The sequence below is a fragment of the Microcaecilia unicolor genome, unplaced genomic scaffold (assembly GCF_901765095.1).
Source record: "Microcaecilia unicolor unplaced genomic scaffold, aMicUni1.1, whole genome shotgun sequence".
NCBI classification, from domain to species: domain Eukaryota; kingdom Metazoa; phylum Chordata; class Amphibia; order Gymnophiona; family Siphonopidae; genus Microcaecilia; species Microcaecilia unicolor.
The window spans coordinates 149,332-287,469 of record NW_021963043.1 but is presented as its reverse complement, the minus strand read 5'-3'; the positions used below and the strand labels follow the sequence as shown (position 1 = coordinate 287,469).

Here is a 138,138-nt window from a genome sequence, read left to right as displayed (position 1 = left end):
AGCGCACGCAGCTTCAGCGTGAAAGTATGTGCTCCCTGCTCTTTTCTTCATGATATTAACGAAGCGCACGCAGCTTCAGCGTGAAAGTATGTGCTCCCTGCTCTTTTCTTCATGATATTAACGAAGCGCACGCAGCTTCAGCGTGAAAGTATGTGCTCCCTGCTCTTTTCTTCATGATATTAACGAAGCGCACGCAGCTTCAGCGTGAAAGTATGTGCTCCCTGCTCTTTTCTTCATGATATTAACGAAGCGCACGCAGCTTCAGCGTGAAAGTATGTGCTCCCTGCTCTTTTCTTCATGATATTAACGAAGCGCACGCAGCTTCAGCGTGAAAGTATGTGCTCCCTGCTCTTTTCTTCATGATATTAACGAAGCGCACGCAGCTTCAGCGTGAAAGTATGTGCTCCCTGCTCTTTTCTTCATGATATTAACGAAGCGCACGCAGCTTCAGCGTGAAAGTATGTGCTCCCTGCTCTTTTCTTCATGATATTAACGAAGCGCACGCAGCTTCAGCGTGAAAGTATGTGCTCCCTGCTCTTTTCTTCATGATATTAACGAAGCGCACGCAGCTTCAGCGTGAAAGTATGTGCTCCCTGCTCTTTTCTTCATGATATTAACGAAGCGCACGCAGCTTCAGCGTGAAAGTATGTGCTCCCTGCTCTTTTCTTCATGATTAACGAAGCGCACGCAGCTTCAGCGTGAAAGTATGTGCTCCCTGCTTTTTCTTCATGATTAACGAAGCGCAGCAGCTTCAGCGTGAAAGTATGTGCTCCCTGCTCTTTTCTTCATGATATTAACGAAGCGCACGCAGCTTCAGCGTGAAAGTATGTGCTCCCTGCTCTTTTCTTCATGATATTAACGAAGCGCACGCAGCTTCAGCGTGAAAGTATGTGCTCCCTGCTCTTTTCTTCATGATATTAACGAAGCGCACGCAGCTTCAGCGTGAAAGTATGTGCTCCCTGCTCTTTTCTTCATGATATTAACGAAGCGCACGCAGCTTCAGCGTGAAAGTATGTGCTCCCTGCTCTTTTCTTCATGATATTAACGAAGCGCACGCAGCTTCAGCGTGAAAGTATGTGCTCCCTGCTCTTTTCTTCATGATATTAACGAAGCGCACGCAGCTTCAGCGTGAAAGTATGTGCTCCCTGCTCTTTTCTTCATGATATTAACGAAGCGCACGCAGCTTCAGCGTGAAAGTATGTGCTCCCTGCTCTTTTCTTCATGATATTAACGAAGCGCACGCAGCTTCAGCGTGAAAGTATGTGCTCCCTGCTCTTTTCTTCATGATATTAACGAAGCGCACGCAGCTTCAGCGTGAAAGTATGTGCTCCCTGCTCTTTTTCATGATATTAACGAAGCGCACGCAGCTTCAGCGTGAAAGTATGTGCTCCCTGCTCTTTTCTTCATGATATTAACGAAGCGCACGCAGCTTCAGCGTGAAAGTATGTGCTCCCTGCTCTTTTCTTCATGATATTAACGAAGCGCACGCAGCTTCAGCGTGAAAGTATGTGCTCCCTGCTCTTTTCTTCATGATATTAACGAAGCGCACGCAGCTTCAGCGTGAAAGTATGTGCTCCCTGCTCTTTTCTTCATGATATTAACGAAGCGCACGCAGCTTCAGCGTGAAAGTATGTGCTCCCTGCTCTTTTCTTCATGATATTAACGAAGCGCACGCAGCTTCAGCGTGAAAGTATGTGCTCCCTGCTCTTTTCTTCATGATATTAACGAAGCGCACGCAGCTTCAGCGTGAAAGTATGTGCTCCCTGCTCTTTCTTCATGATATTAACGAAGCGCACGCAGCTTCAGCGTGAAAGTATGTGCTCCCTGCTCTTTTCTTCATGATATTAACGAAGCGCACGCAGCTTCAGCGTGAAAGTATGTGCTCCCTGCTCTTTTCTTCATGATATTAACGAAGCGCACGCAGCTTCAGCGTGAAAGTATGTGCTCCCTGCTCTTTTCTTCATGATATTAACGAAGCGCACGCAGCTTCAGCGTGAAAGTATGTGCTCCCTGCTCTTTTCTTCATGATATTAACGAAGCGCACGCAGCTTCAGCGTGAAAGTATGTGCTCCCTGGTCTTTTCTTCATGATATTAACGAAGCGCACGCAGCTTCAGCGTGAAAGTATGTGCTCCCTGGTCTTTTCTTCATGATATTAACGAAGCGCACGCAGCTTCAGCGTGAAAGTATGTGCTCCCTGGTCTTTTCTTCATGATATTAACGAAGCGCACGCAGCTTCAGCGTGAAAGTATGTGCTCCCTGCTCTTTCTTCATGATATTAACGAAGCGCACGCAGCTTCAGCGTGAAAGTATGTGCTCCCTGCTCTTTTCTTCATGATATTAACGAAGCGCACGCAGCTTCAGCGTGAAAGTATGTGCTCCCTGCTCTTTTCTTCATGATATTAACGAAGCGCACGCAGCTTCAGCGTGAAAGTATGTGCTCCCTGCTCTTTTCTTCATGATATTAACGAAGCGCACGCAGCTTCAGCGTGAAAGTATGTGCTCCCTGCTCTTTTCTTCATGATATTAACGAAGCGCACGCAGCTTCAGCGTGAAAGTATGTGCTCCCTGGTCTTTTCTTCATGATATTAACGAAGCGCACGCAGCTTCAGCGTGAAAGTATGTGCTCCCTGCTCTTTTCTTCATGATATTAACGAAGCGCACGCAGCTTCAGCGTGAAAGTATGTGCTCCCTGGTCTTTTCTTCATGATATTAACGAAGCGCACGCAGCTTCAGCGTGAAAGTATGTGCTCCCTGGTCTTTTCTTCATGATATTAACGAAGCGCACGCAGCTTCAGCGTGAAAGTATGTGCTCCCTGTCTTTTCTTCATGATATTAACGAAGCGCACGCAGCTTCAGCGTGAAAGTATGTGCTCCCTGGTCTTTTCTTCATGATATTATGTGTCTCTCTGTTCCTCTATGTGTTTGTGTATTCGTGTGTGTGCCGTTCATAGGTATGTACTGCACATAAGTTTGTCTTGTCTGCATGAAATTTACAGGCATATCTGTGTGTGCATATCTGTGTGTGCATATCTGTGTGTGCATACATGATAAAGAGTGGAAAACGGGAACCGTAGTGCACCTTTCTATGAGCTGCAAGAAGATATCAGAAGGAATACTGAGGTATTAATCTATCAGTTTTCAGTTTCAAATATTTAAAAACTAATTGCAGGTATTTTTTCTACAGGGAAAATGGCATCTCCACTTGCAGTTCCCTACTCTGCAACCAAGTTTGCCCTGGATGGATTTTTCAGCTCCTTAAGGCAGGAATTTATCCTGAAGAGTGTCAATGTTTCCATCACACTTTGCATTATCAGCTTTATCAATACAGGTAAGATGAGCAGATGTGACCCTCCCTCTCCACCCCAGCTTAGCACCATGGAAGCCACTCATGCAAACACTTGATCCATTCTGAATCTAGTAAGGTGCGAGAGGAAAAGTCAAGAATATGAGAAATGCCGTGTTAGCTCAGACTAAGGGCCCATTGGAGTGGAGGAGTGGCCTAGTGGTTAGGGTGGTGGACTTTGGTCCCGGGGAACTGAGTTCGATTCCCACTTCAGGCACAGGCAGCTCCTTGTGACTCTGGGCAACTCACTTAACCGTCCATTGCCCCATGTAAGCCGCATTGAGCCTGCCATGAGTGGGAAAGCGCAGAGTACAAATGTAACAAAATAAAATAGATACTATTGGAGATTCTACATGGAATGTTGCTACTATTGGAGATTCTACATGGAATGTTGCTATTCCACTAGCAACATTCCATGTAGAAGGCTGCGCAGGCTTCTGTTTCTGTGAGTCTCACAGAAGCAGAAGCCTGCGTGGCCACATTGCTAATCTGCAAGGGCCGACTTCTACATGGAATATTGCTAGTGGGATAGCAACATTCCATGTAGAATCTCAAATAGTAGCAACAGTGGAGGAGTGGCCTAGTGGTTAGGGTGGCGGACTTTGGTCCTGGGGAACTGAGGAATGGAGTTTGATTCCCACTTCAGGCACAGGCAGCTCCTTGTGACTCTGGGCAAGTCACTTAACCCTCCATTGCCCCATGTAAGCCGCATTGAGCCTGCCATGAGTGGGAAAGCGCAGGGTACAAATGTAACAAAAATAAAATAGATACTATTGGAGATTCTACATGGAATGTTGCTATTCCACTAGCAACATTCCATGTAGAAGGCTGCGGTACGTGCAGGACGTCAGACTCACAGAAGCAGAAGCCTGCGCGGCCACATTGGTGATCTGCAAGGGCCGACTTCTACATGGAATGTTGCTAGTGGAATAGCAACATTCCATGTAGAATCTCAAATAGTAGCAACAGTGGAGGAGTGGCCTAGTGGTTAGGGTGGCGGACTTTGGTCCTGGGGAACTGAGGAATGGAGTTCGATTCCCACTTCAGGCACAGGCAGCTCCTTGTGACTCTGGGCAAGTCACTTAACCCTCCATTGCCCCATGTAAGCCGCATTGAGCCTGCCATGAGTGGGAAAGCGCGGGGTACAAATGTAACAAAAAAAAATTGAGCCAATCCAGGTTGCTTAGAACATGCACTGAACTAATCCTAAGGAGGAGAACCATTGCTGTTCACTCCCAGCTCCTACCAGTAAGACTAGGAGTGGTTCAGAAGGGGAGGGGAGGGGAGGGGGAGAATGTGTATAAAGGATGCCCACCCCTGATCTAGAGGAAAAGGGAACAGGAGAGATATGATAAAGAAGTGGTTGGTGACTCAGATGTTTGGAGAGGCTAAAGAGGAGAGGGGCAAGTTTAACTCCTTGGGGTGTGGGAACAACTACCTAGTGTCATATGTGCTGATACACAGAAGCAAATGCAGACACTAGAGGGCGTTAGCGCCAGACTAATGCGTTTGCCAGTGCACAATGCTCAGAGGCATCTACCAGGAGAAAGAAGGAACTCACCCCAGATCAATGCAAATAGCATACTAATGTATTCAAAAGGAGGTCGCTTCCTATTTCCCTGATGCATAAAGAATAGTGCGCTTGGCAAGGGCACCTTTACGCTGTAAACCCTACGCCAGCTCAGAGCTGGCGTAAGGGCGTCTAACAGCCCATTACTACAGGTGGATCTGGAGCTGGAATGGATCCTACCCTCCCAAGCACAGCCGGGAAAAGCAACAACTGAAACTCACCGAACAGCCTGAGAAACTGAGGTAACTGGAAGAGACAGGATAAATTCTACAAAACAGGAACAGGTTCTTTACATCCAGAGGCTACTGCCACAATGCACTGCAGACTGCACTGAGCGACAGGTAAAGGCATGGGGGGGAGGGGCCACCAGTGCCTGGGAAGAGCTCCGCCTGCTGGGTTCTGTGCCTGGGTCAGGTCGCTCTCCCTCACATCTTCCTGACCGTGGGTTGTAGCACGGGACGCTAGGAAACTGGCACTTCTTCCTTCCCTCCTCCCCCCCCCCTCCTTTATCATTCTGGGTATAGTAACATAGTAGATGACGGCAGAGAAATACCCGTACGGTCCATCCAGTCTGCCCAACAAGATAAACTCGTATGCGCTACTTTATGTGTATACCTGACTTTGATTTGTATCTGCCATTTTCGGGGCACAGACCGTAGAAGTCTGCCCAGCACTAGCCCCGCCTCCCAACCACTAGCCCCGCCTCCCAACCACCGGCTCTGCCACCCAATCTCTGCTAAGCTTCTGAGGATCCATTCCTTCTGAACAGAATTCCTTGATGTTTATCCCAAGCGTTTTGAATTCCGTTACCGTTTTCATTTCCACCACCTCCCGTGGGAGGGCATTCCAAGTATCCACCACTCTCTCCGTGAAAAAATACTTCCTGACATTTTTCTTGAGTTTGCCCCCTTCAACCTCATTTCAAACAAAGGCAAATGTATTCCGAGGGTTGTAGCACGGGACGCTAGGAAACTGGCACTTCTTCCTTCCCTCCTCCCCCCCCCTCCTTTATCATTCTGGGTATAGTAACATAGTAGATGACGGCAGAGAAAGACCCGTACGGTCCATCCAGTCTGCCCAACAAGATAAACTCGTATGCGCTACTTTATGTGTATACCTGACTTTGATTTGTATCTGCCATTTTCGGGGCACAGACCGTAGAAGTCTGCCCAGCACTAGCCCCGCCTCCCAACCACTAGCCCCGCCTCCCAACCACCGGCTCTGCCACCCAATCTCTGCTAAGCTTCTGAGGATCCATTCCTTCTGAACAGAATTCCTTGATGTTTATCCCAAGCGTTTTTGAATTCCGTTACCGTTTTCATTTCCACCACCTCCCGTGGGAGGGCATTCCAAGTATCCACCACTCTCTCCGTGAAAAAATACTTCCTGACATTTTTCTTGAGTTTGCCCCCCTTCAACCTCATTTCAAACAAAGGCAAATGTATTCCGAGGGTTGTAGCACGGGACGATAGGAAACTCCTCTAACATTCTGGGTATGCGCCAGGCACCATCCTCCCTCTAACTTCTAAACAATTCCCTAATGCTCAACGCTATGAACTTGCCTATATTTGCATCTCATTAGCCTTCAGCATTAAAGGAGTTGTTATGACGAGCTGATCTGGTGGTATTTTCCAGTGCTGCTCCAAACAGCGCCAGAATTTTGATCATCGAGGTGATAGAAACATAGTAAATGACGGCAGATACAAATCTGAATGGTCCGTTCAGTCTGCCCAACAGTCACACTCATTATCAAGTCCTGATTAAAACAACGATGAATGTGTGGGCAGTAAAAGGACAGTGAGGGCGCTTTCAACACAGCAGGGAAGAACCCTTTCACTATGACCCTCTGCTTCAGCCGTTTGCCCCCTCCTCCTGTACTTCTGTTCCCGACTATATTCAGGGTGCATATTACCATCGAGGGAATCATGGGTCAAAAAAAGCTAAATAATGTGAACCAACACTTATCTCCCAGTTAGCCCTAGTCCCCCCTGCCCCCCCCCCCCCCCAAGTTCAGCATTTTCCTGTTGGCCATGTGAACAGTGGTAGGGAGGGTAGGAATGGAGGGGGTTCATGCTAATCTGGGGGTGGGGTGGGAGGGAGAGGTATCAGAGGGGGGTTGGGAGTGGAGATCAAAATCATGCCAAGGGTCAGGAGCTAACTAGAAACCCTTAGCAGATCCCGGCTGAATATAGGCTGAGACCTGCATAAGCTTTGACGGCTTCCATAGCAAGAATTAGTCTCTGGTTTTCAATGCTGGTGCCTGGACATGGCCTGGCCTTGATTATCTGGGGCCAATTCTGCCTGTAACAGTCAATATTTATCTGTCACAGGCTGAATATTGAGTGGACTATTTATAATAACAGAGATTTTGATCAGAGGCAGCATAGAAACAGAGAACATGGCTGTAGATAAAGACCATGAGGCCCATCTAGGCTGCCCAGCTCACTTCCTTTTGCAGTGCTGTAGACCACATTTCATCGTGGACTTTACAAGAAAGGATCCTTTCTGCTTATCTTGAATTCTGTTCTTGTCTTTGTATTGGTCAACTGTACTGGGACCAGTCCATGTGCTCAGCATGCTTTCAATGAAGAAGTGTGATCTAATATGCCTTCTGAGTCCACCCCCTTTCCATCTTACATCATGATCACCCCGAGAATTCCTTTCTTCCTAAGACTGATGGTGTTGTCACACTGTTCAATGACGGACTTCTTTTGAATCATGTACTAATTACTTTGAAAAAGCTTATCAAATTATTTAGATATATTTTTGTAACCTCCCAGTTAGGGGTGGCCCAAAGCAATCGGTCGCCTGAGGCAAGGATGAGATGGCGCCCCCTCCCGGGCCGAGTCCAACATCTTTCCACATTCTTTTACTAACTCCTCTCCCCTTCCTCCCTCAACCGTCTCCCCTTCTGTTGTTTTCAAGTTGGCAGTGGCAGGGTCCTCTGTACTGTGGCCCACCCCCGAGGAAACAGGAAGTTACATCAGAGGGGTGGCCCACAGTACAGAGGAAACGCCAGTGCCTGCGACAGGGTAGCGTAGGTGGATCGCTACCACTTCCAACTTTTGAAAACCAAAAAAAGGTAGGCAGGCTGTGGAGGGAAGGAATGGGGGAAAGATAACGCACCGTAAAGAGTGCTGCCTGAGGCCGCCGCCTGAGGTGGTCTAATGGTAGGGCCGCCATTGCTCCCAGTCTATCTTTTGCTCAGATCAGGAACATGTCTGGAAATTATGGGGCCATATTTCACAATTAGGGCTTCTGGGTCCTTCCTGACAGACAGGGAAAAAAAATCCTTCAATCTCAGTCTTTGACTTCTTCACTAGTTGATGCAAAACATCCACAAAGCACACAGGTTAGCAAGGTGGCACATCAGATAGTAGTAAGAACTGTGTGGGCAACCATGACCCTTTATTCTTGGGTTCCAAAGATATTGGAGGAGTAACCTAATGGCTAGTGCAGTGGCCTGAGAATGTGGGGGAACCACATTCAATTCCCACTGCAGCTCTCTGTGTCTCTGGGCAAATCACTTAACCCTCCATTGCCCCAGGTACAAATAAGTACCTCTATATACTATGTAAACCACTTCGAATGTAGGTTGCAAAAACCACAGAAAGGCGGCGGTCGTGTAAATCCCATTTCCCGTTCCCTTATGACATCACAATATCAGAAGTGAGCCAAGTATTGGGCAATCAAGCCATTGTGACATCACTGATGAGGTTGGCTCTTATTGGTGGAAGGAGTGGAGGAGTAGCCCAGTGGTTAGTGCAGTGGACTCTGATCCTGGGGAACTGGGTTTGATTCCCACTGCAGCTCCTTGTGACTGAATATATGTAAACCGCTTTGAAGGTAGTTGCAAAATACCACAGAAAGGCAGTAGATCAAGTCCCATTAACAAGATTCCATGCATAATGTCAAAGAGTAACAACATTCCATGTAGAACCCCAAAGAGTAAGTGGTGGAGGAGTAGCCTAGTGGTTAGTGCAGTGGACTCTGATCCTGGGGAACTGGGTTTGATTCCCACTGCAGCTCCTTGGGACTCTGGGCAAGTCACTTAACCCTCCATTGCCCCAGGTACAAATAAGTACCTCTATATACTATGTAAACCACTTCGAATGTAGGTTGCAAAAACCACAGAAAGGCAGCGTGTCAAGTCCCATTTCCCGTTCCCCCTTTCCCTTATGACATCACAATATCAGAAGTGAGCCAAGTATGGGGCAATCAAGCCATTGTGACATCACTGATGAGGTTGGCTCTTATTGGTGGAATGAGTGGAGGAGTAGCCTAGTGGTTAGTGCAGTGGACTTTAAGCCATTGTGACATCACTGAGGAGATTGGCTCTTATTGGTGGAATGAGTGGAGGAGTGGCCTAGTGGTTAGTGCAGTGGACTTTGATCCTGGGGAACTGAGTTCAATTCCCACTGCAGCTCCTTGTGACTCTGGGCAAGTCACTTAACCCTCCATTGCCCCAGGTACAAATAAGTACCTGTATATACTTTGTAAACCACTTTGAATGTAGTTGCAAAAACCTCAGAAAGGCAGTATATCAAGTCCCATTTCCCTTCCCCTCTTTCCCTTATGACATCACAATATCAGAAGTGAGCCAAGTATTGGGCAATCAAGCCATTGTGACATCACTGATGAGGTTGGCTCTTATTGGTGGAAGGAGTGGAGGAGTAGCCCAGTGGTTAGTGCAGTGGACTCTGATCCTGGGGAACTGGGTTTGATTCCCACTGCAGCTCCTTGGGACTCTGGGCAAATCACTTAACCCTCCAGTGCCCCAGGTACAAAATAAGCACCTGTATATATAGTATATAAACTACTTTGATTGCATCCACGGAAAATCAGTACATCAAATTTCCTTTCCTTTTTCACAGAATCGGCTTTGAAAGTTGTTGGCGACTTGGTCCGCTATCCAGCATCACCCAAGGAGGAGTGTGCTCTAGAGATCATCAAAGGAGGGGTCCTCCGCCAGTGGGAGATGTACTACAAGTATGAGCACACTAGAATCCCGCTCTTGTTTCGCGACTGGGCTCCACAGCTCCTGTCCTCCTTCATGAGAAGTGGTCTAAATGTGGAAAACCTCAAAGGATCAAATCATAGCTTGTATTAATAAATTAACCTAAGATAAAGAAATTCACTAATATGGGAATGCCAGATACAGGGGTTAATCAAATTTGCTTTAACAATTGTGCAGATAGAAGAAATGACAAAGAAGTCCTTTGATTAATGAGTTTCTAACCTAGGCAAGGAGTCTTGGGGCAGAGATCCAGAGGAGGAGCCAGACGGGCCAGTAGAACAAATCAATTAAGGGAGGTGGGGGGGGGGGAGTATGAAAGACAATGAGATAGAGAATAATGAAAGGTAGAAGATGTGGTTAGGAGCAGGGAAAAGTCCATTGATCGTTATTAAATTTGGGAGTTTTTGCCAGGTTCTTGGGGCCTGGATTGGCCGCTGTCGGAGACGGAGTGCTGGGCTTGATGGACCTTTGGTCTTTTCCCAGGGTGGCGGTGCTTATGTGCTGGGGTAGAATGAGACAGACTAAGAAGCAGAAAGGGAGAAACACTAAGCAGCCAATTTACTAAACAGTGTAAAGGTTTGGCACCTCACACACAGTAACAGCCAAAGCTACAATGCATTAACAGCAAAACCTCCGTCAACTACTGAGGTAATCCCAAGCACTTTGGGAAACCCAGCCAGAGCAGGCCAAAGGGTATCTGAAGACCTAAGAGAACCATCAGTCATGCACATCTTCCCCACCCAGGGCACCCCAAGACAATCTGCTGTCTGAGGCAAGGGTTTATATTTTTTATTTTAGTTACATTTGTACCCCGCGCTTTCCCACTCATGGCAGACTCAATGCAGCTTACATGGGGCAGTGGAGGGTTAAGTGACTTGCCCAGAGTCACAAGGAGCTGCCTGTGCCTGAAGTGGGAATCGAACTCAGTTCCTCAGTCTACCACCCTAACCACTAGGCCACTCCTCCACTCACCGCCCCTCCCCCTCAATGCTTCCAAAGCTTGGTCTCCTCAGAGCAGGGAGGGTCCCTTAACTCACAGCCCTGATCAAGTGGATGCCAATAAGAAAAAAAATGCAACTTGTATTTCCAGCCTCTATAATAAGAAAACTTTGCAATCACTGGTTATACTCAGAAAAGTGTGTAGGGGCAGTATTGAGCCAGCAGTTTTTAAATGCGGTCACTGAGGGCAAGATGCACTAAACTTTAACGACCCTTTTACAACCCTTTAACGAACAAGTTTTAAACCGTGACATGCATTAAAGGCCTTTTTCCGACAACGGTAGCAGCTAACGAAAACGGAATGCAGATGAGCAAATTGTGTAGAAACCTTATTGAAATGAGATGCATCAAAGTTTTACCGCTTCCCTAACGCTGGGAAAACCACCGGAAAGCTAACGAGAGGTCTGTACCCCTCGTTAGGGCTGCCCGGCTTCCAAACGTAATGTAAAAAAAAAAAAAAATCGGGACGGGAGGGGCAAAAACACTCGTCAGGAGCGCCTTTATGAGCGTCCTTGCCCCCCCCCCCCACCCGAGGTCGCCGCTGCTCCCCGCTCCCCTGCATTAAAATCACAAAACTTTGGGCAGCCCCGGCCCCCCTCCCTCCCTTTCTCCTCCTTTAAAACGTCGGCTCCCGCCATCCTCCGCCCCCGTGCCCCCCCCCCCGCCCGAGGTCGCCGCTTTCCCCTGCAGCATAAAAATCCAAACTTTAGCAGCCCCGGCCCCCCTCCCTTCCTCTCTCTCCCACAGCTCCGCCTCCCCACCATCCTCCGCCCCGTGGCCCACCACCCTGAGGTCGCCGCTGCCGCCGCTCCCTCCCTCCCTCCACCGGGCCCCCCTCCGCCTTACCGGGCCCGCGCAGCGCCTCTCACCTCTGTGTGAAGGCGCTGCACGGGCAAGAAGAACATCTGATCATCGCTGAGTCTTCAGGACGTCTCTCCTTTCCTGACCTGGGCCCGCCCTCATCTGACCGGGGGGGGGGGAGCGGCGGCGACGACCTCAGGGGGGCGGGGCACAGGGATGGAGGATGGCAGGAGGCGGAGCTGTGGGAGAAAGAGAGAGAGGAAGGAAGGGGGGCCGGGGCTGCTAAAGTTTTGATTTTTTATTTAATGCAGGGGGAAGCGGGGAGCAGCGGGGACCTCGGGCGGGGGGGGGGTGGGGGCAAGGCTGTCCATACAGGACGCTCCTGACGAGCGCCTTTGCCCCCTCCCGTTCCTTGTTTTTATCCTTTTATTTTCATGCAACGTGTTTGTGTTTTGGTTTTTTTGTTGTTGTTGTTGCTTTGACGATTGTGGCATGCGCAGAGCAGCCAGCATAACGCTTGGCTGCTCTGCGCATGCTTTAGGGGCCGATTACCGATGTGGATTACACCAGTTTAATGATTCTTTAATGCATTCTACTTTACAATATCGCACCGAACATGTGTGACTTTGTTTTTTTAGTGCATTCTTTGTTTTTTTTTTTAATTCGTTAAGGACTTTTACGTTTTAGATTCTTTTACGTTTGGTTGATGCATCTGGCCCTGAGAGCTTTTTACTCAAATATTCAGCTCTGGGCCACACCTGCAGAACAGAACTGAATATCTGGGTATTTGGCGGTCACCAGCATTTATCCAGGTACCTGTTATAACTTTTTCATGATGGAACTTTTAGCAGATGGAATATTGCTATTCACCGGATAAATCCCAGACTTCACCTTCAGCTAACCTTGGCACTGCCTTGATAGTGCATTATCCAAGTAAGTGCCACTGAAATCAGGGTATGACCAGATCAGTGGGACTTATCCATGTTGGGGCTGCTCCTACCTAGAGGGTCTGCTGAGTACTGACTTAAAATTATGCAGCCTAAGTCTATCAAACATTAACCTCTGACCCTGCACACTAGACCATTATGGTGTTAATGGTAAACACGTCTTCTGCACCCACAGAAGCCTTCCTCACCCCAGGGCTGCTGAGAGGCTGGGCCCGGGGCAAGGCCGCCCCCAGGGCCCCGTCCCCCCAAGGTCGCCCCCCCCCCCCTCCACCCCCTGAGGTCGCCATCGCTGCCGTTCACACCCCTCCATCCGCCATCGGGCCGGGCCCCCTGCATTGAAATCGCAGCCTCTCACCTCCGTAAAAGCAGCGCTGCAGGGCAGCAGATCGCCTCCCTTCGGCCCTCCTTCCCTCCTTGTGTCCCGCCCTCGCGGGAGTTACGTCAGATCCGGAGTAGTGGGCCCAAAGATTGGCAACAGCAGGAAACCCACCCAAACTGGAAGTGAGGCCACACACCAAACGACTAGTACCAGATACAGGAGTCTCAAATAGGTTAGGCTGGACTGGAACCAAATGCTGGAGTGGACTTGGCTTGGCTTGACCTGGAACCAAATGCTGGAGCAGACTTGGCCTGGCTGAACTGGCACCAAAAGTTGGAGCGGAGCGGACTTGGCTTGGCTGGACAGGAGCTGGGTTCAGGATTTACAAGTAAGCTTGGCTGGAGGTCAGGATTCTCCCACAAGACTTGGGTTACCATATTTTGTCCTCTCAAAAAGAGGACGTATGTCCCGCCCCTGCCCCACCCACAATCCCGCCCCTTTTGCATCCTCACCCCGCCCCCTGTCTCATATTCCCCTCCCCCCCGTCACCTCCCCTCCCCTTACTATCTACTGCCCTGGTGGTCTAGTGACCTCTTCGGGGCAGGAAAGAGCCCCCTCTTTCCTGCCCGAGCTCTGTCTTGCCCTGCATCCTGTTGCTGTGACGGTCTCAGGATTCAAAATGGCCGCCGATAGTTGAAGTCTCGCGAGGCCGCGTCAACTCCGGTGGTCATTTTGAATCCCGAGACCGTCCACAGCAACAGGATGCAGGGCAAGGACAGAGCTCCAGGCAGGAAAGAGGGGGCTCTTTCCTGCCCCGAAGAGGTCACTAGACCACCAGGGCAGTAGATAGTAATTAAGGGAACAGGAGGCTAAACTAAACACCACAGGACAAATGCAAACAAGGCACTGAAGCTGAGACACAAGATACAAAGCTGACAAACACAGACAGACAACTGAACAAAGCCTAAAAAGCACAGGTAGAAGAGAGTAGAACTTGCAGAGCTAGAACTGCAACAAACACAGACGAAAACACATCTGAAGACCTCATTGTTTCAAAGGCAAAGCCTGAAAGCTCCCAGGCAGGGTTACCAGGTGGAAAATTTTTTTCTCACCCAATCCAGCCCAAACCCCGCCCCCGACACCCCCCCCCCCGCGTCATCACCCCCCCCCCCGCGTCATCAACCCCGCCCCCGCCGTCACCGGCCCCGCCTCCCCCGTCACCGGCCCCGCCTCCCCGTCATCGGCCCCGCCTCCCACGTCATCGGCCCCGCCTCCCACGTCATCGGCCCCGCCCAAAACATCACTAACCCCGCCCAAAAATGTCACTAACCCCGCCCCCCGCGGCCGAAAAAAAGGCAAAAAGCCGCCCAAAAAAAACGCCCTGAAGCCCAAAAAGCAGCCCAAAAAACCGCAACCCGCCGCGGGCAAAAATTTCCCGCGGCGGGTCGCGAAAACCGCCCACCTGGCAACACTGCTCCAGGTGCTTAATAAAGGCAATTACAGATGAGGTCACAGGTGAGCATGGCAGCAGAAACCTCAGGGCAAGTCTGGAGTGCTGAAGCATCAGGACCGGAATGGAACCTGGAAGATGTCTGAGAACCAGGGGAAAAAACAGTCCACGGGGACTACAGAACCCGGCCACCAGGGGGCAAGATGCTTGCAGGCATGGAATACAGTCACAATTATGACAGATTTCTCTTTCCTCTTAACTCAGTTCCCAGGATCTCCTGTCTATTTGCCATTTCGGTTCTTCCCTACTGTTGTCTATATCCGTCTCTAACACTGATCTTTCAGCTTTCTTCCAGTTTGTCTGCTTTTCTTTCCACTGGCAAGCCGATATTCAAAAGGCCTTATCCGGTTAGCAGGTCCAGGTGAGCCCAATATTTGGCCGCACTACCCAGGGTTATCTGTGGTGATGTCCAGGCAGGAGGAGAAAAGAAGTATTTACCATCTGATAATTTCATCACTGCCTAGCAATCAAGAAGATTGTAAGTGCTTTACCAAAGAATTAAATCTTGCTCACAGTTAACATCTGCTTAAGTGAACTGTGTAAAGCCAAGTCAAGACCTCACCAAACCGGTGTGTGATGTGAGTAACACGGAGATTAAGGAAAGTTTTGAGTTTCAAGTTTATTGAAAAGCTTGGTTTACTCTTTCCAAAAATACTAGGACTAGGGGGCACGCAATGAAGCTACAAAGTAGTAAATTTAAAACGGATCGGAGAAAATATGTCTTCTCTCAAACATGTAATTCAACTCTGGAATTCGTTGCCAGAGAATGTAGTAAAAGCGCTTAGCTTGGCGGGGTTTTAAAAAGGTTTGGATGGCTTCCTAAAGGAAAAATCCATAGCCCATTATTAAAATGGACTTGGGGAAAACCCACGCTTACTTCTAGGATAAACAGCATAAAATGTACTGTTTGGGATCTTGCTAGATACTTGTAGCCTGGATTGGTCACTGTTGGAAACAGGATGCTGGGCTTGATGGACCTTAGGTCTGTCTCAGTATGGCAATACTTATATTCTTATGTACTGGATTACGCAGAACACTTGGGAGGGTAATCGCGTCCTGACAGGAGCAGGAGAGAGAAAATTCCGGTGCCGGGCCCCCCTTGCATTGCCTGCCTAGCAGCTGCTGGGCCCTCAGGCTGCGCATGCTCAGTTTTGAGACCGAGCATGTGCGACCTGAGGAAAGCAGCCGCAGGGGCAGGCAATGCTGGGCAGAGGAAGGAGCCACGCTGCCTGTAGCTGGCAGGGCCAGCCAACGGTAGCAATGACGATTTTTTGGGGGGAAGCGGCCCAGCTCAGTCTCTCGGCGGCCCTGACTTTGCCAGAGATCAAGTGTGAGGACACAGAAGTTAAGTTACCAGATTCTCAGCTCTGCATGGAAAGTGGCCTGTAGTAAAAAGAGAATATTTGCCTAATCTATAAGGTCAGTTCTAGTGGCAAAAAGGACTCAGAAAAATGGAGCCACCCAATTGGCCACCCCCCCGGCTACTGGCTACAGCATCTGTGGGACTCCTTTGCAGAGCATGAGCAGTGCAGGTGCTGTACAGAGCCTGAGAGAAAGAGAAAGGAACAGAGGCTGAGGAACAAGCTTATGTCAATTTCCTGTTTCATATCTAGCAAGAAGCAGCAGAGCCGAAGAAACCGTTGAAGAGTACAGGCACTTTGACGCAGGGCAGCTGCACGTCACAACCCGGTTTTAAGTGGCCCTTTCTTGTAAAAACTTGGACTGCACCAAGCATGGGGCCCCTCACAGCTCTGGAATAAAGCCCCAAGTGGCTTCTAATGCACTTCTCCAGTAACAACCTTCACTTCTGCCGGTATGTGGCCTTGTCATTGGGATGACTCGGGGTCAAGGTTATTATGTTGGTTGGGAGGAAGGGATTGAGGGCAGAAGTTTGGTTAAATGTTGCCCGTGCTCTGGTTTATGGGAAACAGAAGGTCTTAGTACACTGTCACTTCAAGCGAGGCCTTTTTGACTTCTGCTATATCATGCCGCCTGCAGAGGAGAGATAAAGGCAGGGCCAGTCATTGTGGGGTGGGGGGGTGGGGGGGGGCTGTATTGTGGGTTATGAAAAGAGTACCACAGAGGCGCTTGTCTTCAGAAGTGCAGAATTTCACCAGCCTTCACTTTCTTGTCCTCTGGCTTTTCACCTGTTTTTCATTTTAAAGAGCTGTGTTTGGTGCTTCAAGGGAAGATGCAAGGCCTAAGGTAAATTTCATGGAGGTTGTGGGAACAAACCGACAAGAGTTTTAGCTGCTGTGAACATGAATGGAGGGAGTCAGAAAGAGTGGGCTCGACTGGGGGGCCAGTCCAGGATGTGTGAATGCAGCGGCTGGAAGGACAGACCTGCAGTCTGTCTTAGAGTTGATGCGAATACCTTGAAACTAGTCGTAAGAAGATGTGTGGGTAGTGAATCGGAGTTGAAATGCAGCTTGTTCAGAACTTTGGCACCTGCCCTGACAGATTTGCAAAGAAAAACTGATCATTTGTTTACTTGCGTTCCACATCTCTACTTAACATTTGCCACTGTGCCAGCTTGCACTTAAGGCTGCATTTGAGATCTGCACTTCTCCAAGTGAAAGGCCTGAGCTAAATACTAAATAAATTATTAAGTGAAAAAGAGACGGTGCCTCTACTTAAGGGAGCAGCATCAGGACCAGAAGCCTGAACGGCTGACGTTTATGGCCATGGCGCAGCAGCAAAATTATGAAAATTCGAGCAACAGAATTAGCCTATCCTGTCAAACCAGTTCCCAAAAAAGCTGCCACTGACGCTCCCAACTGTGTATCTTCCAGATCTGGAGCACAAGTATTTTAAGAGCTGGCCTTATAGCACCGAGGGTCCAGAACTGGGATACCCCAATCTGTCATGGAGCTCTAGGCCCGAGCATGTCACAGGGGAGCTGTACACATGGTCAGGGAGAAAGACAGTAACACAGTAAATGATGGCAGATAAAAGACCTTTACGGTGGGAGGGAGCCAGAGCCCGAGGTTGGGGGCACATTTTAAGTGCCGTCCCGCTGCCGCCCCTGGGGGTCCTCAACCCCCGCCAGCCGAAGCATTCCTTCAGCACCGTCTCCGGCGCAGCCACGTTCCTGCGCTGCTCATCTTGCTGCTCCTGTCCTGTGCAGGCTGACGCTCCTCAGTTTCATGTAAAGGAGTGTCAGTGTGGACAGGACAGGAGGAGCAAGAAGAGCAGGGCAGGAACAAGGCTGCGCTGAGGACGGCGCTGAAGGCGGCTTCGGCTGGCGGGGGTTGGGGACCCCCGCCAGCCAAACCAGGGGCCTGGATATAATTTACAGGGGCCCAGGCCCCCTTGGCCCCCCCATAGCAACACCCCTGCTGCACTGTCTACCCACTCTGCCCAACGAGGTGGCCCAGAGCTTCACCCGCCACTCTATGCAAGTTATAGTCATTCATCAATTAACACTGGTTGGCAATTTGCCATCATGCCAACCACATGATGCCGTCTTGGTACAATATGGGGCTCATTTTCAAAACAAACAAAAAATGTCCAAAAAAACGTCATTAAGGATGGACGTTTTTCTCTCAAAAATGTCCACGTTGCGATTTCCAACACTCCGAATGTAGAGGTTTTTCTCCACAGTTCATCCAAATTTGGTGTGTTGGGTGGGACACGGGCAGCCCCCAAAAGATTGATGTTTTTCTGCAATAATGGAACAAAACAAAAATGTCTAGGGCCAAAATTAAGACCGTTTTGGCTAGACCTGTTTCAATCATGAATAAGCGACCAAATGTTGCCCTAAATTTATTTATTACATTTGTACCCCGCACTTTCCCACACAAGGCAGGCTCAATGCGGCTTACATAGTAACAATATAAAGAATTACAAAGTCATAAGCAGAATAAACAGTTTATCGTAAGCCTATCCTGATAGGGAAGCCGTCCCATCCCCTGTATCATCTTTGTCTCCCTTCTCTGCACCTTTTCCAATTCCACTATATTATGTCTTTTTTGAGGTGCAGCGACCAGAATTGAACACAATACTCGAGGTGCGGTCGCACCATGGAGCGATACAACGGCAGAATAATATCCTTATTTTTGTTTTCCATCCCTTTCCTAATGACACCCAACGTTCTATTCGCTTTCCTAGCCGCAGCAGCACATTGAGCAGAAGTTTTCAACGTATCAACAACGACGACACCTAGATCCCTTTCTCGGTCCGTGACTCCCAACGCTGAACCTTGCATGATGTAGTTATAGTTTGGGATCCTCTTTCCCACATGCATCACTTTGCACTTGTTCACATTAAACGTCATCTGCCATTTAGACACCCCCCCCCCCCCCAAAAAAAAAAAACCAGACCTTTTTCAGGTTTGAAAATGACTATGTTCGCCACTCGATTTTGGGATGTTTTTAGCAAAACATCCAAAATCGGACTTAAGACGCCCCTCCAAATGTTATAACCAAAAATATTGCGAACAGTATTTAACTTGCTAATTTTGCTCATTTCAATATTAAGATGTCTTCCCCGTCCGCTTGAAGAGAAGAGAGGGCCGTGGATGCTTTGGTGATGGCCCTTACCAGAGTGGTGCTGAGATGCAGCTCAGAAGAGGCGCTTTCTACTTTTCAGTCTGATGAAGGTGCTTTGTGACATCTGTTGAGTGACACCAGGAGTGGTAGTGAAGGAAGGGCTTATGAGGAAAGACTCAAAGATGCATAAAGAAAAATATATTTTTTTTTAAATAAGGAAAACCACTGCCAACACAACTAAATTAATGTATCATAATTTATTAACACAGAAGATATAATAGAGGGATCACATTACAGCATCTCTTGTTCAGGGATTCTGAACTATCCCATGTGCCCACCTTGTCCCCTTGAACTATGAAAACACAAAATTTCATTCAGATCCTGCTCAAAAGCTCCCCCAGGCTGCAGATGAGTGTATTGCAGCCTGCTTCTCTAGCAATGCTTCTCTCTGTCAATCAAACTATGGAGTTTCTGATTTGCTGAAGTATCTGTCCTTCACAAGAATTTTGTGGCTTTTCCGAATTGGGTTGGTGGTACTGCAGGAAGTAAGGAAACTAAGGAGTCCTTTTACAAAGAGGCGGAATGGGCTTAGCACCCCCCAGTGCACGTCATATTCGGCGCTACAAAAATATTTTTATTTTTGTAGCGCCAGTGTGTACCCGGTGGTAATCAGGCAAAATTTTGTAGCTGATAGGAGAAAAGGTGGTCACCTCAGATGACCTGTCTCAGGTAACAACTGTATCAGGAATGTTGGGAGGAGTAATCTCTAGGGGGCTTACGTCCCTACCCGTAACCTCCGCTCTCAAGACAAATCCCTCCTTTCAGTACCCTTCTCCACCACCGCCAACTCTAGGCTCCGCCCTTTCTGCCTCGCCTCACCCCATGCTTGGAATAAACTTCCTGAGCCCATACGCCAGGCCCCCCTCCCTGCCCATCTTCAAATCCTTGCTCAAAGCCCACCTCTTCAATGTCGCTTTCGGCACCTAATCACAACACCTCTACTCAGGAAATCTAGACTACCCCAACTTGACATTTCGTCCTTTAGATTGTAAGCTCTTCTGAGCAGGGAACGTCCTTAGTTATTAATTTGTACAGCGTTGCGTAACCCTAGTAGCGCTCTAGAAATGTTAAGTAGTAGTAGTAGTAGTAATGTTGGGAGGAGGGGGCTGGGGGAAGACCTGCCTCTGAAGGCAACCTTAAAAAGAGAATCATTCAGAATTTGGATGCCACCGGCATACAATGCCCAGTCCAGGCAACACTGAAAGGCACTGCTCTAGGCAGTAGACATCCGATTTCACAAGGTCTTACCCAACTGACAGCTCAGAGGTGTCACGTGACCATTCTCACAGCATCAGATGAAGAAGAGGCGTAGGGAAGTCCTGTATGAACATTTCAAGTTGTATTTTTCTTTGACATTTTTATTTAACGCATGATGAACATATTTGTCAGACAGCCAAGAAACTCTGCTGGGTACAGATTGCAGTTAAGACATGTACGATGAAGGAAGAGGGAAGAAAGGATTGTTTTCAAAGTTGATCCAGGAATCGTAAGGAAACAAAAGAGAAACTCAGGTGACCTTCAAACAACATACCCCATCCTCCGAGCAAAGTCGTGCAACCAGTTGAGTTTGTTCTAACTTTACACAAACAAAAGGAGGAAACTAACGAGATAACAAACAGGGTCAAACCAATGAGGTGAATTTCAGCCCATCAGCTGGTGTGGAAATGCCATTTCTGGTGAGGATGGTGGTGGTCACCTTAGCATGCAGGGTTGTAGGGGTAGGAGTTGACGTAAAGGGCCCACATATCAGGACTGTCTATCCTGTACTTGCATGTTTGAACGTAAGTTTTCTGTAATCCAATCCGTACTGCTAACAGCAATAAAAGTGGAATATAAATCTTGAAGTTACAGTAAAGTAGGCGATACCGCTGGAGCAATGGCCAGCTGTCAAAAATGGGGGCACAGCAGGTAGTGCAGAATTAATTAGCTAGAGATGCCCCCAAGGAGAGGTGGGGAACGTTCTATGAGGCTGCACTGCACATTACGTTAAGGTTCATGGTTCTCCAGAAATAAGGCTCATCAAGTAAATTGTAGGAAATTCCTTTTTGTTGGATTAACTTAATCAATTTGTGGTGAGCTTTCGAGAGCTGTGTTGATCAGGTCATGCTTCTGAAACGTCTTGCCATGAGACAGTACCAAAGGGTTTTTAACAAGATGCAGTTGGCAGTTGTTGATAACCATAGGAGCCAACTTTTCATAATTATTGGGGGGGGGGGGGGGGTTGCTAAGCTCGATGGAAATAACCTTTCCTTGGACACATACAAGGAATTTTCTCAATATTAGGGGTGCTCAAGCACCCACAGAGTCAGCTCCTGTACTGATAACAAGGATGTGTGTGAGTCGGTTAGGATTATTATTTAGCTCCTGAGCACCTGGAACTCTGTGGGCTGGGTCTGGATTTGTAGATGTGACCCTCCCCTCACCCCGAAAAGTGCCTCTGCTTTAGGGTGGTAGGGGGAGGATTTTCAGGGAGGTCACTAAGACCACAAAAGTTGGGATTGCCAGCTTGGTAGGCGGACTTGGGCAGGGCCAGTTCATAAAAAGAGTGGTATTGAGAAGAACGTGGTCTTTGGTTGCCCACCCCCGCTGAGATTCAAGTACAGAGGGGGAAGTCTCAAACTTAAGGGGGAGGACTTCTGTGGCATACCATGGATGAAGCCCATGCCACAGAGCAGAGGGTGCCTGCTGGGAGTTCCCGACGTGGGAACAAGAAGAAGTTCCCAATGGGGAAAAGACACCCTGGGTAGGACAAGTGTGAGCGAGGGAGCCTCACTTCTAATAGGACATTCATTTGGTGTTTGGAGGAATCCCTGTGTGGGGGGACAGAAGTATAAGAGGAAACTGTGTTGGAGAAGATTAATGACTGTTTGCATTTCTTTTGGCGATTTGGAGATTATATCTGAAGCGGATCTGGAATTATTATATGCCCTGACTGTGTTGTGTTTTTGATGTGTTTTCTGAGTTGTTGTTAAAGTAAATCCGGTTGAAATTTAATCCCGACGACTGCTGGTTACTTTTTGAATGAGAATGGACTTAAGAGAACCCAGTGAAAGATTACTCTTCAGCCTACCCCCCGCCTGCGCCCAGCTCATTTGAGATACAAATCTGTTTTATGAGCCCTGGTCCTGGGTACCTGTTCCAGGGAGCTTAGCCAGCGGCCCAGAAGGAGGGGCAAGCCAGGGTTACAATAGGATATGCAGAAACTGCAAGTCCTAGTAAAAACAAAGATGCAGGGCCCCTCGTGCAATAGGGGTAAACCACTTGGGAGTCAGTTGTGAATTTGTTCCTCATCTCTCCTTCCTCTGTTTACAGATCCTTAGCTGAGATAGGAGTCAGCATCTCCATAGGGACTGACTGTAAGTACCTTCGCTGCCTTGCCTGGTATTCTTTGGGAGCAGAAGGACGTCTAGAGGTTTTACTCTTGAAGAGATACAAGTTTACCATATCTGAGGCTCACAAACCTATGGCTTTCTTAATCTATGTGAGAATGTAGAAATAATGGGGAAAGGGCCGGGGGACTGCTTTATATTAAGTACCCGCTTCACCTGTCTACCTCCTGTGTTTGACGAAACAAAGAAGTTCGGTAAACTCAAGGAGAATATCAAGAAGCCTTTAATGTAAACTTAAAGACTTCTTGACGTCCTCCTATTTGACTGACTATACATTTGTCCTTTAGATTGTAAGCTCCTTTGAGCAGGGACCGTCCCTCTATGTTAAATTGTACAGCGCTGCGTAACCCTAGTAGCGCTTTAGAAATGTCAAGTAGTAGTAGTAGTAGTCCTCCTTGAGTTTACCTCACTTGTTTGTCGCTCTCGTTTACGTGAGGTTTTTCCTCCTCCTTTTCTTGTTACCTCCTACGTTCAGCAAGATTGATTCTCCAGACAGGTTTACCAAAAAAAGAAACACACCTCATATTAGCCTTATTCTTTGAGATTAATTAGTGTTTTCTTCTTGAAAACCTGCACAATGTGTGTCTATAGGGAGTTTGTGGTTCTTAGACCCTCCCCCATTGGGAGATGTCATGAGAGCCACCAATCAGTTCACTCAAAGGCCACTACTTCCTGTTCTCTCCTCTGTCCTGGGAAGGTGCTCGAGGTCTAAGGTAGGAGACCCCATGCTTTCACAATTAGAGAGTTTTGTGGGAGTCCTCACTTAGAATGTGCACAAATTTGGAAACTCACTGGAGAAGTAGCTTCATGCCTGATCAGGGGATTTCGGGGGAGTTATTGGGTGGATTTTCCCTGCAAGGAACACATCTTCTGAGCTGCAGCATGTTTCGATTTCACAGGAGAGCCCCACTTTGTTTGTCAAGAGGTGTGCATGTTCTCTATATCTGGCATGCCCTGAGGATTAAACCTGCGGTGAGAGGAAAAGGGTCTTATTTCTCATGGAGTGTCTCCTAAGAGAGTAGTAAAGGCAGAAACCCCAAGGCAGGGGGGGGGAGGGGTAGTACAGTGACTGCTGGATTGAACTAACATTGCCTTCCTTCCTCCCTCCCTCCCCCTTCATTTTGCCACCTCAAGCAGGAAACATAGGGTAGGGCAGGGCCGCTGAGAGGGGGGGGCGGGGGGTGGGAATTCATTGGGCCCTGGCCTCCAAGAGGGGCCCGGCGCAGGGCTCTCTTTTTCTCCTGCTCCTGATGGGACCTGGGTGATCACGTCCCAACAGGAGCAGGAGAGAGAAAACTCCAGCACTGGGCCCCCCCCCCCCCTTGGAGGCTGGGGAGGACCCGGAGGAGCAGACACTGCAGGTCTTCCTCCAGGCGCTGCTCTTCACTCTGCCCGTTGCTTGCTAAGCGGCTACTTTTCCTCTCAGGCACGCATGCTCGGTTTTGAAACCAAGATGTCCTGAGAGAAAAAGGCAGGGGCAGGCAATCGGCAGAGTGAAGAGCAGCGCTGGAGGAAGACCCTCTTCTGCTGGTGGGGCCTCGGGATCCCCGACAGCCAAGGCATTTCAACTGCAGTTGCGGCGGCGATTCGGGGGGGGGGGGGCAGCAGCAGCGACGATCGTGGTGGTGGGGTGGCAGCGGACGATGATTGTGAGGGGGTGGCAGCGACGACAATCGTGGGGGGGGGGGGGGGGGGTGGCGGTCCTGCCCAGGTCCCGGAGGCGGTAGCTCTGTCCCGGGCCCAGTTCAGTCTCTCGGCGGCCCTGGGGTAGGGTTAGGGGATGGGATTTGATACAACACCTTTCTGTGGTTACAATCAAAGCAGTTTACATATTATATACAAGTACTTATTTTGTACCTGTGGCAATGGAGGGTTAAGTGACTTGCCCAGAGTCACAAGGAACTGCAGAGGGAATTACATAGTAACATAGTAGATGACAGCAGAAAAAGACCTGCACGGTCCATCCAGTCTGCCCAACAAGACAACTCATGTGTGCTACTTTTGTGTATACCCTACTTTGATTTGTACCTGTGCTCTTCAGGGCACAGACCGTATAAGTCTGCCCAGCGCTATCCCTGCCTCCCAACCTCCAGTCCCGCCTACCACTACCGGCTCTGCTATCCAATCTCGGTTAAGCTTCTGGGGATCCCTTCCTTCTGAACAAGATTCCTTTATGTTTATCCCACGCATGTTTGAATTCCGTTACCGTTTTCCTCTCCACCACCTCCCGCGGGAGGGCATTCCAAGCATCCACCACTCTCTCCGTGAAGAAATACTTCCTGACATTTTTCTTGAGTCTGCCCCCCTTCAATCTCATTTCATGTCCTCTCGTTCTACCGCCTTCTCCTGGTTCTCAGGCCACTGCACTAACCATTAAGCTACTCCTCAGTATAAAGTATGTTCTCATGGCATGTGTATTTCTGCAGGGGGGTGGGGGGTTGTTAGGTTAGGAGCATTGCACACTGCTTAGTCAACTGTCTCCAGAAACATGAACCCAATCAGGAACTATGGCTGGGCCGGCATGGGGGGAGGATGCAAGTGCAAGCAAGGCAACCCCTCTAGACCCCCATGGCTATAGAGGACGGTGCCTGCCAATAGGCTTTGGTGCCCCTTCTCAAATCCTTCCTTGGACCCTGGCATCTCTAGCATAACACTGTACTGCATGTGTCACCCCTTTAGTGGCGTTGACAGGCAAGTGCTTCTGGTCTCACACTCAAATGGGACCCTTTCTTCTGCTTCAGATGAAAAAAATGAAACTGGAACACTATGGTCCCCACATAGTAAATGACGGCAGATGAAGCCCTGTACAGTCCATCCAATCTGCCCAACAAGATAAACCCATTTTAGATGGTATGGGATATTTTATACCCAAGTTTGATTTGTCCCTGTCTTTCTCAGGGCACAGACCGTAGAAGTCTGCCCAGCACTTTCTTGTACTAAAGGTCCTGAAGCTAACATCGAAGCCCCTTAAAATTTACACTCAAGCCCATCCCTATCTATTCAGTCACGATCAGGGCGTAGACCGTAGAAGTCTGCCGAGCACTCTTCTTGTACTAAAAGTTCTGAAGATTCTGGAATCCTAAAGAGTTACAAGATTCCCATGGTCCATCCAATCTGCCCAACAAGATAAACTCATTTACATGGTATGTGATACTTTATATGTATACCTGCGTTTCATTTGTCCGTGCCTCTCTCAGGGCACAGACCGTAGAAGTCTACCCAGCACTGTTCTTGTACTAAGTTCTGAAGCTAACATCGAAGCCCCTTAAAATTTACACTCCAGCCCATCCCTATCTATTCAGTCACGACCAAGGCATAGACTGTAGAAGTCTGCCCAGCTCCCGTTTTGTTTCCCAATTACCGGCGTCGCCACCCAAACTCCGCTAAGACTCCATGGAACCATTCCTTCTAAACCGGCTTCCTTTGTGTTTAACCCACGCACGTTTGCATTCCATTACCGTTTTCATCTCCACCACCTCCCGCGGGAGGGCAGATATCCACCACCCTCTCTGTGAAAAAATACTTCCTGTCATTAGTCCTGAGTCTGCCCCCCTTCAACCTCAATTCATGTCCTCTAGTTCTACCGCCTTCCCGTCTCCGAAAAAGGTTCATTTGCGGATTAATACCTTTCAAATATTTGAATGTCTGTATCATGTCACCCTATATCTCAACGGCACTTACAGGCACTTCCCCCTCTACTAGAGGCCCAATACCGATCACCTGCTTTTGGACCAGAACCTCTGCAGCACCTGTTCTGTGGTTAGAAACTGGCCCTTGGGGAATTGGAACATAAAATGATTTGAGCAGGGGCACCAGGAGTCACATCCCAGGACCTCCCTGACAAACAAGATTTGGCTGGGTGAAATGACTCTTTTTATCATTCAAATAATGTTATGTTTCTCTTTTATGTTAATAGGAAACAGATTCCTAACTTCGCCCATTCAGAGGTTTATCCAACAAGGATAAACTATGATCAATAAAGGTGCCAGATCGCCACAACATCACCGACATCTTTCAGAAAGTTACGACGACAAACGGGACCGAAGGCTAGTGACCCACGAGATCCTGAGAAGCCGTGTCAACGTTACCTCGTGTCGCCATGTGGGCAAATCTGTGAACAAAGACCACACGAGCCAAGCCGGGAGCCCCCGCCAAAGGAATTTTTCAAGAGAAGAAATCTAAGTACAGATGATGAAGGAAGGAAAATCAGATTTCTCGGCAGGACCCTGAATCCCCCCAGCCATGAAGACATTCTCAGAGACACGGCAGAACGGAGATTTCATGGACCTACAGTAGTTAAAAAGGTAACAAACCATACCGTGGATTCTGCTTAACTTGTCCATTTAGTTCTAATGACAACTCTTTCCAAAACTATTGCGATCTCTGTGATAAGACACAAATCATCCTTTTTTTTTTCCTGTAGGTAAACTGAGCACTTTTCTAATACAAAATTTTTTTTCCCACAAAATAAAAATTAACAAATGAAAAAGAAAAATTGACGATGGTATATATAAACCAGAGTAGTAGGTATATAAGAATAAAGACTCATAGATATCTTGAATTTGTGTTGAATTAGTAAGAGATATATTTATATTTTGTGTATTCCCTATTTCTCTATATATATTGGGGTTAACTTTTCAGGCCTTTTTTTCCCCCTTCTCATTATTCTCAGCTATCCTGGGATTCCAGCAAGCCCCTCTTCTGTTACCCACACGCCTTGCGTACACTGAATAATATTTCCCGGAGTTTTAACGTTCATTCCTCTGGTACATCAAACATGGAGCTCGTCGCCAAAGGAGGTCTGAAAAGAGACAGAGGTAAGGTCTGTTCTCAGGGCTTCATGTTCCACTGCAAAACATCTTGAATGTCTTAAGATGTCGGCAAAGGCCTCTCTGGTACTATGTAAGCCACATTGAGCCTACAAATAGGTGGGAAAATGTGGGATACAAATGTAACAAACAAACAAGTAAGACTGGAGAACCATGGAGCAGGCCTTGGGACTACGAGCTGGGCAACTGAGATCTCAGTAAAAAAAAAAAAAAAAATTCAGATAACCTGAGGTTGGAGCTAATAAGTTCCCCTGAACTGTTTAATAAAGTTTATAGATTCTGACTTTGTTTTTTTTTAAGATCCTGCCCATCTCAAGCATCTGTTGCTTGACTAAAAATCAGTGGCGTAGCCAAGGGTGGGCCCAGGCCCACCCACTTTAGGTTCAGGCCCACCAAGTAGCAGCACACCTATAATGTGGCTGGCAGGGACCCCAAGCCCCACCAGCCCAAAACTCCCAACAACTGTTTGCTGCCGGTGAAAATCTGCTATTTAAAAGGTATACGGGGGAGAGGGGATGTTTGAAAGACTATATGGCATGCAGGCGAGAGAGGGAGAAACCAAATCACTTGTAGGACAAGGCGGAGTTCTGCCTACCTACCTTGGGTCCAGGCCCACCCAAACTTGGGTGTCTGGCTACGCCCCTGCTAAAAATAAATAAGTAATGATGTTAAGTATTAGTTTTTCTGTGAGGGAATTAGTTCAAATAGGGTCTAAGGGAAATGCCAGGTAATATTGTGGAATAATATTGATTGCTTAGTAGTTTTATTTTTTATTTTTACAAGATCTCTTAGGGGTCCTTTTAATAAGATGTGGTAAAAGGGGGCCTGCGCTAACTCAGCCCGTTTTTTTTGATGCACGCTGAAGACCCCCTTTTACCACAGCGGGTAAAAGGCTGTCCATTTTGGGGAAAATAAAATGGCTGTGCGGTAAGTGAACCGCTTACCGCACGGCCGCTTCGGTGGAGAGCCTTTACCGCCATACATTGAGATGGCAGTAGGGGCTCCCACGCTAACCACTTAAATTCTGACGCTACAAAGATTTTGTAGCGCTAGAAATGGCAAGTGCTAGGGGTGGGAACTACCATCAGGCGTTTGAGGTAGCCCGGCAGTAGTTCCGGATTGGCTTCGTAAAAGGGCCCCTCTATGTCCCTGTTGATCTGGGCTTAAATTCGTTGCCAGAGAATGTGGTAAAAGGAGTTAGCTTAGCAGGGTTTAAAAAAAAAGATTTGGATAATTTCCTAAAAGAAAAGGCCATAAGCTTGGGAAAATCCACTGCTTATTTCTAGGATAAGCAGCATAAAATGTTTTACTCTTTTGGGATCTTGTGAGAGGTACTTGTGACCTGGATTGGCCACAGCTGGAAACAGGATACTGGGCTTGATGGACCTTTCGTCTGTCCCAGTATGGCAATGCTCCTGTTCTTGTTTCCTGTTTTCTGCGTTATTTGAACATGAAAATATATTAATAAGAAAAATAATGTTCAGACATGAAGCTGTGTATTGCATTGCTATTAATGGGGTTGGCGGCTTCAAGGACCGAGAAGATGATTGGGTGACTCTTTAGTATCCAAAGATAGTCATCATGGTTAGTAAAAAAAAAAAAGACTGGCATCCATAAACCAAAATAAATCCACAGAGACTAGTTCTGTCACTGTAAGTCTATTAGTGGTTCCATAAAACCAAAAAACGTGTGTGTGATAAAGGGCAACAGAACTTAGGAAATCCCATAACCACCTATTTTGACTTTATATGGGAAGAGACCCACCATTAAGTCCAAACCTCAAAGTACAAATTCAATCACTTGCCCAATTTTTATGCGCATATTACATTTTTTATAGAGCCAAAAATTGTCCAATAATAATATTTTATGGGCCAGATATTGAAAACCATTTAACCGGGCAGCAGAGGCTCCAGCAGCTAAATGACGCTGAACACCCTGGCCACTGATTAGCAACACTTAACTGAGCAGTACCATCGGATACTGATCTGTCTGCTGCAGCACTGTCTGGTTATTATCAACTACAGAAACTGAAGAGGGGGGGGGGGGGTGGAATCACACATGCAACAGCTATGATATAGAAGCAATCCACAAAAATAACTAAGAAATACGAACAAATGAAAAATTGACCGACATCTCACACTCAAAGCCATGCAAAAAATACAGCAAAGAAAATGTTCCACTCAATGTGGGAACTCAAAAGAATAAAACCTTTCTTCCCAAGGGAAATATTCCGCAGCCTGGTACAATCAATTGTGCTAAGCCACCTAGATTACTGCAATGCAATCTATGCCGGATGCAAAGAACAAATCCTTAAGAAACTCCAAACTGCCCAAAACACAGCAGCCAGACTCATATTTGGAAAAACGAAATACGAAAACGCCAAACCCCTAAGAGAAAAACTACACTGGCTCCCACTAAAACAACGAATTGGGTTCAAAGTTTGCACCCTGGTCCACAAAATCATTCACGGTGAAGCCCCGACCCACATGACAGACCTCATAGCCCTGCCAACTAGAAAGACAAAAAGATCAGCACGCACATTCTTGAATCTCCACTACCCCAGCTGTAAAGGACTTAAATATAAATCCACATATGCATCCAGTTTCTCCTACATAAGTGCGCAACTATGGAACGCACTACCAAAGGCCATAAAAACTGTGCATGACCTAACAATCTTCCGAAAACTACTGAAAACCAACTTGTTCAAGAAGGCATACCATAATGATCCATCCTAAATACTAGATACAGTGGTGGAAATAAGTATTTGATCCCTTGCTGATTTTGTAAGTTTGCCCACTGACAAAGACATGAGCAGCCCATAATTGAAGGGTAGGTTATTGGTAACAGTGAGAGATAGCACATCACAAATTAAATCCGGAAAATCACATTGTGGAAAGTATATGAATTTATTTGCATTCTGCAGAGGGAAATAAGTATTTAATCCCTCTGGCAAACAAGACCTAATACTTGGTGGCAAAACCCTTGTTGGCAAGCACAGCGGTCAGACGTCTTCTGTAGTTGATGATGAGGTTTGCACACATGTCAGGAGGAATTTTGGTCCACTCCTCTTTGCAGATCATCTCTAAATCATTAAGAGTTCTGGGCTGTCGCTTGGCAACTCGCAGCTTCAGCTCCCTCCATAAGTTTTCAATGGGATTAAGGTCTGGTGACTGGCTAGGCCACTCCATGACCCTAATGTGCTTCTTCCTGAGCCACTCCTTTGTTGCCTTGGCTGTATGTTTTGGGTCATTGTCGTGCTGGAAGACCCAGCCACGACCCATTTTTAAGGCCCTGGCGGAGGGAAGGAGGTTGTCACTCAGAATTGTACGGTACATGGCCCCATCCATTCTCCCATTGATGCGGTGAAGTAGTCCTGTGCCCTTAGCAGAGAAACACCCCCAAAACATAACATTTCCACCTCCATGCTTGACAGTGGGGACGGTGTTCTTTGGGTCATAGGCAGCATTTCTCTTCCTCCAAACACGGCGAGTTGAGTTCATGCCAAAGAGCTCAATTTTTGTCTCATCTGACCACAGCACCTTCTCCCAATCACTCTCGGCATCATCCAGGTGTTCACTGGCAAACTTCAGACGGGCCGTCACATGTGCCTTCCGGAGCAGGGGGACCTTGCGGGCACTGCAGGATTGCAATCCGTTATGTCGTAATGTGTTACCAATGGTTTTTGTGGTGACAGTGGTCCCAGCTGCCTTGAGATCATTGACAAGTTCCCCCCTTGTAGTTGTAGGCTGATTTCTAACCTTCCTCATGATCAAGGATACCCCACGAGGTGAGATTTTGCGTGGAGCCCCAGATCTTTGTCGATTGACAGTCATTTTGTACTTCTTCCATTTTCTTACTATGGCACCAACAGTTGTCTCCTTCTCGCCCAGCGTCTTACTGATGGTTTTGTAGCCCATTCCAGCCTTGTGCAGGTGTATGATCTTGTCCCTGACATCCTTAGACAGCTCCTTGCTCTTGGCCATTTTGTAGAGGTTAGAGTCTGACTGATTCACTGAGTCTGTGGACAGGTGTCTTTCATACAGGTGACCATTGCCGACAGCTGTCTGTCATGCAGGTAACGAGTTGATTTGGAGCATCTACCTGGTCTGTAGGGGCCAGATCTCTTACTGGTTGGTGGGGGATCAAATACTTATTTCCCTCTGCAGAATGCAAATAAATTCATATACTTTCCACAATGTGATTTTCCGGATTTAATTTGTGATGTGCTATCTCTCACTGTTACCAATAACCTACCCTTCAATTATGGGCTGCTCATGTCTTTGTCAGTGGGCAAACTTACAAAATCAGCAAGGGATCAAATACTTATTTCCACCACTGTAACTAGACTCTACATGAACTAGACGAAACTGAACTCTTTACACTGATAACCTTCGTTGCTACTACTTGTTGATAATTGAGGGGTCCCGAGCCCCCCAAGAAGGCTGGAGTGACCTTAAATCTGACTCCATCTCTAAATAGCACTAGTACTGGGGTAATCAGGGAGTTGTGCAGTTCTAAAAGGAATTGCCACTGAGAGAGACGTTAGATCTAAGGGACCCGCATTAGTCCGCCTCTCAGCACTGGCAAGGAATAGATACCAGCCTTATGACAAACTGGATTTAGGTTACAAGTTATACAATGCAGTGAATGATAGCCTGATATAGCAAAAGCATTTATACTTACAGCCTTTCATCATTAAGTGAAGCCCACAAATCATCATTTGGAATGAGGAGTTTATTTGCCAAGGTATAAGTCAAATCAGTGATTGGCAACAGGCATGTACAATCAATTAATTATAGGAATATGATAAGCTGCAAACAGGTGTGTTAATTATTTCCTACTCTTTTATAATTTCTTTTACCAATTAGAGGTTTTACAAGGGAAAGCAATTAGGTAATTTGTCAATTCTGCTGGACACATTGGTTTCCCTTGGAGAGAGAGTGCCAACCCTTTTCTCTCTAGCTTAAACCAGGAAAAACCCTGATTTTTATAGGTGCCCTCAGGATATGGGTAATATGACAGTAGATATAACTGATTGGATCTATGCTAATGTCATGGTTGTCACTGATTGGCTCATGCTAATGAGTAGCTTCTATCTTACTAACATGGTTTTGTCTTTAGCTCACGTGACCACAAATCTTAAGCAAGACCCTGCTCACAGGAAAGTCTCCCTCCTCTCTTGAACAGCTAGTTCCCTATTTTCTCTGCACCTGGCATGACTCACTCATTGCTCAACTTGTTTTTCTAACTTACATTAGAGAGAAAATTCCACTTTGTTACAGATACAGCTTCCATTTTGTGTTGAAATCCTCCATTTTGTTTCCATATCTATTAACTTTTCCTAATTTAGCTTATTTAGGCCTCAATCTGGGCTACAAAGTAGGCCATACTTTTCCAGTAAGCTCCCAGTTGTGTCAGCCATCAGATTTCTGACTCAGCCAAGGTCTGTAATAGCCTGAGCTCTGTGACTGGGCCCGCCACCATTCCAGTGGGGGGGTCTCTAGCTGTACCATAATTATACATTCCCCACTTGTCACCCCCTCTGGGGAAGGGTGACACACAGCTCGTCAAGCTTGTCATCATCCATTCCAGAAGGTGGCAAGCTATCAAACGAGGGGGCGAGTTTTGGTCTTACAAATTGCTAGAAGGTATGGTGCGAGATAGGAAACTTCATTCTCAGGTGATATATTATTTGGGCATATGGAATTCCCTTTATATTACCCAATCCCTTGGGCCTTAATCCTGATGTCATCTCTCTTGAGACTTACTCAAACCTGTAGTGAGAAAGGTTTTATGAATGGGACAAGGAGGACAAAGCCGTAGCGGAGAAATTAAACGAATTCTTTGCTTCGGTCTTCACCGAGGAGGATTTGGGGGGGACACCGGTGCCGGAAAGAATATTTGAAGCGGGGGAATCGGAGAAACTAAACAAATTCTCTGTAACCTTGGAGGATGTAATGGGTCAGTTCAGCAAGCTGAAGAGTAGTAAATCACCGGGACCTGATGGTATTCATCCCAGAGTATTAATAGAACTAAAAAATGAACTTGCGGAGCTACTGTTAGAAATATGCAATCTGTCCCTAAAATCGAGTGTAATACCGGAAGACTGGAGGGTAGCCAATGTTACTCCGATTTTTAAGAAGGGTTCCAGAGGAGATCCGGGAAATTATAGACCGGTGAGTCTGACGTCGGTGCCGGGCAAGATGGTGGAGGCTATTATTAAGAATAAAATTGCAGAGCATATACAAAAACATGGACTGATGAGACAAAGTCAGCACGGATTTAGTGAAGGGAAGTCTTGCCTCACCAATCTAATGCATTTTTTTGAGGGGGTAAGCAAACATGTGGACAATGGGGAGCCGGTTGATATTGTATATCTGGATTTTCAGAAGGCGTTTGACAAAGTGCCGCACGAAAGACTCCTGAAGAAATTGCAGAGTCATGGAATCGGAGGTAGGGTATTATTATGGATTAAGAACTGGTTGAAAGATAGGAAGCAGAGAGTAGGATTGCGTGGCCAGTATTCTCAGTGGAGGAGGGTAGTTAGTGGGGTCCCGCAGGGGTCTGTGCTGGGTCCGTTGCTTTTTAATGTATTTATAAATGACCTAGAGATGGGAATAACTAGTGAGGTAATTAAATTCGCCGATGACACAAAATTATTCAGGGTCGTCAAGTCGCAGGAGGAATGTGAACGATTACAGGAGGACCTTGCGAGACTGGGAGAATGGGCGTGCAAGTGGCAGATGAAGTTCAATGTTGACAAGTGCAAAGTGATGCATGTGGGTAAGAGGAACCCGAATTATAGCTACGTCTTGCAAGGTTCCGCGTTAGGAGTTACGGATCAAGAAAGGGATCTGGGTGTCGTCGTCGATGATACGCTGAAACCTTCTGCTCAGTGTGCTGCTGCGGCTAGGAAAGCGAATAGAATGTTGGGTGTTATTAAGAAGGGTATGGAGTCCAGGTGTGCGGATGTTATAATGCCGTTGTATCGCTCCATGGTGCGACCGCACCTGGAGTATTGTGTTCAGTACTGGTCTCCGTATCTCAAAAAAGATATAGTAGAATTGGAAAAGGTACAGCGAAGGGCGACGAAAATGATAGTGGGGATGGGACGACTTTCCTATGAAGAGAGGCTGAGAAGGCTAGGGCTTTTCAGCTTGGAGAAGAGACGGCTGAGGGGAGATATGATAGAAGTGTATAAAATAATGAGTGGAATGGATCGGGTGGATGTGAAGCGACTGTTCACGCTATCCAAAAATACTAGGACTAGAGGGCATGAGTTGAAGCTACAGTGTGGTAAATTTAAAACGAATCGGAGAAAATTTTTCTTCACCCAACGTGTAATTAGACTCTGGAATTCATTGCCGGAGAACGTGGTACGGGCGGTTAGCTTGACGGAGTTTAAAAAGGGGTTAGATAGATTCCTAAAGGACAAGTCCATAGACCGCTATTAAATGGACTGGAAAAATTCCTCATTTTTAGGTACAACTTGTCTGGAATGTTTTTACGTTTGGGGAGCGTGCCAGGTGCCCTTGACCTGGATTGGCCACTGTCGGTGACAGGATGCTGGGCTAGATGGACCTTTGGTCTTTCCCAGTATGGCACTACTTATGTACTTATGTACTTATGAGTTCATCTACAAAATCTCATGAAGTATCGGTATGTGGGTAATAGCAATTTCAGGTGGATCGTACTAATAAACACTTTCAGGTCTTTCTATGGCTTCTATTGTATCTGTAGCATAGTGCATGGGGAGATAATCTAATGTATCTGTCTCAGTGGTCTTGGGAAGGAACAGTGGTTTTGATTAAGCATTGTTATGGGCTCAACAAATATATGGTTAGTACTCTGATTGCAGGTTGTAGGTATTTAAATTACATAAACAGAAATAACGGGGAAACTCTTAGAAAAACAATTAGAACAATAAAGGAAATAATAGGAAAATAAAAATAAAACCTTTTCAATATATAGACAGGATTACTGCTAAACTGAAAATAAAACAAAATATGAGTCTATAATGTCCATAAACAGCAACTGTAAATCTCAAATGAAGTATCAGTTCTGAATTCTCTTTCATCGATCATGGTTGAGGCGGTGGAAGCGCTGAAGAATCTGGACGGAGATCTGGAAGATCTAACAGGGCTGGATTTTCACAGCAACTTGGGCAAGGAATCAGTAGAAGTGACAGTCTTAATACTAGGAATTGGGATTTGCAGAATGTATCCCCACTTCTGGCTTGCATAGTGTGCAAGACAGATTGGTAATTACTACGAAGAGATGATCAAATAACAATAGTTAAGTATATGGAACAAAAGAAAAGAGTACAAAAAAAACCAACAATAAAAATTAATTGTTCGAGTTATTGATGTATGGAGGGTCAGGAATATGGTGAACAAAAATAGTCAAAAGGCACGGGCAATGCGTTGCAATCTATCGCCAGTAGGTATGAAATCTTCACCTGTGATGACTACCATTCACCAAGGGTTGGGCCCTCAGCTGCAGGAGGCCAGCAGGACTTACGAGTTAGATTCTTCAGAAAGAAGGGTAGCTTAGGAAATAGTCATAGTCAAAGCAGAAGACTAATGTGCAGAAATTTTAAATTCATAACTAGTGCAGGTGATGGAAGTATCTTCTGGAATCACGGTCGCAGTCTGTTGTAACAGAGAGCTCATACGTAAAGTGCCATGTAGGTTCTGGAAAAGATGAGCCTGCAAAAATATTTAATACAGCAGAATATTGAAGAGCATAACCAAGAAGATCTAAATTAATGACATCATTTGGACAAAAGAAAATTCTCATTGGAGAAGTTAGCACTTCTTTTTCTTGCCAGAGGTCAGTTGTAGCAGAAGTACCAAACTGGAATAGAGGCGGTAGATCAGGAATTGGATTAGCAGTTTTCACTCAACCTACAGGACTTAATAAATAGAGATGAGATACGAGTAATGCCTAGTAGTTAAATCTTAGCACAGGATCATTAGAAAGAAAAGTCAAAGAATGCATTGTTAGTTCCTTGGGACACCAGTAGGTGGAGCATAGTCTCAAAATATAAAATCACAAGTTACAAGTAGAAAACAAAACATTTTTCTCTGTAGATTAGATGTTGCTGGCACAGAAAGTCAGCAGAGTCTGAGGAAACATTGTGGTCAGAGTCTACTCCAGGAAAATATAACCTTTAATATGATATTTAGATAACTAGACTCTACATGAACTAGACGAAACTGAACTCTTTACACTGATAACCTTCGTTGCTACTACTGAAAGTTACGCAATACGCACTATCACTTTATTTCTCATGCCGAAATGAACTTTCTATAGCTGATTATCTAACTTATTTTATAATTCATTCTATCACTCAGGAACTTCAAGGCAATACCACTTTGTATTTTACTATACCATTTATGCGCCTTAATGCAATACTATTTGAAAGGTATTAATCCGCAAATGAACCTTTTCCGGAGATGGGAAGATGGTAGAACGAGAGGACATGAAATGAGATTGAAGGGGGGCAGACTCAAGAAAAATGTCAGGAAGTATTTTTTCACGGAGAGAGTAGTGGATGCTTGGAATGCCCTCCCGCGGGAGGTGGTGGAAATGAAAACGGTAACGGAATTTAAACATGCGTGGGATAAGCATAAAGGAATCCTGTGCCGAAGGAATGGATCCTCAGGAGCTTAGTCAAGATCGGGAGGCGGAGCTGGTGGTTGGGAGGCGGGTATAGTGCTGGGCAGACTTATACGGTCTGTGCCAGAGCCGGTGGTGGGAAGCGGGGCTGGTGGTTGGGAGGCGGGGATAGTGCTGGGCAGACTTATACAGTCTGTGACAGAGCCGGTGGTGGGAGGCAGGGATAGTGCTGGGCAGACTTATACGGTCTGTGACAGAGCCGGTGGTGGGAGGCGGGGCTGGTGGTTGGGAGGCGGGGATAGTGCTGGGCAGACTTATACAGTCTGTGCCAGAGCCGGTGGTTGGGAGGCAGGGCTGGTGGTTGGGAGGCGGGGATAGTGCTGGGCAGACTTATACGGTCTGTGCCAGAGCCGGTGGTTGGGAGGCGGGGCTGGTGGTTGGGAGGCGGGGATAGTGCTGGACAGACTTGTACAGTCTGTGCCAGAGCCGGTGGTTGGGAGGCAGGGCTGGTGGTTGGGAGGTGAGGATAGTGCTGGGCAGACTTATACGGTCTGTGCCAGAGCCGGTGGTTGGGAGGCGGGGATAGTGCTGGGCAGACTTATACGGTCTGTGCCCTGAAGAGCACAGGTACAAATCAAAGTAGGGTATACACAAAAAGCAGCAAATATGAGTTATCTTGTTGGGCAGACTGGATGGACCGTGCAGGTCTTTTTCTGCCGTCATCTACTATGTTACTACTTGTAATTCTCTATCCGGAAATGGCGATCGCCATTACGGCATAATGTAAGCCACATTGAGCCTGCAAATTGGTGGGAAAATGTGGGATGCAAATGCAACAAATAAATAAAATTTATTTGTTACATTTATATCCCACATTTTCCCACTTATTTGCAGGCTCAATGTGGCTTACATAGCACCGGAGGGGCATTCTCAGACTTCGGTATGAACAAATACAAAGTGATGTTATGGTAAAAAAGGTTCATATGGAACAGATACATTAGAGAATCGTAGAGCGGAAGAGTTATGCCATTGCGTGCTTTGGTTTCGTTGTGTTGGATCGGTAGGGTAAAGTTAAAGGAAGGAAAAGCCTCAAAGACGCTCAAACCCTACTGGTTTACAAACCCTTCTGGGTTACAAAGAGCGGTCTTCATCAGGTCTTCATCATTGGCAAAAGCCTTCCAAGAGCTCGGTCTGATGCTCGGTAGTGCTCAAAACTACTCAAGATTAATTTTGAATATTTTTATAAGAATTAATAGAATTTAATAGAGCAACTTATCTTTAGAGCTCTAAAGCAACTTCAGTTGGATGTCAGAAAAATGATGACTTGCCCCCCGTGCCAACGGTAGCCAGCATTTCATAAAAACTGCGTCAGGGTCCAGCTGGCAAGTATGTTAAACAAAAGCGCATCCAACAAGTCATCTGGTGGTAATTCCGGCTTAGCATGCGGTAAGCCCGTGTTGGGTCTACCGACGCTTTGTAAAAGGGCCTCTGTGTTTGTTAAGGACCGAGGAGTCCCCTGCACATGAAAATACATTCAATGGTGAGGCGCGGACTTGAAGCAGCTGGGCGCTGTAGGAGGTTCCATGCCCCGTATCAACTTGTTTGATGCATCAGCTCCTTTGATTTCTTGCACGCGTATAAGAATGCGTACTGTTCTGTTGCAATCACCTTGTTTTTCTTCATTTGTTTATCACACAGTAGGAACCTAGGCCCAGATACACAAAACCTAACGAGCCCACAACTTGCGTTTTAAACTGGTTCCAGCCAGTTTAAAATGCAAGTAGTTCACCCTGGGCATGCACTAAGGGCATTTTCTCTGCCACGGTAGCAGGCAACGAAAACGGAATGCAAATGATTGAAAAGCTATTATAATGAGCTGCAGTACCGTTGCAGCCCATTATAATCAGATGCACTACCGTTTTTCCGATTCCCTTACCGTAAGAACCCTAACGAGATGTCTGACCTCTTGTTAGGGCTCCTGTGAGGGAATCGGAAAGAAAAAGGGCCCCCAAAAAAGGTAAAAAAGAAAAAAAAAAAAAGCAGGGAGCGCATGTGAGGAGCGTCCTTTAAGGACGTACTCTCCCTGCGCTTGTGAGAGACTTTTTTTTCGCAGTTTTTTGCTCTGCCGGCGCTCGTGTTTTTTTCCCCCCCTTCTATTGATTAGTCTTCGCCACCCCACTTACCCCTCCACAGCGAAATTTTTCTATTTTCCTGGTTGCCAGAGAATCGGGACGTCCCTTTAGATTAGGCTCCTCTTCCTGGTCTCTTCAGCCAATCAGAGCGCGTTTCGCTGACAACAGCCAGCTAAGCCCGCTTTGATTGGCTGAAGAGACCAGGAAGAGGAGCCTAATCTAAACGGACGTCCCGATTCTCTGACTCAGGTACCGAAGGACTAGAGAATGCAAGTGAGCTACAACGAGTAGCTCATTTGCATTCCCTATCGTTGATGCATTCCCGTTCCCTACCGATTCGCTATGGAATCGGTAGGGAACGGGAATTACCAATGTCTTTAATGCATCTGGGCCCTAGTTTCTTCTGTGTTTGTGCGACTCGGACACCTTCTGGCTTTTTCCGAGTCTATTAGACTAAGAGTGGGAACAGGATCAGCTCTTCAAAACAGGCCAAGGACACTCCATGTGTTGTTGAAAAATTTTATTTGGTGATGACTTGACACCGTACCGTGAATCAGCACCTACATGCCTGCCTCAGGAGTCTTAATGAAAATTCTCAACAATTTGCATAGATTTCCATAGACGCATCTTTGAAAATGAGCAGGAACTGGTCCTTATAAAGACCGTTGGTAAACAGAGTCATGGAATCGGAGGTAGGGTATTATTATGGATTAAGAACTGGTTGAAAGATAGGAAGCAGAGAGTAGGATTGCGTGGCCAGTATTCTCAGTGGAGGAGGGTAGTTAGTGGGGTCCCGCAGGGGTCTGTGCTGGGTCCGTTGCTTTTTAATGTATTTATAAATGACCTAGAGATGGGAATAACTAGTGAGGTAATTAAATTCGCCGATGACACAAAATTATTCAGGGTCGTCAAGTCGCAGGAGGAATGTGAACGATTACAGGAGGACCTTGCGAGACTGGGAGAATGGGCGTGCAAGTGGCAGATGAAGTTCAATGTTGACAAGTGCAAAGTGATGCATGTGGGTAAGAGGAACCCGAATTATAGCTACGTCTTGCAAGGTTCCGCGTTAGGAGTTACGGATCAAGAAAGGGATCTGGGTGTCGTCGTCGATGATACGCTGAAACCTTCTGCTCAGTGTGCTGCTGCGGCTAGGAAAGCGAATAGAATGTTGGGTGTTATTAGGAAGGGTATGGAGTCCAGGTGTGCGGATGTTATAATGCCGTTGTATCGCTCCATGGTGCGACCGCACCTGGAGTATTGTGTTCAGTACTGGTCTCCGTATCTCAAAAAAGATATAGTAGAATTGGAAAAGGTACAGCGAAGGGCGACGAAAATGATAGTGGGGATGGGACGACTTTCCTATGAAGAGAGGCTGAGAAGGCTAGGGCTTTTCAGCTTGGAGAAGAGACGGCTGAGGGGAGATATGATAGAAGTGTATAAAATAATGAGTGGAATGGATCGGGTGGATGTGAAGCGACTGTTCACGCTATCCAAAATACTAGGACTAGAGGGCATGAGTTGAAGCTACAGTGTGGTAAATTTAAAACGAATCGGAGAAAATTTTTCTTCACCCAACGTGTAATTAGACTCTGGAATTCATTGCCGGAGAACGTGGTACGGGCGGTTAGCTTGACGGAGTTTAAAAAGGGGTTAGATAGATTCCTAAAGGACAAGTCCATAGACCGCTATTAAATGGACTGGAAAAATTCCTCATTTTTAGGTATAACTTGTCTGGAATGTTTTTACGTTTGGGGAGCGTGCCAGGTGCCCTTGACCTGGATTGGCCACTGTCGGTGACAGGATGCTGGGCTAGATGGACCTTTGGTCTTTCCCAGTATGGCACTACTTATGTACTTATGTACTTATGTAGATGAAACGTGTCACTCGTGGATGCCACTAGAGTCTATAACGGCTGGTTTTATGGTTACTAAATGCCATTCGCTGAGAACTAACGCTAAATTACTAAGATTTGGGATTCTAGCTGGCTTTGATGTTCTCCTGTGGTTCAGCATAAGAATTATCCAGACATGATGATGTCGAATGGATTTCCAAGACCACACAAGTGCCTTCTGCAGATAGGCACAGATCGGGGCATTTATTTTGAGGGGGAAGAGGGGACATCAATCCTTGTAAATTTGGTGATGAAATTTTCCATTTCTTGGGGTGCCGACTGGCTGTTTTTTGGCTGCAAGGACTGGTGCTCAGGTTTCAGCAAACGGGTCTCATTTTCTGGACTGCTATCATGAATATTCCTGAAGAGATTTGCACACGTGAATTCTAGTTTGTGGTGAATTTATGAATCCTAGGTATGCAAAATAAATAGCATATCAGTGACTCGGGAGGCCCGTCCCCGTGCAGCTCCCCTAGCTGAAGTGGGACATCCTTGTCTTATAAGCTGGGTTCCTCAGATTTCTCCCATATGTTACGTTTCCTGCCCTCTCTCAACATTTAAGTAATATGTTAAAGACTTTAGAAATATAGTTGTGGATAATTCTGCATGGCGTGAACGCCTTTTATTTCTCTAGGAAGGTAATACATGAACCGTAAAATATTGCTTGATATTGACTGGTTTTCAACTTGCATTCTACAGGTACTCAGACATTAAATGAGTCCAGTCTGAGTGGGATTCGTGTCATGAGAAACTCAAGTCAGCAAACGGAGTACGTATCTAGTTTTAAATCTTTTTTAAAATTTTGTATTATTGTCTCTTGGCTACGAATAGGTTCTGTATTCTTCCCTTTAAGTGCATATATGCACACACAAACACACTTCCTACTCCTTCACCTCCCCCTGGCTCACCCCCTTCCACCCCAGAATGGTTCTGCTAGCCAGCTGGGCCCCAGGAAGCCTTCAGTTTTCACAGGCCTAACTCAAACGTTAGCTGTCCTGGGTCACTGCAGAATTCAACCTTAGAACATAAGAGTAGCCATACTGGGTCAGACCAATGGTCCATCTAGCCCAGTATCCTGTTTCCCAAACAGTGGCCAAGCCAGGTCACAAGTACCTGGCAAAATCCCAAATCGTGGCAAGATTCCATGTAGAATCTCAAATAGCAGCAACATTCCATGTAGAATCCCAAAGAGTAGCAAGATTCCGTGCTACCAATTCTCAGGGCAAGCGGTTGCTTCCCATGTCTGTCTTAATAGCAGACTCTGGACTTTTCCTCCAGGAATTTGTCCAAACCTTTTTTAAACCCAGATACAGTAACCGCTGTTACCACATCTTCCGGCAAAAGCTATCAATAGAAGAAAACATAATAGCCCAAGCCCACATCTAGGAGAAATCCACCAGAATATTTAAGGCAACGTAAGGAAGAATATTGGATATTAAATCCATGCATATACTACCTAAATAATTACACAGGACTTATCCACCCACCCTGCTTCCTATTGACTGTGTTAGCCATCCTAGCGTGCTCAGAAACAAACTTTTCCAAACATAATGAATCATAATTCAAGAATGGCCTTTCTGTTTTGTTTCAGCTCTGGAACTGCAGTACTGGATAAGGTAAGACAAAGAATCAGGTGGTGAAAGAAGAGCCTTTTACACAGCCACCTCCTGGGTAGTAGCAATAAACAGTTAAAACAAACCCAGAGACTAACCGGGGGGGGGGCGGTTATTGTGCCCTCCACTCTCTGCCCCCACCGCAACCCCACATACCTGGGCTGGCGGGGGTCCCCAAGCGCTGCCAGCAGAAGCCTTCCTGTGGTGATGCTCAGCAGCACGCTGCGTGCCCTGCTTTCCTGCCCCGTCGTGCATGCTCAGTTTTAGTGAATGGACCAAGGCTTCTACGATGATGCGTGTGGAAATTCTAAGGCATGGAAATTCAAGGAGGCATTGTTACAGAATAGACCCGATCGGGTGCTGGCATTTACACCTGTTTATGCGCCTAGCCGCTATTATATACAGGACGCAGATCCTTTCTAGGAGAGTGCTTAAATTTTTCAGTGACGATTTCTCAGTGCCATTTATAGAATCTAATCCTTTGAGAGTAATACTATATTTGGCTCCTAGAGGGCGCCCATTCAACAAAGGAAAGTAGAAGCCTATGAATACTAGTGTAGCACGTAAAATACATGCCGATAATTTAAGTTATGCCAGTCACAGAATGTATACCCATGAGAGGATTGCCCGTAGTGCTGATTCCTGCACCTAACTGAGCACCTGGTGTAAACGCCAGCGTTCAAGTTTGGCGCACTTACCTAGTATTCTATAACTATGTCTGTAACTTTTTGGAATGCTCCTGACACACCTGTGCCCTTCCCATGGCCACTCACCTTTAGGGATAGGCGCTATGGAAGTTAGGCACCCTGCTTTATAGAATAGCACACGGCCACCCAATTAATGATGGTCAAGAGCTCATTAACCAATTGATTTGCGTGCACATCTCGGCAGTGCACCCATATTTGGCACCATATACAGAATCTGGGGGATGTGGAAACAGCGGTTAGCATATCTGGGTTTAGAAAAGGTTTGGCCAGGTTCCTGGAGGAAAAGTCCATAGTCTGTTATTGAGATGGACATGGGGAAAAGTCACTGCTGGCCCTGGGATTGGTAGCATGGAATGTTGGTATTATTTGAGATTCTATATGGAATGTTGTTACTATTTGAGGTTCTGGAATGTTGCTACTAATTGGGTTTCTGCCAGGTACTTGTGACCTGGATGTGCCACTGTTGGAAGCAGGATACTGGGCTTGATGGACCATTGGTTAGACCCAGTATGGCTGTTCTTATGGATAGCAAGCTAAAATTAATAACTATAATAGGGGGAGGGATGAACAGTGGCGTTCCTTGCCTGGATGGCACCTGGGGCGGAGCTCCGGTGCGCCCCCACCGGGTGCAGCGCGCCCCCCCCCCCCCCCACTGACAAAATGACACCCCCCCTGGGTGCACGCCGCTGGGGGGGGGGTGCCGCGGCGCGCGCCTGCTCCGAGTTCGCTAAACTTCTTTGCTCATTCGCTGCAGCTCCCTCTGCCCCGGAACAGGAAGTAACCTGTTCCGGGGCAGAGCCTGGGAGCTGCAGCGAACGAGCAAAGAAGTTTAGCGAACTCGGAGCAGGCGTGCGCTGCGGCACCCCCCAGCGGCGTGCACCCAGAGTGGACTGCCCCCACCCTTGGTACGCCACTGGGGATGAAAAGAGCACACCAGATTTAGTGGAAGGGAAGGATGCACTTGGACCGCAGCAAGGTAGCCAGAGAAGATGAATTTATGGTTTAACCTTGGTGAAGGGCACAGGGTAATCATGACATAGGAGTCCGTGAAGGAAATGCCTTGATTGACAGGGGTGTAAAGCTCAAGGTTTGGCTAGGGACCTAGGGTGCCATTCACTCTTGCACTGGTTTTGGTGGGGAGGAGGAAGGATGAAAGAACAGAACACAAAAGCCAGAGAAGGATGTAAAAGGTTACACTGTGGAACTAAATGCTATCATGCCTATCTTCCTCCTCCTCCTCCTCCTCACACAACTTGCCAGACCTGCCAAACTTCAGTTCAGCGTTTAGCTGTTCATTCATGGATTGTTGTTGGTTCTGAGTGATGGGCATTCAGATTAGGCTCCTACCCAGGTCACCCTGGCACAGAGTCCAATGGCTCAGTTCCAGAAGAAAACATGAACCCTGTCCCTGTTTGGGATTTGTGACATCCCCTCCCATCACTACTGACTTCAAATGGAAGAAGCAAGAATTACAGCTACCACAATGCACTGGGATGTAAATGGGGAAACCAGGCCTAGACAAAGGCTCCCTCTGGAAGCAATGCCTTGCCACCTTCCCCCTCCCCTTTTCCCTTCCACCAGGGACAAGAAACAGTTTGAATTTCTATTTTTAAAAATCCCTCAGGGGGCTGAAGCATTAAGCTTGCATTAACTCTGCACTGACAGCTTAATAGACAGCTTCCTACGCAAGCATAACATCAAAGTTTTTATTTATTTTTTTGTTACATTTGTACCCTCCGCTTTCCCACTCATGGCAGGCTCAATGCGGCTTACATAGGGCAATGGAGGGTTAAGTGACTTGCCCAGAGTCGCAAGGAGCTGCCTGTGCCTGAAGTGGGAATCAAACTCAGTTCCTCAGTTCCCCAGGACCAAAGTCCACCACCCTAACCACTAGGCCACTCCTCCACTCAAAAAAAAAAAAAAAAAAAATACACAGCTTCCTACATAAGCATAACATCAAAGTTTTGTTCATTGATGCAAAAACCATGTGCTCTCAACAGCCCAGGTCTTCCAGCACAGTACCTCCACTTCTGGCTCTTTTTTTGAACCCAGATCCTGTCTGCTTGCAGCAAAAACAAGAAACAGGCATTAAATCCTCAGAAAAGCTACCACAGAACAGTGATCTAACCAGCCAGTGGTGTCTAGGGGGCTTGGGCCCCTCACTTTGGGCTCAAGCTACGGCTGGCAGAGATCCCCAAGCCCCACCAGCTGAAGAGGTCCTCCAGCGGCAGCCTGGTAGTCCGTGGCTCTTTCTATGGCTACCTCCCCCCCAGCACATGCTTATTTTTCAGGAACCTGAGCATGTGCATTGGGGGTGGGGGGGGGGGGGCTTTGTGGCAGTGGTGGTGGCCCAGAGTGGTGGAGAACCGCTTTGGTGGTAGTGTTTGGGGATCCCCGCCAGCAGCCTCAGTTATTTGGGGGTTGTGAGGGATGGGTGGGCTGGAGAACAGGCGAGGGCAAGGTGGAGAGCAAGGGGATGGAGCAAAATTTTGTCCCTTTCCCCCACTTTAGGCTCCCCCCCCCCCCCCCCCGCCAAAACTTAAGGACTGGCTACTCAGTTGTCACAACAGAAGGAATGAACCCTTCCACACCTCAGTCTTTACATAAGTATTGCCACAGTGGGGCACACCGAAGGTCCATCAAGCCCAGCACCCTGTTTCCAACAGTGATCAATCCAGGCCACAAGTACCTGGCAGAAACCCAAAGAGTAGCAACATTCCATATAGAACCCCAAAGAGTAGCAACATTCCATTTAGAATCCCAAGTACATAAGTGTTGCCGTACTGGGACAGACCGAAGGTCCATCAAGCCCAGCATCCTGTGTCCAACAGTGACCAACCCAGGTCACAAATACCTGGCAAGATCCCAAAAAAGCTCAAAACATTTTACGCTGCATATCCCAGAAATAAGCAGTGGATTTTCCCCCAGTCCATTTTAAAAATGGTCTATGGACTTTTCCTTTAGGAAACTGTCCAAACCTTTTTTTTTTAAACCCTGCTAAGCTAACCACCTTTACAGCCTTATGTCTTCTGTGCACTTCTCCACATTTGCGCAGAATATCTAATAGCCTCATTACCATGATTTTAGATAAGCTGCAGGCTGGCATCTATTGCAGGGTTTGCATGGGTTTAGCTCCTGCGCGAACCCTTGTTGTTCCATATGTACCCCTGCAAAATTGTCGGCTAAAGCCATGTGAATTCTGTGCAAAGTCTCGCACACTTTATTGCATCGAGCCCTTAGTGGCTATACTGATATGATTTCCAAAATCTTATTTTAACCGCACACACCATGGCTTAATTGACACTTGACATGAAATGAACTCACGCTTTGGTCTGCAGACTAGAGAACGACATGGGGATAAAATTTGTCCCTGTCCTGGTAGGTTCTGTTTCCGTCTCCACGGGCTCTGTTCTCATCTGCAGAAACCGCGAACACTTATGATTTTATATTTAAATCTTTTTTTATTAAACTATAAAAAGGAACAATATGCTGTGCAACTGTTGTGTATAAATTACAAATAGAAAACAAGTGTTTTGCAAGAGTGGAGGAGTGGCCTAGTGGTTAGAGTGGTGGACTTTGGTCCTGGGGAACTGAGGAACTGAGTTCGATTCCCACTTCAGGCACAGGCAGCTCCTTGTGACTCTGGGCAAGTCACTTAACCCTCCATTGCCCCATGTAAGCCGCATTGAGCCTGCCATGAGTGGGAAAGCGCAGGGTACAAATGTAACAAAAATAAAATAGATACTATTGGAGATTCTACATGGAATGTTGCTACTATTGGAGATTCTACATGGAATGTTGCTATTCCACTAGCAACATTCCATGTATAGCAACATTCCATGTAGAAGGTAGAAGGCTGCGCAGGCTTCTGTTTCTGTGAGTCTGACGTCCTGCACGTACGTGCAGGACGTCAGACTCACAGAAGCAGAAGCCTGCGCGGCCACATTGGTGATCTGCAAGGGCCGACTTCTACATGGAATGTTGCTAGTGGAATAGGTACAAATGTAACAAAGATAAAATAGATACTATTGGAGATTCTACATGGAATGTTGCTACTATTGGAGATTCTACATGGAATGTTGCTATTCCACTAGCAACATTCCATGTAGAAGGCTGCGCAGGCTTCTGTTTCTGTGAGTCTGACGTCAGACTCACAGAAGCAGAAGCCTGCGCGGCCACATTGGTGATCTGCAAGGGCCGACTTCTACATGGAATGTTGCTAGTGGAATAGGTACAAATGTAACAAAGATAAAATAGATACTATTGGAGATTCTACATGGAATGTTGCTACTATTGGAGATTCTACATGGAATGTTGCTATTCCACTAGCAACATTCCATGTAGAAGGCTGCGCAGGCTTCTGTTTCTGTGAGTCTGACGTCAGACTCACAGCAGAAGCCTGTGCGGCCACATTGGTGGAATAGCAACATTCCATGTAGAATCTCAAATAGTAGCAACAGTGGAGGAGTGGCCTAGTGGTTAAAGTGGTGGACTTTGGTCCTGAGGGAACTGAGTTCGATTCCCACTTCAGGCACAGGCAGCTCCTTGTGACTCTGGGCAAGTCACTTAACTTAACCCTCCATTGCCCCATGTAAGCTGCATTGAGCCTGCCATGAGTGGGAAAGCGCAGGGTACAAATGTAACAAAAATAAAATAGATACTGTTGGAGATTCTACATGGAATGTTGCTACTATTGGAGATTCTACATGGAATGTTGCTATTCCACTAGCAACATTCCATGTAGAAGGCTGCGCAGGCTTCTGTTTCTGTGAGTCTGACGTCAGACTCACAGAAGCAGAAGCCTATGCGGCCACATTGTTGATCTGCAAGGGCCGACTTCTACATGGAATGTTGCTAGTGGAATAGCAACATTCCATGTAGAATCTCAAATAGTAGCAACAGTGGAAGAGTGGCCTAGTGGTTAAAGTGGTGGACTTTGGTCCTGGGGGAACTGAGTTCGATTCCCACTTCAGGCACAGGCAGCTCCTTGTGACTCTGGGCAAGTCACTTAACTTAACCCTCCATTGCCCCATGTAAGCTGCATTGAGCCTGCCATGAGTGGGAAAGCGCAGGGTACAAATGTAACAAAAAAAAAAAAAAAAAATGAGTAACTATAATAAACCCTCCCACCACCACAATAGCTGACTTCAACTACCCCAAGGAATTCTAACCCACCCTGTTAAAATGTCCAGAGGTAGAAAATACAACCCGTTCTGTATGCCCTAGAGGGGAGAAATATGACGTATGAAGCCCAGTTATGATTTTTTAATCTGTGGATGAATAAGAAGTCATCAACCATCTCAGGATTCAGTCTAGCTCTTCTGTCTTCCACAGTCCTTCCTGCAATAGAAGATGTCTTCTTAGAAGATGTGCTGGTAGCAGGATGTACAGGATCCCCCCCCCCCCCCCCATGCAAATTTTGCTAGCTGTGGCCAGCACGTTTGCTTGTTTTTCAAAAAAAATTAAAATATTGTCATCTGCATCAATCAAACATAAATAACAGTCCAGTTCATTAACAGGCTTCACAGTAGAAAGAGACACGGGGACAAAGTTTGTCCCCATCCTCACGGACTCTATCCCCATCCCGGCCCTGTCCCCATGGGATGTCCCCATCCCCACCTTGTCCCTGCAGGATCATTCCCCGCCCCGTCCTCATACCTGCGGTTACCGCGGATCCCTGTCCCCGTGTCATTCGCTACTGCAAACACACCGTGAGATATAACTGTTTCCGCCGTGCAAAAAGTGAATAGATGTCATTCTTGTTTCATGCACCCTTTCTTCTGATTTTTTTTTTCTAGGAAATATTCCAGCTTTCTGAATACCTCAAAGTAAGTCCCGATGCTTAATTACTTCCCACTTAATTTATATTTATTTACAGACCACCGTCCTGATGTTCTGGAATCACTCAAAGTGATGTATAATATCAAAGTTGTATTTGTGACCCTCATGACTAAAGTTTTTTTAACAGGCTGCAAATAATGATTTGCAGGAGGCACACCTTCTCGAATAGAATGACATAAAATCAACAGAAAATAAATTTGCATTCATTGTTTTAATTCTGTAATTCACAGAGAGCTGCTGTGAGCTGGATTAGTGCATAATAAATTCTGTGAACACCAATCAAACTAAATTATTATTACCTGCGATTTCCTTTTCGAAACAAGGAGTTAAACGAATCTGCCAAGCATAAAAATAAAATATAAAATGCTTTCTTTCCTTCTTCCACGGTTCTCTCTTCACCTTTATCATCCATGTTTCTAGTCTCTGTAACTGTTGTGTTTTATTAGGCTGTTTTTATACATTGCTTTGATGTATTGAAAAGCTGTTTACATAAGTATTGCCATACTAGGAAAGACCAAAGGTCCATCGAGCCCAGCATCCTGTTTCCAACAGTGGCCAATCCGGGTCACAAATACCCGGCAAGATCCCCAAAATGTACAAAACATTTTATACTGCTTATCCCAGAAATAGTGGATTTTCCCCATTTAATAACGGTCTATGGACTTTTCCTTTAGGAAGCCGTCCAAACCTTTTTTTAAACTCCGCTAAGCTAACCGCCTTTACCACATTCTCTGGCAACGAATTCCAGAGTTTAATTACACGTTGAGTGAAGAAAACGTTTCTCCGATTCGTTTTAAATTTACTACATTGTAGCTTCATCGCATGCCCCCTAGTCCTAGTATTTTTGGAAAGCAGAAGAGGGAGTGGGGAGTTATCAAGGTAAGGTAAAAGGTGACCTTTTTAGTACACCTTGAATTACCGATTTGCAATATCGCAGTAGTACAGTGGAAAAATCAGTATACTTGCCTGGGCTCCTCCTTGCAAGGAGTGTTAGTCCTGCATCCTGGGAGCAAGGGTATGAGGAACTGGGGATCAATCTTGCCTGGGAACCACTACATCAGTGGGGACTAGTAAAAGTAGCTCTGTGCGGGTCGGTGGTGGTGGGGATCATCTGGCAGGTAGGGCTTTTGAGTGGTGAGGATGGTGCTTCTGATTGAGGGGGTGGGTTCTTCTACAGGGTGGGGGGGTTCAGGTGTTATTAGGGAGTTGGGGGTGATAATTAGAGGGTAGTAGGGAGAACTCCGTGGCCCCTTTAAGATGCAGCCCAAGCATATTAGGCTATAGGGTTGAGCTTGATGCACCCAGGCTGCTAAAATAACACTTCCTCCCGCCCTTCCTTAGAGCCCTAATGCACCTTGACTACCCCCCCACCCCCCAGGTCTCTTTAATAATTTTCTGCTGTCTCATTCATAGTCACCTAAGAAGCAGAACAGATTGGGATCAGAACTTGGATCTTCTGCTGTGATCAGGGCCGGCACTGGGGGGGGGGGGGGGGGGGGGGGGGGGCAAATAGGGCAGCTGCCCTGGGCCCCACAGATCCAGGAGACCCTGCGGTCCAGGCATCTCTCCCCTTTCTCCCCACCACAGTCCGTCGCCTCCTCCTTCCCCATCACCTTCCTGAACATCTTAAAAAAATTATTTCCCTTCTCAGAGGGGCCCCGGCGCAGCAGCACCCCCGCCTCACAAGCTGCCTGAGGCTGCCCCAAAGCTTTCTCTCTGCTGCAATCCGCCCCCCCCCCCCCCCCCGTTTCCACCTGGACGGATCGCAGCAGAGAGCGGGGAAACTTCGGGGCAGCTTGTGAGGATGGCTGCTGCGACGGGGCCCCTCTGAGAAGGGAAATACATTTTTAAAGATTGCAAGGTGAGGGGAAGGGAGAGAGACGGACCTTGGTGGGGAGAAGGGTGATGCCTGGACCGTGTAGTAGCAATGGAAATGGGGAGATCAGGAGGGAGGGGGACGTGAGGGGGGGATCATCGGGGGCCCCACCGTATCTAAAACTGGCCCTGGGTGTGATAAATAGGTTACAGCTGTTTGTGTTCCCAGCCCTGTCCTGGAGGCACATGTAACTGGGCTGGGTTTCAGCACATCTGCAGCAAACACACATTAAATACAACTGCATATGTTAAGAGACCCAGAGTACGCAAATCTCTGTCATGCATAGGTGCCAGCTTTGTGGGTGCTAAGCACCTCCAATACTGAGCAAACTCCTTCACTGTGGCGAGAGCGGGGTAGTTTGGTTGCACTTAACCCTCCAATAATTTGTTTTTCAAATGGCTCCTCTGTTCTCGTGTCTATCCATTGTGAGACTGATTTGGTGCGTCTCCGAGGCTGGATTGCGTACCACTGACTGTAATAGCAGAGAATCCTCTCCAAGGAGGGAGCAGGAGAGAGTGCAATTGTAAACCCTTCAACTGAATGTGATTGCATATGATTTAAGGAATGAAGGTGGAATTTCCTTGCAGACACTAACCCATTGCAACCCTGGCTTGTGCAGGAAGCCCTTCATCGAGAGCGGAAACTGAAACAGAAGCTGGTGGTCCTGCAGGAGCTCCTCGCAGTATTGGTCCAGGCGGCAGAGAAGTCATGGAAGGTACTAAGCTCCCGTTTCCAGTGTCATGTTCTCTTTGAGCTTGTTAAAACCCGTGCCAGTGAGCCAAACAGCTGAAATGACCATGGTCCAGACATAAGTCACACGCGTAGACGTGTGACATGCATTTGGGCCGCTTCTCCAGCTCTCACACATAATGCCCTCTTCATTCACATTGACTTGTGGTTGCTCCCCATATCTTTCTCTCTCCCATCCTTCTCCCCCTCTCCCCATGGCTCAGCCTCTCACCTTGGCAGCCTAACCTTATCTGTGTAGCAGGGGTGTAGCTATGTGGGGCCACAGGGGCCTGGGCCCCCTCCCTGGGTTTGCTGGCAGGGGTCACCAAACCCTGCCAGCTGAAGCCTTGTCCAGCGCCAGTCTCTGGTGCCGCCGCAGTGCCTGACCTGCTCTTTCTTCCCACTCATGTCCTGTATGCTCCTTGAGTTTCACTAAAAAGGTGTGTACAGGAAATGAGGGGGAAGAAAGAGCAGGGCCGGAGACCGGCGCGGGACAAGGCTTCAGCTGGTGGGGGTTGGGGACCCGCCAGCCAAGGTATTTGCTGCAGCAGTAGGTGGGGAACGGCAGGGCGGCGACAGACCAAAATTGCCCCACACCTCGGGCTCTGGCCCCCTGCCACCGTGAGGTCTGGCTATGCCCCTGCTGTGTAGGTTCCAGCATTGAAGACAAGCTGCCTCTGGCCAGCACAGGCCCCTGCTCTCTGTCATCTCCCGTCTCCGCTGATGCAACTTCCTGTTTCCAGTATGTGGGATGCGACAGAGAGAAGGGGGCGTGCGCCAGCTAGAGGCAACATATCTTCTCCAAACACCGCTGGCTACAGGGGCAGAAGAGAGAAAGTGATGCCTGATGGGGGGAAGGGGAAGATGAGGAAAAGATGCTAGGGCTTCTGCAGGGAAAAGGTAGAGATGCTAGACCCAGGGAGGGGTAAAGAAATGGAGAGGAAGAGATGCCGGGATTTGCAAGGGAAGGAGGGAGAGAGATTTCATGGACGGGGGGGGGGGGGGGGGGGGGGGGGGGGGGTAGGGGAATACAGGAGGAAGGGAAGAGAAAGGGATACTTATTGGGAGATGCTGGAACACAGGGAAAGAAGGAAGAGAGATGCTGGATTATTGGAGGACTGGGGAGGGGAATAGGAGGGAGGGAGGAAACGGAAAGGAGTTAGCATTAACAACACTAACCCCTCACCCTGTTTTACGCATCATACATTACCCTAGTTATTATACTCAGGGACTTGAGACAGACCCAGAAAGCCAACCATGACAATAAAGAGAAGAAGAGAAAAAAAATCCCCTTCTCGGGACACTTTCAAAACTGCAGCAGTGTGAAAAAGTGTTTGTAACAGATGATCTGTGGTTTCGAACACCTGCCAGGAAGTAGAGAACAGCTCTAAGAAACACAGCCCCGGCAGGAAACAAACATTTCATATTCAGACAGGCAGGAAGCTGATTTTTAAACCTCAGATCTGACGCAGGGTCTAGACCAGTGCTTGGTCCCTGATTTTCTAAGCCAGAGCTGCCTGCCGACTTAACTGACCTGCGCTGGGTTAATAATGCCTTCACCCGGCCAAGAAATGGGATGTTGGCTCATCCTTTCCAAGGAAGGGTGGTTTTAGGTAAGAACGGCAACGTGAACTGTTAATTCTGAGGCTGAAATGAGTGCTTCTTGGTGAATACCAGTAGCAGTCCAACTAGGATGCAATGTTTTGTTTACAATATCACTGCGTGAGGTACACGAATCAAGATACAAGTTAACTGATTTTATTGACCCGTCTTGGCTTAATTACCGATTATTAGCACATTTTGGCTGAGGGTGGCTCATTATTTAAACAGCAGGGTTATTGTGTTAGTGAGCAAACTAGTAAAAAAAAGAAATGTATGATTTTACCAATGTAAACTGCTTAGATACATTTCTACAGGTTGTACATTAAATAAAATTGGTATGTGAAACGGAGAAATGATTTTACAAGGCCTCCCACATTGGTATCTGCTTACTTTGGAGATGTCATAATACTCTTAAATTATTCTTTAAAAAATAAATTAGAATCCCTTGAAATGACGTGATAAAAGGCAACTTAAAAAACGGAGAAAAGGAAAAACTAGAAATCAGACAACCACAACATATAAATCCAACTTTCCCTCTGTTAATCCCAGACCTTCATAAATCCAACTTTCCCTCTGTTAATCCCAGACCTTCATAAATCCAACTTTCCCTCTGTTAATCCCAGACCTTCATAAATCCAACTTTCCCTCTGTTAATCCCAGACCTTCCAGGAGTTTTCAGACCAGAGTGTCCCTTGGGAAAGGTTTCAAAATCTCTAGCAGAGATTCTCAAGTTTTACTGAAGGCTCAAGGGTCCTTTTACTAAGGCGTGCTTAATGGATTTACTGCACGCTAAATGCTACGCAGCAGGGGCTTAGCCAGACCTCGGCGGGAGGGGGAGCCAGCACCTGAGGTGGGGGAGCACTGTTTAGCCGACCACCCTGCCACTTTGGACCCCCCCCCCGCCGCAACCCCCCTCCCCCGCCGCATCAGGTACCTTGTTTGCTGGCGGGGGTCCGCAATTCCCGCCAGCCAAAGTCTTCTTCAGCGCCGGTCGACTCCGGCGCCTTCGTTGTGTGATCTTCTGTTTCTGACGCCTTACGTCCTGCACGGGGCTACACGCACGGTGCAGGACGTAAGGCGTCAGAAACAGATGATCACACAACGAAGGCGCCGGAGTCGACTGGGGCTGAAGAAGATTCTTTGGCTGGCGGGGTTTGGGGGCCCCCGCCAGCAAACAAGGTACCTGATGCGGCGGTGGGTGGCGGCGGGTCAGATGTAGAGAGGGTCAGGGTGTAATCTGTGGGGGCCCGTGGCATGTTTTAGTAAATGGGCACCTTAGATCAGGGTTGTCCAACCTCAGCCCTTGAGGGCCACAATCCAGTTGGGTTTTCATGATTTCCCCAATGAATATGCATGAGATCTGTTTGCATGCACTTCCACTGCATGCAAAGTGATCTCATGGATATTCATTGGGGAAATTCTGAAAACCCAACCTGGTGAGGGCCGAGGTTGGACACTCGTGCCTTAGGTTATATTGGGTGGAATTTCTGGGGCTGAAAGTGGTAGACACACATGTAAGACTTTACAAGTGAGCGCCTTCCAGCTCAGGAATCTGCTTCCCTTCTCGCCCACAACCCACTGGAGACCTGCAGGACCGGAGATGCACAGGACATGTTTTTGCTTTAGCCTGGGTTAGTGTTAAGGGTAGCAGTTCTGATGATTATAGGTTTAAAATACAATACAATAGTCTTGTGGTCCGCATGTATTTACAAAATATACTTGTACAAACAGAACTGTACAAAATTTAAGAGTCTTTTAAGTATTTCTTAAAAAGTAGGTCTTTATTCTAAAGACAGGATAAGAGCTTATTTTCCTTATAGTAATTGGCACAGGATTCCAGATATGTACAACTTGATCATGGAGAGTAGAATAGAAAGCTGCTTTCAAACGGTACGGTTTTGGATTAGCAAAAACTTCCTGCTATTACGGCTTCCCTTCTCGAAGAACGAATGATACAGCTTAAGTAAGACGAAGCTAGGCCAAATAGTATTCTATAAGTCATGGTACAAAACTTGAATTCTATTCGTGCCATGATTGGAAGCCAATGTAAGGCCCTCAGTAATAGGGTAACTTATTAAAATTACTGGGAAAAAAAATCAGCCTAGCCACCAGTGGCGTAGCCAAGGGTGGGCTCGGGTGGGCCCAGGCCCATCCACTTTGGGTTCAGGCCCACCCAGTAGCAGCACATCTCTAATGTGGCTGGCAGGGATTCTCAAGCCCCACCAGCCGAAAACTCCCAACTGTCCCTCCTGCATACCTTTTAAATAGCAGATCTTTGCCTGCAGCAAGCAGCGACTGATACATACTGTTCGCACCGGCCCCACAGCCTTCCCTCTGATGTATTCCCGTCTATGCGGAAATAGGAAGTTGCATCAGAGGAAAGGGTGGGGCCAGCATGAGCAGTGTGTATTAGTTGCTGCTCGCTGTTGGTGAAAATCTGCTATTTAAAAGGTATTCAGGGAAGGGTGGATGTTTGAGAGACCATATGGATGCAGGAAAGAGAGGGAGAGACAAAATCACTTGTGGGACAAGGCGGAGTTCTTCTGCCCACCCATCTTGGGCCCAGGCCCACCCAAATTTGGGTGTCTGGCTACGCCCCTGCTAGCCACAGTATTTTTATAGTCCACAATCTTCTCAATAGCAGCTTAGCGCAACCAACATAAAGCAAATTGCAATGATCCAACTGTGAGACCAGTAAACTCTGGACCACTAGCTGAAAAACCAGAGCGTTTAACAAACTTCTGATTCTGTGCAATTTTTGCATTAAGGGCCCCGTTTAGTAAGGCGTGTCACCATTTTTAACGTGCCTACAATTAGCGCACGCGCTAACCATGTAGGCGCCTATAAGAATATAAGTACATAAGCAACGCCATGCTGGGACAGACCAAAGGTCCATCGAGCCCAGCACCCTGTCACCGACAGCGGCCAAAAGAACAAACAATTTGTCCCGCCCATCCTAGAAATACTGTATTATTCCCTCGTCCATTCAATAACATTCTACGGCTTTTTCCTCCAGGAAGCCGTCCAACCCTTTTTTTGAAGTCCGCTAAGTTAACCGCCTTAACCACCTTTTCCGGCAGCGAATTCCAGAGTTTAACTACGCGTTGAGTGAAGAAAAATTTCCTCCGATTTGTTTTAAATTTACCACACTGCAGCTTAATCGCATGCCCCCTTGTCCTAGTATTTTTGGAAAGCGTAAACAGACGCTCCACATCAACCCGTTCCATTCCACTCATTATCTTATAGACCTCTATCATATCTCCCCTCAGCCGCCTTTTCTCCAGGCTGATGAGCCCCAGCCTTTTCAGTCTATCCTGACAGGGAAGTCGTCTCATCCCCTGAATCATCTTTGTCGCCCTTCTCTGCACCTTTTCCAATTCCACTATGTCTTTTTTGAGGTGCGGCAACCAGAATTGAACACAATACTCACGCACCATGGAGCGATATTTTAGGCGCTTACACTGTTAACGTGTGTTAAAGACGCTAACGCGCCTATAATGCAAGCTTAGTAAATAGGGCCCTAAAAAAGAAAAGATTTTTAATTCAAGAAGAAATCTGCAGCTCTGGTGTACGTTAACTATTAAACAATACTCCTAAAACTTTTAGTTGAGATTCAAATTTAAATTTTAAACCATCTCCTTGAAGAAGAGCATCATTCCAAATTTGATCAGCTTGACCAATCAATAAAAATGTAGTAAATTTTAAGAAATGATCTGCTATCCATCTCTCAAGCTGTCATATACAGTTCACAGTACTCCACAAGTTATCAACAAGTGTGTTGCCCACAGGTAACAATATAGTAATGTTATCCTCATAAGTAAAAATCTTAACCAGCTAACGAGAGCATATAACCCAAGGAACTGGTCAACACATTAAACATAGTGGGAGACAAAGGAGACCCCTGACGGACTCCACAAGATGGCTTCCAAGAAGGAAAAGATGGGTGATATTTTGCCTATTTTGCCAATTGTCCCCTTGATGTGAGCATCAACCCTTCTCCAGATATCCAACTCTATATTTCTTTTCCATCAACAAAATTCTTAACTCGCACCGTCTATGAAATGCCCGAATTCTGTATTGGCACAGATGTGCTGTAATTTCAAACAGATTGGAGTAACTCTACTCTAAAAGAGATTAATGAGCCCAAATCTCGGACAAGGAAAACCGTCAACACACTGGTTGGATTCTCTTTCAGGTCCAGGTGAGCGAGGACAAACTGAAGAGCCGAGTGGGAGCCCTTGAAAGACAGCTGCGTGCAAGCTCACAGGTAACCCTTTCGCCTCAGGGGCGGGGAATGCATCCAGTAAGACGCAGTGCCAGTCAGAGTGGTAGCGAGATCGTGTCTTAATCTGTCTCATAGACTGACTATCATGAGTTTCTCGTCTATCCAAAATCAATCTGATGAAGCCAATCCAAGTTCTGGGTGTGTCCCTGTTTTATCTATGAGACTGTACTTAGCAAAAACTATGAACAGAAAGGGCCATTGTGCAGTGTCAGCAAACAGGGAGACCACTTGGTGCACCAAGCTGGGGAGGAGGTGCCATATTGGCACCTGGGGAGGGGGACAAAAGGAGTTCCATTATGTTCATGAGCAGTAACATCTTAAACAACCATTAGGAGATTTTCCAACTAGTATCAGAAGTTACATTTAACCCCGGATTCTACATAGCGTGCCTAGAGTTACGCAAGGTTCTGTGCGTAAATCTAGGCGCATTCTATAACTATGCACGTAGATTGTTTTAACAAGCTGTTAAGCATTAACAGTTTTTAACAAGCAATAACGAGCACTAATTGGCAAAAATTAGAATTTACGTGTGTACATTACTAAGCATATCTGTAATATATTGCACCTAAATTCTAACACGTGCTGGCAAAAAGGGGGTGGAAATGGGTGTTTCATGTGTGTTCCAAAATCTATGCACGTTTTTATAAAATATAGGCCAGCGCGGAGATTTATGCCAGCTTTTTGTTGGCGTAAATGGACGCGCATAGATTTAGTCGCATGAACTACGCCTAAGCGTATTCTAAATACTGAGTGTAGATTTACCCGTGGTATTTAGAATACGCTTAGGTGCGATTGCCTACCGCACGTTAATTTTAGGCGCCATATATAGAATCAGGCCCTTAAAGGTCAGTTATGGGAAGTAAAAAAAATAAATAAAATAAATAAATAAAACGCCATTAGAGTAATAGCGAAGCGGCTGCAGGTTTCTGTTTAGTTTATGGTGATCTCCTTGGATAATTTTTTTTCCTTATTAGATTTCTGGTTTAACTCTTTAGATATTGTGGACTAAATATGGGTTTAATTTTCCTTTTTGATTATATGGATATTGAATACTTTCTGATCTTTCAAGTTTATGATGTATGTATACTTGATCTTATTGAATAAAAGTTAACAAAAAAAAAACCCCGGGTGTTCAGCTCTGGAGGGATTGCTGCAGATTTCAGAAAATCTAAATAGCATTTTCAAAGGGTTTTGAAAATTAGCCCCTTTGAAAACTGACTCGGGCTGAGTACCCAAAATTAAATTGTTTACAAAGTGGGCAGAGGGTTGGGGGGGGAGGATTTTCAGCCTCCTATATAGTCTCTGTAAAGGCTCCTGCAGTAAGAGCCACACGCTAATGGGGAAATTAGAATATGGAGAACCCATGCGCTGACATGTGCGCCGGCCACTTTTTAGTGAAGTTATGCGCGTAACTGTTAATTAGAACTAATTAACAGCAATTATAGCCAGTAATTTTAATATAATTAGCTGCTAATTGGCATTAAATTAGGCACGCAACTGGAAATATTCTAAAATCTGCACGTTCAACTTTGCATGCTAAGTTATAAAATTGGGTGCCAAAGTTTATAGCACGAGAGGGTTAGGGACTAGGCATTTAAAAAAAAAAAAAAAAGAACCCAATGTTTTCAAGAAAAAGTGGTAGCCATCTTAATCCACGAAAGAAAGGAAATTTTGAAGTAACAAATCTCGCAACAGAGCGTAAACGAAGGCATTGCGTCGAGAACACGCAGGGCAGCTGAAACGTTTTCTTTGATTCTTGTGTGGCTCCAAATTCTTCCTGCACAGAGCTCTGGGAAGGCTGGAGCAAAGAAACTCCTCAGGGAGATGGAAGACCAGAAGCAGGAATATGAACAGAAAGCGAAGGATTCGCTTCAGAAGATCCTGGAGGAGAAAGGCAGCACTGAACAGGAGTTGCAGAATGCTCAGGTGAGAGAAGGCGCTTTTTAATCTTGGACGCTATGTTTTAATAATGAGTTATAATTCACATAGCGACATCCCTGTTTCCATTTCTCTAGAGGACGCTGGCGGTCACAGAGGGCGAGTGTAGCCTCTGGAAAAAAGAATATGAAATATTTAAGAAAGCGTGGAGCGATTTAATCGCCAGGCACACGGAGCTGCAGAACGAGCTGTACATTCTCCAGAGCAAACTTGAGGTAAATTCCACTCAACCCCAGCAACGTCCAGGCCAGTGGCGTAGCTACGGAGGGGGTCACGGGGGCCTGGGCCTCCCGGTTTGGCTGGCGGGGGTCCCCAACCCCCGCTAGCTGAAGCGTTTGTCCCATGCTGGTCTCACTGCATTGGTTACCCTGCTCTTCTCAGTCACGCTGTGCACACTCGTTTCGGTGAAACTGAGCATGTGCGACACTTTGCGACTGAGAACAGGACAGGCTATGCAAGACCAGCACGGGACAAATGCTTCAGTTGGCGGGGGCTGGGGACCCCTGCCAGACAAGGTACCTTCATGCAGTGGCGACGGAGGGGGTGGTAGTGGTGGCAGCAGGGGGCGGTGGCGGCAGGGAGGAGGACCAAAATGTGCCCCCCCCCCCCACTTTGGGCTCTGGCCCACCCTCCCGTCTAGTCTCGCTACGCCCCTGGTCCAGGCCAGGTGCTCTGCTGGGGTTTATTTATTTTATTTTTGTTACATTTGTACCCTGCGCTTTCCCACTCATGGCAGGCTCAATGCGGCTTACATGGGGCAATGGAGGGTTAAGTGACTTGCCCAGAGTCACAAGGAGCTGCCTGTGCCTGAAGTGGGAATCGAACTCAGTTCCTCAGTTCCCCAGGACCAGAGTCCACCACCCTAACCACTAGGCCACTCCTCCACGCAACATTCCATGTACAAGTCGGCCCTTGCAGATCACCAATGTGGCCGCGCAGGCTTCTGCTTCTGTGAGTCTGACGTCCTGCACGTACGTGCAGGACATCAGACTCACAGAAACAGAAGCCTGCGCAGCCTTCTACATGGAATCTTGTTAGTGGAATAGCAACATTCCATGTAGAATCTCCAATAATAGCAACATTCCATGTAGAATCTCCAATAGTATCTATTTTATTTTTGTTACATTTGTACCCTGCGCTTTCCCACTCATGGCAGGCTCAATGCGGCTTACATGGGGCAATGGAGGGTTAAGTGACTTGCCCAGAGTCACAAGGAGCTGCCTGTGCCTGAAGTGGGAATCGAACTCAGTTCCTCAGGACCAAAGTCCACCACCTTAACCACTAGGCCACTCCTCCACTTGTTGCCTTACGATTACTTGCATAACATGGGCACAGTTTTAAAACGATAAGAGAAGCACAACCAAGAGCTGAACTCCAGAGGGTGCAGCAGAATCAAGGTTTAAGACAAGGGCTTCCACGCTTCCGTAGCTGGGACGTTCTGAAGAACTAGAACATTAGTTTCTATTCTACGACTAGAGGGGGATCGCCTAACTAATTTGTACCCAAGCCTACAGGGTGAGGCAAAAAAAAAAAAGTAGCCCCCCCCCCCCGAGTTTTTTTTGCCGTTCTCTCAGCAACCGCTTTGAACGTCAACAAGAAATTTTACATACTTACTGAGTCATCATACTTACGTATTACTATTAAACAACATTTGATTATCTTAAGCTATGTTGATGTTACTGACATTTTAGAGTTACTACCTAGCTATTTGGGGGGGGGGGGGGGTCTTTTACAAAGCGGCAGTAAGTCCAACGCGGGCTTACCACTCGGTAATCCGGAACTACCGCTGGCCCAACACCGAAGTACCTGGCAGAAACCCAATAGAAGCAACATTTACCTTTTTTGTCTCACCCTGTAGATATCATATAAGCCTGGCTCGTCTCCGAAGCCTTTAATACATAGGGCGACCGATTCTTTCTGCACCTGGACTAGCTGGCTACACACACTGTAACTTAGACCAGTTCCTTTTATCTTCCTTAACTATTCCCGTTCATTCCTAAATCTCCATTATGGAATGCCGTGCCAAAAGCTGTCAAATACCACTCAAAACCATCTCAGCTTCAGGAAATTACTTAAGACCAGCCTATCCCGGAAAGCTGACCCCAAGGATTCAACATAAAACCTAAAGTCCTTCAAAACAGCATATTCATGGATCATTTTGGACTCTCTTGCCTTTACCCTTTTCCCTCTTACCCTGTTCCTTCTATCCTATCCGATTACCACAATTGTATTTGTATAACCACTGGACTGGCGTTAGCCTTTTCAGTACATTGTAAGCCACGTTGAGCCTGCAAACATGTGGGAAAACGTGGGTTATAAATGTGATAATAATAATACAAAGAACTCGCCTTCAGCTTAGCCACCCATCTATTTATCCCAACTGACTCTGTACCAACCATCTTGTTCCCACCTACATATCTGCACTTGGCCCCTCAGCTACATGATAAGCTGTATTGTAGAAAAGCATTAGCATCGTATTTATGTTAGTTGAGTGTTCTAATGTTAGCTTATTAGATGTTTCATTGGTCTTATGCTAACATTGTATTTCGAAAAGACCTGAAGACTCACCTCTTCCGGAAAGCCTACCCATCAGGCCCGAACTAATTCATGAACAATGCATCACATCTTCCGATCTAAGAAATGAACAATACCCCTTCCACATAATCCTATTACTTCAAACTGTACGAACTTTACCACTCCAGTTATAATTAAGTGTACTTCTACCCTTATCCTACTCTGTATTGCTCACTAGAAGCTGTAGTCCCATCCCCGGAGACTTACCAGCCTCATTGGGATTACTTTTCTCTAAATGCTACTATATATTCGTCCCAGAGTTGTATTCTCTTTTCCGGAACCTTATCAGCTTCCTTGCACCTACTGTTACTGTATTTTCCACTCTGTATATATTCCCGGAGTTGGTACTCTCCTTTCCGGAACCTGTAAGCCACATTGAGCCTACTGCTATGCGGGAAAATGTGGGATACAAATGTAATAAATCTCTCTGTTATTTCAATTTCAATGCTGTTAAATGTGTATATTTTTCACGGTAGTCTTATTATTAGGTTTGAATTTGCTGTTCCCAAGTTTACCTCAGTTATTATCATTTATGTTTATATGTGGTCATTTTTGCTATTGTTATGCTGTTAAAATTATAAGTTTGATGTTAAAACTGTACCTACTGTACATCGCCTTGGGTGAATCTCTTCATGAAGGCAGTTAATAAATCCCAATAAAAATAAATAAAATAAAATCGTAGCAGTTAGAAACACCATGAAACAAAAGACAGCATATCCCAACTGTGCTCCAGTGGCACAAATTTGGCAGCCACGGTCAGATTTCTATATAAACTAGACAAGCCTAATGCTTAGGGCCTCACTTGTCAGCAAACAATAAATAAATAAATGCATTTGTAAATGAGAATTACAATGTAAAATAATCATAAATTATAGATTTTATTATCAACTATTGTTGGTTGTTTTATATATTTTTTTAAAAGTTATCTTTATTATTGAACAGAATGCATCGCTACACACAATAGAGCAAAGCGGGTGAGGAAAAGTATTAAGCCTAAGATTTGCTTCCTAATTAATTGAGGGTGGGGGCTCTTAAATGTTACAGACCTAATGAAGAAATCAGCCATGTTGGAAGCCAAAAGAAGGGAAAGCGTCAAATTGTAATGCGCATGTTCAGAAGAACAGAAGGAGAGATAGGAGCAGTTTGCTGAATCAAGACATAATAGGGAATTTATTTTTCTAATTTGGGGCGGGGGTGTTCCTCTCTCATTCGCAGTGTGTGGATACCCAGGACATACAACTTCAGAAGCTGCAAGCTTGCCTGCACAATCTGGAAAGGGAACAGACGGATCTCCAGACAAGACTGGACACCTCACATGAGGACAACGAGCTCCAGAAGGAGCAGCTTTGTTCCATGAAAGGTATTATTGGGTGGGGGGAGGGGTGAAAGGAAGGTCTCCGAGGCTGGGACTGTGGCACACAGAATCACACCAGTCATGTTCAGGACCACTGTTAGACATGCTGGGGCCCAAGGAAGAAATTTGCAAGGAGGGTCCCAATTCTGCTATCAATTCTGGGCAGGCTTGGGGCCCCTTCTGAAAATTTGTAGTATTATAAGTCTGCACTTATTTTCTCTGTCTTCAGATAAATGGAGAATTGCGGAAAAGCAGAAGCTGGCACTAGAATTAACCATCAGCCAATTAAAAAGTGAGTAATACTGTGCAATCCATCCGAAGCCTCGTCAGCAGGTAATGGCTTAGTTATGCTTTTCATATTGATTCGATGTTCTATTGATTTGGAGGTACCACCTGGATCCAAAGTTTAACTACCTGGTGAGTTGTTTTGGGTTTATTTATTTTTCAGATGAGATTTTCACTATGAGGAATCAGCTCCCTTTACAAAACGATGAAGTAGATGAGAAACACAGGGCGGAGCTACAAAAGGTGACATCTCAGCTGGCACTGAAGGAAAAAGAGGTGAGAAGGACAGAGGGATCAAAATTTCAGGAGACATCAGCAGTAGTAGTAAATTTAAAACAAAAACGGAGAAAACATTTCTTCACTCAATGTGTAATTAAATTCTGGAATTTGTTGCCAGAGAATATGGTAAAAGCAGTTAGCTTAGTAGGGTTTAAAAAAGGTTTGGCTAATTTCCTAAAAGAAAAGACCATAAGCCATTAATTAAGATGAAATTGGGAAAACCCACTGCTTATTTCTAGCATAAGCAGCATAAAATCCGTTTTACTCTTTTGGGATCTTGCCAGGTATTTGTGACCTGGATTGGCCACTGTTGAAAACAGGATACTAGGCTTGATAGTCTGACCCATTATGGCATGTTCTTATGTAGTTAGCATGCAACAGGGGCTGGCAGGGACCACCTGTAATCCTGACATTTCTCAGCTAGAAATGCTGCAGCCTTCTGTGTTCGGCTGTGTCTCCCTCACTCTACGTTTCTCTGCTCCCGTTGATTCTATGGGTCCAATTCTGTCCCATAGTCAGGTCTAGTCAGAAGCTGCAGATAAGGATTACATGGCCTATCCAGTGTGCCCATCCACACCATCCCTTCCTCTCCCTTAGAGATCCCACATGCTTGTCCCGAACTTTCTTGAATTCAGATAGTCTTTGTCTCCACCACCTCAGCTGGGAGGCTGTTCCACACATCCACCACCTATTACATAAAGAAGTATTTTCTCAGGTTACTCCTGAGTCTATCCCCTTTCACCCTCATCCACTGGTAATACTAGTGAGTTGGTATGCAGGAAGTTAAAGAACAAATTATGGAGCCATCTTCATAGGCCCCAGACAGTCTGTAGGTACCTGAAAAAACTCATTTTCAAAAAGAAACCTCCCTTTGAAAATGCAGGAGAATGCACTTCAGAGATACAAAGGGAAATGGAAAGTATGCACAAACGATTTAAAAGATTTCCCATCAAAATGCCACCCCCTGGCCTGCTGTCCCACAAGTGAAAATGCAGGCCTTGTAAAAGAGCATTCTTATTATTACCTGCAATGGGAGGGGGGTGGGGTGGGATTTTCAAGCCTTCTTTTTACATGGGTAGACTCCTTTGAAAATTGTCCTTTAGAACATTTTTTGAATTGTTCCTTTAAAAAAAAAAACGATTTAACCAGAATATCTAGGCAGCTTGCCATGGCACAATCCAGTTAGCGGCAGGGTAGATGTATTTATTTATTTGTTACATTTATATCCCACATTTTCCCACCTATTTGCAGGCTCAATGTGGCTTACAAAGTATCGTAATGGCGTTTGCCATTTCGGTTGATAACAAATACAAGATTGTGTTGTGGTCAAATGAGGTAGAAGTGAATCAGGTGTGGTTATCCCACACCAGGGTATACTGGGGGAGTTACATAGATGACATTTTTGTTACGGAATACTACTGGCTGAGTTACTACAATTTGTGGAAGAACTTAATGGATGTTATCCTACCATCAAGTTTGACTGTAATTTCTATTATGAACATTTCAATTTTCTAGATGTGTGGATTAAAAAAGAAGGCAGAGTGGAGGAGTGGCCTAGTGGTTAGGATGGTGGACTTTGGTCCTGGGGAACTGAGGAACTGAGTTGGATTCCCACTTCAGGCACAGGCAGCTCCTTGCGACTCTGGGCAAGTCACTTAACCCTCCATTGCCCCATGTAAGCCGCATTGAGCCTGCCATGAGTGGGAAAGTGCAGGGTACAAATGTAACAAAAATAAAATAGATACTATTGGAGATTCTACATGGAATGTTGCTACTATTGGAGATTCTACATGGAATGTTGCTACTATTGGAGATTCTACATGGAATGTTGCTATTCCACTAGCAACATTCCATTTAGAAGGCTGCGCAGGCTTCTGCTTCTGTGAGTCTGACGTCCTGCATGTACGTGCAGGACGTCAGACTCACAGAAGCAGAAGCCTGCGCGGCCACATTGGTGATCTGCAAGGGCCGACTTCTACATGGAATGTTGCTAGTGGAATAGCAACATTCCATGTAGAATCTCAAATAGTAGCAACAGTGGAGGAGTGGCCTAGTGGTTAGGGTGGTGGACTTTGGTCCTGAGGAACTGAGTTGGATTCCCACTTCAGGCACAGGCAGCTCCTTGCGACTCTGGGCAAGTCACTTAACCCTCCATTGCCCCATGTAAGCCGCATTGAGCCTGCCATGAGTGGGAAAGCGCAGGGTACAAATGTAACAAAAATAAAATACTGTTGGAGATTCTACATGGAATGTTGCTACTATTGGAGATTCTACATGGAATGTTGCTATTCCACTAGCAACATTCCATGTAGAAGGCCGCGCAGGCTTCTGTTTCTGTGAGTCTGACGTCAGACTCACAGAAGCAGAAGCCTGCGCGGCCACATTGGTGATCTGCAAGGGCCGACTTCTACATGGAATGTTGCTAGTGGAATAGCAACATTCCATGTAGAATCTCCAATAGTAGCAACAGTGGAGGAGTGGCCTAGTGGTTAAGGTGGTGGACTTTGGTCCTGGGGAACTGAGTTGGATTCCCACTTCAGGCACAGGCAGCTCCTTGTGACTCTGGGCAAGTCACTTAACTCTCTATTGCCCCATGTAAGCCGCATTGAGCCTGCCATGAGTGGGAAAGCACAGGGTATAAATGTAACAAAAATAAATAAAATAAAATTTTTAAAAGAAGGCAGTTATCTGAGCACGGAAGTTTATTCCAAACCCACAGAAATTTTTTTTTAGCATATAAAAGTATGCATCTGGTTCATCTTAACAGTTGTCTCTTTTCACAATTTTTAAGATATAGAAGAATATGTGGCACTAACCAACAATATAATCAATCTTCTGAGAAGTTGAAAGTTAAATTTTGTGAAAAGTGATACCTGGAGAAATTAATTTAAGAAATCATATAAAAGATCAGTGATGGAGCTGGGAGTTACCCAGGCACCGTTGGTATTTGGGGGCAGGACCAGGATAACTATCCGCTTGACTTAGAATAGCAAACAGGTTGCCCCACCCCTGGATATTCAGTTGCGATTCCTGGATAAGATGCTCCCACGGGCTGTGCACAGGTGTGGAGTGGCCTTCTCCGCAGAGAATTCCAGTTTCAGCCAGTGTCTCTCCTCCATGTATCAGCACTGCCAGTTAATTTAAGCCCCTCTACAAGAGTCTGTCCTGGTCCAATCCTGCCTAATAGGTGACATTCAGACTCATCCCCAGCAGCTTACATCTGTAACTTGTGTAACAGGTATATGCATGTTTCACATCTAGTGGCATAGCCAATGGGGGGGTCCCCTAAGCTCCGCCAGCAGCAGCTTTCCTGCTGCAATATTTTCATCGCTGCACTGCCTACCCTGCTTCCCCCTCCCTCGCATGCATGTTTGGTTTTAATGAAACTGAGCAGCAGAGCGTCACAAATGTTCAATTTCACTAAAACCGAGCATAAGCGCCGGGATGGGAAAGCAGGGCAGGCAGCACAGTGCCGAGTATCACCACAGGAAGGCTTCTGCTGGCAGGGCGGAGAGTGGTGGGACAAAATGTGCCCCCCCCCCCCGAATCAAGGTCTGGCTGCGCTTCTGATCACACCATTATTCAAAGATAACACATGTGCACACTTTTCCTTCGAACGTTACTCCAGCGAGCCCACACAAAGGGCCCGATTCTATATATGGTGCCTAAAATTAACGCGCCATATACAGAATACGCTTAGTCGTAGTTCATCTACTTGCATCCATTTACGCCATCAAAAAGCTGGTGTAGATCCTTGCGTATAGATCTACACGCACTGGCCCACATTTTATAACAACGTGTGTAGTTTTTAGCACGACCAAGAGACGCCCCCCTAAACACGCCCCTTTTTGCCTGCGCACGTTACAATTTAGGCACAGTACATTACAGAATACCATTAGCAATGTACGCAAGTAAATTCTAATTTTTGCCAATTAGTGCTCATTATTGCTTAGGAGCTGTTAACAATGCTTAATCTTGGTTATAGAATACACCTAGATTTACACGTAGAACCGCGCGTAACTCTAGGTGTGCTATACAGAATCTGGAGGAAAGCGTTTGAGCAAGTATAGACACCCATTTTTGAAAACTCAAAGTGCGCACCTAGGTCCAAACCCCAGGAGGAGTTCGCCATAATTACAAAAACTTAGACGGCGAGTACACAAGGAAAGTCCCTGCGTATAAATTTTAAAAAATATAAACCACTTTGGTTGCGCCACACAGAAAGACAGTATGTCAGAATCCATGAAGTTGCATGGCACAAGTCAAGATGAAGTTTATTTTGATACACTACCTATCATAGTCCAAGCTAACAATTGTAAAAAAAAAAAAAAAAAACAGAAAGAAAAGACAGAAAAGGAAAAGAAATTGTTTTTCACAAATCAGTAAAAGGAGGGAGAGAGAAAAAGGAAGAAGAGGGGGGGAAGAAAGAGAGAAGAAGGGTTAAAGAGAAAGTCACAACATAAGAGTAGCCATACTGGGTCAGACCAATGGTCCATGTAGCCCAGTATCCTGTTTGTCAAACAGTGGCCAAGCCAGGTCACAAGTACCTGGCAGAAACCCAAATCACAGCAGCATTCCACGCAGAACCCCAAAGAGCGGCAACATTCCACGTAGAACCCCAAAGAGTGGCAACATTCCACGTAGAACCCCAACGAATAGCAAGATTCTGGGATCCTAAAGGGTGACAAGATTCCGTGTAGAATCTTAGCAACATTCCATACTACAAACCCCAGGGGAAACAGTTGCTTCCTATGTCTCTCTCAATAGCAGACTATGGACTTTTCTTCCAGGAATTTGTTGAAACCTTTTTAAAACCCAGATACTCACTAACTGCTTTGTTTTTCTTCAGGATCCCTAAGTTTTGTTTCATAGGAGTGGTTTAAATTTCAAAAGAGATGGACAGTGTTTTTTTTTTAATTTTTAGTGCACAGAGCTGCATTCTGAGCTGGAGGCTTTGAGCGATGAGTATTTCTCCTGCCAGACGAAGCTGCGCCAGTGCAGGGACCAGCTGAAGAGTCATCAGGGCAGAAGAACAAACGTGAGTCAGCTTATTTGGCCACTGTGGCCCACACAAGACCCTTCCTTTGTTCCCCTCCAAGACTCCTGCCACCACGAACCCTTGGCCATATTGGAGTTGTATTACATTTCAATCCAGGCGAGATAGTCCTAGAGAGTCTTCTCAGGGAGGAAGAGAAGAGATGATGAGTGTTGAGTTTCTAGTGATTTTTCAGCTCCAGGCTACCTAAATTCATCCATCAGGAAGCACGAAACGTGTCTGCCTATGGGCCTATTAGGGTTAAATTTGAGGTGGGGGGATTGACACTGGCCTGGAATCCACTCCACTGAAACTGGCCTTGATCTGACAAAAGGTGAGATCTTTATAAATAAGTAAAAAGGTTGAAATGTGCTTCAGCTGTGCTAGTTGCCAGATTTAAAAAATTTTCCCCGCCCAAAGTCAAACCCCGCCTCCGAAATGTCATTAACCCTGCCTCCAACACCGCCCAAAACCCGCAGCCTTCAAAAATTTCCCGCAGCCGGTCGCGGGAACCCGCCCAATTGGGTGGGGAAAACCGCCCATCTGGCAACAAGCCTGTGCACAGAGCTCTGCTCAGATTAATTCAGAACTTGTACGCACCAGAAACCGGGAGCTCTCTTTATCCACGGGCGAGCAGGCGGTTTACCATTCTCCCTTGACCCTGTTCCCAACGAGGAAGAGTGCACCTCAGTTTCAGTGACCTTCCCGCTCCTTCTGCCTCCAAGGGGGCCAGATCTGATGGTTGGTTTTCAGTTATTTCCTAAGCTATAAACTTCAATGTGTGGTTGTACAGGAGGAAAAAATCTCAACAGACTCCTGGAACTTAGAACTCCTATGAATTTATAGCCATAGAGCTATCTGTCATCACTGGCTTAAAAAAACCTCCTCTTTCCTGTAGTTTATTCATTTATTGAGGGTCAAAACTCGCACTTATCTTAGCTTTGACTCCACGTTGCTCTCCTTGACGCTCTGTCTTTCTTTGCGAAGGCCGACTCTGGTCCAGGTTTTGGTATCGTTTCCACTTCCTGCTTCAGGTGCTGAGCTTCAACTCTTCCTTCTCAGCACAGTTGCTATAGAGTACGCCAGCACCACGGACCATGAAGCAGGAAGTAGAAAAGATACCAGAACCTGGACCAGAGTCGGCCGTGGCAAAGAAAGGCTGAGCGTCAAGGAGAGCAACGTGGAGTCAAAGCTAAGATAAGTGCGAGTTTTGACTCTCAATAAATGAATAAACTACAGGAAAGAGGAGGTTTTTTAAGCCAATGATTACAGATAGAACTCCTATGAATTTATAGCCATAGAGCTAAGTTTCAGGAGTCTGTTGAGGCTTTTTCCTCCTGTACAACCACACACTGAAGTTTATAGCTTAGGAAATATTTAGAGCTATCCTGAGTAACTGATCCTAGGCAATGCTACATTTTGAGTGGGATGGTTTTCCATGCCTACATTTCCAACCTTACCAACTGAGTGCGTTAAGGCATTTACCGTCATGGCAGCAATTCTGTCTGTAGCCCTGCCTCCTTTTAGGCAACTCTTATGCCATATGGCAAAAGCCCAATCCTATAATGGTATCTGGGCGCCCAGATTTCATTATGGGATACCAGAGTAACCAGACATTGGTGTGCCTGAAATCTAGCCATCCGCAGTTACACCAGCCTGGCATAACGGCGGGCTCAGCAGTGCCAAGGCTGCGCATAACACACAATACTGTAAGCTACATGCAGCCCTATCTACATATATCCCCCCCTCCCCTTTGCATTACTTATATATATAAATATATTATTTTCTAAATTTATATACGCAAGGAGCGCTCAAATGCAGGGGAAAGAGAAGGGTGATGGGATTTGATATATTGCCTTTCTGTGGCTACAATCAAAGCTGGTTGTGTACCTGGGGCAACGGAGGAGGGGGGGGGGTTAAGTGCCTTTGCCCAGCGTTATAAGGAGCTGCAATGGGAACTGAACCCAGTTCCCCTGCTTCTCAGGCCACTGCAGTAACCATTAGGCTACTCCTGCACTTACAGGCTTGCATATTCTAGTTAATGAAGTCAGGTCCTGTTTAGCAGGAACAGATCCAAAGAAGCTTAGCAGAGATTAGGTAGGAAAGCCGGTGCCGGGCAGACTTCTACGGTCTGTGCCCTGATCGAGGCTGAATAGATTTGGATGGGCCAAAGTGGAACTGTTCAGGGGCTTTTGACAACAACTTCAGACGTTTTAGAACACAGGCCAGTGCCAGGCAGACCTCTACAGTCTATGCCCTAAAAATGGCAAGGACAAATCGAGATCAGGTATGCATATGATGTATCACTTTATACCATACTAGTAAAAAGGCCCGTTTCTGACACAAATGAAACAGGCGCTAGCAAGGTTTTCCTCGGAGTGTGTATGTTTGAGTGTATGTGAGAGTGACTGTGTGTGAGAGAGTGAATGTGCGAGTGAGTGTGTGTGTGTGAGAGAGAGAGAGAGAGAGTGAGTCTGGGTGTGAGTGTGTGTGTGAGAATGAGAGTGTGTGCAAGTGTGTATGTGAGACACAATGTGAGAGTGTTTCACACAGATACAGTGTGTGCGAGAGTGTGTGTGAGACACAGACTCTCTGTGAGACTGAGTGTATGAGACCAAGAGAGTGTGTGAGTGACTAGGGGGATCATTTTCAAAGCACTTAGACTTACAAAGTTCCATAGGTTACTATGAAACTTTGTAAGTCTAAGTGCTTTGAAAATACGCCTCTGTGTGACTCATAGAGAGTGAATGTGATACAGTGCGAGACATAGAGTGAGTGAGAGAGAGAGAGAAAGACATTGACTGTGAGAGAGAGTGTGTGTGTGACAGAGATACCCCCCCCCCCCTCTCTGGCGTCAGGCCCCCCTCCCTCCCCCCCCTCTTTCTCTGGTGTCTGAGCGTTACTGTGCAGGACACTGAGCTTCAAGGAACTGACCAATCCTATTTAATAGAATGCGCCTCCAACATTCTGAAGCCGAGAAACCTCGTGTGGTTGGTCACTTCTGCTTGTGACGAACCCGGAAGTACGTGATGTCAATTCAGGAGATGGATACAGAGAGCAGGAATGCCTCAGCCATGCAGTCAGCTTCAGAATGTTGGAGGTGCCTTTTATTATATAGGAAAGGAACTGACCAATCCTATTTAATGGAATGCACCTCCAACATTCTGAAGCCGAGAAACCTCGTGTGGTTGGTCACTTCTGCTTGTGACGAACCCGGAAGTACGTGATGTCAATTCAGGAGATGGATACAGAGAGCAGGAATGCCTCAGCCATGCAGTCAGCTTCAGAATGTTGGAGGTGCCTTTTATTATATAGGAAAGGAACTGACCAATCCTATTTAATAGAATGCACCTCCAACATTCTGAAGCCGAGAAACCTCGTGTGGTTGGTCACTTCTGCTTGTGACGAACCCGGAAGTACGTGATGTCAATTCAGGAGATCGATACAGAGAGCAGGAATGCCTCAGCCATGCAGTCAGCTTCAGAATGTTGGAGGTGCCTTTTATTATATAGGAAAGGAACTGACCAATCCTATTTAATAGAATGCACCTCCAACATTCTGAAGCCGAGAAACCTCGTGTGGTTGGTCACTTCTGCGTGTGACGAACCCGGAAGTACGTGATGTCAATTCAGGAGATGGATACAGAGAGCAGGAATGCTTCAGCCATGCAGTCAGCTTCAGAATGTTGGAGGTGCCTTTTATTATATAGGAAAGGAACTGACCAATCCTATTTAATGGAATGCACCTCCAACATTCTGAAGCCGAGAAACCTCGTGTGGTTGGTCACTTCTGCTTGTGACGAACCCGGAAGTACGTGATGTCAATTCAGGAGATGGATACAGAGAGCAGGAATGCCTCAGCCATGCAGTCAGCTTCAGAATGTTGGCGGTGCGTTTTATTATAAAGGATATAATGAGTTTAGCCTGTTGGGCAGACTGGATGAACAGTGTAGGTCTTTATCTCCCGTCATCTACTACGTTGCTATGTATTTATGTTTCTCATTGGTATTTCTGAGTGATTTCCAAAGCCGACTGTCGGTCTTCTCCCTCCCCACAGAGACGAAGCTGCTGGTGCTGCTGGGTGCCCTTCCTAGTGGTGGCGATAGCCACAGCGTTGGCAGCATTTTTCACTAACCTGGACACGATGGTACACGGAGGGCCAAAGAAGTTTACTCCGTTTTAATGCTGACTGTAGACGTGGAAAAAAATTTGTATGCGTGGGTTTGTTTTCATTTCTTTTCAGTTTGTTTTCCATAAAAGGTGATTTTGTTCATGGCAGCCTCTTTAGCGTTTTGCCTTGTTCATAAAATGGTTTAATACATTTCTGTACAGAATTCTGACTAAATTGCTTTTTACCATCTGGATACAAAAAAAATAAATAAATAAAGGTTAAAAGTAAAGAGAATTATGAGCACTATAGGAAGGTTATGCAGGTCTCTGGGGAGACAGGAGAGAGAGCAAGTAACCTCACGTATTTCAACGAGACGAGAGAAGCCAATTTGAAAACGCTGATTGTGATCACAAATTATGATATAGAAGACACCATGGGTGACGTTCAGAAATTGCGCCCAGTTAGATGCCGGGATGATCTGTGCTAAGCTGGAATTCTGTAACGTCTGCGTTGCACAGAGGGTCCTTTACAGTAATATTAGCATAGCACACATTTCACGCCTAACGTTAAGAGGCGGTATTTATGCCTGCCAAGAGCTGGAGTACATGCTGCCACTCAACTAATGACAGGCGTGCAAATGACAATGTTCTTTAACATTGTGCCAAAATTCTGGGAGTATCTCAGACCTCCCCTCCCCCTCCCACGTCCCTCCTACAGCCCTATCCCCTTTGAGATGAGTGGACTGCCAAGAGAGTGAGCCGGGCCTGGAGCAGAGCTGCCATTCCCCCCCCGAATCATCATCATCGCCGCCAGCCCTCCCACCTCCCACCCACCTGAAATACCTTGGCTGGCCTCGCCAGCTGCAGGCAGCGTGGTTCCTTCCTCTACCCGAACCTGCTACCTAACGGGAACTCATGTTGATATACTGCAATCCAGTAATACACTATAATTTTATATATACTTATATGTTTGTTTTGAGTACCCTCAGATATTTCCACTATATATATTTTTTTACTAGTATATATATATATATATATATATATATATATATATATATATATACTAGTAAAAAAGCCCCGTTTCTAATGCAAATGAAACTGGGGGGGGGGGGGGGGGGGGGGGGGGCTAGCAATGTTTTCTTCTGTGTGCATGTGGGAGTGTGTGTGTCCCTGCCCTCTGGCCTCTCTCCCCTCCCCCCTCTGAGTCCTTCACTGTTACAGAGCCAGCGATTTGATTTCGTGCTCTGCTGTTTTCCTTCACTGACTGTGTTACAGAGAGGGCGGGGCAGACACTCATAGGGAAACCGGATATCTCGCCCCCTTCACACTTCCGGCTGGAGGCTTCATAGAACGTTGGTGTTGCCTTTTATATAAAGATTATATATATATATATATATATATATATATATATATATATAGTGTATGGCAATATAGTGTATTACTGGATTAGAGTATATCAGTATGAGTTTCCATTACATAGCAGTGATCCTGGTTCCAGCAGTGGATTATATTCTATTTATCTACCAGAGGGGGGGGCGGTGGGGGCGGTCCGCCCCGGGTGCACGCCGCTGGGGGGGTGCCGCGGCGCGTGCCTGCTCTGAGTTCACTGACTTCGTGCGTTCGCTGCAGCTCCCTCCTCTGCTCTGCCCTGGAACAGGTTACTTCCTGTTCCGGGTCAGAGGGAGCTGCAGCGAACGCGCGAAGTCAGGGAACTCTGAGCAGGCGCGCGCTGCGGCACCCCCCCAGCGGCGTGCACCCGGGGGGGAGGGGGTCCGCGCTGCATCGGGGGGGGGGGGGGTGCTGCACCCGGGGGGGGCGGGGCGCCGCCCGGGTGTCCGCCCCCCTAGGAACGCCACTGCAGAGACTATTGGATATTTATTGTTTTGTTGCTTCCTCTGCCCAGCATTGCCTGCCCCTGCGGCTGCTTTCCTCAGGTCGCACATGCTCAGTCTCAAAACTGAGCATGTGCAGCCTGAGGGCCCAACAGCTGCTAGGCAGGCAATGCAAGGGGGACCCGGTGTGGAATTTTCTCTCTCCTGTTCCTGTTGGGACGCGATCACCAGGGTCCCGTCAGGAGGAGGAGAGAGAGAGGCGCCAGGTCCCCCTTGGAGGCCCAGGCCTGGGGAATTTTGCCTCCCCTGCCCCTCCCTCTTGGCAGCCTTGGATGCGTGCTATGAAAATTACGCACACGTTACAGAACAGGGTGCAGAGCAGATCCACACGTAACTCCTAATTAATTATAATTAGTGCCAATAAATGATCATCACCTAATTAGCTACACTGTTCCCTCTAAGCTGAGCAGGAGTCCTCCACCTACAGTCCTGCCAGTGGGTGGCGCTGTTTCACTATCACATTTTCAATAGTGAGGGACAGGCAAGCTCTGCAGGACTCCAGGGAACTTGCCTGTCCATAGCAATTGAAAACAACAATATTGAAGCATCACCCCCCCCCCCCCCCCCCCCCCCCCCCCCCCCCCCGGCAACAACGGCAGTTGGAGGACTGCTGCTCAGCTGAGGGAACACTGATTAACTAATTAGTTTATTTACACAAGCTATTTCAAGGGCTTGAATTCAGGACACAGCAGACTCGGGTTACTGTCTTACATCCTCTCGGGCCTGGTAGGTTTAGTCCTGCTGAGGAGCTGGTGCAATTGAGCCTGGGAAGAGAGGAGAAAGGCTTCCAAGACTGTGGTGGCCCCTGATGGCCCTAAAGAAACACCAAGGTATACTCTTTAGTCTATCAAGCAAGAAAACTGGGATACAAGCCCAAGTCACACAAAGTAACACTCTAGTATTTACAACATTAGACAACTGTGCAAGAGAAGTCCTGACATGTCACTACTACTACTACTACTACTACTTAGCATTTCTATAGCGCTGCCACTGTTCCTGTCAAGTTGCTTTATCTCCTTCTGCTTCTGGGACTCAGTTGAAATCAAGGCACTGGTCTGAAAAGTCCAGCTTTCTCAGTCACTACTCTGCAACAGTGCTACCTACTTCCAAGCAGAGGGAACTACTACTTATCATTTCTATAGCGCTACTAGACGTACGCAGCGCTGTACACTGGACATGAAGAGACAGTCCCTGCTCCACAGAGCTTACAATCTAATCAGGATAGACAAACAGGACAAATAAGGGATAAAGGAATTACTAAGGTGGGAATGATAAAACATGGGTACTGAACAAGTGAATGGGGTTAGGAGTTAAAAGCAGCATCACAAAGGTGGGCTTTTAGCCTAGATTTGAAGACGGCCAGAGATGGAGCTTGACAGACTGGCTCAGGAAGTTTATTCCAGGCATATGGTGCAGCAAGATAAAAGGAATGGAGTCTGGAGTTCGCAGTGAAGGAGAAGGGTGCAGATAAGAGAGATTTACCCAGTGAACGGAGTTCCCGGGGAGGAATGTAGGGAGAGATGAGAGTGGAGAGGTACTGAGGAGCTGCAGAGTGAATGCACTTATAGGTCAATAAGAGGAGTTTGAACTGTATGCGGAAACGGATAGGAAGCCAGTGAAGTGACTTGAGGAGAGGGCTAATATGAGCATAGTGACAGAGTTCAATTTCTACACCATGACTCGGCTCCTGGGCCTGGCTGGGATGTGGCAGAGGTAGCAACCGTAGCCCCTGAGGAAGAGAAAGACGCTTTGGCCATCGATCAAGACTAATTTATTTATTTATTATTACATTTATAACCCACATTTTCCCACTGATCACAGGCTCAATAATAACTAGAACAGTGGTTCTCAACCCTCTCCTAGATGAACATCTAGCCAGTTGGGTTTTCAGAATTTCAACAAATATGTGTGGAATAGATTTGTATACCGCTGGGTGTTCAATAAATGCAAATTAATTTTGGTAATGCTGAAACCCCAGCTAGCTAGATTGCCTCCAGGAAAGGGTTGAGAAGAACTGACCTACAAGACCAGACTCCAGAACTTCAACTTCATGCTTCAAAAGGAGTGACCGCCTGACCCCTTAGAAAAGGCCCTCACTAGGAAGGATACAAAATCCAGGTCAAATAGGCCTGAAGTGTTGAGAAGGAAGGTTCATCATACTGACAGCTGGAAAACTGAAGGAGCAGGAAGAAAGTGCTGGATGAAAAGCTTGTATCCCAAGAATCCTGGGGTTACGCAGAGAAACACAAAAGCAGTGGCAGCCTGGGAGGGATCCAGGGCTATGAGTAGGCCTCACTGTGGGGCCTTATTTGCGTAAGTCAGTACTGGCTGAAAAGCAGGTTATGTGTGAAAAACAGTTGCTCATTGATAGGGCCGGCTCTGTGTGCCAAAGTATAACATGTAGGGTTTTGACCTCCGTATATCATTTTCAAATCAAAGCCCCCTTTTTACTAAGTGGGGGTTAAAACTTCACAGCTGAAGTAACTGCAAAGCTTCTGTGTCCAGCATGTCCCATGCACTTACCCCCTGATTCTATAAAGGTTGCCAAAAATCACTCATATAAATTGAGGCATGTTCCCAATTCTCGCATGCAATTTAATAGACTAACGAGCCAATCAGTGCCAATAATTGGCTTTTTAACAAGCTATTATTGGCACTAATTAGATTTATTTAGGACCAACGCGTATAAAGTTAAGCACAGGATTCGTGCCTAAAATTTATGACCGGTCCTAAGAAGGGGGTGTGGAAATGGGAAGAACATGGGCATTTTGGGGTGGAACGGGGGCACGGCTTTGGGTGACATGCGTAATTACAGAATGGTGCTCTGCATGTAAATTTAGGCATGGGCTTTGGCGCCACGTTTTCACTGGTGCAAATTGCCGCGCTTAAATGTACGCACAACTCTCTGCTTAAGCGTGTATTCTATAAACCCTGCCTAAAGTTCTGGGCTTATAAAATACGGTTTACACAGGTATGTTTCAGTACTATTCATACTCTAGCTGTTACTGCCCACTAACAGTACTGCAGATACCTCAAATGCCGTTAACGCCACTTACTGAGGTGCTATTAACTTGCTCCAGCAATAGCATAGCCAGGCTGGTTATTTTGGGTGGGTCTTTGGGAGAAAAAAAAAAAAAACCCACCCACCACCCTGTTCTGCATCTCTCCTTCTCCTCCATCCCGGACCCGGTATTTACCCCCACCTGCAATGCGGCAACTCCCCTTCCCCAGTGTACCTCCACGTTTGTGGACAGCAACAATGCGCATCCGCTGGCATCGCTGGTTTCTGCAGGCTTCTCTCTGCCGTGTCCTGCTGTAGGAAATAGGAAGTGACATCAGCGAGGGCGTGGTGCGGCAGAGGGAAGCGCTCCCAACAGATGTGCGCAAACGTGGTGAGACAGGGAGGGGGGGGAAGGGGGGATTCAATAGTGAAAGGCTAAAGTGAATAGTCTTAACTGTTGGTACAGTGAACCCAAAAGAATGTCAACAGACGTCTATGGAGAGAAAACCAAGGGAGCCCAATCCTTCTACGCTCCTGGTCACTAACAGGGTGCAAACCGTCATCACAGTGCCACAGCTGCTAATGACACGGTCTCCGTAGTAATAGAAAGATCTTTAAAACTGGTTTGGTCCTTGACCATCTGCTTCAGAGCCTCACTCCAGGCATCCAGGTGTTCCTTCATTGAAACACAGACAGCCTCAGGGACACTAAAGGAATACAGCCGAAACCTTCTGCTGCCGCTGATCTCAGGGCAGGAAGCTTCAACGGAGAAAACCCGCAGTGGAGTAAGGGACAAACAGTTTTCAAAGCCCTTGTCAGTGCTGAACCAGTACGAGGCTGGGAATCCCAGAAGTATCCCAAAAACCGTGCATAAGTTCCAATCGGTCGAGCACATTTCGCTGATGGATGTCACCTCTGAGCTGTTCTCCTCTACTGTTTTCAGATGATTTAATACGTCTGTGACGTTCTGCTTTATTTGATCCAAGACTCGTGGATCACACATCCCCGGGCATGATCTCGTTGCGGAAACGTCCACAATAAGCATGTTCTGTTTCAGTACCGCTTCCAGATACACCGACGCTTGCTCTACGTTCAGGATCAGAATGTTGCCGGCCAGAACCAGCAAATGCAAGCGGCACCGGGTCAGGCCTGCAGTCTGCACTGCCTCCATGTAGCTGTAAATCTGGCCTGCGCCTGCTGCACTGTAGTCATAAAGGAAAGCAGGCTTCAGCCCACAGTCCACTGCCAGGACCTGCGCTGCGAGATCCAGGCTGGAAACCAGAGAGAAGCCTTTGTTTTTCTTTAGGCCAAGACACTGCCGTGCAACAGAGACTAGAACCTCAGAAAATGGTGTTACCGTCCCGGGTTGCATTCCAGAACAGTGTTTCCACTTCTGGCGTCACCTCACCGGGTCACAGCATCAACATTATGGAAGTTGCTGAAAAGAAATAGCCACCAGTCAGCCTGAGAAAAGCATCTATATACATTATATTATTACTGTGCACCTGCGAGTTCCCAGCCCAACCAGTACTCAAAGCCACAGCATCAACAAGCAGCTGCGAAATTTCCATTTCATCAGATACCGCATACAATTCAAGATTCTGCGGCTCCTCACTACCTCTCCTCCCTCATCTCCCCCTATGTTCCCACCCGTAATCTCCGCTCACAGGACAAATCCCTCCTTTCAGTTCCCTTCTCCACCACTGCCAACTCCAGGCTCCGCTCATTCTGCCTTGCCTCACCCTTTGCCTGGAACAATCTTCCTCAACCCCTACGCCAAGCCCCCTCCCTACCCATTTTCAAATCTCTGCTTAAAACTCACCTCTTCAATGCTGCTTTTGGCACCTAACCTTTTGTGAATTATAGTATTCCCTATCAGACGGACTCTATACTTGTTTTTAGATTGTACACCTGTCTTTTAGATTGTAAGCTCCTTGAGCAGGGGCTGTCCTTCTATGTTAAATTGTACAGCACTGCGTAACCCTAGTAGCGCTTTAGAAATGTCAAGTAGTAGTAGTAGTAGGTGGGTGGGTTCAACATACAGAGCAATAGGAAGCATTATCAAAAACACAATTAAAAAGCAGAGGCAATGAAAAGATGGAAAAGAATTTATGTGTCTTAACTTTCAACTGGATAAATCTTTGTGTTTTTTTTATTTGGGGGTCAAAGAACAGAATGCCCAGCCAAAAGTTATCTGTACAAGGGGTGGTGGCAACAGAAGCAACCAAGGGACTCACTTGATTGAAACTTAACTGTCTAGTGAATTGCACAAGTCATCCATTTTATTTATTTATAACATTTTTGAATCCCACATTTTCCCACCTATTTGCAGGCTCAATGTGGCTTACATAATTCCGCAAGTGGTGATTACCAGTTCCGGACAGAAGAAATACATAATTGGGGCAAAGGGACCGATTAGGTTAGGTTACAAAAGGAAAGTTCGTCCTATGATAAGAGCTAAAGGTAATAGGTTAAACTTCAATCATGACAAAAAATAGCTTGAACAATTAGGATCATTAAACTGGAAATCAAGATAATTAGCAAAACAGTTGAGATATAGATTTAGGTGGCAGAGATATAGATATAGATTGGGCGACAGAGCAGGTGGGGGGGGGGGGCTGGTTGGGAGGCGGGGATAGTGCTGGGCAGACTTATACAGTCTGTGCCAGAGTTGGTGGTGGGAGGCGGGGCTGGTGGTCAGGAGGCGGGGATAGTGCTGGGCAGACTTATACGGTCTGTGCCAGAGCCGGTGGTGGGAGGCGGGGCTGGTGGTTGGGAGGCGGGGATAGTGCTGGGCAGACTTATAAGGTCTATGCCAGAACCGGTGGTGGGAGGCGGGGCTGGTGGTTGGGAGGCGGGGATAGTGCTGGGCAGACTTATAAGGTCTGTGCCCTGAAGAGGACAGGTACAAATCAAGGTAGGGTATACACAAAAAGTAGCACATATGAGTTTTTCTTGGTGGGCAGACTGGATGGACTGTGCAGGTCTTTTTCTGCCGTCATCTACTATGTTACTATATTGTTATTTAGGCCAGTTATTTATCTATTTAAGTTTGGGTTTGTACTCAGTGGTCCTATTTAAAAAAAAGACAACGCAACTAAAAATACACTAAGATAAGCAAATAAGCCATCATCCATCTATATGTATGTGGACTCTGAACCCTTTAATATCAACCTCAGTTGGTCTTCAAAACTTTCATTTTGCAGCAAGCAGGTGATGCTGCAGGTCTAAAGTTTCCAGTTTAAATTGATATACTGCCTGCATTACCAAAATAATACTAAAATCACAATTTCCACTGAATGAAAATGTTAAGGTCTTTTTTTTTTTTTTTTACATTTGTACCCCGCGCTTTCCCACTCATGGCAGGCTCAATGCAGCTTACATGGGGCAATGGAGGGTTAAGTGACTTGCCCAGAGTCACAAGGAGCTGCCTGTGCCTGAAGTGGGAATCAAACTCAGTTCCCCAGGACCAAAGTCCACCACCCTAACCACTAGGCCACTCCAACAGTGTTACCATTATATGAGTTTATATGGGTTTGAAGGAAAAAAAAGGCCCTATAGAGCTCCTAGATTAAAACCATCTATTGGGGCTAAAACAGGTCTATATAGATCCTCTATTTATCATTGGCCAAAAACCTCCTATGGTGTGTGGTGTCTGGATTACCGTCATGTCAAACGTAATACTAAATTTTTCAAGTTACACTCAAATAATCACTCTGTAGCAAAAACACTTTGCATGGTAAACTGTGAAACATTTAAGGTTTGAAAGAACACTTATCTTTCAAACTGCCAGCACTTGGGAGTTCCACGATATTGAGCCGTTCTTTCTTTCCCTCGCCCCAAGCCAACGGTGGCCAGCATTTCGCCTAGCTGCCTCAGGGTCTTGGTGGCGGGACTGCTTTGGAATTTGGCTTTAATACTATAATACTGTCTTCTCGTGTCTGTGCATAGCGCTCAAATAATAGCATTCAAATTCACAATAATCTGCTCCGACTGTCCCCACTCATTCCTGAGATGTGGATGTATAATAGAGATCTTTGGATCTGGCCAGGAACAGATCCATTGGAGACTTTAGCAAGTGCTGTGTCAGTTGAATGAAGAGGGCGAAAGCCAGATTGACGTGAATCAAGAATAGCTTGAGATGAAAGAAAGTCAAGACAATGGCGGTGAACAGCACGTTCAAGTATCTTGGGTAGGAAAGGGAGGAGAGAGATGGGGGCGATAGTTGGAAGGCCAGGTTTTTTGAGTAGCGGTGTGACTACGGCATGTTTGAAGGCATCAGGAATAGTTGCAGTGGAAAGTGAAAGATTGAGGATATGACAGAGAAAAGGGATGAGATAGTGCTACATAGATGGGTGGGAATAGGATCAGAGGAACAAGTAGTTAGTTTTGAAGAGGAGAAAGACAATGTGCAGTTTCCTCTTCATTTCAGAAAAGGAGGCAGGGGTTGAAGGAGGGTTGAGAATTGACTAACGGAAGGAGAGGTGGAGGTGACTTGGTTGAGAATTCAAGTTTAATCTTGTGAACTTTATCATGAAAGTACTCAGCCAGAGTCTGGAGAGAAAGTGAAGGGGGGAGTTGGAGGTGAAGGCACTTTGAGGACAGAGTTCAGTGTGGCAAAGAGACGTTGGGGAGGGTTTGAGCCAAGAGAATTTGTCAACTGGATGTGGTAGTCGTGTTTAGCAAGTGAAAGAGCAGACTGGAAAGAGGTCAGCAAGAATTTGAAATGTATGACGTGACGTCAGCATGGGATTTCAGGCAAAGGCATTCGGCAGAGCAGGCAACATAAAACCTGACTTTCCTATGCAACCTGTAATGCTGACTTGAACCTTACTCTGGGACCTTTCCTATATAACCTATAAGCCACATTGAACCTACTACAGGTGGGAAAATGTGGGGTACAAAAGCAATAAATAAATAAAATAAAATTTCTCTGCAACAGCTCCTCTCAGCACTCCGTGTAAATTGGGAATGTTGCTCAGCCTGCCTCCCTTTCCTCATACAGACGTCAGCATGAACAGGACCCCATGCTGGCACCACCGATACACGTCAAGCATGAGAGCAATCACAGCAGAAGAGTAGAGAAGACCCACAGGCATATTTTCAAAGCATTTAGCCTTCCAAAGTTCCATAGAAACCCGTGCAACTTTGGAAGGCTAAGTGCTTTGAAAATACGCCTCTGGCAGTGCATCACACTGATAACACGTGAATACCGCACAGACAACTGAAGCACGAACACTACGTTTTGTAGCTTAGATCTAAGGCAGAAAAGCATAACAAATGGTGCATGCAATTAGGAGCCCCCGCAAATTCACTCAGACTCTGCAGCGAGCCCTCTGCACCACAGCTCACTGCAAGGAAGCGCCGCTCCCCTCCTAGTCCCAATGCACAAGTACATACCGGTCCGCGCGCGCCTACCTACCTCGTGCGCGTCTGCAGTTGTGCTCTGAGCTCTCCTGTTACTGACGTCATTAGTCACGTGCCAAGGACAGTCTGAACGAAGCCGGAAGCCGCAAGCGTTGGTGGGAGTCTCCCGGCTTCGTTCGGACTGTCCTTGGCACGTGACTAATGACGTCAGTAACTCCCTATTTAAAGGAACAGAGACACGTTTTTGTTCCTGCGTCTGACTGCAGCGTAGAATTTGTAGGGAGTCAGGGACCCCCCCCCCCCCCCATTTTCTTCCATTCAAAAGCAAAATCCGCACATTATCAAATAGAATGCATCTGGAGATCGGAGGTTAAAGAATTCAGGCCACAAACAAAGAACAAAAGTGAGGTTGGGGGGGGGGGGGGAGGAGTCGGGGACAGGCTAAGAAGAGTTGGATTAAGCATGGGCAAACTAGGCACGGTCCTCTGGAGCCCAAAAGTACTACTACTTAACATTTCTAGAGCGCTACTAGGGTTATGCAGCGCTGTACAGTTTAACAAAGAGAGACAGTCCCTGCTCAAAGAGCTTACAATCTAATAGGTAAGAGTGAGACAAATATAGGACAATCAAGCCATTGTGACATCACTGATGAGGTTGGCTCTTAGGCATTGGTGGAATGAGGCATTATGACATCACAATCTCAGCTCTGGATACCAGAGACTGAAACTCTTCACACTAAGGGGGGAAGTGGGCCAAGTATAGGACAGTCCAGCCATTGTGACATCACTGATGAGGTTGGCTCTTAGGCATTGGTGGAATGAGGCATTATGACATCACAATCTCAGCTCTGGATACCAGAGACTGAAACTCTTCACACTAAGGGGGGAAGTGGGCCAAGTATAGGACAGTCGAGCCATTGTGACATCACTGATGAGGTTGGCTCTTAGGCATTGGTGGAATGAGGCATTATGACATCACAATCTGAGCTCTGGTTAAATCACTGCTATATGTAATACTACTACTACTACTTAACATTTCTAGAGCGCTACTAGGGTTATGCAGCGCTGTACAGTTTAACAAAGAAGGACAGTCCCTGCTCAAAGGAGCAGTGGCGTACCAAGGGGGGGGGGATCCGCCGCTGGGTGCACGCCGCTGGGGGGGGGGTGCCACACGCGCCTGTCCTTCGTTCGTTCTATGCTCCCTCTGCCCCGGAACAGGGCGTGCACCCAGGGGGGTTCTTTCGTGGGGGGGGGGGCGCTGCATCTGGGGGCGGGGCTTATCAGCGATCCGCCCCAGGTGTCAGCCCCCCTAGGAACGCCAAAGAGCTTACAATCTAATGGGCGAAATGTCAAGATGGGGCAATCTAGATTTCCTGAATAGAGGTATGGTGGTTAGGTGCCGAAGGCAACATTGAAGAGGTGGGCTTTGAGCAAGGCTTTGAAGAAGGGTAGGGAAGGGGCCTGGTATATGGGCTCAGGGAGTTTATTCCAAGCATAGGGTGAGGCGAAGCAGAAAGGGCAGAGTCTGGAGTTGGCGGTGGTGGAGAAGGGTACTGAGAGGAGGGATTTGTCCTGTGAGCGGAGGTTACGGGTAGGAACGTAAGGGGAGATGAGGGTAGAGAGGTAATGAGGGGCTGCAGATCGAGTGCATTTGTAGGTTAGTAGGAGAAGCTTGAACTGTATGTGGTACCTGATCGGAAGCCAGTGAAGTGACTTGAGGAGAGGGGTGATATGCGCATATCGGTCCAGGCGGAAGATAAGGCGTGCAGCAGAGTTCTGAACGGACTGAAGGGGGGATAGATGGCAAAGTGGGAGGCCAGTGAGGAGTAGGTTGCAGTAGTCAAGGCAAGAGGTAATGAGAGAGTGGATGAGAGTTCGGGTGGTGTGCTCAGAGAGGAAAGGGCGAATTTTGCTGATGTTATAGAGGAAGAAGCGACAGGTCTTGGCTATCTGCTGGATATGTGCAGAGGAGAGGGAGGAGTCGAAGATGACTCCGAGGTTGCGGGCAGATGAGACGGGGATGATGAGGGTGTTATCAACTGAGATAGAGAGTGGAGGGAGAGGGGAAGACAATAAGCTCGGTCTTGGCCATATTCAGTTTCAAGTGGCGGTTGGACATCCAGGCCGCAATGTCAGATAATCAGGCCAATACTTTGGCCTGGGTTTCTGCAGTGATGTCTGGTGTGGAGAGATAAAGCTGGGTGTCATCAGCATAAAGATGATATTGGAAACCGTGAGAGTATAGGGGGGGGGGGTGGCTTTGTCAGATGTGCTCAGGGTTCAAGAGGCTAGGATTGCCAGTTGGATTTTTTTTTTTCAGGATTCTGAATGTGTGAACTGGGTGTCTCAAAGCTGGCTAAGTGTGTGGTGGTGATGGGTATTTTTCAGAGTTTAGCCTGCCACAGCTCTCCAATGCTCGCTCCCCCTTCCAGTGCAGATTTTGTGGTAGAATCCAGCCAATGGGAAGGCTTCTAGTCGCAGGAAGGCGGGACCAATCCCATTGGAATCCAAAGTTAGTGTTCTGGGGCAGAGTGGGGGGCGGAGGAGATTGGTAGGTCTGAAGAATGGGTGTAAGTGTGAAGGGTCTGCTGACAGCTGGAGGAAAAAAATACTGGTAGCAAGTGCCAGAACTTTACATGATAGTGGACAGGGGTGGAGGCACTACCTGAATCAGCAGCGCTAGAAAAGAGAGCTAGTGCAAGTGTGTCCCTGGTCAGGAGCCCAGTCTCATATAAATAAAGCTTCCCTTTGAAAATCGGGGTTGGAATGACAAAGTTCACTGGTACAAATATACCTGTGCACAGATATACTAAGGAAAGAAACATTTTCAGCCCAGGGGATTTACCCTAACTATTAAATAACTTGGGCAAATTCCTTTGAACACTGTCTGAATGCTGCTTCCACTGTGCCTATATTCTTTAATAACCATCAAAAGAAAGCTAAAATACTTTATTTTTCTTTTCCATTTGTGAACCCTTTTTTACATGTAAACATTTATACTTTGGACACACTACCCTTACATCTCACTCTATCGGGCAGTACGTCCTTGGAATCTCTGGTTTGTATCAGAGGCAAGAGAGTGAAAATGACTTAGCAATGGGCTGAGAACCAGGGAAGCTGGGCAAGTTACATAGCTCCAGGAGGGAGACATTTATGACCAGGCCTCTTTTTGAACTTACATCCCGTCAGCGCTCCTTTTTGTAGTCTCTGGCTGATACCATCATTTGAAAACCAGCACTTGGGGGTCCCATAATGTACCTGGATGGGGTTGCAGAAATCCAGGAATGGCTCAATGTCCCTCCTAGAACTGGGTCTACTGACCCAACTAAGGCAGGAGCAAGCCCCAGTCATAAGTACATAAGTATTGTTGTACTAGGAAAGACCCAAGGTCCATCAAGCCCAGCATCCTGTTTCCAACAGTGGCCAATCCAGGTCACAAATACCTGGCAAGATCCCAAAAAAGTACAAAACATTTTATACTGCTTATCCCAGAAAAAGTGGATTTTCCCCAAGTCCAGTCATTCCTTGCTTCTGCTGTCAAAATGGCTACCCAGCCCTTCAGCGGCAGCCATTGTGAGATTAGGGCAAGCATAAGCAGGAGCAACTGAATCACTCCTGCCTATGCCAACTTCAATCTCACAATGGCTACCATAACCTTCAGTAGCAGTTTCACAGTCTCATCAGCCATTTTTATGCAGGGGCGTAGCCAGACCCTCAAGTTTGGGTGGGCCTGGACCCAAGGTGGGTGGGCAGAACTTCACCTTGTCCTACAAGTGATTCGATTTCTCCCTCTCTTGCCTGCATGGCATATGGTCTTTCAAACATCCCCTCTCCCCCGTATACCTTTTAAATAGCAGATTTTCACTGGCAGCAAACAGTTGTTGGGAGTTTTTGGCTGGTGGGGCTTGGGGTCCCTGCTAGCCACATTATAGGTGTGCTGCTACTTGGTGGGCCTGAACCTAAAGTGGGTGGGCCCTGGCCCACCCTTGGCTACGCCACTGTTGTGATGGCAGGAGACAGCAAAGACTGCTGATCAATCCTGCCCTGCTTAGGCCTCTAGACCACCAGGGTTTAAGGTAGGCCCGGGAAAGGGGGGCTGTGTATGGTCATGAAAGGGAGGGGGGCAGAGACAGGCTGGTTTTGGTTTCAGCTGAAACTGAGCAGTAAATTTCTGCTGCAGATTCAGTTTCAGTCAGCCTCTACTTAGCAGCTCTGCTAGTCCCTAATTCTACTCATTAAAATCAGTGTTGCAGGTCCCTTTAACATAGAGGGCTGTCAGGAACCCCAGAGTAAAATATCACTCTTGGAAATGGGTAAATTGGCTGCTCTAAAGCTTGTACATATTTTATTTTCTTGTATACTGCCTGCAAGCTATCAAAGTAGTGTACCTTCAGGTACTGGGTACTTTTCTGGCCCTGGCAGGCTGATTCACAATCTGAATTTGAACCTGAGGCACCTATTTCTGTGTAAAAGGTTCTTGTTTAGACATCACTGACACATACATCAGATTAACATTTTTCTTCTATCAAGTCTGGCAACATTACAGTGCCCTGCAGGCTGCAGCATCACCTACTTTTATAATTCCATCTCTGACGAAAGTAGATTCCTATTGGCCGAGACAGTCTGCAGCGACAGACTAGAGTGGTAAAGTGAGGTAGACAAAAGACAGCCAAGATAACGCCCAGTGACTAATCCAGTCCTGCTCATACCCCACTGCCATTGCAAGACTCCATCTCAGGGAATGCAATGCAAAAATGTGGGAAGAGGAAGAATCTTATCAGGTGACCTGGTTTTGACTTTGCCCTGTCCTTAAGAGGAGAGTGAACACATCCCTACTACTACTATTTAGTATTTCTATAGCGCTACAAGGCGTATGCAGTGCTGCACAAACATAGAAAAAAGAGTCCCTGCTCAAAGAGCTTACAATCTAATAGACAAAAAATAAAGTAAGCAAATCAAATCAATTAATGTGTACAGGAAGGAGGAGAGGAGGGTAGGTGGAGGCGAATGGTTACGAGTCAAAAGCAATGTTAAAGAGGTGGGCTTTCAGTCTAGATTTAAAGGTGGCCAAGGAAGGGACAAGACGTAGGGGCTCAGGAAGTTTATTCCAGGCGTAGGGTGCAGCGAGACAGAAGGCGCGAAGTCTGGAGTTGGCAGTAGTGGAGAAGGGAACAGATAAGAAGGATTTATCCATGGAGCGGAGTGCACGGGAAGGGGTGTAGGGAAGGACGAGTGTGGAGAGATGGGGAGCAGCAGAGTGAGTACATTTATAGGTTAGTAGAAGAAGTTTGAACAGGATACGAAATGTTGGTTGCAGGTATCCTCTCCAAGGTCTAGCCTGAACAAACCTTTATGAACAGAATTGAATTTCTCCTTGCGAAGGCCAACACAAACTATCTTTCAGCTATTTAATTATTCAAACTGTAACTGATCTTATTAACCACTGGAAGGCTTAAATTCAATGAGTAATTATACCTAGAGGGCCGACAAGATGATGGAGAGGACATTAAGAATGTGTGATCCAATGGGCAACAACCATAAAAAAAAATCTTATAAATCAAACAAATAACTTTAAAATCTATTCTGGCCCTGACAGCCAGTGCAGATTCCTCAGTAAAGGAGTAACATCCTCAAACGTTTTATAGCAACAAAAAAAAAATGAACCTAGCTGCAGAATTCTGCAAGGATTACAACCTTGGATACCAGCATATAGGGAACTGCGTGCAGTTCTGGAGACCGCACCTATGGAAAGATATAAACAGGATGGAGTGGGTCCAGAGGGCGACTATGAAATTAGTAAGCGGTCTTGAATACAAAAATTATAGGGACAAGCTTATGAACCTCAACATGTATACGCTGGAAGAGAGGAGGGAGAGAGGAGACATGATAGAAACGTTTAAATATCTCAAGGGCATTTATGTATTTATTTATTACATTTGTACCCCACTCTTTCCCACATACAGCAGGTCCAGTGCAGCTTACATAGTAAAAGAAAGCATCTTACATGGCAAAGAATACAGTAAAAACAAGGAAATGTAGGAACAGTATTATAAATTGTGATGATCATAACTACTTACATTATGAAAAGTATTACAAAGGATATGTGAAAAGAACGTAATGAACTAGAATAGGGAAGGTAGACAAGGATATGATGGGTGAAAGGGAAGGAGAATGGGAGGGAAATGGTAAAGGATGGAGGGAAGAAGATGAGGGATTGAGTATAACATTCTACATGGAATGTTGCTACTGTTTGAGATTTTGTATGGAATCTTGTCACTCTTTAGGATTCCAGAATCTTGCTATTCTTTGGGGTTTATTTTATTTATTACATTTGTACCCCGCTCTTTCCCACATACAGCAGGTCCAGTGCGGCTTACATAGTAAAAGAAAGCATCTTACATGGTAAAGAATACAGTAAAAACAAGGAAATGTAGGAACAGTATTATAAATTGTGATGATCATAACTACTTACGTTATGAAAGGCATTACAAAGGACGTGAAAAGAACGTAATGAACTAGAATAGGGAAGGTAGACAAGGATATGATAGGTGAAAGGGAAGGAGGATGGAGGGAAGATGAGGGATTGAGTATAACATTGGGGTCAGAGTAAGCGTCAACGTCTTAGCAGGAGTATTGTAGGTGATCTGGTGGAATTACGCTGGTCCATTAGGGTAAACTTGCTTGAAAAAAATGGGACTTAACATTTTCCTGTACTTTTATGTACAGGAAGAGAGCCTTTTTCAAATGAAGGAGAGCTCTGGAATGAGGGGGCATACGACTAAGTTAAGAGGGAATAGGCTTAGGAGTAACCTAAGGAAGGATTATTTCACAGAAAGGGTGGTGGAGGCGTGGAATGGACTCCCGGTGGAGGTGGTGGAGTCGAGGACTGTTCCAGAATTTAAAAAGGCATGGGATAAGCATGTGGGATCGCTTAGGAACAGGAAGAATTAGGGGTTGCAGAGGATAGGCAGACTGGATGGGTCATTTGGCCTTTATCTGCCGTCATGTTTCTCTGTTTCTAGGATACTGGGCTAGATGGACCATTGGTCTGACCCAGTATGGCTACTCTTATGTACAGTGATCCATATCTGGTAAAATAACAGCCTGAATCAATACTCTAAATTGAGTGGGGGGGGGGGGGGGGGGGGGGAGAAGAGATATTATTGTCCGAAGCCATCTTAAGAATATCCTCCTGCTTAAAATTATTAATCTGATTTTCCATTGTTACTGGTGAATCTAATACGAAACCCAAAACCCTTGATGAAGTTTCTAAAGCCAAGAACTCTCTTGTCTTAAGGGTGACATCTTTTGGAACACTGACTAGGGAAGTTCAGAAATAAAAGCAATTTAGTTTTAGCTGTAGAATTTTAACAAATTTTGTGATGCCCGAGAATGTGTCTTTCCAATACATTTTCTTCACTCAACGTGTAATTCAGCTTAGCAGAGTTTAAAAAAAGGTTTGGACAGCTTCCTAAAGGAAAAGTCCATAGACCATTATTAAATGGACTTGGGGAAAATCCACTATTTCTGGGATAAGCAGCATAAAATGTTTTGTACTTTTTTGGGATCTTGCCAGGTATTTCGGACCTGGATTGGCCACTGCTGGAAACGGGATGCTGGGCCTGATGGACCTTTGGTCTGTCCCAGTGTGGCAATACTTATGCACTTACGAGATTACTCTCTATATCCTATATAATAAAACTCACCCTCAACGTTCTGAGGACACTGACGTCAGTGTCACTTCCTTCGGGCTCGAAGGGTTCGTGGTGGTGAAGCCACCGAAATCACTGTCTCTGGGCCCCGCCCTCGCGTCAAACGTTATGACGTTGAGGGCGGAGCAATGGCATCAGTGGCTTCACAACGAACAAGGACTCAGGAGATGAAGGTGGCGTGCGTTGACGCGGTGCGGAGCAATGGCGTCAGTGCCTTCACGACGATGAAGAGGTGGGTAGGGAGGGAGGGGTTGGGGAGGAAAACCTTGCTAGCGCCTGTTTCATTTGCTCCAGAAACGGGCCTTTTTTACTAGTTACTAATAACAGGTGGTTGTGGTAATACAATACAAATATCATCAACATAGTATAAGCAGGAATTAAAAAAAAAAAAAAAAACTAGAACCCATAACACACACATTTAAAGGACACAGAGATTACCAATATTAATAGAGAATCCACAAAGCGTGGAGAACTCAAAGACGACCCACGGATACTTTGTAAAACAAACAGAGAAGTGGGCACAAAATCAGGAGTGCCCGAGACTGGATCACAGTAAAGCTAAAACCAAATTTTATTAATTAGTATATTTGACTCGACACAACATAGTAACATAGTAGATGACGGCAGAAAAAGACCTGCATGGTCCATCCAGTCTGCCCAAGACAAACTCATATGTGTATACCTTACCTTGAATTTGTACCTGTCCTTTTCAGGGCACAGACCGTATAAGTCTGCCCAGCAGTATTTCCCGCCTCCCAACCACCAGTCCCGCCTCCCATCACCGGCTCTGGTACAGACCGTACAAGTCTGCCCTCCCCTATCCTCGCCTCCCAACCACCACCCCCCTCTTCCCCCCACCTGCTCCACCACCCAATTTCAGCTAAGCTTCTGAGGATCCATTCCTTCTGCACAGGATTCCTCTATGCATATCCCACGCATGTTTGAACTCCGTTACCGTTTTCATCTCCACCACCTCCCGCGGGAGGGCATTCCAAGCGTCCACTACCCTCTCCGTGAAAAAATACTTCCGTTGTGTTTCGGCCAAAAGGCCTGCATCAGGAGTCTAAATACTAAGGTAGACAGCTAATGATGATCCAGAATAAGAAATTTACTGCTGAACCCTTCACGCAAGTGATCCGTTCCACGATTCGATACAAAGGTCTTTTTTAAGACCATTTATACACTATTCGCCAGTAATTCTTATTCTGGATCATCATTAGCTGTCTACCTTAGTATTTAGACTCCTGATGCAGGCCTTTTGGCCGAAACACAACGGTTGTGTCGAGTCAAATATACTAATTAATAAAATTTGGTTTTAGCTTTAATGTGATCCAGTCTCTGGGACTCCTGGTTTTGTGCCCACTTTTCTGTTTGTTTCACAGAGATTACCAGACAGAAACAGAGATGAGCCCCTTCTAGCTTTCTGACGGCTTTAAAAGGTTAATATTCCAGCTATTCAAACCATTAGTGAAGAAAAAAGGCAACAGGGACGAAGCTAAGCCTAAAAACTTTATTACTGTTCCTTTTAGAATAACCATACAATTAATTTGCAGCTCTGAGATGTATAAGAAACTGCTGTAAAAGAATTAGACTTAAGCAAAGATGCATTTGTACAAAACGTTTTCCAGTGTAGGGGGTGGGCTGCTACTAGGGCAGGGTCCCCATGCCATAGGGAACTCCACAATTGTATTAAAAAAAAAAAAAAATCACAACCTGCCAGCAGGATTTGGGGCTCCATCCCAATTTCAGCCCTAGGCTGACTAGCCTAACGCTGACCCCGATTCCCCTTTGCAATGCCTTCTATCATCGAGGCCTTTTTTAAAGCCATCACACAGCCCCCCTAATGTGTACGAGTGGTGAAAAGTGGAACGTGAGCTTGAGCTGCTATCACAAGGCACAGATACACCTGCTGCCCCGGTACAGTACAGCTTCCTGAGGGTCCCAACACCAGGACGAGAGGGGTAATTGTAATTTAGCTTCTATCTGTATGTAGTCTTTGGCTTCTGTAGTGGTATTGACAGTTATGGAATCACTGTGGGGGATCCTTTTACAAAGGCGCACTGAAAAGTGGCTTGCGGTAGTGCAGGCGCGGGTTTTGGGCGCACGTCGAATCATTTTTCAGCGCACCTGTAAAAAAAAAAAAAGGCCTCCCTCCCCTCCCCCCCCCCCCAAGGAAAAATGAACGTGCGGCAAAATCAAAATTGCCGCACCTCCATTTTGGGTCTCTGACCTTACCGACAGCCTAGCGGTAAAGAATCTGGCCGGTAAGGACCTACGCGCGTCAGATGCCACTTGGTGCGTGTCCGGAAATATCTTGCGGACGCGTGCCAAAAATGAAATTACCACAAGAGCCACACACTGTGGTCGGGTGGTAAGTCCATTTTGGAGCACGTTGGGAACCTCTACGCAGCTTAGTAAAAAGGGGCCCTCAGTGATGAGGTAAGATGGTGTGACATACGCATGATAGAGGTAGGGTAGGGGACCCTGTAGACCACCAGCTCATTTCACATAGGAAAGATAAGTGCTTCAAGCTAGAAAAAACATTCCTGATTATTATAAACCTTAGACCTTTTTGTTTTGGGGTGGTAGTGGGAGTACCTATGTAAAACACTATACCATAAATACCTTCCACTGCACTGTAAGAAGCAATCTGTGTATTGGTCCCAAATCGTGCTCCCTCCTTTATCAGTTGTGACAAACAAGGGGGGGGGGGGGGAAAAAAACCTCAAAGCCTGTTCATGTCTCCACAGCTGTTCCCCACGCGGACCCTGAAGCAGCTACAGGCTGTCAAATAGCACAGCGAAACACTGGCCACCGTCGGTGGGGGGAAACTGGAATGAGGCAACCGTGGATCTCAACTGATAATCCAACACAAGCTAAGTTCTTTTTTGCTTGATTAACACTCATTATTACGTGGTGTTTGCAGACTATGAGTTAGCTGAAGCATTGCAGCAACCTCTGGAGAGGCAGGATTAAAGAGAACGATGCCCAGAAAAGCAGTTTTGTTCTGCATGCACTTGTGACACAAGGGAGGTTTGTTTTTTTGCCTATGATAAAGATCAGATCCCCTTAAGACTAAGAAATTGGTCAACGGGATTGACTAGCGGCCGGTGGGATCGTAATAGACCCAGGCACTTTGAGGTTTTCCCCCCTTGTTTGTCACAACTGATAAAAGAGGGAGCACGATTTTGGACCAATACACAGATTGCTTTTTACAGTGCAGTGGAAGGCATTTATGGTATAGTGTTTTATTATAAACCCTAGCCATGGGCGAACTGGTGACCTTAAAGGGGCACAGGACTGGGCAGAAACGTTCCAGTTCCTGTAAATGTCTAAAATCCTCTAGGGATGCATACAAAGCACTGTACAGTAATTTTTTTTTTTGCGGGGGGGGGGGGGGGGGTGCTGCTAAAGTAGCACAGTATTACAAATGCAATATAAAACAGTGAAGAATTGGGAGCAATTATATTTTAACCCTGCAACATTCTATACAATAATTCAATAAAAATACCTTTTATGGCTTTCTCAAGTAAAAGCTTTTGGAAAACAACAATTAAAATTTTACACATCCATATGCTGCAAAAGAAAGGTGACAGCTTTCAGGACCTAAAACTTCTTTCCATACTGAAATGAGGAAGGGGTTTTTAGTACCTGAAAACTAGTCAAAAACTGTTTTGCTAGTCTGATAAAAAAAAAAAAAAAGGTATTCTTATTTATTTTCTGATTTCTATACATTCAAATTGACTAACAAAGCAACCGTACTACTTAAAACAACAAAACGAGCCCGTGAGTGAAGGTGAAATGCAGCGAGGCTGAAGTCACTTGCTGCTCTCTTTGGTCACTGTGCTGGCAGGGCTTGTGCGATGGTCAGGTTGGGAGCCTGCATGGGCCAGGGCTCCTGACCCTGATGAGTCTGTAAGAGACGGTACAGCTGCTTCAGGTGAGTCACAATGTTATCCTTGATGTCGGGCATGGATATTTGCAGGCGCACACTGCTGCTGTCGAAGGAACGTGTGAAGTCTCCGGAAAACATCTCGTAAATCATCCGAGCAACCACCGGGATGATCTGGCAGAGAAGGCGGAAACAAAAGTCAAATTCAACTTTACAGCCGCAAGAAATGCAATCATGTCTCTGTACTGGCTTCTGACAGCTTACAAAGGTCAAGAATTCTAACCAGTGTGTTTATTCTGGCAAAAAAGGTGCCGGTACTCAAATGCCAGGCCACCCTTCAGCGATGGGGTGATCACTGAGGGACCCACCCCACAATAGCCAGACCCCCTGCAACCAGTCACAGAATTGGTGTGTAGAGCCTGAGCTCTTTCATTAAAACTCGGGTTCCATGGGTCAGTTTTAGCAGACAATGGAAAAGGTGCCAATACACAGTACCCCCAAGTACCCCCTCAAAGAAAGCCCTGATTCTAACCCACAGCTGCAATCTTCTGGTCTCCCCTCTTTTCTAGAAAACCACCTTGCCCCTTATGCCAATGTGAGGGTGCTTTGATCCCTTCCATGGCACCATCTTACTGTGCCCTTCCTTCTGTCAAATGTACTTGGAAACTGATTGAACTTCTTGTTTCAATGTAGTTGCCTTTTCCCTCTGGAATAATCTTCCCTTTTACCTTAGATCTGAATCATCTCTGGAGAAATTCAGGTCCCAGCTAAAAACTTAATTTTTTTTCCCCAGATTTCATTCCTGATTGGTTCTGCAACTTGTTCCAGCTCACTGACTTAAATTAGCTTTTGTTTCTCTTTGAATAATACACATTTTTGTTCTTTTACCAACCCCTACTATAGTTCTACCCCCCCTCCCTCCCCAAACATTTCCTCTGTTAGGCATTGTAATCTTTCATTTCCCTGTATCCCTATCGCGGCTCAGTCTTGTCCTAATATTTTTGTCTTTACATATTTTGCTGTATGTCCTGTTTTTAATAGATGTTCTTTTAATTACCCCTTCCCAATTACTTTTAATACTTTTAGATTTTATATTTATGTTAGGTAAATCTGTATACAATACCAAGTCCCCTATGACTATTATTCTATGTTAAGCCATGTGAACTTTTATACACTGAACTGCAGATGGAGCCTCTTCTCCGGTCTTGAAAACCTCCTGGATTATTTATAGTTCTTTTTTGACTTAGAAAAGATATTTCCTTAGTATATTTATTATATTAACATTTACTTATTAAGTAGGATTTTCCACTGAAAGGACAACTTGTAATATGTTGGAGAAAATGAATAAACACTTATTACTACTACTACTATTTAGCATTTCTATAGCGCTACAAGGCGTACGTAACACTGCACAAACAAAGAAGAAAGACAGTCCCTGCTCAAAGAGCTTACAATCTAATAGACAAAAAAAAGTAAGCAAATCAAATCAATTAATGTGTACAGGAAGGAGGAGAGGAGGGTAGGTGGAGGCGAGTGGTTACAAGTCAAAAGCAATGTTAAAGAGGTGGGCTTTCAGTCTAGATTTAAAGGTGGCCAAGGATGGGGCAAGACGTAGGGGCTCAGGAAGTTTATTCCAGGCGAAGGGTGCAGCGAGACAGAAGGCGTGAAGTCTGGAGTTGGCAGTAGTGGAGAAGGGAACAGATAAGAAGGATTTATCCATGGAGCGGAGTGCACTTATCTTAGTGTGAAGGTTTTTTCAGTGGTTGTCTCGTCTCCATTTCACAAACTGCTTCCTCGGGAGACCGACCAACCAACTCTATGCGAGTCACTGTGGTACACACTCTCCGGCTTACTAGTCCTGTTCACTACCTCGCGGAATTTTCGGCAAGATTTTATATTTACGAATTCCTCCCCTCATGCTCTATGGCACGAGCAAGAGACAATCCAGTTGGCACTTTCCTGACTGGGTCCTGCTATGGGGTAAGTGATTAAAACTGAATGCAACATCAGGCACTTCCTATATGTCCCAAGGAGAAGTCGAACCAGAAATGTGTAAATTCTTTATATAATCAAAATGTTCAATCAAAAAAATTGGCTTGGAAAGGAAAAAAGGACTGATCCGCAGTTTTAAGAATTTATTTTGTAGAACGTCTTGATTTCAATTAGGGATGTGCTGATTAAAAACGAAATAGGAAATGCTACGATCCAGGGTTGGTTGAAGGATAATGACAACTCTCCCCCCCCCCCCCCCCCCAATTAACTTTCAGGTCCCTAATTTGCCCTCTCCCCAGGATATCATGCTTTAATACAGGACTTTCCAAAAGTCCTACCTGCAAGAAGGGTAGATAATTGTTAAACAACCCATTTACATAGGTCAAGGTGTGCTTCAGTGGTTTTTTGCATTCGTGTTGCAGTCGGATCTATTGTTTTTGCTTTGCCGGCAGCTGCCCTTTACCGACTCCCTCCCCTTCCTTGCAGTATCCTCATCCCCGTATGATCCGGGGGAGTAAAGACTCGAGCCACAAACTGAACTCGGGAATGGAAACAAATTCTTGCATTGCACTGCCACTGAGCTGAACCTTATCCTTACGCTTTAAAAACAAACAAACACAAGCCAAGCTTTTTTTTTTTACCTGAACTACTATGAGTTTTCTCTCCTTGGGTTTCCCATCAGGCCATTCCTCTCCAAAGCACAGATAAATTTCATAAGGAGGCTGTGATTCTATGTGACCCCTCTGATGGGAAATGAGCTCTGAGAAAGAGAAAATTCAGACAGACCACAAATTTAAGTTGCTGCAGTGTGGAAGATCCAGCAGAGTACACACACACACACACACACACCAGGGCAAAACAGACAAATGTTTGGCGGGAAGGCTCTGGTCTGGGAGAGCAAAGCCCTCAGCTACTGATAGATCAGGGATGTGCCGAGATCCTTCTTAAAACCGTTTTTACAAGTAAAAGTCTCTCTCAACAGGTGGCACAGAACTGGACAGAAAGCCCAAATAGCAATTTCAGGGGAAAAAAAAAAAAACTGCAGAGCAATTCTTAATACTTTTTCCCCCCCCATAACAAAGAACTTCTTTTCGAAGACTGAAATCTTTTCCTTTAAAAGGGGGGGGAGGGGAAGAGAACTTATGACATATTATTACACCGATTGCATTTCTTATACTAAACAAACAGAACACTGATTTCTTGGGATCTTGAGTTATCGGCTCGTGAAGACCTGCAGTAGTTAACACCGGCTACATATACCCAACATTCAGCGCTACTTAACTGACGAGGAGCTGTTCCTGGCCGGTTCAATAGCATTTAGCCAGCTAACCGCTAATACTCAGCGGGAGATAGCTGGGCAATACTCAGCAGGCAAATCTGACCGCATAAATAGCAATCCTACCGTTACCCCCTTAATAACTTAACCGACCAGCGCGCAATATACACAAGCCGGTTAAGTTAGAGTCGGCCTTCTCCCTCCCCCACCACCCCAAAATATTCAATGCCAGTCACCGGATACAGCCCGGCATTGCCTAATGCTGGCTATCAGGCCCGTAGTGTTATGAGCAACTATTAAACAGGATATTGTTACTGCAACAGAATAATAAATTCCACCTGCCAGAGTGGCCAGGATTACTAAGAGTCTTGATTGCAAATGCTGGTCCTGTCAAGAATCTGATGGATCCCTTTCCCATATGGTTTTTTTTTACTGTAAGAACGTAAGAGCATATTGGCGACTCATTTGGGCTAAGTTGCGCCTTATTTTTCAGTTGCCTGCGTCAACCGTGATTTCTTATGATGTTGTGCTTTCAAGGGCCTCTTCTCCTAACCTCTCTCTCTTAGAATCCGATAAGAAATTGTTTGTTAGCTGTTGCTTTACACTTGTTTCAAACTGGAAAAATAACGTACATCTTAATTATAATGAATGGTGGAGTAACGTGTGTGTGATTAGGAAATATGAAACTATTCTAGCCCATAAGCACCGTTGTGTTCATTCTGTCTTGAAGACCTGGGCTCGTTTAGATTCATTTTGTCGGACTCCTAATAGCACTACCTGATAACTGTATAATTGCTGATTTGCTATGGGTATTGTCATGGTATGTTGTTCTGTCTTTTCATTTTTGTTATTAACTTTGCCATGGATTATTGTTACTTTTTTGTGTGTGTGTGTTATACTTGAAAAACCTTAATAAAAATATGAAAAAAAAAATGAATAATAAATTCTCTCCCCCCCCCCCTCGGCTAGATCCCTAAGTTTATTGGGAAAACATTATGACATTTTCCACATTTCATTACATCTATCTACCTATCCTGAAAATCTGCTTGCCGCGGATTGAATAGTTTTGGAGAAAATGAGCATATAAACCTAGCCCGCTCCTTGAGACTGAGCGACTAGCTGTTCATTTCCTCCCAAGGGAATCAAGTCCGGAAAACCTTCGGTACGCTCTTCCCTGTAGTCAGAATCTCCCTTTGGAGCTTTTGACCCATCGGAAATAGGACTGAGGAGGATTACCTCAGTTTCAGAAGGAAACTGAGAAAAACTCACCTGTTCCCCAACTCTGCCACTTAACTCTCCCTGCTTAGCCGGGCTTGAATTTCTCGCTATCCGTTGTTAGCTTTTCCTAAACCGTGTAAATCGCACTGAACTCTAATTAGGAGATATTAGTGGTATATAAGACCTCACTCGAATTGGGGCAGACAAAATGCAAACACAGGGGGACTTTTTTTTTTAAAGAAATAAAATGTGCCCTTTTACTAAGCAGCGCTATCCCCAGCATGGGTCGTATTGCGTGCTAAGGCCACATTTAGCACTGCCCATAACTGGCCACGTGCTACTTTTCCCCCATTAGCGAGGGGCGCCACTACCTTGTGAGCACTTAATGACACTTATTTTGTACGAGGTAAGGTATCACATGCTAATCCCGTGCGGCAAAGCCAATGCACTGTTTAGCATAGCTGCGCCCGCTCTCCGCCCCCCCCCCCCCCATGCAAAAACTACTGCAGGATGCCTGAGCGTGCCCCACAGTGGAGCATTTTAATCTGCAGCAAGCGTTGAGTTAGTAGTAAAAGGGTTCCAGAAAGCGTTAAAGAAATGACACCATAAAACCTACCACTTAGGAACATTTCCAGGCAGAAAAGCTTGACCTTCTTTTGCCTCTCAATCAGATTGGGTGTGTTGGGCGATGGGGCACAAGGGCCTGACCAGTACACCTTGCACTGACACAGGCGAATGGCATAAATCGCATGCCCGCTGATCTCCAGGATCAATCCCCTGTCCATGACATCCAGCAGCCGGCTGGTAAACAGCTTCTGTTTCTCATTGGCTATCTTCTCGGGTCCGGGGAACCTCACTTGCTCCAGGTTCATGGGCCCGAAGAGTTCTTCCTGGTCCGGCATGGGGCCAAGGTCGCCATAGAAAATCCGACAGCCCTGGGGGTTACTGACGGTCATCGTTCCCTCCACCTCCTTCCCTCGGTACTGAAACTGAATTTCTAAGTCTGTCACTAGAATTTAAAAAAACAAAAAAAAAAACACACACATTATAGAATTTGTTTAGTGCCATTGTTGCTGCTGGCCAGTTCTTAAAATGGTACAAATTAAAATTCAACCAACTTTATCCAGAACTAGAGAATGACACGGGGATAAAATTTGTTCCCATCCCCGTCTCATCCCCATGGGCTCTGTTCCCATCTGCAGAGGCCTCAAACACTTACGATTTTATATTTAAATCTTTTTATTAAAATATATAAAGAAACAATATGCTGTGCAACTGTTGTGTATAAATTACAAATAGAACTTAACACTAATTAACATTTCTAGAGCGCTACTAGGGTTACGCAGCGCTGTACAGTTTAACAAAAACGACAGTCCCTGCTCAGAAGAGCTTACAATCTTGAGTAGCTATAATAACCCTTCCACCACCACCACAATAGCTGGCTTCAACTACCCCAAGGAATCCTAATCCACTCTGTTAAAATGTCCAGGGGTACAAAATACAGCCCGTTCTGTATGCCCTAGAGGGGAGAAATATGCCCTATGAAGCACTGTTATGATTTTTTAATCTGTGGATGAACAATCTCGGGACTCAGTCTAGCTCTCTTGTCTTCCACAGTCCTTCCTGCAATAGAAGATGTCTTCTTAGAAGATGTGCTGGTAGCAGGATGTACAGGATCCCCCCATGCAAATTTTGCTAGCTGTGGCCAGCACGTTTGCTTGTTTTTAAAAAAAAAATTAAAATACTGTCATCTGCATCAATCAGTTCATTAACAGGCTTCAAAGTAGAAAGTGAAACGGGGACAAAGTTTGTCCCCGATCCTCACGGGCTCTGTCCCCAACCCCACCCCATCCCTGTGACATTCTCTATCCAGTACCTCAAATTCTGAGCACAGTGTCACAGATGCAGCAGTTTCTCTGCCGTCATCTACTGTGTTAACTATGTAAACAACCTGCATGTCCATCTGTGGTCTCTCGGTACCAGAGAAAAATTTTCACACTCTTTGCCACAAAACTGAATGACTGCAAAGACCAGAGATCCTGCAGCTACCACCTCAAACGTCAAGATCTCATCTAGCCAGTACATCACCTGTGCAACTGGTCCAACCCATAACACAAAGATAAGAATGTTACTTTCTAGTTAAGTTTCTCTGTAGCTAGCTAGAGGCTTGGCTTGTGCAAGAGACCCATTTACATACATAGTAGATGACGGCAGAAAAAGACCTGCAAGGTCCATCCAGTCTGCCCAACAAGATAAACTCATATGTGCTACTTCTTGTGTATACCTTACCTTGATTTGTATCTGCCATTTTCAGGACACAGACCGTAGAAGTCTTGCCCAGAACTAGCCCCAGCACCCAAACACCAGCCCCGCCTCCCAATCTCAGCTAAGCTTCTGAGGATCCATTCCTTCTGCACAGGATTCCTTTATGTTTATCCCACGCATGCTTGAATTCCGCTACCGTTTTCATCTCCACCACCTCCCGCGGGAGGGCAATCCAAGTATCTACCACTCTCCCCGTGAAAAAATACTACCTTACATTTTTCTTGAGTCTGCCTCCCCTTCACTCTCATATCATGTCCTCTCGTTCTACCGCCCTCCCATCTCCGGAAAAGGTTCGTTTGCGGATTAATACCTTTCAAATATTTGACCCTTCCAATTCCTCTGCCATGCAATGATCTACTGAACAGGGAAGCTTAGGGGAATGCAGGGGTCGTAGCAACCAGAACTAAGCCCCCAGGGCAGAGAACAACGTTCTCACATTTTCCTTCCTCTCTGTTGTCCTAATGTGGTGGTGGAGACGAGGACTGTGTCAGAATTTAAGAAAGCGTGGGACAGGCACGTGGGATCCCTTAGGAAAAGGACGAGCAAGTGGTTACCGAAGATGGACCAATTGGCCCTTATCTGCTGTCACGTTTCTAGTCCAATCATTCCCGATTCTTCTGAGAAATGCTCCTTTAAACAGACCCTAGAAGATAAAGGGTCACCTTGTACAAATAAAGACCTTGGTGTTGCCTGGCTGAGGCTGCTATTAGGACTCATGATGCACATCTGCTCAGTCTGTGGACCAAAAATTACTTGCAGCAACTCATCAGGGCCTTAGGACAGGTTCTTCATGAGATAACACTGTGAACGAGACCCTAATCTCCCAGGGGAGTACATGGAACTGGGTTTCTCACGGAAAGGATGAACCGACTTATTCCTGAGGTAAAAGAAAGTACAACAGCTGAAATGTCTGTTGCACTTACTCACGCTGGAAGGCTCTCAGGAGACAATCAGTAAGGCCAAGTTCCAGCAACTGCCTGCAAAAGGGGTAAAATGTCTTCCTGATAAAAGCGTGACACCCTACAAGCCACTACATTTTGACCTTGGAGTGTGCTGTATCAGGACAATGTTTTACCCCGATGTAGGCAGTTACTAAAATGTGGCCATGCGGGTTTGTCTCCTGTTGTCCTCTTGCCATTCTGGTGTTTCCTGACCAGGTTGTAGCCTAGTGGTTAGTGTAGCGGGTTGAGAACCTGGGGAACTGGGTTCGATTCCCACTGCAACTCCTTGAGACTCTGGGCAAGTCACGTAACCCTCTGTTGCCCCAGGTACAAATAAGGACCTGTATATACTATGTAAACCGCTTTGAATGTAGTTGCAAAAAACACAGAAAGGCAGTATCTCAAGTCTCATTTCCCTTTCCCTATTTGAGATTCTACATGGAATGTTGCTAGTGGAGGAGTAGCCTAGTGGAACATGGAATGTTGCTACTATTTGAGATTCTACATGGAATGTTGCTAGTGGAGGAGTAGCCTAGTGGAACATGGAATGTTGCTACTATTTGAGATTCTACATGGAATGTTGCTAGTGGAGGAGTAGCCTAGTGGAACATGGAATGTTGCTACTATTTGAGATTCTACATGGAATGTTGCTAGTGGAGGAGTAGCCTAGTGGTTAGTGCAGTGGAACATGGAATGTTGCTACTATTTGAGATTCTACATGGAATGTTGCTAGTGGAGGAGTAGCCTAGTGGTTAGTGCAGTGGAACATGAAATCTTGCTACTATTTAGAGATTCTACATGGAATGTTGCTAGTGGAGGAGTAGCCTAGTGGTTAGTGCAGTGGAACATGAAATCTTGCTACTATTTAGAGATTCTACATGGAATGTTGCTAGTGGAGGAGTAGCCTAGTGGTTAGTGCAGTGGAACATGAAATCTTGCTACTATTTAGAGATTCTACATGGAATGTTGCTAGTGGAGGAGTAGCCTAGTGGTTAGTGCAGTGGAACATGAAATCTTGCTACTATTTTGAGATTCTACATGGAATGTTGCTAGTGGAGGAGTAGCCTAGTGGTTAGTGCAATGGAACATGGAATCTTGCTACTAGTTGACATTCTACGTGGAATGTTGCTACTATTTGAGATTCTGTTGCTACTATTTCAGATTCTACTTGAAATGTTACTACTATTTGAGAGTCTACATGGAATGTTGCTAGTGGAGGAGTAGCCTAGTGGTTAGTGCAGAGGAACATGGAATCTTGCTACTAGTTGACATTCTACGTGGAATGTTGCTACTATTTGAGATTCTGTTGCTACTATTTCAGATTCTACTTGAAATGTTACTACTATTTGAGAGTCTACATGGAATGTTGCTAGTGGAGGAGTAGCCTAGTGGTTAGTGCAGAGGAACATGGAATCTTGCTACTAGTTGACATTCTACGTGGAATGTTGCTACTATTTGAGATTCTGTTGCTACTATTTCAGATTCTACTTGAAATGTTACTACTATTTGAGAGTCTACATGGAATGTTGCTAGTGGAGGAGTAGCCTAGTGGTTAGTGCAGAGGAACATGGAATCTTGCTACTAGTTGACATTCTACGTGGAATGTTGCTACTATTTGAGATTCTGTTGCTACTATTTCAGATTCTACTTGAAATGTTACTACTATTTGAGAGTCTACATGGAATGTTGCTAGTGGAGGAGTAGCCTAGTGGTTAGTGCAGAGGAACATGGAATCTTGCTACTATTTGAGATTCTACATGGAATGTTGCTAGTGGAGAAGTAGCCTAGTGATTACTGCAGTGGAACATGGAATGTTGCTACTAGTTGACATTCTACGTGGAATGTTGCTACTATTTGAGGTTCTACATGGAATATTGCTACTAGTTCAGATTCTACATGAAATGTTGCTACTATTTGAGAGTCTACATGGAATGTTGCTAGTGGAGGAGTAGCCTAGTGGTTATTGCAGTGGACTTTGATGCTGGGGAACTAGGTTCAATTCCCACTGCTGCTCCTTGTGACTCTGGGCTTAACTCTCTATTGTCCCAGGTACAAAAAAAACAAAAAACACCTTTACATTGTGAACCCACTAGGGACAGAGAAAGTACCTATATATGATAATTGTAAACCGCTTTGGTTGTACCACAGAAAGGCGGTCTATCAAATCCATGACCCTTTGCCATTTTATCTCATGGTTAGATTGCCTCTCTTTCCTGTAACTTACGCCCCTTATAAGAGAGAACAGTTGAGAAGCCCAGACTTACTTGGCAAAGAGCTGATCCACATTTCTGGCGAGCTAAAACAGTCGATAGAGATGGGCGGTGGTGGAACCTCATCCATAGTTAAAGGCTCATCCTTCGGCCAAGGTGCTTCAGGGCTACAGTTATTCACGCTGGTAGGGTCCAACGGAGAACCTGAGAAAACAAAATGGGAAACAAACCGTCTTTTGAAAACGGAACAAAACATTTAAGTCGGACCAGAACCATCAGTAGATCGTTCACCTGATGGTGTTTCTATGTTCCCATACAATAAGGCTTTTGTTACAACATAAAATAGCGATTCACTGTACTCCAAATGTGAAAAATAATTTTGTTTATCGGGCATTAACCGTTTTCATTCTTACCGCAGGACACGCTCAGCTGTCCTGCAGTAACTGCCAAATGTGCACACGTTAAAACGTGCGTCAGGGGAGGCGGAGAGTGGGTGTTCCTATGCTAACTGGTTAGCGCTGATACCACATGAACCCTTACAGCCTACCAAATGGGCGACATAAGTGCTCAAGGGGTAAAATCTTTTAATGGCTATTAATCTTTTAATGGAGGAGTGGCCTAGTGGTTAGGGTGGTGGACTTTGGTCCTGGGGAACTGAGGAACTCAGTTTGATTCCCACTTCAGGCACAGGCAGCTCCTTGTGACTCTGGGCAAGTCACTTATCCCTCCATTGCCCCATGTAAGCCGCATTGAGCCTGCCATGAGTGGGAAAGCGCAGGGTACAAATGTAACAAAAATAAAATAGATACTATTGGAGATTCTACATGGAATGTTGCTACTATTGGAGATTCTACATGGAATGTTGCTATTCCACTAGCAACATTCCATGTAGAAGGCTGCGCAGGCGCAGGACGTCAGACTCACAGAAGCAGAAGCCTGCGCGGCCACATTGGTGATCTGCAAGGGCCGACTTCTACATGGAATGTTGCTAGTGGAATAGCAACATTCCATGTAGAAGGCTGCGCAAGCTTCTGTTTCTGTGAGTCTGACGTCCTGCATGTACGTGCAGGACGTCAGACTCACAGAAGCAGAAGCCTGCGCGGCCACATTGGTGATCTGCAAGGGCCGACTTCTACATGGAATGAATAGCAACATTCCATGTAGAATCTCAAATAGTAGCAACAGTGGAGGAGTGGCCTAGTGGTTAGGGTGGCGGACTTTGGTCCTGGGGAACTGAGGAACTGAGTTCCATTCCCACTTCAGGCACAGGCAGCTCCTTGTGACTCTGGGCAAGTCACTTAACCCTCCACTGCCCCATGTAAGCCGCATTGAGCCTGCCATGAGTGGGAAAAGCGCGGGGTACAAATGTAACAAAAACTACAAAAAGGCTATTTTTACGGCTGCAGTGAAACTGGCCTTAGTAAGGCCACTTTTTATCACAGCTTTGTAAAAGTGGCCCTAAGTAATTTGTGTCCTCAACTTAGAACACCCTACTGGGTCAGACCAAAGCTCCATCTCGCCCGGTATCCTGCTTCCAACAGTGGCCAAACCAGGTCACAAGTGCCTGGCAGAAACCCGATTAGTCAAACAGAAAATAAGGGGGAGCTCTTTAGGATTGTACCGCGCTGTACCCACGGAAAGTGGTCTTTCTTCTAAAGCTGTGTCTGCGGTTCATTATATCATTGGTTGCAAAATATTAAAAGCATCAGCTGCTGATTTGCAGTTTAACCTGTTCAAAAGCTGACTTGTAGTTTAAACTCTCGAACGATTGAATTCGGATTTGAAATAGCTGTAAGAGATCCATTAGCTCCTGCCACATATTTCTCCGATGCCTCTAAGCGTTACTGTTCTTCTTACTACTGTGATCTATGGCTGCAGGAATCTGATTTCTTATGTTCCCCTTTTGGTTTTGGTGTATTTAGAAACCCAAATAGTAGCAACATTCCATGTTACCAATCCCAGAACAAGCAGTGGCTTCTCCCATGTCCATCTCAATAACAAAGACTATGAACTTTTCCTCCAGGAACTTGTCCAAACCTTTTTTAATCTCAAGATACTCTAACCGCTGTTACCACATCCTCCAGCAATGAGTACCAGACTTTAACTATTTGTTGAGTGAAAAAAATATTTCCTCCTAGGTATTTCCCTATAACTTCATTGAGTGTCCCCTGGTCTTTGTACTTTTTGAAAGAGTGAAAATCGATTCATTTCTACTCGTTCTACACCACTCAATCATATCCCCCCTCAGCCGTCTCTTCCAAGCTGAAGAGCCCTAACCTCTTTTAGCCTTTCCTCATATGGGAGGAGTTCCATCCGCTTTATCATTTTGGTCGCTCTTCTTTGAACCTTTCCTAATTCCGTGATATCTTTTTTGAGATATGGTGACCAGAACTGAATACAATACTCAAGGTGAGGTTGCACTATGGAGCGATACAGGGGTATTAATAGTATAAAAGTCTACAGTTAGATGCCATGTAGAAGCAGGCCTGAACACCACATAGTAACATAGTAGATGACGGCAGAAAAAGACCTGCACGGTCCATCCAGTCTGCCCAACAAGACAACTCATGTGTGCTACTTTTTGTGTATACCCTACTTTGATTTGTACCTATGCTCTTCAGGGTACAGACCGTATAAGTCTGCCCAGCACTATCCCTGCCTCCCAACCTCCAGTCCTGCCTCCCACCACTGGCTCTGGCATCTTAACCTGTCCTATTTCTATGTGTGTACAATAATCCCTTCCCATCTCCCCATGCCTATGGCAGCAGAGTCATCCTGTTAGTAACTATGGAGAAGATCAAAATCATTTGCGTTTTTTCAGCACCAGGACAGCAAAAAAAAAAAAAAATTTAAGCTCAAACAAAAAAATATTATACATTTGTTTTGCCAAAATAATTTCATTCCGTTTCAGTCCTGTTGATCCTGCTGCCTACATGAATTTGCAGTTTTTCAACTTCCCTAAGAACTACAAAGCCATCCATGCAGTGGAATAAAACCAAAATGGGATCAAGTGGCCTCGAAAAGAATTTGGCGAAGGAAATTATCTCATCTTTACCACAAATTATCTGACGTGCAGTCTCAGATACAAACACAAGCCGTGCTCACGCTGAGAAAAACCGGCTTCCAACGGACTTTTCTTTGGTACAGGATGGCATCGCCCGCATGCAGATTTTTGGGCAGGTGCTTTTGAGATGCTGCTCAAGCGCCACGTGAAAAGTCCCAACACACTTTTCTCTCCCTGGGCTCCGAACAAACGAATAGCAGGCCAGGTCGAAGAACTAAAAGCTCTGGGTGATAATCCACAGGCATGCTGCCCGACTGGTTCCTCCAGAATCCTGAACTCTTTTGGCCTGACTCACTGCACAGCAACACACAACAGTGTAACACAAACAAACCTTTATTACCATAGCCCCATTTGCTGGCACCAGGAATAAGGTCACATAATGCTCCGCTCTCCCACCATGAGTGACATCTGGAAAAACACAGCTGGAAGAAAGCAAAGCTTTGGGCCCCCCCAGTGTAATTTATTTTTAACATTTAGTTATTTTTTGTGCGTTGTTTTGGTTAAGATCCGTACCTGGCTCCTCTTAAAAGCTTAATTTCCTACTTTAAGATTGGTTTAGAAATAGTTAATTTGCGCAGAGTTATTTTAATAAAGTTCTCACTTATAATTCCGATATCCATCCCATTGGTAAATGGGTCTATGTTGATCAGCTTGTAACGCATTCAGCCCTATGACAGATTTTCGGGATTCTTTGGTTGTTCATTGCTTCTAATAAATAAATTAGAAACAGACTTCAGTACAATATATTTGGATATAGCTCACCCCTTTTCAGTAGTACATAAGTGTTGCCATACTAGGACAGACCAAAGGTCCATCAAGCCCAGCATCCTGTTTCCAACAGTGGCCGATCAAGGTCACAAATACCTGGCAAGATCCCCAAAATGTTCAATACGTTTTTTGCTGCTTATCCCATAAATAAGCAGTGGATTTTTCCCAAGTCCATTTTAATAATGGTCTATGGACTTTTCCTTTAGGAAACTGTCAATCTTTTTTTAAACCCTGCTAAGCCAACCGCCTTTACCACATTCTCTGGCAACGAATTCCAGAGCCGAATTACATTTTGAGTGAAGAAATATTTTCTCCAATTTGTTTTAAATTTACTACGTTGTAGCCTGATCACATGCCCTCTAGTCCTAGTATTTTTGGAAAGAGTAAACGGACGATTCATGTCTACCTGTTCCACTCCACTCATCATTAGCAGCTCAAGTTGAGTATTTTGCAGTCCACAAAGAGCTCACAATCTAAGTTTGTACCTGAGGCAATGGATAATTAAGTGACTTGTCCAAGATCACAGGAGCCACGGTGAGATTTGAACCCACTTCCCTCTCTAACTAGGCCCTTCACTGGCTCCCTATCCGTTTTCGCATCCTGTTCAAACTTCTTCTACTAACCTATAAATGTACTCACTCTGCTGCTCCCCAGTATCTCTCCACACTCGTCCATCCCTACACCCCTTCCCGTGCACTCCGCTCCATGGATAAATCCTTCTTATCTGTTCCCTTCTCCACTACTGCCAACTCCAGACTTCGCGTCTTCTGTCTTGCTGCACCCTACGCCTGGAATAAACTTCCTGAGCCCCTACGTCTTGCCCCATCCTTGGCCACCTTTAAATCTAGACTGAAAGCCCACCTCTTAACATTGCTTTTGACTTGTAACCACTCGCCTCCACCTACCCTCCTCTCTTCCTTCCCGTTCACATTAATTGATTTGATTTGCTTACTTTATTTATTTTTTGTCTATTAGATTGTAAGCTCTTTGAGCAGGGACTGTCTTTCTTCTATGTTTGTGCAGCGCTGTGTACGCCTTGTAGCGCTATAGAAATGCTAAATAGTAGTAGTAGTAGTAGTCTCTTGTAACCAGAGCTAATATTGTGATGTCATAATGCCTCAGGCCACCAATAAGAGCCAACCTCAGTGATGTCACAATGGCTTGATTGTCCTATACTTGGCTCACTTTTATTACATAGCTCTTTGAGCAGGGACTGTCTTTCTTCTATGTTTGTGCAGCGCTGCGTACGCCTTGTAGCGCTATAGAAATGCTAAATAGTAGCTACTCAGCCAGGAAAACTTGATTATACTAAGTATAGTGTGCTCAAGTGGGTGCTTAGTTACCTTCCAAGAAACATGAGGAGCGGCTCAAAGTGTTACACAACGGGCAGAGTCCTACATTTCCCTTAAGATGACATTTTGTTTATTTTCATCCAAGGTTATGCCTTTATTTCTCCTTTTCAACTTAATTGTAATCTTTGCATTCTGACTTCAGGGTATAAGCATCAGTGCTAGGGCATGTAAGCAATTAAAAAAAAAAAATAGCCTCATTCACTGGTTCTGCTCCGAGCACATTACTTACTTTAACTGAAGGAAAACCAGAGCGAAACGAGGGTGATTTTCCATTTGCTCAGAAACAGGAAAACTGGTTAGTTCCGACACTAAGAACAAAAAAGCATTTTTGTCATGTCGTTCTCTACTAACCTTTGATATTCAGGTATGGAAACGTGTCCTGAATCGGAATGTGAGCCTGAGATTGATTTAATTCATCTTCCTCATCTTCTTCTAGGTCATTATCTCTCTCATCCCAGGGAGCTGATCCCGTAGACCCTAAGGGAAGAAAACCACCCACGTTTATATACATATAATGAAAGCTCAATCACTGTACACAGTAGAGAAACACGTTCAAATTATGTTTTCTCTCAGTAGAAGAGGGAAAGAGGCAAAGACTTGCTTTGATTTCAATTATTAAATTTGGGTTCACATCTGATTTTATGATTTTCCCCATCTAGGTCTTGCCAGGGAACCACCAATAGCGTCAGACAATTTTTTTCACTGTTTTATCACATCCCTTCTCACAAATTAATTACATTTTAATGTATTTGTTCTTATATTCCACTATTATCCAAAAACAAATTTCGGTTCAGTGTGGCTTACATTCGTTTCATCGTTAAAGAAAAATGTCAGAAAGTATTCCTTCACAGAGAGAGTGGTGGATACTTGGAATGCCCTCCAATGGGAGGTGGTGGAGATGAAAACAGTAATGGAATTCAAACATGCGTGGGACAAACATAAAGGAATCCTGTTCAGAAGGAATGGATCCTCAGAAGCTTAGGCAAGATTGGATGGCAGAGCCGGTGGTGGGAGGCGGGGCTAGTGCTGGGCAGACTTCTACGGTCTGTGCCCTGAAAATGGCAGATACAAATCAAGGTAAGGTATACACAAAAAGTAGCACATATGAGTTTTTCTTGTTGGGCAGACTGGATGGACCGTGCAGGTCTTTTTCTGCCGTCATCTACTATGTTATTAGACATTTAGAGTCAAGACTGAAAACATTTGATACCAGTGGTGGTTACCCAGTAAGATTTCTTGATGGGATGTTTTTTTTTGTGGTTTTCTTCTGGGATGGTAGAGGAGTGTGGTAGCCGTGTTAGTCCACTCTTAAGGTTATCAATAGAAATCAAACAAAATAAAACATGGAAAAGAAAATAAGATGATACCTTTTTTATTGGACATAACTTAATACATTTCTTGATTAGCTTTCGAAGGTTGCCCTTCTTCCTCAGATCGGAAATAAGCAAATGTGCTAGCTGACAGTGTATATAAGTGAAAACATTCAAGCATTACTATGACAGTCTGACAGGGTTGTACGTGCAGGATGTCAGACTCACAGAAACAGAAGCCTGCGTGGCCGTGTTGCTGATCTGCAAGGGCAGGCTTCTGCTTCTCACAGAAACAGAAGCCTGCCCTTGCAGATCAGCAACACGGCTGCGCCGGAGAAAAGGACTTCGGCTGGCGGGGGTTGGGGACCCCCGCCAGCAAAGGTACCCGGCGGCGGGAAGAGGGGAGGTCAAAAGGGTTGGCTTGGGGGGAGGGGGGTTAAAAATGGCGGGGAGGGGGGTCGGCGGCGCTGGGGGGGCTAAAATGTGCCCCCTCACCTCGGGCTCTGGACCCCCCTGTTGCCGAAGTCTGGTTACGCCCCTGGTTTGCACCAACTTAGTATGTCAACAATGCTTTAATGTAAGAAAAAGAGGCTACGTCTCCAGAAGATAGAAGGGTCTTTTATTTGCCCAGTTCTCACCTGGGTTACTGAACGGCCCTTGGGATTGTGGGATATCACAGACTTCGTAAATCTTTACTGGGTTCATGGGCACCTCCTTGGTTCCGTCGTACATCAGCTTGAACTCCCGGCTCTTGTTCAGTGCACACCGCAGCTGGGCTTTCCACTTGGCAGGGTCCGGATCATCGCCTCCTTCCTGGTACTTCCCCGTTTCCACGGCCCAGGCCTGAAAACAAAGCACATATTTGGCAATTGTTCATATCCCATCACGGCCTACGGCTGTAGCTGAAAAACAGCTGTTGCAGCCGACCATCACAGCCTGGTAGACTAATCTAGGATGTCTAAAGTAGTAAACTCTTGTTTTTATGTCCTCTCTCATTTCTGTCACCTTTTCTCCAACTAAAGTGCTCCCTGTACAACACGGGGCATCTGCTACTCTCTCAAAAATATCTTCCTTCAATGCTGAAGCTCTGAGCCATGAGAGTCAGCTGTTAGATATTGCTATCGCGGAGCCTCTAACAGCCATATCATAGCTGTCATTTGCAGCACGAATCATCTGCTTAGAACAATCTTCAAAATGTGCTAAAATCGACTGGAAAAAAGGTTTGTTAGCTTCCGATAATCCTTCCACTAACTGATTCAAGTTATCCATAATAGTATGTAAATATTGTACATAATGATAATTATGCACTGCAATGTGAGCAGCGAGCATGGAATTCTGGTACATTCTTTTACCCATTAAGTCTATAGATTTAAGGTCCTTGTTTGGAGAATAAGGCATGCGGTCTTTAGATGTTTTGTTCTTCCTCATTGAAGATTTGACTATCAAAGAAACATGAGACAATTGTTGCTTGCCATGTCCTAAAACTTCCTACACTCAATATTTATCATCTGAATTTTGTTTAGTTGGTCTAACTGAATTAGGAGTTGACCAAATGGATATGTTCAGGTCTTGAAGTATTTCATCTATAGGGAGCCGCAATACTCTCCTTATGAAGGTCATATAATGGACATATAATAACTCTTCCTCTCTACGATTCCCTAACGTGTCTGTACACACGAACCTTATTCTACCACAACATTACTGTATTTGTTCATACCGGAATTGGCGAACGCCTTTACGGTACTATGTAAGCTACATTGAGCCTCCAAATAGGTGGGAAAATGTGGGATACAAATGTAACAAATAAATAATCTTCAAGGACTAGAGATGGCCAACAAGGCTAAATTTTAAGACATCTACACTGAATTCTCAAGATACATAGATATCAGGTCCAAAAACACCTACGTTTTCATATATTTTGCTTATTTGTGAAAACCAGACCTACTGCCAGCTCTCGAGGACTGAAGCTGACCCTGTTAATGCCAAGTTCATACTTTTTTAGAATGTACGTCTACATGAAATGAAAGTGTAATTATAAAGGAAGTCCATTATACTTTGCCAAAAAGAGCCCGCAAGTTCTTGTAGATAAGTTAGAGGGACCTTGAAATCTAGACCCTGCTCCACATTTTCATATCCTACCAACTTCTACTCTGAAAGTCACATCTGTAATGCAGATTTCAGAAATCCTTGACCATATCTATGGAGCAAACAAAAAGTAAAAGTGACTGTCTAGAACTGAACAGAAAAAAAAAAGGCAAGAGGCAGGCTTGACATCAAGGTTTTAAAAAAAATGTCTGCCTGACATTCAGTCCGCAGCGGTCAGCATTGTTTTTTTTAAACACAGACCACCTCAGGCAGAATTAGCCCCGGGATATTCAACGCCAGGCCATGTCCGGGAACTGACGTGAAATATCCGGGGCTGAATCGGGATAAGGAAGCCATTAGTGCTTGAGTCCATGAGTGGAGGAGTGGCCTAGTGGTTAGTGCAGTGGACTTTGATCCTGGGGAACTGGGTTCAATTCCCACTGCAGCTCCTTGTGACTCTGGGCAAGTCACTTAACCCTCCATTGCCCCTGGTACAAAATAAGTACCTGAATATATGTAAACCGCTTTGAATGTAGTTTCAAAAACCTCAGAAAAGGCGGTATATCAAGTCCCATTTCCCTTATGACATCACAATATCAGAAGCAAGCCAAGAATCGGGCAATCAAGCCATTGTGACATCACTGATGAGGTTGGCTCTTATTGGTGGAATGAGTGGAGGAGTAGCCTAGTGGTTAGTGCAGCGGACTCTGATTCTGGGGAACTGGGTTCAATTCCCACTGCAGCTCCTTGTGACTCTGGGCAAGTCACTTAACCCTCCATTGCCCCTGGTACAAAATAAGTACCTGAATATATGTAAACCGCTTTGAATGTAGTTGCAAAAACCTCAGAAAAGGCGATATACCAAGTCCCATTTCCCTTTCACTTATGCGGGTCCCAACTGCATATCTGCCGGGACCTGCGTAAGTTGTCCTCTGCTCCTCCAAAGCCCTCACAACCCCCCCCCCCCCCGCCTACCTGTTAAACGCATGGTGGTCCAGTGGGGTCTTTTGGGCAGCAGCAGCTATGTCCATTCACTGTTGCCCATCACAGCAGCTACAAAGTCTCTCCGTACTAGAAAATATCACGAGGCTGCTGCGACCAACAGTAGCAAGTGGGCATTGCTCCTGCCCGTTAAGTCCCCACAGACAGTTAACAGATAGGCCCAGGAGGGCCTTCGGGGGTGGGAGGGAGGGGGAGGGCTCGGCTGGCCTTACAAATGTCTAAGGTGGGAGGAGGGGGAGCAGCAAAACTAGTGCCACAACCTGGAAGTTAAGAAGGCATCAGACAAACATTCAGACCAGTCAGCATTGTGACTAAAGTTGAGAAGCTTTTTTAATGTCCAGGGCCGTTCCTAGGGTCTCTGGTGCCCCCCTGCAGACTATCAGTTGGCGCCCACCCCCATCTAGCATCTCCTTTCTCTCTTCTCCCTCCCTGCCCCCTTTTTCAGCCCAGTGCGATTCTCCTTTGCCCCCATCCCCCTCCCATTTATGGTCACCTGCCCGCCCTCTTCTCCGACTCCCTCCAACATCCCCCTTTTTCTGCCACCTTGCGTGGTTTAAGTCTTTACCTCCGTCCCAGCGGCCGCGTCATTTCAAAGCCCTGCCCGTCTCTAGCCTTCCCTCCCTTTGTGAGTTCGTTCCCTCAGAGTCTCGCCTTCTGACATCATTTCCTCTTTCCTCGAGGGCGGGACTCTGAGGGAACGAACTCACGAAGAGAGGGAAGGCTAGAGCTTTAAAATGACGCGGCCGCTGGGATGGAGGTAAATAAAAGATTTAAACCCTCAAGGGCGGCGCGGTATGGCGACGCAGTGGCACCCTTGAAGGCAGGCGCCCCCCTGCGGTGCTTACCCCGCTTACCGGGTTTGACCGGCCCTGTTACTGTCCAACTCCCATGCTGAACTCACAGATCGTCCTGGCACTAACTGGTCAGTGCTACTGAATAATTACCATAGACTGTCCCTGCAATGTCCGGTTACATGCTGCTCAATATTAAGGCAGTCAAAAGCAATTTAACCAGGCAGAATCCTCTCCTGTGGTGTGTAATATTTAATCATCTCTATGACCTCATGTACAACTTTCTTTAAATTAGTTACCTTATTTTGTAACTGGTATAAGCAAAGATGGAACATATAGATTAGGTAAGAGAGTTAGAGCATTCACTGTCAATTAAAATGTTCTACTACGTATTGTGTTGACATTGTAAGCAGTATACTATGCCATACTTTGTATTGTTATTTTAATATTTTTATTGCTGTAATTGTCTATTGCTTATGTTTGATTTATTCTTACTGTACACTGCCTTGAGTAAATTCTTTCAAAACGGCAGTAAATTGAAATATACATACATATCCGTATGTATGACATAATACACACACACACACATATATATATATATCTATATAAACAAATATTTAAAACTGATGGCTTTCACAAGTGCACTTTTGTTTTTTTTCACCTTGAAGATTGTGTTCTCTTCCTCGTGCTGAGGGCTGTGCCGTGTCGCATGCTTCCAGGGGATCTGAAAACGTTTGGCCTCTCTGTTGAGCCACACAAGCCCAGGATACATGCCACTGTCCACCTGGGCTACCAGCCAGGGTTTGAGCCTAACCCTGCGTGGATGCACAGCCATGACCTAAAAAAAAAAAAATACGATAAAACACAAGCACAAAAGCACCACACACGTAATATTGTGTTGTATTTATTTATATAAAGGGTGGGTTGGGTGGGAAGGGGGGAAGATGCAGGAAATTGGGAAATGTATTTGATGATATTTGTGTCAATACGTCTGGTACTATACTTGTTCCTTTCTCTGTCATCAATAAAAATGATTTAAACATAAAGGGTGGTTCAGAAAATCTCTTAGAGGCCCTTTTACTAAAGGGCGGTAGGGCTACTGCCTCGGCACAGAGCAAATTGGACCTACTGCTGGGCTACCACAGGAGCCCGGCGATAATCCAAACCTCTTCCCTTACCACCTCCTCAATGGGTGGCGGTAAGGGCTTCCCCGGGAAATGGCTGTGTGGCACACATAAGTACATAAGTGTTGCCATACTGGGACAGACCAAAGGTCCATCAAGCCCAGCATCCTGTTTCCAACAGTGGCCAATCCTGGTCACAAATACCTAGCAAGATCCAAAAAAGGAAAAGAAAAAAAACTTATGCTGCTTATCCCAGAATTAGTGGATTTCCCTTTAAAAAAAAAAAAAAAAGTCTTTTACCCGCTGCTGTAAAAAGGGGGTTTCAATGCATGGCAAATCCACATGCCAATGCTACCACAGCTTGATAAAAGGGGCCCTTAATGAACTAAATACTAATGAACAGTATTTCAAGAACTGACCAAATTAAAAATCCCCCACAAGGGGATAAAATTCAATTAAATACGTCTAACATAGTAACATAGTAGATGACGGCAGAAAAAGACCTGCATGGTCCATCTAGTCTGCCCAAGATAAACTCATATCTTGAATTTGTACCTGTCTTTTTCAGGGCACAGACCGTATAAGTCTGCCCAGCAGTATTTCCCGCCTCCCAACCACCAGTCCCGTCTCCCATCACCGGCTCTGGTACAGACCGTATAAGTCTGCCCTCCCCTATCCTAGCCTCCCAACCACCAACCCCTCTTCCCCCCACCTGCTCTTCACATTTGACATTCATTGCCTCAAAAAGAACTGAAGGAGTTTAATTTCATTAGTATCTGTCCTGTACTAGGTGCTGATTAGTTTGTAAATTGTTTTTCTTTTTTTAACTCCTCCTGATTTTGGATTTCTTGGAACCCAATTTAAGTTGACTTGAGTGTTGTTAATTATGTAATGATATACTACATTATTTGAGAAATGTAATGTATAACACTTTTCCGGTTCAAGTGTCTAACCTTGTAAATGATTTAAAATTAAAAATAAATCCCTAACAAGGTGTTTATTAACATGCAGCACCATATATGCTCAATGACTCCACTGAATGTCCAATGGTAGAGTCAGTTGGGGGCTAGCCGTCCAAGGGTTACTGTGGTTTTTCAGTGTTCTCTATCTCCACCTGCTGGTAGGTGGATACAACCCATCAGTTAATGGATTCATCTGCTGCTGATGAGAACGAAAGTGGAGCTTCAGGAGTTGGGAGGGAAAGATAAATAGAACTCTTAAGGAAATGCCAACATCTCGTTTGAGGAATGCATAGTGCTATAGTTTAAGACGGCATCCCTGAAGATAGGGAAGGGGTAAATTTTGACTCGGATGGGTTTTTTTGAGTGTACCAAAGCATAGTTTAATAGACAGCTATTGCAAAAGGCAAGTCACTCCTCATCAAGTTAAAAACACCCTCCCCCTACTATTCTTTCAAAAGGTACAAATGACCCCTGTATTCCCAACACCCATCATCTTGGCGACGGCCACAAATTTGCATTCTGCCCTCACTGGCTCCATCTGGTTCACAACACAGACGGTGCGACATCGGTTGTGACATCATAACTGCCAGAGCATCCCAATATATCCCAATAAAGAAAGCAGCTCATAGAAAAAAGTCACCAGCCAGCACACTAAACCAGACACCCATACCCCATAGGAATATAATGGGAATCTTATTTAGGAAAACACTAATCATTAGTGAAACCTTAGTAAAAAAAAGACCCCTAAAAGACTGCCGACAAGATTCTCAGCGTATTAGAACAACAAGGTTATGTTAAATCGACGTCACGGCCAGAACAGCTAAGGACTCTTGGAATTACCCTTGCAGTCGGAGAGACTAGTGTGGCCCCTGACAGGGCCGGTCTTAGGCAGAGGCGACCAAGGCGGCCGCATAGGGCCCCGCGCCTAAGGGGGCCCCGCTCAGCGTGCCTCAACTCTGCCTCGTGCCTCCGCTCCGAGCCAGACCGGGACCGCATCGAGTCACTCAACCTCTCTCCAGCCATAGGCAGATAAAGCATTCCTGGCATACCTTGTACACTGTAGCACTGTGCTGGATCTTTTCTTAATATTTTTCCTTATTTTCTTCTTTGCTATGAGAATTGGAACTACTAATTGTAGTGGACTTGAACTGAATAATTTATGGGGAGGGGAGGTTTCACGATGACAGCATTGTGCTTATTATTTCAATCAGTTTTTTTGGTACAAGTTTAGCTTCATTTGTCTTTATTTGAAATTTCATAAATAAAAAAAATTTCTAAAAATGGAATAATCTTATCAATGGGGTGGAGCTAGGGTGGGGACGGGGCTAGGGCTAGGATGGGGCCCCATCAAATTGGTCTGCACAGGGCCCCGCACTTGCTAAGACCGGCCCTGGCCCCTGAAGTCACAGCAATGGGGATAACAATGCTATGTGTATGTCATCCACAAGGACAGAATATACAGCTGAAGTCCATGATTTCTCTAGAAACAAGAGCTTTTATCAAAGACAGAGGCTGCTGTATCAACATCCTGCCCGAGAGTTGGACCAGACTGACCATCTGAAGAACACACTCATATTTTCAAAGCACTTAGCCTTCCAAAGTTCCATAGGTTTCTATGGAACTTTGGAAGGCTAAGTGCTTTGAAAATGAGCCCCACTGCCTTCTAGAGGTCTGCATCAGGTTGTACTGTATATTGCCATGTACCTTTGTGCTACTGCTCTGACCAGTGGCGTTCCTAGAGGGCCTGACACCCGGGGCGGATCGCCGATGCATCCCGCCTCCCGGGTGCAGCGCGACCCCTCCCCCCCGGCAAAAGGACACCCCCCACCCCAGCAAAAGAACCCTCCAGGTGCACGACGCTGACCGGCGCGTGGCACCCCCCCAGCGACGTGCACCCGGGGCGGACCGCCCCCACCTTGGTACGCCACTGGCTCTGACTGGAACAAAACTCCATTTAGGGATCTATGTACGTTTACTCTAAGCTGTTCCCATAACAAGGCTTCCTGTGTCTTTATTCTTGCCTTCTCTGCACATCATCTTTGCTGCTCTTGTACATAAAAATAATTGCCCTAGTTTTATAATACTTGGTTGTGCAGTTAGTTCTGTCTACTACTTGGGTGCAGTGGGCTTGGATCTAGGGAAAAGGGGAATATATTTGCTTCCGACGCTTCACTCACTAATGTTAAGTCTTGTTTGGGGCTCATTATTTCAGAATTTTTACTAAGTATCAGGTACCCCAATAAGCGTATTATCTGTTATTGCGCCTACAGCGATATGACAGGAACATAATGAACCAGTCAATAACCTTGCTGCTGCATTCCAAGTTATCTTTAGGTCCTATCAACAGTGAATTGCAGTAGTCAAAGCCAGATAAGACTAATCCTTGCAAAACTCTGTGAAAAGTTTCATTAGGTAGAAGGCCTTTTAACCGTCTAACAAGTTGCAATTTAAAGAAAACCTTCTGAATAATACACACTGGGCTAGATATGTCATACTAAGATCAGCCACAAATGGGTCAGATACTGTGAAATGACTGCTCTGTGATTTACATTCCAGTCTAGATTCCACCCTGACAGCATAACTCAGGACTTCAGACCATTCATCTGCCTTAATCATACCCTATTTATATCCTATACTAATAACAGCAAGTTGCTGCACCCTGTCAAAAATAACTAGAATTAAAAGGTATCTCCTAATAAGACCTATATATAAAGCTTATAATTTAAGGCTGACTTCTGTGCTACAATGTTCCCTCTAATTTTAGAGCAGGCTATGGGGCTCCTTTTACAAAGCGGTGCTACCGATGAGCGTGTGCTGAAGGTGACGAAGCCCATGGGAATTGAACAGGCTTCCTCGCATTCAATGTGCCGCTAATTGAACATAAAGAGTAGCTATACTGGCTACCAATAGTCCATCTAGCCCAGTATCCTGTTTTCCAAATAGTGGCCAAGCCAGGTGACAAGTATCTGGCAGAAACCCAAATTGTGGCAAGATTCAATGTAGAATCTCAAATAGCAGCAACATTCCATGTAGAACCCCAAAGAGAACCAAGATTCCACATTCAATCTCAAAGAGTAGCAACATTCCACTCATAAGAATGTAAGAGTAGCCATACTGGGTCAGACCAATGGTCCATTTAGCCCAGTATCCTGTTTTCCAAACAGTGGTCAAGTCAGGTCACAAGTACCTGGCAGAAACCCAAATCGTGGCAAGATTCAATGTAGAATCTCAAAGAGCATCAACATTCCATGTAGAACCCCAAAGAGAACCAAGATTCCACATTCAATCTCAAAGAGTAGCAACATTCCACTCATAAGAATGTAAGAGTAGCCATACTGGGTCAGACCAATGGTCCATTTAGCCCAGTATCCTGTTTTCCAAACAGTGGTCAAGTCAGGTCACAAGTACCTGGCAGAAACCCAAATCGTGGCAAGATTCAATGTAGAATCTCAAAGAGCAGCAACATTCCATGTAGAACCCCAAAGAGAACCAAGATTCCACATTCAATCTCAAAGAGTAGCAACATTCCACTCATAAGAATGTAAGAGTAGCCATACTGGGTCAGACCAATGGTCCATTTAGCCCAGTATCCTGTTTTCCAAACAGTGGTCAAGTCAGGTCACAAGTACCTGGCAGAAACCCAAATCGTGGCAAGATTCAATGTAGAATCTCAAAGAGCAGCAACATTCCATGTAGAACCCCAAAGAGAACCAAGATTCCACATTCAATCTCAAAGAGTAGCAACATTCCACTCATAAGAATGTAAGAGTAGCCATACTGGGTCAGACCAATGGTCCATTTAGCCCAGTATCCTGTTTTCCAAACAGTGGTCAAGTCAGGTCACAAGTACCTGGCAGAAACCCAAATCGTGGCAAGATTCAATGTAGAATCTCAAAGAGTAGCAACATTCCATGTAGAACCCCAAAGAGAACAAAGATTCCACGTAGAATCTCAAAGTGTAGCAACATTCCATGTAGAACCCCAAAGAGAACCAAGATTCCACATACAATCTCAAAGAGTAGCAACATTCCACTCATAAGAACGTAAGAGCAGCCATACCGGGTCTGACCAATGGTCCATTTAGCCCAGTATCCTGTTTTCCAAACAGGGTCAAGCCAGGTCACAAGTACCTGGCAGAAACCCAAATAGTTACACCGCTTTGTAAGAAGGAGCCCTGTGTGTGCAAAAATTCTCTTTTGTGCAACTTTTTATAAGCTGAGTTACAATTTGTATACTGTGAGCCAAGTGTAACGTAACTAATCTCAGGGTTTCAAAAGTGTCATTTAAGTAATTGTCTTCATGAAAGTAACACTACATTAAGCTATACTAGCGTATCATTTGCTTTAATCAGAGAACATCAACTAGATCAGCTTTTCAGTGCTGCTTTATAACACCTAATTAAAATTATTAAATTTTCTGCTTACGCAGGGTCCACAGTCTATGTGCATGCACAGAGGTGCACAGCTCAGAAGGAACATTGCTAGACAACCCATAAGGAATAGCAAGAGATGAAAATATAGGCTCTTATTATTCACCGTATCTGATAATGTAAGAGAGAACACCCAAGAATGCTGGCAGGTAGCATGCTTAAAACAAGAATAAAAAAAAAAAAAAAACCTAAAACAGCCCCCCCCCCCCCCCCACACACACACATCTTCAAGCAATAGAGCTGTCCTGTGGAATTCTGTACCACAGAAATCTGTGGGGACAACATGTATTAAAGCTCCCAAAGGGATTAGACACATTTAGAGATCACAGATCAATCAGAGGCTATTAAACCCCCATCAGGGCATCACCCCTGCTTCAGGGTAGCCCTAAAATATAAAAGGGGCCTTTTTACAAAAGCTTCATGCAAGTTTTGCACATGCTAACAGATGTTAGCATGAGCTAAGTGCTAAGAATCCCATTAGATACCTATGGACTTGTTAAGAATTTACTAAAAGAGCCCCTAAGAGTGTTGCATACTGGGAGAAGTGGTGAATGGGAGTGGCCAGAAAGCTACGCTTCCGCTGTGCGCCTGCTTATCTCGTACTCCGAATTCATTAAATGACACTAGGCTAATTCTTCCGCACCTCTCTAAAGCTAGATGGGAATCCACTAGATCCAGTGCTTTTTATTTTGTCTCACCAGCATTAATTTATTTACTAGTAAAAAAAGGCCCGTTTCTGGAGCCAATGAAACAGGCGCCAGCAAGGCTTTCCTCTGCTCCCCCCCCCCCCCCGAACGCACCTTGGTTGTTAGTGACGGCATTGCGCCGCCGTGGCCGCCATCAATGTGTGACTCCGCTCTCAACGTCATAACGTTTGACGCGAGGGTGGGGCCCCGAGACTGTGATTTTCTTGGCTTCAGTGACGTCAGACAATAGAACGTTGAGGGTGAGTTTTATATATATAGATTTGTAACATTTGTATCCCACATTTTCCCACCCATTAGCAGGCTCAATGTGGCTTACATAATAGCATCAAGGCGATCGCCAAGTCCAGTAGATATTAAACAAATACAGTTTAAAATAAGGGTCAGGTAAGGTTAGGGTAAACAAGTACAAGGATCAAGGAACTTAAGTATGGAACTCACTACCATAATCTCTCCAGCTTGAACCATCATATACGTCCTTTCGGGCTTTATTGAAAACTCACTTTTTTTCACTACACTTTCCTTCAGTATGTCCAGGTGGATTCTGAAGCAGGAGTCTATATGGGTTTGAATTTGTGTGTGGATTATGTTAAATTGCTCTATATGTAACCTTTATCTTGTGTGATTGAATCTTGTTTGAATGGCAAAGGTGGTTAAGTTTTTCCTATCTTAAATTGGCATTCTTTTCCCATTTCTTGTTTTTAATGTTAATTTTATCTATAAACCACTTTCATTTGCTTGTAACGAAAGCGATATAGCAAATTTTAATAAAATGATAAACAAGGACCATCGCTTTGATCCTGATTAAAGAGCTATTAGGCTTGTCTTTCATTTTCTCTAAATAAAGTTTAAAAGTACAAAAAAAAAAAAAAAGACCTGGATGTGCAAAGACTCCATTATTGCTTGACCTCTCCAGTGAGACACCGTTCTTGAAAACGGTAAGCGATAGCAGAAAAAGAGCAATAACGTTCCCTATGTTTTCCTCCGTTGAGCAATCCTAATCATGCCCCCTGGAAAATCAGGAATAGCAACTCATCTCCAAGTCATTGCATCCAACCCACCCTTTCTGCCTACTCAGAACAAGCAGTCACAGGTTAACAGATTCTTAGCAGGATGTGCCAGGTAAACAGATTGTACACACAGATAATACACACACCTGGCCAGCCTCAGACTACCAGGAAATTTAAAAAAAAAATCCAGTGCTTCTTAGACAGGAAGCAAGTGCCCAGATAACACAGCTACAGCTCAAGACACATTTACACTGCTAAGCTCTCCATGAAGTCCCACAGAAAACCACACTCATCACTGTGTTTTGATACTTTTAAAACAGGGCCAACAAGAAAAACACACAAGGCTTTGAGCTCACACAGGCCTTTTCTTCTAATATTGTGAGGGAAACTGTTTAATGTCAGTGGCAACCAGTGTGTTTTTTCTAGCAAAAAAGGTGCCGGTACTCAAAATGCCAGGCCACCTTTCAGGGGTGGGGTAATCACTGAGGGACCCACCCCTGCAACCAGTCACAGAATCTATGACAAGGTAGAATTGGTGTGTAAAGCCTGAACTATTTCATTAAAACTTGTGGACCACGGGCCAATTTTAGCAGACAATGGAAAAGGTGCCAGTACCCCCAAGTACCCCCTCAAAAACAAGCCCTGCTAAAGCGTGACAAGATTCCATGCAGAATCTCAAAGAGTAGCAACATTCCAGAATCCTAAAGAGTGACAAGATTCCACAATCTCAGAGTAGCAACATTCCATGTAGAATCCCAAAAGAATAGCAAGATTCTGGAATCCTGAAGAGCAGTGTGGTTTTTTTCTCGCGAAAAAGGTGCTGGTACTCAAATGCCAGGCTACCCTTCAGGGATGGGATGATCTCTGAGGGACCCAACCCCTAATAGCCAGACCCCCTGCAACTAGTCACTGAACCTATGACAAGGCAGAATTGGTGTGTAGAGCCTGAGCTCTTTCATTAAAACTTGGAATCAATGGGTCAATTGTAGCAAGCAAATGGGAACAGGTGCCAATACTCAGTACTCCCTCAAAAAAAAAAAAAAGCCCTGGTGGCAACCCATGCTGAACATTTATAATATATGCAAAAATTACCATTTATAAAACTGTCGAGGGCATATGCATTCAAGGAGCCTTCAAGAATGGGGGTGAAACCGCCTAGGTCAGGGGTCAGCAATGAAACCATGAACGAGCACCGGGCAAAAAACCCAACTGCATAAGCGTTCATTGGTGTGCATTGAAATGACACCGCCGAAAACGCTTATGCTGTTGGTTTTCGCCCAGTGCCGGTTTGCGGTTTCTCTGGCTTTTGAGATTGCTCTCTTGTGACAATTAAGGATCATATTATCCATAAGACCACTGACGCAGGCAGTTTTGTCGAAACACAGACCATGTCGGGTCTTTTAATAAAGTATTATTGCGACGCCCCCATGCTTGAAGGCTTCTTGGGCTTTTTTGGTTACTTGCTTCTGCTGATGAGCTTTTTGGATTCCTTCTCATGTTCCTTTAGGGTATATATATATGCATGGAAACTTATGCTCCTATATCATAATTTTATGTAGAAGGCGCCTGGAATGCATGTAAAGGACCAGGATGTTGTCAAAAATGCATGTGCGTGGGAATCATGAGCACACACGTGCCAGTATTCTGGCTAAGAGCTATTCTCCAAAATGACGTCAAGCTTGAGGGTGGGAGTTCAGAGGGGTGCTTCCCAATTACCGGTGTTGCCACCCAATCTCCGCTAAGATTCCATTCCTTTTAAACAGGATTCCTTTGTATTTATCCCACGCATGTTTGAATTCCATTACCTTTTTCATCTCCAACACCTCCCGGGGGGGGGGGGTGGGGGTGGGGGGGCATTCCACGTATCTACCACCCTCTCCGTCAAAAGATACTTCCTGACGTTACTCCCGAGTCTACCCCTCTTCAACCTCAATTCATGTCCTCTAGTTCTACCGCCTTCCTATCTCCGGAAAAGGTTGTTTGCGGATTAATACCATTCAAATATTTGAACGTCTGTATCATGTCACCCCTGTTTCTCCTTTCCTCCAGAGTATATATGTTCAGGTCAGTAAGTCTCTCCTCGTATATGTATACCCTGGAGGAAAGGAGAAACAGGGGTGATATGATACAGATGTTCAAATATTTGAATGGTATAAATCCACAAACAAAATTGTTCCAAAAACGGGAAGATGGTAGAACTAGAGGACGTGAATTGAGGCTGAAGAGGGGCAAATGCAGGAGTAATGTCAGGAAGTATTTTTTCACAGAAAGGGTGGTAGATACGTGGAATGCCCTCCCGCGGGAGGTGGTGGAGATGAAAACGGTAATGGAATTCAAACATGCGTGCAATAAACACAACGGAATCCTGTTTAGAAGGAATGGATTCTTAGCGGAGATTGGGTGGCAACGCCGGTAATTGGGAAGCAAAGCTGGTGCTGGGCAAACTTCTACAGTCTGTGCCCTGAAAATGACAAGGACAAATCAAGGTCAAGTATACATATAAAGTAGCTCATACAATGAGTTTATCTTGTTGGGCAGACTGGATGGACCATACAGGTCTTTATCAGCTGTCATCTACTATGTTACTATATAGAATATTAGAGTCTGTGTGTTGCAGTTTTAAATGTATGTACAGGGTAGTTTAAAAAAAGGGAAGGTATATCTATACTTTCCCTAGTTCAAACTGGTGTAGGAAGAAGAATGGAAGAGGAGTGTGAAGGGTCTGCTGCAAGCTGAGGAAAAGAACTTGCAGCAAGAACTTGATATGAGGTTGGGCAGATCTGGTGGGGTGGGGGGTGGCGGGGTCACTGCCGAGAGCATGTTTGTGTCTCTGATGGGGAAAACCTCAGAGTTTCTATCTGAAAATTTGAGCTGGAATGGAGAAGTCCGCAAGTACAAATGTACCTGGGCTCATTTTTTTTTTTTTTTATAAAGCTTAATAAATTTTATTCCAAGCAATTCCACTTACACAGAAAAGTGTTACAAAAGGAAAGCATTATTTCTTGAAGAGAATATTCTTGAAGGAAATTAAAAAAAAACACTCAAGTCCATAATATAAGGATCCAAGACTTAATGAGAGGAAAGGTAAGAAAGTAACATTACATGGATACCTTATATTATGGACTTGAGGTATCCATGTAAATGTATTATTAGACATAATCCTATTAAATACGTTTTCTTTGAGCCTTCTCACCTGTCAGCCCTTTTAGCAATTAAGAGAGTTACAGAAGATTGAGTTGAGATGTAAGCAATTTCTATTATTGAAACCTGGGCTCATTCTAAGTGAGAAGTTTTCAACCCAGAAAATTTACCCAGCTATAAGTTTTCTGGGCAAATTCTTGGAAAACTGTCCTAAGTACATAAGCATTACCATAATGCTTATGTACTCAAGCCCACTGTCCTATTTTCAACAGTGGCCAATCCAGGCCACAAGAACCAAACACTACTTACATAAGATCAAAGGTCCATCGAGCCCAGCATCCTGTCCACGACAGCGACCAATCCAGGCCAAGGGCACCTGGCAAGCTTCCCAAACGTACAAACATTCTATACATGTTATTCCCGGAATTGTGGATTTTTCCCAAGTCCATTTAGTAGTGGTTTATGGACTTGTCCGTTAGGAAACCGTATAACCCCTTTTTAAACTCTGCCAAGCTAACCGCCTTCACCACGTTCTCCGGCAACGAATTCCAGAGCTTAATTATGCATTGGGTGAAGAAACATTTTCTCCGATTTGTTTTAAATTTACTACACTGTAGTTTCATCGCATGTCCCCTAGTCCTAGTATTTTTGGAAAGCGTGAACAGACGCTTCACATCCACCTGTTCCACTCCACTCATTATTTTATATACCTCTATCATGTCTCCCCTCAGCAGTCTCTTCTCCAAGCTGAAAAGCCCTAGCCGCCTTAGTCTTTCTTCATAGGGAAGTCGTCCCATCCCCGCTATCATTTTAGTCACCCTTCACTGCACCATTTCCAATTCTACTATATCTTTCTTGAGATGCGGCGACCAGAATTGAACACAGTACTCAAGGTGCGGTCGCACCATGGAGCGATACAACGGCATTATAACATCCACACACCTGTTTTCCATACCTTTCCTAATAATACCCAACATTCTCTCTCTGTCTGTATCTTTTCAGAAGCACCAAAGAAAGCAAGTATATTCATTTTGCTTTTTCCGTTCGTGAAGCTTTTTACACATAAAAGTCCAGATTCTACATATTATGCTGTAAACATCGGCACCAAAAAAAAAAACCAAAAACCACACCTAGGCAGATTCTATAAGCTACGCCTAAAGTTAGGCGTGGTTTACAGAATATGCCCAGTGCTCGTCCAAGCGACTAAATTTAGTCGAAGGTATTTATGCCAACTAAAACTTGGTGTAAATGCTGGCAACTAAGTTAGGCACGGAGCGGGTATATTCTATATCAGCGCGCACAGATTTAAGAAATGCCCACGACCCACCCCCTTTTTGGTTCTGCATCCTAGAATTTACGTGCAAAGCTTTACAGAATATGCTTAGCAAGTTCTCCACATAAGTTCTAATTAATGCCAAAGAGAATCAATTGCATTGCGTGTGAAGTGGCAATTATCGGCGTGGATTGACTTAAGATAATTAAGTTGCGCGTGCAAATCAGAATACGACCCGATTTTGCACGCACAACTCCTGTCGCATTATATAGAATCCGGGGGAAAACTTTGTAAAATTTATCTCTCACACACATTGGGCCCCGATTCTATATACGGCGCCTAAAATTAACGCACGCTAGGTGTTTACACCTAAGCGTATTCTAAATACTGTGCGTAAATTTACTCACAGTACACAGGCGTAGTTCATGCGACTGAATCTGTGCGTGTCCATTTATGCCAATGAAAAGCTGGTGTAAATCCCTGCACGTACATTTACGCACGCTGGCCCATATTTTCTATTGCGCATGTAGATTTTGGAATGCCCTCAATACACCCAATTTGCACGCCCCTTTTTGCCTGCGTGCAGGAGAATTTAGGTGCAGTACATTACAGAATACGCTTAGCAATGTACACGCTAAGTTCTAATTTTTGCCAATTAGTGCTTGTTATTGCATGTTAAGAGCTGTTAATGCTTAACAGCTTGTTAAAACAATTAATTTACATGCGCAGTTATAAAATACGCCTAGATTTACGCACGGAACTGCGTGCAACTCTAGGCGCGCTATACAGAATCCAGGGGATTGCCTGTAAATCTCAATCTTTGGCATCTCTGGTTTGTAACTGAGGCAATGGAAGGGAAAATGACTTTTGGAAGCAGGAGGCGGCCGGTGCAACCCCTAAATCATCGGTCATGAGAAACAGCTGCCCCAAGTGTCTGATTCCTGTATCTACATATAAATGTTCAAGGTACATAAATAAATAAATAAAACGCTTATATTTAAACTGCAGAAAACAGACGCCAATGAGTGCTTCACCTTTGAGTTTTATCAGGTGCATGCGCACAGCAGCCAAGCTTACCGCGGAATTCTTCTGTGCATGCGCCAAAGCACAATCCTCAATGCCATGAGCGTGCCTCTATTTGCATCTCATTAGCGTTCAGCATTAGGGCGTTCTTCTGTGCTTTCCAAATAACGCTGTAAAAAATACCGCCGGAGTTTTGAGCATCAAGGCACTGGGAGTCTGCAGAAAAAATGCCTCTTACCAAAACGCAATGTCTGGGTCTAAAATCAGGCCAGAAAGAAGCATATGAAATGCATATGATGGAAGAACTGCATGTTTAGGGGGTAACTTCCCTATGCAGGTACTGGTGAATATGCAAAATTAAATTATGCACATCTGTTTTAAAAGTTCTACGCATAACATTCACACCGTATCTTCACCATGCTCACTCTGGTATAAAGTATCACATATCATGTAAAATGAGTTATCTTGTTGGCCAGACTGGATGGACCGTACAGGTCTTTATCTGCCGTCATTTACTATGTTATGTTATGTATGCTCAGTCTGGGCAAAGTTATGCACAGCCTGTATACACGTTATAATGCCTTTGTATTGCTCCATGGTGCGACCGCACCTCAAATATTGTGTTCAGTTCTGGTTACCGCCTTTCAAAAAAGATATAATTAGAAAAGTTACAGAGAAGGGCGACGAAAATGATAAAGGGGGTGGGACGACTTCCCCATGAGGAAAGGCTAAAGCGGCTAGGGCTCTTCAGCTTGGAGAAAAGACGGCTGAGGGGAGATATGATAGAGGTCTATAAAATAATGAGTGGAGTGGAACGGGTAGACGCGAAGCGTCTGTTTACTCTTTCCAAAAACACGAGGACTAGGGGGCATGCGATGAAGCTACAAAGAAGTAAATTTAAAACGAACCTGAGAAACATTTTCTTCATGCAACGTGTAATTAAGCTCTGGAATTCATTGCCAGAGAATGTAGTAAAAGCAGTTAGCTTAGCAGGGTTTAAAAAAAAGGTTTGAATGGCTTCCTAAAGGAAAAGTCTATAGACCATTATTAAAATGGACTTGGGGAAAATCCACTGCTTGTTTCTAGGATAAGCAGCATAAAACATATTGTACTTTTTTGGGATCTTGCCAGGTATTTATAACCTGGATTGGCCACGGTTGGAAACAGGATGCTGATGGACTTTCTGTCTGTCCCAGTCTGGCAATACTTATGTACTTATGTCATCTTGAATCCACAGTTTTATAAGTGCTTTCACATGCACAATTGGTTTAAACTTGTTCCTTCATTGGTGGCACACAGCAAGTCCTACTCAAACCCACAAAGCATGAATTTTTTCCCTGCACCTTTCACATGCTCCTCAGACACCAGCTGCATTTTCTACAAATGCTAAATATTTCTAAAAAGGGAGTGATTCTCAACATATTCTGTGCATCAGAACTGTACAAGTGCCAGCTTCCTACCTCTCTGATCCCTGCACACATTAAGGACATACACTCAGGTCATGCTTATTGCTGACAGAAAAAAACAAAACAAAAAAAAGTTTGGAATGAATCACTACATAGAATAGCCGTACTGGGTCAGACCAATGGTCCATTTTGCTAGCGTTCTGCTTCCAACAGTGGCCAATCCAGGTCACAAGTACCTGACAGAATCCCAAAGAGTAGCAATGTTCCATGATACCAATCCCAGGGCAAGCAGTGACTTCTTCCATGTCCCCTTCAATAGCAAGCTATGGACTTTTCCTCCAGGAACTTGTCCAAACCTTCCTTAAACCTAGATACACTAAGTGCCACTACCACATCCTCAGGCAACGAGTTCCAGACCTTAACAATTCTTTTGAGTGAAAAATATTTCCTCCTATTGGTTTTAAAATTAATTTCCATGCAATTTCATTGCATGTCTCCTGGTCTTTGTACGTTTTAATAGAGTGAAAAATGGATTCACTTCTACCCATTCCACACCACTCAGGATTTTGTAGACCTCAATCATATCCCTCCTCAGCCTTCTCTTTTCCTAGCTGAAGAGCCCTAACCTCTTTAGCCGTTCCTCATACGGGATGAGTTTCATCCCCTGTATCACTTTGGTACCTCCCTATTTTATAAGATACCTCTACATTAAGAATGATGAGAACACCTGTTTCTGTCCCTTCCTCATCATCAGTACACAAGATGGGGTGGTACAGCCATAAGACACAGAGTAGCACTAGCGTGACAATATATTTTGGGTACCAAGATCCAATTTACCATTTTCTCCCTTTTAGGAAAATAGTCAGAAAATGTATTTGATCCAATATAACATAGTAACATAGTAGATGACGGCAGAAAGAGACCTGCACGGTCCATCCAGTCTGCCCAACAAGACAAACTCATATGTGTATACCTTACCTTGATTTGTACCTGCCTTTTTCAGAGCACAGACCGTACAAGTCTGCCCAGCAGTATTTCTCGCCTCCCAACCACCAGTCCCGCCTCCCATCACCGGCTCTGGCACAGACCGTATAAGTCTGCCCTCCACTATCCTCGCCTCCCAACCACCAACCCCTCTTCCCCCCACCTGCTCCACCTGTTAAGTACATATTTTGTTTTGCTTTTAGTTTTCCTATGCAAGTTTGTATTTATACTCAAGCATTACTATCACTGGTGGTGACGGGGGAAGGGGCAGCAGCAGCGGTGGCGGCAGAGGGGAGGCGGTGGCGGGAGGGCGGTAGCAGGGAAACGGGCCAAAATGTGCCCCCTACCTTGGGCTCTGGCCCCCCCCCTCCCGTCAAGGTCTAGCTACGCCCCCGATTCAAAATCTGCACCCTGGTTCACAAAATCATCTATGCAGAAGCTCCGAGTTACATGACAGACTTGATCGATTTACCAATTAGAAATACATCCGAATCTTCTTTATGTAAAATTTCCTCTCTGCAATTGCACTTTCCTTAACTGAGAGGAAGGGAACAACCGGCGGTCAGCCGCTGATGGCCAGCATTTTGTCCCCTGAGCAGCAAGTGCGGGACCGCTGCACGTCGAACTGCCCACAGATGAAAGGGTTGGCGAGTCCTTTGATTAGCGCCGGCGAGGGAGCGTCGACGCTCTTGGACCTGGAAAAACAACTCCATCGCTCCCGAATTATTCAACCACCATGTCCAAAGGAGTGGAGGAGTGATTTAGAGGCATAAGCTGAAACGGAGGACGTTTACAGCAGAACCCGAATCGGCGGAACCACTCCTAAACACCTCAAGAGAAATCACCTTGGAGTTTTTGGCTTCCTTGGAGGTTACATTGAATGCCATCTGGAAGGCACTTCGGGACCTAACGGCGGTAGAAAATAACTTTGTTTCAGATATAATCTTATTGGAAAGTTACATGGACAATTTGACTGAACCCTTTGAGAGTGAAAAATTGATATAACAAATGAAGTTCTACACATGCAAGAAGTGGTTATGATCCTGAAAACGATAATGGACCAGAAACTTCGAATGATAAGGTGGATGTCATTGTGGATGATTAATGTCGAGATTATTGTTTTTCCCCAGAGTTCCAGGTATGACTCCTATGTTCTCCTCAGAAATATTTCCTTAAATTATTACTTCGAAAGGAGTGAAGCCTGTGAAAACTGGGATTGCTTTAATCAGTGGGATTTGAATTAAGAGACTTAAGTATATGTATTGTTAAATAACTTCTGGTTTTTAAAAGAGAGAGAATGTAATCAGATGTATTATTTCTAACTAAAATTTGGACAATAAGTATGTTCTCAATGAAATGAATTAACTATACACCGTATTTGGACTTGAAGAAGCCAACCAGATGATCAATGTGGAATAGCACAGGCAGCTCCTTGTGACTCTGGGCAAGTCACTTAACCCTCCATTGCCCCATGTAAGCCGCATTGAGCCTGTCATGAGTGGGAAAGCGCAGGGTACAAATGTAACAAAAATAAAATAGATACTATTGGAGATTCTACATGGAATGTTGCTACTATTGGAGATTCTACATGGAATGTTGCTATTCCACTAGCAACATTCCATGTAGAAGGCTGCGCAGGCTTCTGTTTCTGTGAGTCTGACGTCCTGCACGTATGTGCAGGACGTCAGACTCGCAGAAGCCTGCGCGGCCACATTGGTGATCTGCAAGGGCCGACTTCTACATGGAATGTTGCTAGTGGAATAGCAACATTCAGTGTAGAATCTCAAATAGTAGCAACAGTGGAGGAGTGGCCTAGTGGTTAGGGTGGCGGACTTTGGTCCTGGGGAACTGAGGAACTGAGTTCAATTCCCACTTCAGGCACAGGCAGCTCCTTGTGACTCTGGGCAAGTCACTTAACCCTCCATTGGCCCTTGTAAGCCGCATTGAGCCTGCCGTGAGTGGGAAAGCGCGGGGTACAAATGTAACAAAAAAAAAAAAGCTGTGTTAAGTTCTACCACTCACTTAATGCAGCTTAAAATCACAGACCGCAGGATGCGGTCAGACATCTTGCAGTAACAGCCAAATCAGCGCACGCTAAAAATTATTTTTTTCCTGCACTAATCAGTTTAGCGCAAGGAATAGTGCGTGAGCCCTGACCACCTACCACACAATCATTTCCTATAATGGCGACATTAGTACCTGCCAACACCAACAGAAGGTAACCTCCTCCACTGAAGATCAAGTGCCAAGCGAAGGAAAGTGGAGCAATTTTGTTTAATCGATTTGAATAAAGATTTTGGTGAGAACACCATCTGAGAGATGGGTTTTTTTTTTTGCTCCACATTAACGCCCATTATTTCTTTTTATTTATTTGTTGCACTTGTATCCCACATTTTCCCCACCTATTTGCAGGCTCAATGGGGCTTACAATTTTCCGTCATGGCTTTCACCATTCCAGAGTGCAGATAACAATTGATAATATATAAAGAACACGGATGACATAATAAGAATCAGGTAAAAAAGAGAAAAAAAACTTCAATCGGTATTACATACAGAACGCTTAACGTGCTAAAAACATTAATGCGCATTAAAACACTAACGCATCTATAGCATGCCTTAGTAAACACAGCCCCTTATATTGGATGGAGGAAAAGACTTCAGTAAAACAGGTGCCTATATGATCTTAAAGGCCAAACTGTAATCACCATCAGTCATTAAAAAAATAAAAAAAAAATCCACCTCCCCAAACAATTGTTTTTATTTTTTAGCTTTCTTATTTTTCAATTTTTTAAAACTTGGCACTCAAGCTGTTATTTCAAAACGGCAAAAATAGCAACTTCACAGGGCTGGAATGCAATAAAACATTTTAAAAGCATAGGGTTCGAGCAAAGATGAAACAGAGAGAGTTAAGACAGAGTAACAGGAGTTAAGAAAATAAGGCACTAATTTAAATGAGGTCAGAAAGGTGCATGAATATTATCTTAGCTAAGTGGATAAACATGTCCTGCTGTACATTATGTGCATCAATTTGCACTTATCCACATTAAATTGTCATCTACCAGAACAGAAATCCGGTATTTTATTTATTTATTTGCATCCCACATTTTCCCACCTTTTTGCGGGCTCAGTGTGGCTTACAACAAGTTGTGAGTGATAGAAATACAATTCGTTACTACTCGGTTATGGATTACATTGTGAGGAGTTATGCGAGACAAACTCAGAGTATCATTAAGGAATATAACAATGGAAAAGAGCAGTGAAACATTGGGGGGAAACAACGGGAAACTAAAAGGGGCAGTACAGTTTTGCATGGTTCTCCTGCAATAACTTACAACCCACATGCGATTTTAACACCTTTTAATAACTTTCGGTCATCTACAAACTTTAAATCATGTCACACTCAGTGCTCCCATTTCCGGATCATTTATAGCTAGTGAAGTAGCACCGGTCCCAGTACATATCCCTTGGGCACTCCACTATTCACCCTCTTCCATTAAGAGGGCTGGCTATAGCCCTACTCATAGGAGCCAACTTTTCAAAATTGTTGGGGGTGCTAAGCCCAATGGAAATAACCCCTCCCTGGACACATACAAGGAATTTTCTCAATATTGGGGGTCCTCAAGCACCCACAGCACCTACAGAGTCGGCTCCAATGGCCCTACTTCCGATCCATAATAGGCCACTGCCTCCTATTCCATAGCTTTGTAATTTTCTTTTTTTTTTTTATTTTAATTCCCTCACATGGGCCCGGGGGGGGGGGGGGGGGGGGGAATGGGCGGTGCAGGAAGCTTCCTCACCCACACACACCTTCAAGTAATCAAAGGACCACAGAAAGGGTGTGAACCAGTATAACATACCATCCAGCCCCCGGAAACTAAAAGGAAGAAATCCGCTTACAGTATAACAGACCCCAGCAGAGAGAGGGCACCTTTCTTACTGCTATAAGAGCAGGAGAGGAGCAGCCAAATTATTAATGCAGTGGCATGAGAAGAACCAGGGGACCCCGGTTTGGTTCCCACTGCAGCTCCTTGTGACTCTGGGCAAAGGCACTTAACCCTCCATTGCTCCACTCCAGGTACAAAAAAAACAAAACAAACCACCACTAGGGAACAAAGTACCTGCACATAAATTGAACAGCACTGCCTAATAGAGACAGACATGGGAGAAGCCAGTTCTTGCCCTGGGCTCAGTAGCATGGAATGTTGCTACTCTTTGGTATTCCAGAATCTTGTTACTCTTTGAGGTTCTGGAATGTTGCTACTCTTTGGGATTCTACATGGAACCTTGCAACTCTTTGGGATTCCGGCATGTTTCTACTAGCTGGGGTTCTGTCAGGTACTTGTGACCTGGATTGGCCACTGTTGCAAGCAGGATGGTGCACTGGTCCGACCCAGTAGGGCTGTTTTTACGCAGAAATGATAAAAGAGAAGTAGCAGGTGAAAACTCCAAAACTACCGAGCCCCCTCCTCAAGGCATTCGGAGACCGGTCTGCCCTCTCTCCATTTCTCTCCCCTCCTCCACCGTCAAACTCATACCTGAGGTCGCCCACCAACAACCCTGCAGCTTTCCTCCTCCGATGCTCCCTCCGTCCCCTTTGACACAAGTTCTCTCTCCCTTTGAGGACTGAAGAAGCCCCACCTTCCAGGAGTAAAAGGAAGTAGTGTCAGAGGAAGGCGGGACGCCGGAGAACGGGGTTTGCGGTGATCCTCCTCCCTTGCACACCTGCAATAATTCTGCGCAGCCGCACTTGCTCTCTGCTCGGGTTGCTATGTCGATTGCGCGCTCAAGGACGTTTAAACAAGATGCGCAATTCTTAAAGAGCGCAGTATGGAAGAACAGCGCAGTGTATATAAACGGGACGCACTCTTTTAAAGAGCACAGTGTGTGGAAATAGGATTCACTGTTTCCTGATAGTGCAGACATGATACATTGTGCGTACAATTCGGAAAGTGTGCACACTCTTTAACAACAGTGGTGCATCCTGTTTCCACATACTGTGTGCTTTAAGAAGCACGCCCTCTTTGCACAGAGTCCCATGGATCCTATATAGTGCAATTTAAGTTGTGTGCACAAATCCATTTGTATTCTGGATTTGCACGCAGAACTTAATTACTTAACAAGCCAATCAGCACTGATAATTGCCAATTAAGCAATTATTGACACTAATTGGCATTAATTAGCATATACAGACAAAACTGTCTAAGCTATTCTATGAGGAACACCACACAATTGGAGGATCGTGATACACAAGGTACAGAAGTATACAGAAAAAAGTAGTGTAGCCAGCAAAGCTCTCCAGTAAACATAACAAGATGACGACTGAATGAGAAGATAAGACTTGATTCTTCAAAAGACTCGACACGGCACCATGTTTCGGCAAAATGCCTGCCTCAAGTATCTGAAAAGTCACAAAAGAATGTGATCTATGGTGGTCAAATGAAACGCCAGAGGAGATAAGAGCGGTTAGCTAAGGTTTGGACAAATTCCTGGAGGAAAAGTCCATAGTCTGCTATTGAGACAGACATTGGAAGCAACTGCTTGCCCTGGGGTTTGTCTTATGGAGTGTTGCTACTCTGAGATTCTGCATGGAATCTTGTCACGCTTTAGGATTCCGGAATCTTGCTATTCTTTGGGGTTCTGTATGGAATGTTGCTACTCTTTGAGATTCTGCATGGAATCTTGTCACTCTAGGATTCCAGAATCTTGCTACTATTTGGGGTTCTACATGGAATGTTGCCACGATTTGGTTTTCTGCCAGGTACTTGTGACCTGGCTTGGCCACTGTTGGAAACAGGATACTGGGCTACATAGACCATTGGTCTAACCCAGTATGGCTATTCTTATGTTCTTATGGGTGGAATGTTGCTACTCTTTCAGATTGTATGTGGAATCTTGGTTCTCTTTGGGGTTCTACATGGAATGTTGCTGCTATTTGAGATTCTACATGGAGTGTTGCCACGATTTGGGTTTCTGCCAGGTACTTGTGACCTGGCTTGGCCACTGTTTGGAAAGCAAGATACTGGGTTAGATGGACCATTGGTCTGACCCAGTATGGCTACGTGCAGGATGTCAGACTCAGAAACAGAACAAAAGAAGAAGAGGACCTCAGCTGGCAGGGGTTGGGGTCCTCTGCCAGCAAAGGTAGGCAACAGCGGGTTGACAGCGGGTTGGCGGCGTGAGGGGGGGGTCGAGAGGGTCGTCGGCAGGGGGGTCTAGGGCCAAATCTATGGGGGGCCCAGGTCCCCGTGGCCCCACGTAGCTATGCCCCTGTACCCAAGGTGTAAAATACAGTAGCTGTTTGTCCAGGGAGCAGGGCTGCTGCAAGGCTATTGGGCACCCTAAGCGAAAATCAGCCTTGTACCCCTCTCAATTAATTTCAGGGCCCTTAATCTCTTCCCCCCCCCCCCCCAAGACATCATGCTTTTAAATAATAAAGTCTGAGATAACTTACTATGTATGTTGGTAGATGATGGCATGATGGCAGAAAAAGACCTGCACAGTCTGCCCAAGAAATATGCCATTTTTTTGTGTATACCTTACCTTGATTTGTACCTGTCTTTTTCAGGGCACAGACCGTACAAGTCTGCCCAGCACTATCCCCACCTCCCACCATCGGCTCTGGCACAGACCGTATAAGTCTGCCCAGCACTATCCCCGCCTCCCAACCACCAGCCCCGCCTCCCTGTGCGTGTGTCACACACACATGGAAATAACGAGGGCAGTTTCCAAAAGTTGTTT

General features: G+C 45.5%; 4 protein-coding genes across 4 annotated transcripts; 2 read left to right on the top strand and 2 right to left on the bottom strand.

The window, feature by feature from the left end:
- The first annotated feature begins 3,189 nt into the window (after positions 1-3,189).
- LOC115458825 (corticosteroid 11-beta-dehydrogenase isozyme 1-like) lies at positions 3,190-10,568 on the top strand. The gene is made up of 2 exons (XM_030188644.1): positions 3,190-3,330; positions 9,790-10,568. The coding sequence occupies exons 1-2, from the start codon at positions 3,192-3,194 to the stop codon at positions 10,023-10,025; spliced, it is 375 nt and encodes a 124-aa protein (XP_030044504.1). The 5' UTR covers positions 3,190-3,191; the 3' UTR covers positions 10,026-10,568.
- A 6,021-nt stretch (positions 10,569-16,589) lies between these two features.
- On the top strand, positions 16,590-73,289 carry LOC115458826 (TRAF3-interacting JNK-activating modulator-like). Its single transcript, XM_030188645.1, is given in 16 exon segments — positions 16,590-16,713; positions 26,364-26,600; positions 26,603-26,751; positions 27,120-27,264; positions 41,620-41,689; positions 42,512-42,536; positions 49,039-49,068; positions 51,577-51,672; positions 57,484-57,555; positions 59,359-59,499; positions 59,589-59,726; positions 63,301-63,445; positions 63,669-63,731; positions 63,888-64,000; positions 68,928-69,041; positions 73,095-73,289. Coding segments are annotated over 15 exon segments (1,611 nt in total). The 5' UTR covers positions 16,590-16,713; positions 26,364-26,416; the 3' UTR covers positions 73,221-73,289.
- Positions 73,290-78,518: 5,229 nt separating this feature from the next.
- Positions 78,519-83,486, bottom strand: LOC115458828 (UPF0739 protein C1orf74 homolog). The gene is made up of 2 exons (XM_030188647.1): positions 83,459-83,486; positions 78,519-79,478 (listed from the first exon to the last, which is right to left on the bottom strand). Exon 2 carries the CDS (start codon positions 79,410-79,412, stop codon positions 78,603-78,605), a length of 810 nt encoding a protein of 269 aa, XP_030044507.1. The 5' UTR covers positions 79,413-79,478; positions 83,459-83,486; the 3' UTR covers positions 78,519-78,602.
- A 10,355-nt stretch (positions 83,487-93,841) lies between these two features.
- Positions 93,842-136,048, bottom strand: LOC115458827 (interferon regulatory factor 6-like). The gene is made up of 8 exons (XM_030188646.1): positions 135,936-136,048; positions 116,006-116,182; positions 112,105-112,309; positions 110,508-110,633; positions 105,027-105,176; positions 100,113-100,505; positions 97,644-97,762; positions 93,842-95,184 (listed from the first exon to the last, which is right to left on the bottom strand). Exons 2-8 carry the CDS (start codon positions 116,177-116,179, stop codon positions 94,957-94,959), a joined length of 1,395 nt encoding a protein of 464 aa, XP_030044506.1. The 5' UTR covers positions 116,180-116,182; positions 135,936-136,048; the 3' UTR covers positions 93,842-94,956.
- Between the last annotated feature and the right edge of the window lie 2,090 nt (positions 136,049-138,138).

What these genes read in the sequence shown, in the direction of transcription:
- LOC115458827 (XM_030188646.1), bottom strand. Translation starts at nt 116,179, where the DNA reads ATGGCTGTGCATCCACGCAGGGTTAGGCTCAAACCCTGGCTGGTAGCC. An exon ending in GTGGATCAGCTCTTTGCCAA is followed by an intron (nt 100,506 to 105,026) that starts GTAAGTCTGGGC and finishes TTTAAATTCTAG; the next exon opens with TGACAGACTTAGAAATTCAG. An exon ending in CCTGGAAATGTTCCTAAGTG is followed by an intron (nt 97,763 to 100,112) that starts GTAGGTTTTATG and finishes TCTCTTTCTCAG; the next exon opens with AGCTCATTTCCCATCAGAGG.
- LOC115458825 (XM_030188644.1), top strand. Translation starts at nt 3,192, where the DNA reads ATGGCATCTCCACTTGCAGTTCCCTACTCTGCAACCAAGTTTGCCCTG. An exon ending in TATCAGCTTTATCAATACAG is followed by an intron (nt 3,331 to 9,789) that starts GTAAGATGAGCA and finishes CCTTTTTCACAG; the next exon opens with AATCGGCTTTGAAAGTTGTT.
- LOC115458828 (XM_030188647.1), bottom strand. Translation starts at nt 79,412, where the DNA reads ATGCAACCCGGGACGGTAACACCATTTTCTGAGGTTCTAGTCTCTGTT.